Source organism: Miscanthus floridulus, chromosome 19 (genome assembly GCF_019320115.1).
Source record: "Miscanthus floridulus cultivar M001 chromosome 19, ASM1932011v1, whole genome shotgun sequence".
Lineage (NCBI taxonomy): Eukaryota > Viridiplantae > Streptophyta > Magnoliopsida > Poales > Poaceae > Miscanthus > Miscanthus floridulus.
The window spans coordinates 81,594,723-81,738,901 of NC_089598.1; the positions used below are offsets into that span (position 1 = coordinate 81,594,723).

Sequence of the window (144,179 nt, forward strand, 5' to 3'; positions counted from 1 at the left end):
AAGTACAGTAAGCATCCAGTGAGGGTTTAATGCGACCAGACACGTCTGGTCAGTGGTGATCGGACGCTGCAAGCGTCCGGTCAACACGTATTCACTGGTTTGTGGGTTGAACTGACCGGAGCGTTCGGTCACCCCACAGAAGCTCATAACGGTTCGTTTTTCAGGCTGCCTTATAAATAGAAGCTCCACTCGTGTGTGGAGTTACTTTTGCTCATTCCAACAGCTGAGAAACACGTTTGTGAGTGCCAAGAAGAGCAAGGTCCTAGTGAGGTGATTGAGATTTGAGAATCCAAGAGAGTAGCCTCATTAGTGAATCAAGAGTAGCAAAGTGTGCATCCATGTTCTCATTAGGCTTCGCGTGGTCAAGTGAGAGTTCGTGCTTGTTACTCTTGGTGATCGCCATCACCTAGACGGCTTGGTGGTGATTGGGAGCTTGGTGATCACCCAGCGGAGCTTGTGGGTGACCCAACTCAAGTTGTGAGCGGCTTTGGGTGATTCGCCACGATGGAGTGTCGAAGAATCAACCCGTAGAGAGCACTTGATCCTTGCGCGGATCAAGGGGGAGCTACACCCTTGCGCGGGTGCTCCAACGAGGACTAGTGGGGAGTGGTGACTCTCTGATACCTCAGCAAAACATCGCCGCGTTCCTCTCTCTCTATTTACTTTGAGCATTTACTTTGAGCATTTACTTTGAGCAATTCAATACTTGTCTTTACATTCATAGAATTGCCATGCTAGAGTAAGTTTGGAACATAGGTTGCAAGTCCATTGTGTGTTAGTTTAATAGAAACACTTTTCTAGGCACAAGGGGTTAATTGGGCTAACCGTAGAATTTTATTATTGCAAGAAAATTTAGAATTAGCCCAATTCACCCCCCCCCTCTTGGGCATCTTGATCCTTTCACCTCACAAAGCTCTTCTCCGGAGCACCGCACAAGCTTCTTGTGGGATTCAACAGAGACCACCACCAAGCTGTCTAGGAGGTGGCAACCTCCAAGAGTAACAAGCACCACCGGCTTGCAACTCGATCACCTAGTGCCACTCGATGCAACCTCACGATGCAATCGCACTAGAATCGCTCTCTCACATAATCGAATGATCACTATCAAGCATATGTGAGATAGAGGGCTCCCAAGCACTCTCAAGCATGGACACAAAGTCCCTCGAGGTGCTCAGCACCAGCCATGGCTGAGACCACCATCTATTTATAGCCCCATGGGCAAAACTAGCCGTTACCCCTTCACTGGGTGTTTTTCGGGTTGACCGGACGCGCCGGTCATATCGACCAGACGCTGGACCTCAGCGTCCGGTCAATGGATGCTTGCCACATGTCGCCTCTGTTCAACCTCAGTCGCTTGATCTCAACGGTCAAGTGATGACCGGACATAGCTGCTCAAAGTAACCGAACCTAGAACCCCCCAGCGTCCGGTCGTTTCCAGTAAGGTACCAGTCACGACCGGACACGTCTGGTCGGTCATGATCGGACGCAGCGTTAGCGTCCGATCCTTCTCCAACTTTTCTGTGTCGCCTACGTCACCGTACGTCAGCCTAACCGGACGCACCCTGCCAGCGTCCGGTCACTTCCAGCGCCAGCATCCGGTCGAAGACCGATGCCTGTGCGCGCTCTGCTGCCACTAACCAGACGCAGGACCCCAGCGTCCGGTGCACTCTGTGAGACCCTATCTTTTCTGTATAGGGCGCCGGTGGCACCGTCGGACTGTCCGCACTCTACGGGCGGACACTCCGCCGGTGGAGTTTGAATCCTTCTCACCTCCATTCCATCGCCGAGATGATCCACATGAACTCGAACTTCATCTCCTTTATAAATGTGCCAACACCACCAAGTGTACACCACTATGTGTATGTGTGTTAGCATTTTCACAATCATTTTCCAAAGGATTAGCCACTCAACTTGCCACGCCACTCAATCCTAGCAACGATGCAAAGTTAGATCACTCGAGTGGCACTTAGATGACTGATATGCAAACAAGTTTGCCCCTCTTGATAGTACGGCCATCTATCCTAAACCCGGTCATCAACTTCTCTACACACCTATGACCGGTGAAATGAAATGCCCTAGGTTATACCTTTGCCTTGCGCATTCCATTCCATCTCCTCCAATGTCGATGCAACACATGCACCAACACAATCAACAATGATATGATCCACTTCATAACATCATATGATCATATTGGTTCATCGATCTTGACTTCACTTGCTTTTCACCATTGCCTTCATCCATCGGCGCCAAGTCTTGCTTAAGCTTCACTGCCACGCGGTCCATCGCTCCAAAGCCTCCAACTTGCCCTTCACGCTTGCAACCGGTCCATCAAGCCAAGTCTTGTCTTGATCTTCTTCACCTTGATCACATGACTCAATGTCATGTCTCATGTGCAATAAGCTCCTTCATCATCACATGTGTGAGCTTTGCAACATCTCCAAATCATTTTCACCTTCACGGCATATGTTGCTCACACACATGTACTTGTGGACTAATCACCTGTGTATCTCACATAAACACAATTAGTCCACCTAGGGTTGTCACTCAATTACCAAAACCACACAAGGACCTTTTAGAGTTCCGGCTTACATCGGGACTTCCGACACCGACAGTCTTAGAAAAATATTCCATGTGCTCGTGGAGTGCTAGAGTGTCTTTCTTTTGATTTTATTTTTATGCGTGAGCACTCTATCTTCCTCAGACCAACTAAGTTTGCATCCCTCTTTATAGTGCGGCGGATCCTAAACTCAAAAACAAAATAAAACCTTTGGAGAGCATTTTGAGTTTGACCGCCTTTACAACTTCAAGAATTGAGGGATACCATTTTAGCTTTATCAACTCTTTGAATCTTTCATGGGACTAGTAGTACGACATATCTCATTAAGATCACATTAGTCCCTAATTTGGATGTCATCAATACACCAAAACCCACATAGGGGGCAAATGCACTTTCACGGGGAGATAAATATCCTGCAAGCATGGTCATGTGAGAAACTTGTAGATTTGCAGATTTATTCACAAAATCTCTACCCGCTTCTAGCTTCCACAAGTGTGTCCATGGAATTGGCATGAGGCGACTTAGAGAGTTGCAGGGTTTAGGGGGAGACCAACCCTAGAGCCATAGCTCATTATCATGATCCTGAAGATCACGAGTCGGTCCTGAAGACCTGACCTGGACATCAACTGTTGTACTCTTTTTCTCTTGATGAGTTTTTCCCACTGGGTTTTCTTATGCAAGGTTTTTAACGAGGCAACAGGTGCAGCATAAGTAATACATGTGATGTACTCTTTTCTCCTACCCTTTTTTCCACTGGGTTTTTGGGGGAGTTTTTAACGAGTCATAAGCATGGCATATAATTGGCCAAGGGGGAGTGTTGTGAATCAAAGTCCAAGACAATGTGAACAACAGACTTTGAATGGTGGCCAATTAAATGAAGAGGAGGAGAAAGTCTAAGAGTTCAAACACTGTAACTCTGTATTCATCTCAGCCTCCTTTGCTATAAATAAGAGGTCACTTTCACCGTTGTAAATCATCGGAGAAGAAAGTGAAATAAAAAAGACTCCTTCCTCTTCTACATCTCTCGGTTCTTGTGTTGTGTGTGCTTGTGTGCAATTTAGAGAACACGATTCCTAACAAAAACCATCGGAAAGTTTGGAAGGAAAGGTGTTTGGATCAAAGGATTTGTCAATTCCTTTTATCTGGAATACTAGCCCAGGCATGTGATTTCAAAAGAAAAAAAATCCAGTCTCGTCTCTTGGTTTGGTTTCCTTCATGAAGTCCGAGAAAACAACATATTTAATTCTGCCATTGGTGTGTATGCTCTCTGAAATAGGAGTACCATGTAATAAAGGTAAACAAGACTGCTCATTAAGCTTTGCATGTTTAGGGCCGTGAACAACTTGTAGCCTTGTGGGCCCATGGCTACGAGCATCCTACATGGGTATATGTCACTTGTGATAAAATGCTTCTATAACTATAAATAACTTTAATTAATACATCACTAAGTACTAAGGATGTTTCATTCTTTCTATAATGTTTTTATTCCTATGATATGGATTCCTGCGTTCCAAACATATCTTCCTATCACATTCTTGTAGTTTTCTATTCCTCATTTGTTAACACCCTAGTCTCCTATGAAGAACCCAGTGCAATGGACCGTGGGCCAAGAAGAAGCGAAAGGAACAAGAAGCCCAACAGCAGGATTTTCAGAAATGAATGGGCTTAAGCGCCTGTGTGTGCATGTCCGGGCCCAGGCCCTATAAGTGACTGAGACATATAAGTAGCTGAGAGCTCGTGAGGGCCATTATCTGATTTGTAAACCAAACACATTCTACTTGCCTAAGATTCCTCGTTACGCCATCCCAAATCCTTCCGTTGCTATTCGTCCGACTCGATCCAGAATTCTTCTGCCTATCTCCGATTGCTTCTCCCCCAATTTCCCTGCTGCTAACAATTGGTATCGGAGACACCGATTCCTCGGCTGCTTTCATCTTCATTCCATCGGTTGTTTGAGCAAACGGATTCGGTTGGTTTGATTTGAATTCGAGCAGCAAGCCTGATCGAGTTCGCATCGCCGTAATTCCCATCCACGCTTGAGCAATTTGTGGTGAGGAACACTCTAGATCGGCCCGCTCCCGATCCACTACCACACGCCTATTTTACTCGCCGTCAACATCGTCTCGGCGTCATGAATCCCGACACGAAGTTGATCCTGGACGAGATGCGCAAGAGCTTCGCCGACAACGACATCAAGTTGCGCGACCAGGAGGACCGCCTCAGCCGCCAGATCCAGGATTTGGAGAAGGCGTAGGAGCATCGCGTCGTGGCCCTGGAGGATGTGGCCCGCAATATGGATGAGTGGCGCACCATCATCGACGGCACCGTCGACGGCTTACGTCTCCAAGTGAAGAAGCTTTCACTCGACTGGGAGCGCGCGAGCATCGAGAACCCCGCCGACAAATCCGGCGTGTTCGCGTCGTCTCCTTCGGCGGCTCCGCGCCCATCTGCGGAAACAGCTGCCACATCGCCCATCGTTGGGCACCTGCGCGCGAACAACCACCGGGCGAGTGGATTTGGGGACGTTACCACCCTAATCCATTCCCCGGTCAAGGGTGAGCACACCAGTCCCAATTTCCAATTCGTGGCTTCCCATGCTGTTCCTGATGTTCCATTGCCTGGACTTGCTTTGAATTCGAAAATCCCCAAAGTAGATTTTCCAAAATTTGATGGTGCACATCCCAAGCTCTAGCTGCATGATTGCGTGGATTATTTCAGTTTATACCATGTAGAGTCTAGCTCGTGGGTTCGTATTGCTCGTCTACACTTTGTCGGAGCTGCCAAACGTTGGTACAATTCTGTTGAGTCTCAGCTTCAAGGCTGTAGTTGGGAGCAGTTATCTGAACTCATTTTGAGTAGATTTGGGTTAGAACATCATGAACTCCTATTGCGGCAATTGTTCCAGATTCACCACATAGGAACAGTAGATGAGTACATGGAGCAGTTCTCTTCTATTGTTGATCAGTTGGGGGCTTACCATAAAACCACTGATCCACTATTTTACACTGCACGTTTTATTGATGGCTTGAAGGATCATATCAAAGCCGCAGTTCATTTGCATAGGCCACCAAATTGGGATACTGCTTGTGTACTTGCGAAATTGTAGGAGGACATGGTGGCGTCCCGTAAGCCGGAGGCGCGCAAGTGGGATGTTGCTACCGGTGGTCGGCCGTTCACACGTCCGGCACCACCTCTGCCTCCTCCACTACTTCGGCCTGACAAACCAGGGGGGCCCTGCCGAGCCCCGGCCTGCTATCGACGTGGGTCGGGCATTGTCTGCTGATGAGCGTTGGGCGGCTCTGCGGTCGTCCCGCCGCGCTCAAGGCCTATGCATCCGTTGCGGTGCCAAGTGGTCTCGCGATCACCGATGTGCTCCGGTTGTACAGCTTCACGCCCTTGAAGAAGTGCTAGCAATATTCTCTGATGACGAAGCCCCTGCCGACCCTATGCAAGTGGACGACGCTGAATTGGCAGTTATTCAGGTATCCCTGTCCGCAGCTGCTATGTCTGGTAAATCAGCTCCTCGCACCATGTGTTTTGAAGGTCAATTGGGTGAACTACCCATTCATATTCTTCTTGATTCTGGGAGTACACATTCCTTTGTTAGCTCTGCGGTGGCAGCCAAGTGCTCAGGTGTCCAGACACTCTATCCATCGTTGAGGGTTCAGGTTGCTAATGGTCAACAGGTTGTCTGTTCCCAGCATTTACCTGATGCTCAGTGGGCTATTCAAGGTGTTCAGTTCCATTCTGATCTAAAGGTACTACCATTGTCTTCTTATGACTTGATATTGGGCATGGATTGGTTATCTATACACAGCCCCATGAATGTACACTGGGCTCAACATTGGCTACAAATTCCATATCAGCAGAGCACAATCTTGTTACAAGGCCTGTGGATAGATCTCTCAGTCGGATCAGTGCTGTAGTTGAATCTGAATGAGAATACACCGCCAGATGTCGTTTCTGAATGGCCGGCTGACATCCAAGATTTGGTCAAGCACTATGCCACCTTATTTGACCCTCCAACTGAATTGCCACCACCTCGGAGCTATGATCACACTATCCCTCTCTTACCAGGGGCTAGTCCTGTGTTCACTCGACCTTATAGATTTTCTCCTGCCATCAAAGATGAAATTGAGAAACAGGTCCATGAAATGTTGCAATCTGGGTTGATACAGAAAAGTTCCAGTCCTTTCTCCTCTCCTGTCCTCTTGGTGAAAAAGAAAGACAACACATGGCGATTTTGTGTTGACTACCACCAACTTAATGCCATCACACTCAAGAGCAAATATCCTGTACCTCTGATTGATGATCTTTTGGATGAGCTAGGACAAGCCAGGTGGTTTTCCAAGCTTGATCTTCGCGTAGGGTTTCATCAGATCCTGCTGCAACCAGGAGAGGAGTTCAAGACAGCATTTCAAACACACTTCGGCCACTTTGAGTTTGTGGTGATGCCATTCGGTTTGACCGATGCTCCGGGTACCTTTCAGGAAGCCATGAACTCTACTCTGGCCCCATTCCTCCGCAAGTTTGTCCTGGTGTTTTTCGACGATATCTTGATCTACAGTCGTTCATATGAGGACCATATCAAGCACATCTCCCAGGTATTGCGGCTCCTCTCTGAAAACCACTGGAAGCTAAAATTATCCAAGTGTGCATTTGCCCAACAGTCTATCAGTTATCTGGGGCATATCATATCAAGTGATGGTGTCTCAACTGACCCAGCCAAGATCTCAGCTGTTGTTAATTGGCCTACACCAGCATCTGTCAAGGATGTCCATAGCTTCTTGGGGCTAGCAGGGTACTACAGGAAGTTTGTCAAACACTTTGGTCTTTTGGCAAAACCACTTACCACACTCTTGCATAAGCACGTTGTTTTCCAGTGGACATCTGTTCATGATCAGGCATTTCAGGCCTTGAAGACGGCTCTTGTTTCGGCACCAGTGTTGGCGTTGCCCAATTTTGCCCGGCCATTCGCAATTGAGACAGATGCCAGTGCTAGTGGAGTGGGTGCTGTGCTGACCCAGGATGGTCACCCCTTGGCCTACATCAGCCGTGCCCTCAGTCCTAAATCTCGCGGCCTCAGTACATACGAGAAGGAATATATGGCCGTTCTTCTGGCAGTTCAACAATGGCGCCAGTATTTGCAATTTGCTGAATTCACTATATTCACTGATCAACAGAGCCTGGTTCAGTTAACAGATCAGCGCCTTCATACCCCATGGCAACAGAAATTGTTCACTAAGTTGCTTGGCTTGCAGTACCGCATCGTCTACAAACCTGGCACTACCAACAGGGCAGCGGATGCTTTGTCACAGAATTCTGCTCCTCTGTCGTCCTGCGCTGCTATTTCGACAATCACCCCTCAGTGGATCCATAAAGTGGTACACGGATACTTATCGGATTCCCTCACTCAGGCTATGATCGCCAAACTCCTTATTGATCCGGCATCTGTTCCTCAGTTTACTCTGCGTGATGGGGTCTTACGGTATCAAAACCGTATCTGGATAGGTGCTAACCCAGAACTTCAACAGTAGATTCTTGAGGCCTGCCACTCCAGTGCAATTGGAGGCCATTCGGGTTTTCCAGCTACTTATACTCGTATGAAGCAGCTTTTTGCCTGGACTGGGATGAAGTCAGCTGTCCGCAAATTTGTTCAGACCTGTCTCACCTGTCAACAGGCCAAACCTGATCGTGCTCGTTTACCTGGTTTGCTTCAGCCCCTTCCAGTACCATCCTCTGCTTGGCAAATCGTTTCATTGGATTTTGTCGAAGGCTTACCTCGTTCGAAGCATGGCAACTGTATACTGGTGGTGATCGATTCCTTCACGAAGTACGGTCATTTTCTCCCTCTTTCACACCCATTCACTGCTGCCCACGTTGCTCAACTCTTCCTCAATCAGGTGTACAAGTTACATGGGTTACCTGAGGTTATCATCTCTGATCGAGACCGAATCTTTACAAGTGCTTTCTGGACTGAATTATTCCTCTTGGCTGATGTGCAGCTCAACTTGAGCTCCAGTTATCACCCACAGTCTGATGGGCAGACCAAGCGCCTGAACCAAACCATGGAGACTTACTTGCGCTGTTTCGTCAACGCTTGTCCATCCAAATGGTCGTCTTGGCTTCCCTTGGCCGAATTCTGGTACAACTCGACACCACACTCAGCTCTGGGGTGTTCCCCGTTTGAAGCTTTATACGGCTACCGCCCAAGACACTTTGGCATTCAGGCTCTTGACTCTGTATCGGTCCCAGAACTGGGAGCATGGCTGCAGGATCGCCAGGTGATGTCAGACCTCATAAAGCAGCACCTCCATCGCTCCAAGGAACGAATGAAACGTCAGGCCGATAAAAACAGGTCAGAGCGCCATTTTGCTGTGGGTGACATGGTTTTTCTGCGATTACAACCCTACATTCAGACTACTCTTGCTCATCGCGCCAATCAGAAGTTATCATTCAAATACTTCGGTCCATTCAAGGTGCTTGCTCAAGTGGGATCAGTTGCTTATACCCTGGAGTTGCCTACCACTTCTACCATTCACCCGACGTTTCATGTGTCTCAATTGAAGAAGGCAATCCTTCCTGGCACTCCGGTATCATCTTCCTTTCCAACTGATATTGAACTGCCACGTATTCCTATTGCCATTCTACAGCGTCGCCAACACTATGAGGGCAACTCTTCTACTGAACAAATCTTGGTGCAATGGTCTGGCTGGCCTAAGGAGTTAGCTACATGGGAATCTGCCGATGCAGTCTACCAAGCCTTTCCCAAGGCACCCGCTTGGGGGCAAGCGGGCTCACAAGAACCGGGGAGTGTTAACACCCCAGTCTCCTATGAAGAACCCGGTGCAGTGGACCGTGGGCCAAGAAGAAGCGAAAGGAACAAGAAGCCCAACAGCAGGATTTTCGGAAATGAATGGGCTTAAGCGCCTGTGTGTGCATGTCCGGGCCCAGGCCCTGTAAGTGACTGAGACATATAAGTAGTTGAGAGCTCGTGAGGGCCATTATCTGATTTGTAAACCAAACACATTCTACTTGCCTAAGATTCCTCGTTACGCCATCCCAAATCCTTCCGTTGCTATTCGTCCGACTCGATCCAGAATTCTTCTGCCTATCTCCGATTGCTTCTCCCCCAATTTCCCTGCTGCTAACTGAAAGGACCTAGGATGCCGCCTAGAGGGGGGGTGAATAGGCGTTTCTGAAAATTAACACCTTTAAATGCGGAAACAATTAGAAAGGGGAGTTTCCAAAATGGAAACTCCAAATTAAGAGTACTACCTCCCCTCACAAGTTAGTCACAAAGTAAACAAGGTATAAAGAATATATCTAGAAACTACAACCCTGCAACACCAAGTTAAAACAGAGAATAAATATTTTCAGTGCAGGCAGGAAATACCGGACGTGTCCGGTATGAATACCGGACGTGTCCGGTATACACGATTTCTGCAGATCAGCCCCGAACTTGCTCCTTTCGATTTCTATCTTCAAACCAAACTGCAGGCACCTAATGGAGATGACAATATACACAGAGAACCTGCAGCACAGCTAGAGCAACACAAATATCAAATGAAATGCGAATTAAGACACGATATTTGTTTTACCGAAGTTCGGACTCGTTCGAGTCCTACTCTCCGTTGAGGGGGCTGCGGGCGACCCAGCGAAGGTCAGCCCTAGAGGGTACCACGAAGGTCACTCTAGCCGGAGTCTTTTCCAACTCCTTTTCCTCCTTCCACTAAATGATTCCGAAGCGGCGGAATCGACCGTTACAAACTTTCCGAAGCAACCACAATCTCTCGGTTGCTCTCCGGCGACGCCTAGCCGTCTAGGACCGAAGAGTCCAAGAGTAACAAATGCGAATCACGAGATTGACAATATGCACAAGTGCTCAAGTGGTGGCTTGCTCTCTTTTTCAAATCTTTATCAACCCACAAATTGATTTTGCAATTTGGATCACACACTCACTAAGAGAGGGTTTAGGAGAGTTGGCAAGGCTCAAAAAACGTGTGTCTATTTCAGCAGAATCAGCAGCCTCCAAAGGTGGAGGCTTGGGGGTATTTATAGCCCCCTTGAAAAACTAGCCGTTTTATAGCCGTTGCAATACCGGACACGTCCGGTATGCATACCGGACACGTCCGGTATGACTCATGCACTGCGCCAACGGACACTAAGTTACAGTGATGTTGTGAGGCGTCGGAACTCCCGAAGAATGCCGGGACTTCCGACCGTCGGAACTCCCGACTCAAGTCGGAACCCCCGACCCTCAGTAATTTGAAAAACATGTAACTGAGTTAAAGTTAGTGAGGTGTCGGAACTCCTGACATATGTCGGAACTCCCGACCGTCGGAACTCCCGACTTACGTCGGAACTCCCGACCCTCACGGCTTTTGAAAACTAGCCGTTGGCTTCTGGTCATCCATACCGGACACGTCCGGTAGCATACCGGACATGTCCGGTATGACCAGGACAGTGAACCCTCCAAGTCGGTCGAAGTGCGCCACGTCGGAACTCCCGACCCATGCCGGGACTCCCGACCGTCGGAACTCCCGACCTACGTCGGAACTCCCGACGAACCAACCCGAGAACGACAGGTTTGCAGCTGCTGGACAAATACCGGACACGTCCGGTATGAATACCGGACACGTCCGGTATTGCCAGACCAGCAAGAAAATCAATCAGCACTTTTGTCGCTCAAATACTCAAAACTCACATGGGTTGGCTTGAGCACTTATGAAACATTATCTATCAACATGATGCATCCCTCTTAATAGTACGGCATACCTATTAAACTCAAGATAAACGAAATATGAATTTGTACCACTTGAGTTGTTCTTTTTGAATTGATGTCGTCCTTTCCAATCTTCATCAAGTAGGGGTGCTAACATGTTGATGTTGATCTTTTCACTTGAGCATAGCCATCTTGAGCATGTGACTTGATTCCATTCATCAAGTTTGAATAATCCCAAATGTATCAAGTCACTTCCATCAAATACTTCATTATAGATTTGATCCTTCACATCAATATGACCATCTAAGCTTGATTAGTACCTCAACTAAATGCAAGTACTTTCTTCTTCACCCTAGCTAGGTTCTTCGGCCGCCAAGCCGTCGCTTGCCCTTCACCCTTGCTTAGTACCTCGAAGCCTTTCCTTGCTATCTTCACCATCTCAAGCCATCAAGTCACATCTTGTGTTGAATCATCCATTCATATGTATTGTTATCTTTTTCATTTTAATTTAGCAAGCTTCAAATATGAGACCATTCCATATGCAATCCCTCATGTCTCATTAACTAATAATCACAAGCTTGCTTTCACATAGTACATGGAAATCCCACAATAAATAAGCCTTCACATGAATTTCATTTGCATTGTTGTCTTGTGCTTGAACTAGATTGTTTATACAACAACACATCATTTTGGCTTTCATTAAGTGCCTTTGAGATAACCTATTACCTGTCCACACTTAGTAAACGGGTTAGTCCTTTAATCACGTTGTCATTCAATCAACCAAAACCCACTAAAGGGCTAGATGCACTTTCAATCTCCCCCTTTTTGGTGATTGATGACAACTTGATTAAAGCTTACAAAATGATATAAACATTTAAACTTTTGGGTTCAATGATTTATGAGAGGCTCCCCCTTAATATGTGCTTATGATTAGAATCCACAAAATGACCTCAAATGTCAATTGCACATACTAAAACAAATAGGAGACTCCCCCTAAATCATTGCATCCGTGGGGTGCATGTGTGTGTGACAAATGAAACCGTGATGCATATGACAAGATATATCACACAAAAATAAATATAAAAGCATCACATCAAATATTTTCATTCTAGCATGCATAGTCCTTATGAAAATAAATATGACATATGTAATTCACACATAGCACTCATTACAAATTTTCTCAAGTCCAGAAACCACTGATATATATAGATAAAGATCATGTCTCAAGAGATACAAAGATAAAGCATAAGTAAGTCTCATCTCTCACATGATACAATCTATCTCAAATCCAGGATACATCAATGAAGCTCAAAAACTAACTACAGCCTGCAGTACATATCTTCAGGTACAAAGATAAGCAAATGAAACTATCCTGAAGCTTTAATCAGTCTCTCTCCCCCTTTGTCATCTATCACCACAAAGGTCCAATAATGACATACAACGGACAAAGGGGCTACAAGCTGTCACTGAAAGCTGAGATCACTCATCATCATCATCTCGACCAGCATCCTCATCATCTGAGCGTGCAACACCGGCTGGACGAGAACCACCCGCACCAGACGCGTCATAGCCACCAGACCCGTAGAAGCCACCACCACCTGTCAGGTCACTCCACCAATCTGTAGCATAGTCATCTGCAGTGCTGGGACGTGGCTGAGAGTGAGTAGGCACACGAGCCTGAAGTGGTAGAGTGTCAGGGTGCTCAGGTGCCTGCTGCTGCTGCTGTCGCTGTATGAACTCAACATACTCTCTATCATATCTAGCCTGCTGCTGCTCCTCAGTCTCAGGCTCACTAGCTGCCTCATCTGATAGAGGAGACCTAGGAGGATCAAGCTCAAGATTAGAAGCAATTTGCTTCAAAGTCCGAGTGTCCTTCCTCCTAGCCTCCCTCTCCTTCTGCTGCCTAGTCTGGATGTCACGGCACATCCCAAATATGGAGCTGAAAAGCCTGCGGATAGGCGAAGGAGGACTACCACGGCGTGAAGTAGAACGTGAAGGTGCACGTGGTGAAGGTGAAGCTCCTACTGGTGCACCACTCTCAGGTGCATCTGCCTCTGGTGCTGCTGCTGCTCCTCCTGGTCCAGCTGGAGGTAACCCGGTCTCAGGCAGATCTGCAATAATCTTCAGGGCCTTGTGAATCTTATCATACTCAAATGTGTGCCCTGTCACCTGCTCAATCATATGCATGATATAAGGAGCAAAACCACAGCCCTTGAGGGGCCTCTCTCCGACACTCCTGATCTCGGACCAGATAAAGTCAAACACGCTGAAGGGCCGAGCATCAGGTGCCATCCTGTGGAGTAGGTTCCTGGAGTAATCAGCAATGGTGCCCTTGTCTCCACCCTTGCAGTCAATAGTCTTCCTGAACATCCTGTCCAGGTACCTGTAGGTAGGGTGAAGACCTAGAACCTTCCCCACAGCTCCTCTCTGACCACCAGGAGGATACATATATGTGAGCTGCTCAGGAGGTAACACCTGCTCGGTGTGGATCCTGTCCCTCTGGAGATCATCCTCAGAGAAACCAAGCTGGGCGGCAAATACATCATAGTCAACACTGTACCACTGGCCCTCAAGCATCCAGTGCATACGCCGCTCATCCTCCTCAACAAATAGAGTAGCATAGAACTGAGCTACTACCTCTGTGTTCCAGTCATGCTGGAACTCCATGATCTCATAGACCCCAGTGCGCTGGCAAATGGCAATGGCATGATCAACTGAGGCCTTCTGCAACTCTGTAACGTACTGCCAGTCAATCCACTGAGACCTGGCAATCACAGGGTTCCTGGTGAGAATCACACTGGAGTAGAAGTCCAGGTGAAAGGCTGTCTGGAAGCGGTGATCGTACTGAACCTTAGGTAAGCTCCTCGGATCAACCCTTCGCTCATCTCTAGCCTTCCTGGTCATACCCTTTCCCCTGTAGTCAACTCTGGGAACATAGGAGGGCACATTGGGCAGACGTGTCTCAAGAAGACCATAATGCATCCCCTGACCAGGCTGGTGCTGAACTGGAGGAACTGACTCCTCCTCCTCAATCTCCTGCTCCTCATCTGAGCTGTCACCATCTGATCCTCTATGAGTGCTCTTCCTCTTTTTATCTTCTCTAGACTCCACTCTGAACGCATCAGAATTAGTGTCAGAAGAAGAGCTCCCTGACCCCTCTACATACTGAGGAGCTGCACTAGAGGCAGCCCTGGTAGGCCTCCTGCTGCTTGGCTGGAATCCAGGATGCATCTCCTGTCTTGCCTTCTTATACTTTTCAAGTGCTGGATCATGCCTGTGCTTGGACCTAGGCTCCTGTCGTCCACTCATGACTGCTGTCCTGTATCCAAAGATTTGCAAGAAATTTCAGATAAATGACCAAAATTAATCTCGAATTGCAATTAGACAAAGAATCTTTTATCCATGATTTTACAATCATCTTGACAAACAACTGTCAAAAAGTTTGCAAAACGTAGATACAAAAGATACTAAGCCTAACAAACAATTCTAGGTAGGATTGAATCAGAGAACAGCAGGGAGTCTGCTCTGCTGGGCCATACCGGACACGTCCGGTAGCATACCGGACACGTCCGGTATGGGCGACCAGCAACCCTAACCGGGGTTCCTTGATTCTAACCATCACGGATCCATTCCAAACTTTGGACATTGCTTCTATATCACTAATGTAGCATATTGACCGAAGGAATTTCAAAACAAGTCTTCAACCATGTAGATCGGACGAGGTCCGCGATTAGGGTACCTTTGGAGAAGAGACGAGAATGCGATGTGAAATCCAAGTCCACGGGCTATCAATCCTTGATCCAAGCCTTCTCCAATGCAATCTCCCTCTCTCTCTTTTCCTTGGTGAATTCCTTGGTCGCCCTAGGTGAGAAGAAGGGCGTCGGCTGGTTGGTTTGGAGGAGGCAAGTCTGTTTGGGCCGAAGGGGTACGCTCTGTTTATATAGTCCCGCTCATACCGGACACGTCCGGTAGCATACCGGACACGTCCGGTATACGCGGGCTGGCCCAAGTAATTCCAAAATGTGTTCTCACTCTTCCAAACCCTTTCTCAGTTGTTGCTCAGTCCAAAAAGATGTATGATCTTGATCCAAACCGAGTACTATCACTTTTCTTATCGAATGCCATCAATTTATTTTCTCTTTTCCAAATATATGGCATAATCAATAATTTGCTTGCTTGAGAGAGATAAAGTGAGACAAAGTAGATTGTGGACTTAAGAGAGCCATGTCATGTGTGATTAGCTGATCAAACAATCAAGGAGAGCTATAATCATCACATGGCAAGGCTAGGTCACAAAGACCAAGATTCAAATAGTTTTTCAAATTCACACTTCCTACTCATGCTAGTTAGGGGTTTTGAAAAACTTCTCTCCTATGTCACACAAATGCACATTCTAACATATAAAGGGCCTTAGATGCACTTACAATACATGTATGTAAAAACATACCTTTGCCTTGAGCCCACAAGAATACCACTAAGAAGACACATGGCATGATAATCTTTATGTTGACCTTGATTGCCAAGTAATCATGCTTGATACAAATTCAATTTTTCATCCAAAGGACTACAAAGAGTGCTAGATAAATTTGTTAGTCCACAATGGTGCAAAATAGAAATTTAGCTCCCCCTAAATAAGTGCTTCAAGTATTTTGAATGACTTTCAACGAGCACTTTTATTCTGATAAGAAATTGAGAGCCAATTTTCATTTTGACCATGAACCAAATAAGATTGCCATATTTAAAAGTGAGCTTAAGAGATGCTCACAATCCACTTAGATTTGATAAAACACAAGCTTCTGAGTATGTTAGGGATATATGAAAAATGTATGGATCGAATACTCAGTTGCAACACAATTAGTGTTCTGGTCCATGCAATACCGGACACGTCCGGTAGTGTACCGGACACGTCCGGAATACACAGAACAGAAACACTGACTTTCTGTCCCTGGCCATACCGGACACGTCCGATAGTAATACCGGACACGTCCGATATGTGAAAGACAGAACCAGTTAAGTTGCTGCTTGTGATTCTTCGTTTCAACTGTAATATTTATTTATTGTATACTTGCATCTCAACAAATAAATTACTCTTCTAGAGAGCTAATAAAAGCATCATATGGCAAATATGATAAATCTCAAGTGAAATTAATTAGCCACTTTCATTATTTCACAAATGTACCTATTTGTGAACTATAGAACACGAAACAAACAAAGTGGCTATCCTACAAGGTTTAGGTACTTGTTACCAATGGTGAGGATGAAATATATGATATGTTCATTGAATTATCTTCAGGTCAACCATATAAGAGATTATGATGAGAATTGGTTGATAGATTGAGTGAATATTGTCAATTTGCTTGCTCAACCACCCCGAATCTTTCATCTCATCACCAAGTACCTACAACATTAACCTAAGCACACTTTGGTACCCAACTCTTGTTGGGTCCTTTTGAGTTAGTCAATAAGTGCTTAGGCACCCAAATGGCTTTAGCATTAGTTTGTGGTGAACACATCACCTTACTAGTGCTAACTCCATTTGTGGTCTTCCTAAGCGTATCATTATAAACAAATGTGTTTGGCTTAGGAGTTTTACCATTTGGGCATTCATAGCTTAGATGCCCCTTTCTTCTACAAGCATAGCATATGCGGCCTTTGTGTGCTCTATGCTTGCTTTGCTTGTATGGACATCTATCAACCTTGTGGCCCATCTCATTGCACCCATAGCATCTTCTAGTTGCAACTTGGGCTTCCTTTCTTGCTTCTTTGTACATTTGGCATTTCTTGGTAGAAGCCTTTTGATTGGCGGCTTCAACTTTGTCGGCCCAACTCTTGTGTGGACACATAGCCCACTCATGTCCATACAATCCACAACCATAGCACATCCTTTTTCCATGTTTCTTGCTCTTGGTTGTGTTGGCCTTGCTTGAGATGTGATTCTTTTGTTGGGCTTTGGAGGAAGCAAGGTTTGAACCCTTCTCAAGCTTCTTCACCATGTTATCACGGTTATCTTGAGAAGGTTGTGCTTTCTCCTTACCCTTCAACCGAATCACATCTTTCTTTAATCTTTGCACTTCTTCTTTGAGCTCTATATTTTCTATAAGATTTAGCTCAATCGAAGATTGGCTTGCTTGAGGAGCACACTCATTAGTACAAAAAATATTTATTTGAGATGGTGTACTAGTGAGCGGATGTGTGAGAGGTTGAGAGAATTTTACCGATGTAATCACAACCTCATGAGCCACCTCAAGCATGATGCTTGATTCTACTACTTCCTCATGAGAGCACTTTAGATGAACATAATTTGCTTGTAGCTCATTATACTTGCTTGATAGTTCATCTAGCCTTGCCTTGAGCTCAAAGTTTTCCTTCTCTAGTTGTGAAACACTAGAAGAGGAGTTAGTAACTAAAGTATGCTCAATTGACAATTTTTCATACCTCTCATTTATTGCCTTTAGCTCTTGCAATTTGGAGATGAGAAACTTTTCTTGATTTTGAAGCGATTGCTCTTGCTTCTCAATCTCTTCTTCAAGCTCATCATTCTTTTCAACTATCTTCATGATGATGAACTTGTCTTTATGGTTGAGATGATCAAGGTTGTAGTTGTCTTCAACTTCAACATCACTCTTATCTTGATCATCTACTTGTGCTTTCTCCTTTTCTTGATCTTTCTTGTTATTCTTCTTCTTGCTTTTCTTGGCCATGAGACACAAGTGATGAGTATCATGAGATACTGAGGTTGACTCATCACTTGGTCGCCATCGGGCTTGAGCATCGCTGCAAACAGCTGCTTGCTGGTCTGCTGCCTCGGCCATACCGGACACGTCCGGTATGAATACCGGACACGTCCGGTATGTGCAGGCAGACAGCACGTCATGTGCTGCTTGCACTTCTTGCTCCGGCTCGGTGCTCGTGAGGTCTTGTGAGGCTTCTTTGCTGCATGAAGACACAATGGACATACTTTCCATTGACTCGACCTCAAGTGCATCATCGCATTTGGATTCTCCATATAACTCAACGAGTTTGGTCCAAATGAGATGAGCACTCTCCGGAGGTGGTTGTCCATTGAATATTGCCTCATCTTGAACCTCTGCACTCAATGTACTCAAAATGATATTAATAGCTTGAGCATTGAGTTGCACGCATATCTCTTCCTCTTTTGATAAATTCTTATAGTTGCTCCAATCAACTATAGAAAGAGGTATGCTTGCAAATACAATATGCTCAACAATAGGACTAATATGTCTAAAAGCATTGAGTACATGAATTGACCAAGATAGAAAGTTTGAACCATCATTTTGGAGAAGCACCGGCTCCAACTCGATAGGCGTCGACATCCTTTTCTCACGGCGGTGAAGCTTTAGGTGAGAACCTGCTCTGATACCAATTGAAAGGACCTAGGATGCCGCCTAGAGGGGGGGTGAATAGGCGTTTCTGAAAATTAACACCTTTAAATGCGGAAACAATTAGAAAGGGGAGTTTCCAAAATGGAAACTCCAAATTAAGAGTACTACCTCCCCTCACAAGTTAGTCACAAAGTAAACAAGGTATAAAGAATATATCTAGAAACTACAACCCTGCAACACCAAGTTAAAACAGAGAATAAATATTTTCAGTGCAGGCAGGAAATACCGGACGTGTCCGGTATGAATACCGGACGTGTCCGGTATACACGATTTCTGCAGATCAGCCCCGAACTTGCTCCTTTCGATTTCTATCTTCAAACCAAACTGCAGGCACCTAATGGAGATGACAATATACACAGAGAACCTGCAGCACAGCTAGAGCAACACAAATATCAAATGAAATGCGAATTAAGACACGATATTTGTTTTACCGAAGTTCGGACTCGTTCGAGTCCTACTCTCCGTTGAGGGGGCTGCGGGCGACCCAGCGAAGGTCAGCCCTAGAGGGTACCACGAAGGTCACTCTAGCCGGAGTCTTTTCCAACTCCTTTTCCTCCTTCCACTAAATGATTCCGAAGCGGCGGAATCGACCGTTACAAACTTTCCGAAGCAACCACAATCTCTCGGTTGCTCTCCGGCGACGCCTAGCCGTCTAGGACCGAAGAGTCCAAGAGTAACAAATGCGAATCACGAGATTGACAATATGCACAAGTGCTCAAGTGGTGGCTTGCTCTCTTTTTCAAATCTTTATCAACCCACAAATTGATTTTGCAATTTGGATCACACACTCACTAAGAGAGGGTTTAGGAGAGTTGGCAAGGCTCAAAAAACGTGTGTCTATTTCAGCAGAATCAGCAGCCTCCAAAGGTGGAGGCTTGGGGGTATTTATAGCCCCCTTGAAAAACTAGCCGTTTTATAGCCGTTGCAATACCGGACACGTCCGGTATGCATACCGGACACGTCCGGTATGACTCATGCACTGCGCCAACGGACACTAAGTTACAGTGATGTTGTGAGGCGTCGGAACTCCCGAAGAATGCCGGGACTTCCGACCGTCGGAACTCCCGACTCAAGTCGGAACCCCCGACCCTCAGTAATTTGAAAAACATGTAACTGAGTTAAAGTTAGTGAGGTGTCGGAACTCCTGACATATGTCGGAACTCCCGACCGTCGGAACTCCCGACTTACGTCGGAACTCCCGACCCTCACGGCTTTTGAAAACTAGCCGTTGGCTTCTGGTCATCCATACCGGACACGTCCGGTAGCATACCGGACATGTCCGGTATGACCAGGACAGTGAACCCTCCAAGTCGGTCGAAGTGCGCCACGTCGGAACTCCCGACCCATGCCGGGACTCCCGACCGTCGGAACTCCCGACCTACGTCGGAACTCCCGACGAACCAACCCGAGAACGACAGGTTTGCAGCTGCTGGACAAATACCGGACACGTCCGGTATGAATACCGGACACGTCCGGTATTGCCAGACCAGCAAGAAAATCAATCAGCACTTTTGTCGCTCAAATACTCAAAACTCACATGGGTTGGCTTGAGCACTTATGAAACATTATCTATCAACATGATGCATCCCTCTTAATAGTACGGCATACCTATTAAACTCAAGATAAACGAAATATGAATTTGTACCACTTGAGTTGTTCTTTTTGAATTGATGTCGTCCTTTCCAATCTTCATCAAGTAGGGGTGCTAACATGTTGATGTTGATCTTTTCACTTGAGCATAGCCATCTTGAGCATGTGACTTGATTCCATTCATCAAGTTTGAATAATCCCAAATGTATCAAGTCACTTCCATCAAATACTTCATTATAGATTTGATCCTTCACATCAATATGACCATCTAAGCTTGATTAGTACCTCAACTAAATGCAAGTACTTTCTTCTTCACCCTAGCTAGGTTCTTCGGCCGCCAAGCCGTCGCTTGCCCTTCACCCTTGCTTAGTACCTCGAAGCCTTTCCTTGCTATCTTCACCATCTCAAGCCATCAAGTCACATCTTGTGTTGAATCATCCATTCATATGTATTGTTATCTTTTTCATTTTAATTTAGCAAGCTTCAAATATGAGACCATTCCATATGCAATCCCTCATGTCTCATTAACTAATAATCACAAGCTTGCTTTCACATAGTACATGGAAATCCCACAATAAATAAGCCTTCACATGAATTTCATTTGCATTGTTGTCTTGTGCTTGAACTAGATTGTTTATACAACAACACATCATTTTGGCTTTCATTAAGTGCCTTTGAGATAACCTATTACCTGTCCACACTTAGTAAACGGGTTAGTCCTTTAATCACGTTGTCATTCAATCAACCAAAACCCACTAAAGGGCTAGATGCACTTTCACTAACATCATTTTTGCCTCTACATCCATATCCTTTTCCGACGATTTTTTCCATTCCTCCGTTTTTCATTCCTCTGTTCCGAACATATCTGAGCTTTGCTTCTTTATCGCCCTTGATGGGCTGCATCACGGCCTCAGCGGCAGCAGCGGCGGCACGTGGAGCGGGGTTGCCAGTATTGAGTACGCTCGTCATGGTGCTCAAGCATTTGCGGGTGCAGCAACGCCGGGAGGCCCCGAAGCAACCGCCGCTCGCCATTAAGGTCGAGCTCAAGCAGCTCGTATTCTCCATGGCTCGTTGCTGCTCGCCATTAAAGCTCGTCTTCTTCATCGCTCGCTGCTGCTCGCCATTAAGGTCTATATCGAGCAGCTCGTCCTCTCCATCGCTCGCGTGGCCCAGCAAATGCCTACATGAACCCTAGGCTCGCGGCTGCTGCAGGCGGCAACGGAGACGATGCGCACAAGGTGCTCGATGCCATGCTCAAGCCGGCGCGCCACAACCAGCTGCCGAAGATGACTGTGTCCCACGACGTGGCAGATTTAAATAGCACGAATGGAAATTTTTTACAAAGGCTGTTGGGTTAGTCTAGTTTTTTTGTGGGTGTTTTATTTTACGGAATAGCTAAATTAGGAGAGTTGGAAAATATTTTTGGCTAATCTTTTGGCGATGCTCTTTAAAAAAATATAAGCAGTGCTATAAATAGCGCTGGAGCAAATAAAACTGAACCTGCTTTAAGGCTTTTAGCTGAAGTGCTACGGGCTCACGGCCCATCACAAACATTTCTACAGGTTCCACACCCACCACTCGTTGGACCAAGCCCGCTATCGAACCTGGTCAACAAATGAAAACGGGCCCACAGCCCTTAAACCCTCGTGCCCGTCTCTTCCTGCCTCGCCAAACTTCTCTACGGCCCAACCCGCTACTGATAAGATCAGTACACGCCATCTACTCCGATTCGAATTTCCAAATTCTGCCGCCGACGCGACGCCCTGGCCAGCTCTTTTCCCGCCCCGCGCCTCGCGATTCAAACGGCGCCGCGGGATGGGTGGGCAGGCCCCACTCCCCCGCTCCTCGTCCGCTCATAAGGCAAGCCACGCAACTGTAACCACCCTTTCTCACTGGCAGGTGGACACACAAACCAACAGGCCCACACGCCGGCGTAACAGCTATCCCTCGGGGGCCCGCGGGTACGTAAACCACCCGTGCGTGGCTGCGGCGCCGTTATTTATACGCTTCCTCTTCCGGCCACAACGAAATACGGACACGAAATCCTCAAACCCCCAAACCCAAAAAAACCTACCTCCCTCGAAAGTTCCATCCCGCGTCGCCGGTTTCCTCAATCTCCGTGGTAGTTGTGCGCGAGCGGGCGGGCGGCGGAGTTTGAACTCGATGGCCACTTCAGGCGAACAATCGGCTGGCGGCGGTACGGGGGATTCGTATTTCTGTATTTTGTTCCGGTGGATTTTTCAGGCGGATGCGTGCGTGTGACGGCCGATGATGATTTTATTTGATCTTCTGTGAAGGGTCTGCGGCGAGGGCGTCGAAGCTGCGCTACCCGCTGCGGTCGGCGAGCAAGGGGAAGGCGGCGGTCATTTCCCCGGCGGCGGATGCGCCTCCCACCATCTCTGCTCCGCGTCGGTGCGTTTTCACGTTACTGCCGTATCCTTTTTCCTTTCCACATTTCACGGTGGGGGCGATCTTATTTCACTCGTGGATCCGCGATTCTCGTGTTCTGTTCGAATCTGGTAATACAGTTCCGAACTAGTAGTGATTCTGTTGCGTAGGATTCGGACGTGCCTATTCTGAGCGCCACTTTGTTGGGTGCAACGGTTACTGAGATGCGACTGTTCACATGACAACTATTCAACTTCAGTTTTTCCTCACAACGTGAAGGAATAGCTAAAAGTACCGGAATATATTCTTGCAATTATGCTCATAGCCCTCCATTAGTAACTAGTTCTCGAACAGAGGATGAAACTATAGCTGGGGATCGTGTTTTTCTTGAGACCAAATGGGGACCATGATAGCCAACATGAAACTATATATAGTAGTAATGATGCATTTGTTGACATGTCAAAGGTTGTAGGTGCAATTCCATTCCAGAAATATTGTGGACAAAAATCAACTTTGGCAATCTATTAGCAGTAAAGCAGGCCTGGTTGCTATAGTTAAAAAGGCATAGATCTATTCTTCTTTTCAGCTGCCTAACTGCTAAAGATTTGCCGGATATAATCCTGCAGTCCCACTTGCCATATTGTAGTTTTGCCTATTTCGTGAACTATCGTCTCTGAACTCCTAGAAAATGTCTACGAGCTAATTTAGAGAGGAATAATCATGTGCTTTACTGCTTTTTCATTGTGGGTCTCCTTCATATACAGTACAACTTCAGGTGTAGTACGAGTAGGTCTGTGTAGTTCCACAATGATTTGTTCCGGAGCACTAGTATCCATCACAAGGCTGAGCTAGTGAGCTATCAATACTTCAAGCAGTCTATTGGAAGACCATCGGTCAGCCTTCAAGACAGTAGATGTGCAGACTATTGCTTCGAAACTAAGCATCTGATTGTTTGGTGTTATGTCAGTCTACCTACAATTGTCTATAATTTTTGCTGGGCACCTCTCAACTTCCAACTTAACATTTATATGAGCTACTAGTATTTTGCTCTATAATTTTCATCTGATTCCTTATATATAGGGCAAAACCATCTTCAGATGTCAGCAAGAGCATGTGTTTAGACCTTTCTGTGAAAGAGAAATCTGCCAAACCTCCACGGAGGCACTCAATACAAACCAAGCCAGGAGCTAGCCCAAGGCCAACACCTTCTGGAACTGTCACCACTCCAGTGTCTAGGAGATCGGACAGCCAGTGGAGGTTTGATACTCCGACATCAGAAGCGTCCATGTCCATGAGCAGGCGCAAGTTCAGCACACTTTCTTCAATCTCGTACTGGATGACACAGATCAGGCTAGCAGAGTCTGCTTCCAAGCACTCAGTTTCTCTGGGCTTCTTTAAGCTTGCTCTTGAATCAGAATGTGAGGTGAGCATCTCTTTTTTATTTGTTTTGTTATTTATCAAATAAGTTTGGTACATACATGTGATTAGAATGGTGCATGTTTTAATACAGCCTTTGGACCGGATGAGGGAAGAACTCAAGTCCTATGTAGCCCGCCATGGCCTAGCGACAGAATTGGAGGACCCAGTTAAGGACATTCTTCAGGTTTATGATATTGTGGAGGATTTCGAGAAGCTGAAGATCTCTGCAGAGCCCTCGCAGCAACCAAAAAAGTCTGACAAAGCTGCTCGTACTGCCACTGATGTGTCACCCAATGGTAACCTGAAGCCAAGGTCACTGAACTCTGATGCTACTGAAAGTAAGGAAGCTGGAAAGAAAGAGAACATTCAGAAAGTGAAGCCTGATGCAAAGGTCAGAAGCTCCTATAACAGGAACCCAGTAAAAAACACCGCTGCAAAGGAAGTCGTTGCCAAGAACACTGGTAAGAAAACCAAGAAAGAGGCCAAGGGTCAGCAGGAAGTTAGCAATGGAGGTAGCGAGGCTTTGTCAGCCCTTCCAGATCAGGAATCTGGTAACTATCCTTTTGCAATGTAAGTATGGCACAAGCATGCGCTATTCCATTTGCTAACTGTTATTTGTATTTTGCAGTTGATGTTGTGAAGCAGATCACCCATGAAGATAAAGAGAACATGGTAAATATAGCTAGCAACTGACATCACTGGATCATTTTTAGGACAGCAACATGCTATTATTCTGATCCTACTAATCAATTATTCAAATTTACTTTGCCTGCAGGGTGATATTGAAATGGCAGTGGACGTTGCCATAGCCCAAGATGTCTAGAACAGTTGGACCAACTTCAGATTCAATCCTTTTTTATCGCTGAAGATGAAGTATTAGTGTGTGGTTGCTTATTTTGGTTTTCATTGTTCATAAATATGTTAGCAGAGCTTGTCTGTGTGATTGCTGAACCTTAAACGGTCTTCAAGAGTGTGTCATAAGTTGATGATTGCTTGTATTCCTTTGTTAAGTTTGTGGCTTTGCATGTACTAATCGTGCATCTGAATATAAGAATTTATCTATTCTCGCGATTCTTCCCGACAGAAGATCCTATTGTTTGTGTTCTGTCAATGCTTTATACTGCCCGTTTGTTCTGCATTTCCTCAATTTGCATGCTTGAACTCCATGCACGTGTGTCCACGTCTCATGCTGTACGGGGGGCAGGAGCTCGTACTGTGTGATCATGTGGGTTTCCTTGTATTATTGTATCTTCGACAGAATCCTGAGCAGAGCACGCAGGATGCTGGTTCTGATCTTGCCTAATAAAACATTCCTCAATGGCTCCATTCAGAATGCTGACATTTCACAGGCACTGCTAGCTCAATTCCATGAGCAAATGGGATGAATTCTCGGTGTACAAAATCGATAGTTTTTTTTACTCTCATGGGAGCGCGTTTGGTATTTGAATCCAAAATCGATAGTTTTTTTTGCTCTCATTGGAGCGCATTTGGCATTTGAATCCGACAGCAGAGCTGGAAGATGCTGAGGTGATTATAATAAGGTCAGGTGTGCCAACACCCAACAGCACGAGATGCCGGGAACGCGGCCGCCCATCAGCCTCATACGATGCCAAACGCGCCACCGCGATCGGTTGCGACGTCATGATCCAGCGAGGGTTGCACGCACCTACCAGAGATCGGACTCGCGAAACCGACAGGCCGTGTGCATTGCCGCACCGCATAGGAACGAGCGGTGCTGCATCTGTGTTGCACGCGGTTTGGTGGAGCGGCCGCCCTGAACTCTGACGAATATCTATCTGTTCGGACGGGGGTGTAGGCCAAAGCTACTGACTCCTGGCACTTATCCTTTTGTTTTCTTTTAATTTTAAGAAAAAGTTGTTAATTGCTAATGCCATGGTGATATACTGGCTGGGTTCGCTCGCTCTGGGTTTCCGCTGCTCAGTTTTGCTCTGTTTAAGCCATCCAGGCAGAGGCAGGCATCCACTGACGCATGACAGCAACCGGCACGACGGATTACAGAAAGGCATCGGTCTCTCCGTTAACTAAATGCAGCTCAGTTTATGGATCTGATGATACCGTTCACAGAGACACATCAACATCAGCGTTACGTCGATCCATACTACAAAATGCGCGAATGATTATGATTTAGCGGGGGTGAGAGCTGTGGGAGAGTGGGCGGGTGGAGTGGCATCAGAATTTATATGAGCCCAAGTACAGACGAGAGGAATAGGCCATGCAGATGCAGCCCAGTCTCGCCGTACCAGCTAGGCAGCTAAAGCCATCGGCGGGCATGACATCATGATGCGTGCAGCGACAGCGGGCTCTCCCTGTGCCGTGCCTCTCATCTGAAAGGTTTGAAAATAGTTACGTATACTCTTTGAACCTCTTTGCCCTGTTCTTAGAGATCCGCGTATGCTATGCAACAGGGTAACATCGTTATGTATTATATTTATTTATGTCATGTTTGGAGATCCGATGACGGCAAAACCCATCTATGGATAAGTACGGGACCAACCCCGAAATTCTCTGGGGTACTGTATATCAAGCCGTGTTTAGTTCGTGAATTTTGGGAATTTGGTTACTATAGGTCTTTTATTTTTATTTGGCAATTAGCGTTCAATCATGGACTAATTAGGATCAAAACATTCATCTCGCAATTTTCAACCAAACTGTGCAATTAGTTTTTTTTTTGTCTACATTTAATGCTCCATGCACGTATCGCAAGATTCGATGTGATGGCTAATGTAACACTTTTTGGGAAACTTTGGCTGTGTTTAGTTGGGTGAAATTTGGAAATTTAGTTACCGTAGCACTTTCGTTTTTATTTGGCAATTAGTATTCAATCTGGACTAATTAGATTCAAAACGTTCGTATCGCGATTTCCAACCAAACTGTGCAATTAGTTTTTTTTCGTCTACATTTAATACTCCATGCACGTATCGTAAGATTCGATGCAATGACTACTGTAGCACTTTTTGAAAAAAAAAACTTTTTGAAACTAAACAAGGCCTTTTGGGAACTAAACAAGCACAGTATATGCCCCTGTTAACACAGTAGTGTTACCGTACTTCCATGCGACCACATGCTCTGAAAAAATTCAGGGCAGCTAGTTGCAGCGTGTTGTTTAATCCTATAACCCCTGAGGCAAAGTCACAGTGGTGTTATCGTACTTCAATGCGACCACATGCTCTGAAAAAATTCTGAACAGTTAGTTGCAGCGTGTGTTGTTTAATCCTGTAACCCCTGAGGCAAATTCAGAACCTTTTTTTTTTTGCTATTTTTCAAAGGCAGAGATTGGCCGAGAAAATGCCAAACCCATATTCGGATGGAGCGGACATTTTTTTACATTTATATTAAAGAGACAAGCGTCCGACCGTCTCAGTGACTGACTTTTTAAGACGAATACCCATCTATTAAAGATTTTTAGAAAACCAAAAAACAAGTAAGAAAATAGTAACACCTCTTTTAAATCCCTAGACAAGGCCCCAAGCAAGGCCGCAGCGAGACTAGAAAAAATGCTATCCTTTTATGTTCATTTTTAGAAATCTTGTATGAATATTTTGATCTCTAAATGTTCTCATAAAAAACGTTTTATCTATAAAGTTTGCATATCGTCGAGCATTGTAATTTTAATATTGGCGTGTCCCATACTATAGCATTTGAAAAATTTAGAAAATTGAATCTCAACATCTAGTTATTTAAATATGAATATTTATGACCATAAATAATTTGATATATTTTTTTCAACTACTAACTTATAGATCTTGCTGAGAACTACAACTTTAGTATACGTCAAATCAACATCACAAGTCATTTGAGAATTCTAAATTTATAATTTCAAAGTATTAGAAATAAAAATGAACTCGGGTACTCTAAAGTATTTCAAATATAAAACTTAGTTAACAATTAACGTATAGATAGAACTACAGTTTTTAGACCATATCAATATCCGAGGCTTTTTAAAAATTCTACATTTTAAATTTCAAAATCGGAGAACTTAAAATAAAATTTTAGGACTCTAAACAGTTTCAAATAAAAAACTTGTCAACTAGAAAAGTGTACGTCACGTCAAGCTCTACAATTTTGATATAAAAATTATAAAAAGTTATTAATCTTTTTTTAGACAACTATTTTTAAAAGTGTTCTTCTAAGAGTGTCGCATGTGTTAATTAATTTTAGAGGCAGCACTTTCCGAAAGCTAGCCTCTGAAAATAACAAATTATAGAGATATAGTCACTTTAGTGCATTTTCTTTTATTAATAGTTTAATAGTGTAAATGAACAATTGAGACGGGCATCTATATAGTGTCCGCCTGACCATTCAGAGAGGTGACACCAAAAAATACCCATAACAGTCTTACAGACCTGTATTCTAAAACATTTTTCATTAGTGATACCTACAAGATGCTAAAAAATAAATTAGGAGCACAAATAAGAGTGCCATGGTTTGACGTATGACTACGTGATTTGCAGCGTCATCACATGGTTGATGGTCGTTTTATCAGTTCACGTGTATGACAGCGTCCTCCTTAAGTCCGTATGCATTAGCGCAGCTCTTTTAGCGTATAGTCAAGGCGCACTCAACGTATCAAGGAGTGCACATCTTCCTCCGATATAGATATTTTTTTCTCAATATGGAAGAACGTCCGACTTCATGTCTCTTTTAGCGTTAAGTCAAGACGCACTCAACGTACAAGGAGTGTGTGTCTTCCTCCGATATAGATGTTTTTTCTCAATAATGGAAGAACATCCGGCTTCATACATCTCTCTTTTAGCGTTTAGTCAAGGCGCACTTAACGTATTAAGGAGTGCGCATCTGATATAGATGTTTTTTTCTCAATAATGAAAGAACGTCTGGCTTCATCCCCACAAGTGAGGAATTGGACCAAAATTATTATAGGACATAAATATTTAAAACAAAATTAATCTCATACATCAAAGAATATGGCCTATTTGTTTTGGTGGCTTTACGCCACAGCAGGCTACGGCTGGCTTGTTTCATAACTTCAATGAATAGTGTTTACTACTTTCCTTTTGTAGCAGCAGCCATCAGTGCAGCCATCCGAACAAACTTAGTTTGAAAGTCTAAAGACATAAGGCTACATGAGAGGTGAAAAAGGCCATTGTTTTGTAGTCTCCAACGTGCGATAAGTACAGGTGATGCGTTCTTTCTTGTCATCACAGTGCTGCAATTGACTCCAACAACGTCGGAGCCAATGAGTTCCTCGGAGTAAGGCTGTAGCATTCGATTTTAAGAACAAAATCAGATACCCACCATATATGAGTTCAAAAAATCAAATCTCACATATAGATATAAATAAGGATAATATCAAAAGACAATGTTAAATATATAACGTACTTAGTATAAATGATAACCTTAGACAGCAAACAGCGGCAAGACAACTCTGATCTTTAGGTGAAGACTCTAACTCCATAAGGATAACTGACTGGTTAATCACAAGACTAATTCCTTCAAACTCTAACAATCTAGTATCCATCCGGGATTTTTCTAAAAATTTAAACAGTAAAGCAAGCATAAGTACATGTCGTACTCATCAAATATAACATGAGGTTCATGTGGCTCAAAAGAATGACACTGGTTTATTGCAGTTAGCTTTTAGTGAGTCATAATTTTAGCAATTGAGTGACAACAAGTTTATTCACAAACCCACATAAACACATGATTAAGTAAACATGAATAATGAATAGCATAAACAATTAACCATTAATGATCATCTATTCCGTAAGAGTTCCAAGGCCGCTCGTGACCGTGAACACGGCTGATATACCAGTTTTACACTCTGCAGAGGTTGTACACTTTCACCATAAGTCGTGATTTATCTTTTTGCCCGAGGTTGCGAGCCTCTTAACCCACTACCAAGGAAGGTCGGTAGGGTTTACTATAAAATCTTTCAAAGGTTCGTCCAACAAGTTAGAGCCACTAAAGATTCCCCATCAACCAGTAAGATCCCTCTCCCAAGGTGTGACTCACAAAAAGACAAAGAAACCAAAGTGCACTCCCTTGGCAGGCCGTGGAATCAAACCAATCGAAGCCCCTCTTGCGTCTTTCGGTAACCACTAACAAGCTACAAAAGGTCCTCATACTTAACTAAAGGCAGAGTCATGTAACACTCATGGTTGTACTGTAAGTCTCGGTTGACCACTTATAGATAAATCCTTAGGGAGAGAAATCTAGAGAACCATAATAATAGCCCAATGCTCTAGCCCTCTCGAGCCATGTTGCTAAAAAGGCGCGCTCAACGTATCAAGGAGTGCACATCTTCCTCCGATATAGATGTTTTTTTCTCAGGCCTTGTTTAGATTGAGAGTTTTTTCAACCTGATAAATAGTACCACTTTCGTCTTATTTGGCAAATATTGTCCAATCGTGGATCAACTAGGCTCAAAAGATTCATCTCGTGATTTCCAACCAAACTGTGTAATTAGTTATTTTTTTTACCTACATTTAATACTCCATGCATGCGTCTAAAAATTGATGTGATGGAGAGAGAGTGAAAAAACTTGGAATTTTGGAGTGATCTAAACGAGGCCTCAATATGGAAGAACGTCCGACTTCATGTCTCTTTTAGCGTTAAGTCAAGACGCACTCAACGTACAAGGAGTGTGTGTCTTGCTCCGATATAGTTGTTTTTTCTCAATAATGGAAGAACATCCGGCTTCATACATCTCTCTTTTAGCGTTTAGTCAAGGCGCACTCAACGTATTAAGGAGTGCGCATCTGATATAGATGTTTTTTTCTCAATAATGAAAGAATGTCTAGCTTCATCCCCACAAGTGAGGAATCGGACCAAAATTATTATAGGACAAATATTTAAAACAAAATTAATCTCATACATCAAAGAATATGGCCTATTTGTTTTGGTGGCTTTACGCTACAGCAGGCTACGGCTGGCTTGTTTCATAACTGCAATGAATAGTGTTTACTACTTTCCTTTTGTAGCAGCAGCCATCAGTGCAGCCATCCGAACAAACTTAGTTTGAAAGTCTAAAGACATAAGGCTACATGAGAGGTGAAAAAGGCCATTGTTTTGTAGTCTCCAACGTGTGATAAGTACAGGTGATGCGTTCTTTCTTGTCATCACAATGCTGCAATGGACTCCAACGACGGAGCCAATGAGTTCCTCGAAGTAAGGACGTAGTATTCGGTTTTAAGAACAAAACCAGATACGCATTATATATAAGTCTAGGAAGTCAAATTTCACATATAGATACAAATAAGGGTAATGTCAAAAGACAATGTTAAATATATAACGTATTTAGTATAAATGATATAACCTTAGACAGCAAACAGCGGCAAGACAACTCCGATCTTTAGGTGAAGACTCCAACTCCATAGGGACAACTGACTGGTTAATAACAAGCCTAATTCCTCCAAACTCTAGCAATCTAGTATCCATCCGGGATTTTTCTAAAGATTTAAAAAGTAAAGCAAGCGTAAGTACATGTCGTACTCAATAAATATAACATGAGGTTCATGTGGCTCAAAAGGATGACACTGGTTTACCACAGTTAGCTTTTAGTGAGTCACAATTTTAGCAATTGAGTGACAACAAGTTTATTCACAAGCCCACATAAACACATGATTAGGTAAACATGAATAATAAATAGCATAAATAATTAACCAATAATGATCATCTATTTCGTAAGAGTTCCAAGGCCGCTCGTGACCGTGAGCACGGCTGATATACCAGTTTTACACTCTGCAGAAGTTGTACACTTTCACCATGAGCCGTGATTTACCCTTTTGCCCGAGGTCGCGAGCCTCTTAACTCACTACCAAAGAAGGTCGGCAGGGTTTACTATAAAACCTTTCAAAGGTTCGTCCAACAAGTTAGGGCCGCTAAGGATTCCCCATCAACCAGTAAGATCCCTCCCTCAAGGTGTGACTCACAAAAAGACAAAGAAACCAAAGTGCACTCCCTTGGCAGGCCGCGGAATCAAACCAATCGGAGCCTCTCTTGTGCCTTTTGGTAACCACTAACAAGCTAGAAAAGGCCCTCATACTTAACTAAAGGTAGAGCCATATAACACTCATGGTTGTACTGTAAGTCTCGATTGATCACTTATAGATAAATCCTTAGGGAGAAGAATCTAGAGCACCATAATAATAGCCTAATGCTCTAGCCCTCTCGAGCCATGTTGCTAAAAAACATCTTTAGTGCATACTGAATTTCTTTAAGATTCTTTCTATGTATGCCTTTTGTGACAGTCCTAATACCCCTTTACTTCTATCTCGGTGAATCTCGAGCCCTAGAATGAACGAGGCTTTACCAAGATCTTTCATATCAAATTTTGAGGACAAAAACATCTTGTCTCCAGTAGTAGACTGACATCACTACTAGCAAGTAAGATATCGTCCACATACAGGACAAGAAAGATAAACTTCCCATTCTTAAACTTTGCATTGACACAATTGTCCTCAACATTCTCTTTAAACCCAAAATTCCTTATTATCTGATCAAACTTCAAGTACCACTGTCTTGAAGCTTGTTTTAATCCATAAATGGACTTCTTTAGGCGGCATCCTATTCGTTCTTTTCCTTCCATGACAAACCTTTCGGTTGTGCCGTGTAAACATTTTCCTCTAAGTCCCCGTTGAGAAATGTCGTCTTTACATCCATCTGATGTAATTCTAAATCGTAATGTGCCACTAATGCCATTATGATTCTGAAGGAATCTTTACATGAGACTGGAGAAAATGTCTCATTGTAATCAATCCCTTCTCTTTACGTAAAGCTTTTTGCCACAAGTCACGCTTTATATCTCTCTATATTCCCTTGAGAGTCAAGTTTTGTTTTGTAGACCCATTTATAGCCTACTGTTTTGGCTCCTTTAGGAATTATTTCCAAGTCCCAAACTTTATTGGCATTCATTGATTTCATTTCATCTACCATGGCCTCAAGCCACATTGAAGAATGATCACTTCTCATGGCTTCTTCAAATGAGGTGGGATCATCCTCCATTTGAAATTCTTCAGTGTTGTATACTTCATAGTCAGCAGGAATAGCTGATTTTCTAACTCTTTGAGACCTTCTAGGGGATTCCATATTTGGCACATCTTTTATTTGAGGCTGTTGTTGCTCCTCCTCATGTGTGGCAATAGGTTCTATAGGATCCTGAAGAACAGGTTCCTCATCGTCATTCATTGTTGCCACAGGCGGAATAACAACAGGTGCTGGCACCACAGTATCTTACATTGTTGGTATAGCGACAGCAGGTAGTGAGAAAAATGGCTCATGAATCATCAGAGTGGGCGCATACACCCACCTCTCTTCAAGGTCAATTTCTCGAGCTACCATGCTCCCCCTCATTATTTCATCCTCTAGGAAGACAGCGTGTCTCGTTTCCACAAACTTTGTATGTCTGTCCGAACAGTAGAAACGAAAATCTTTTGACTTTTCTAGGTAGCCAATGAAATTACAACTTACTATTTTGGGATCTGGCTTCTCAATGTTTGGGTTAAATACTTTAGCCTCAGCAGGACTCCCCCCCACACGTAAGTGGTGGTTTAGTGAGGGTACTCTTCCTATCCACAACTCATACGGTCTTTTGGACATCGACTTACTTGGTACTCTATTGAGAATATGAATGGCGGTTTTTAACGCCTCTATCCACAGGCACAACGGTAAGGTGGAGTAACTTATCATACTACACATCATATCCATCAGGATACGATTGCGTCTTTCAGCTACTCCATTCTGCTGAGGTTCACCCGGTGTAGAATACTGGGCTACTATGACATTCTCCTGTAAGAACCTTGTAAAAGGTCCAGGAACTTGGCCATATGGGGTATGCCGACCGTAGTACTCCCTCCATGGTCGAACCTGACTATCTTAATCTTTAAATTGTGTTAGTTTTCAACTTCTGCCTTAAATATCTTAAATTTATCCAATGCTTATGTTTTTTCTTTGATTGGATAAATGTAGCCATAACAGGACTAATCATCTGTGAATGTTATGAACGAATCATAACCATCCACACTCTTTACAGGAAACGGACCACAGATGTCTGTGTGAATAATCTATAAAATTCCTGCGCTTTGTTTGGCATCTTTCTTAATTTTCTTTACATATTTTCCTTTTATGCATTCTCTGCATTGTTCTAAATCTGAGAGCTCTAATGGAGGAAGAATATCATTCTTAACTAGTCTTTCTATTCTCTCCCTCGAAATATGGCCTAAACGATAGTGCCATAATTTCGACAACACATCATGAGCTCTCTTTCGTTTTCTGTTTACATCCGCAGACGAGGATATATTCTCATTATCGCACGCAACGTTCCCATCATCGCATACAACATTCACATCATCACGTAGTGATAACAAATAAAGCTCATTTTGAAAGATAGCAAGACCAACACATGCATTATTAAATGTTATCTTACATTTGCCATTTTCAAAATGGTAATCATATCCATCATTGTCCAAGCATGAAACACTAATCAAGTTTCTCTATAGTGAGGGAATATAAAGTACATCTCTCAGTAAAAGTGTGAAACCATCAGCAAGCTCTAGAGAAAGATCGCCAACGGCTTCAACATCTGCTCGGACTCCATTTGCAACTTTAACGTGTGTTTCGCTTCTTTGCGTAGTCCTCGTCGAACAGAATCCCTGTAAAGAATTAGCAACATGAACAGTTGCACCTGAGTCAATCCACCAAGTAGATTTCGAATACTGTACATACAGGGATTCATTTATGAACGTAATAATGTTCTCACCTTTCTTTGCCATGATCATCTTTAAGTAATCGGGATAATCTTTCTTATAATGTCCCATCTTCTTGCAATAGAGATACTGGTCTTTCTCTACTATGAACTTGTTCTGCTGAGGCTGATGCAGCATGGGACCCTTTCCCTTTGACTTTGAGGAGGAGTTAGCATTATTATTATTTTTCTTGTTGTCTTTAAGATAATTGATAGTACCACCATTGGCAGTTTTCATTCTCTCCTCCTCTTGCACACACATAGCCATGAGCCTCTCAATGTCCCACTTCTCGGGCTGTATGTTGTAGTTGACAACAAAAGTGTCAAACTCTTTTGTTAAGGAAGCAAAAATCAGATGGATAAGGAACTCTTCCTTGAGAGCCAGATTCATTGGTTTTAGCTTGGATGTCAAATTGATCATCCTTAGTATGTGCCCTTTTATGCCACTATTACCAGAGTACCTCTCTATCACCAGCTGCTTTATCAGTTGGGTAGCATATGTCTTTGAAGAGCTAGTGAACTGACTCTTTATTCTATCAAGGTACTCGGTGACCGTGTCACACTCTAGGATTGAGCCCACAATTGTAGCATTAATCATGTTCTTTATCACAGCCAAACATTTCTTGTTGGCAGTGACCCACTTCCTATGGCCAAAGGTCATAGGACATCTTTTGGGATGCAAAATCTCTCTCTCTGGCTGCCAAAGCGGCATCAGCCTCGTTTGTCTCCCTCACCGGTGCCACAGGCTCTGTGGGACACGGTGAGATGACTATCCAGTCCACTTCAGCCAAGATGAAGGCTAGGTCAATCTTTTTCTTCCACTCCGTGTAGTTATCACCTTTGAGAGTGGGGATCTCCTTGATACAACCCGTTAAATTGTATCCGCCTGAAAACACAATTCATATTGAGTGAAAACATAAATAATAACAATAACAATTGCATGTCTTAGTTCCAATGTTGGTCAAAATTAAAACATACAATTGTCCTCTACACTAATTCTACATCACTGTTGGGCAGAAATAGAATTAATGCATGACAAAACGTTATCATAATATTGCCATTAATCAACGTTGGTCAGAATAATAACAATATTATAATAAGCTAACAAAATATCCATTTTTCAAAATTAAATTCTCCCGTTGGTTCGAATTTAATAATGAAAATAACAACTTTAAATACGCAGCGGAAAAATAATCTCAATTTTGTGAATTTTACCCACAGGATAAAAAAACTTTTTCTATTTCCTTTTGAGCCAATTTCTATTTTTCAATTTTCCTAGAAAAAGAAAAATATGAAATCGGGCTCTTGCTCTTCCTTTCTCGGCCCAAACCGGCCAAAACCGGCTTGGCCCACTGCTCTACGCGGCGCTCGGCCGCACCCAGGCCGCAACGTGGGCCTGGGCCGGCAAAGTGCCTCGGCCGCACGCGCCCGCCTAGGCCACGAGATGGCCCGATCGATCTCGGCCGCTCGTCTGCATCGGACGGCTACGCGCGTGCGTCGGTCGAACAAAACGGCGCCACATCTCCCTAACCCAAAAACCTTAGCCATTCTTTCTTTCTCCTTCCCTCTCTCACTCACTCAGCCGCGCGAACCCAATCGATGAGCAAACGACGACGAGAGCGAGCAGAGAGCCCCGGCGCCGTTGCCGGCCCCCTCGCCGGCATGCGCGCTCCCCAGCGGGTGAGCGCGCCGCCATCGAGCGGCCTGGCTATGGCGCCCCTTTGGCCAGAGCCCGATGAACAGCGCCCCCTAGCTCGACCTTCTTCTCCTCGTGCGCCGGCGAGGCAGCAACGCTGCGCAGCGGTGAGGTAGGCCTCCCCTTCCCCAACATCCCCCTCTGATTTTCTTTATCTATTTTGGATTTTCTTCTCGGATTTCATCCGATTGGGGATTAGGGTTAGGGTTAAATCAAGTTAGGGTTAGGGTTTTCTATTCTGTTCTTCTTCTTCCCGAATTGATTGTGGGTTTAGGGTTCGGTTTCGAGTAGACTTGAAACCGAGCCCTCCTACACTTCTTTCTTTTACCCAGTTAGGGTTAGGGTTAGGAAAACCCTCTTTCTTCTCAGATCCGAACTAGATCTGATCGGTTCTCTGCTTTCTTGTCTGTTTCCTCGTTCTAGATCTAAAAACCCTAGAAACCTTGACTCTGATACCATTGTTAAACCTATAGGATCACTAGGAGCATAGATCTAGCTGGGTACTTGCTGTTGAATAGAATCATGAATCCTAGAACATCTACTTAGTACAGTAACGGTAGGTAGAACGAGAGAAAGGGATGGGTAGAAGTTGGACGTGTCAAACCTGACGCCGTAGTGGAGGAAGATCCGCTCGTGTCCGCCATGGATTCGGTGTCTGCGCTAGGGCAGCGACGGTCGGTGAAGACTGCGTCGGTGATGCGCGGTGGCGACCGGCGGTGAAGGCAGTGGAGTCCGGTGATGCAGTCCGGTGGTGGCACGACTGGTGGCTTCCCGTCACTGGCTGTGCCCCTCTAGATCGGATTAGGGTTTAGGTGTCGGTGGAGAACTGTAGCTCAGGCAAACCTCGTGACTTGAGCCACCGGGCTCCACCTCTATTTATTGCGTAGTGTGACAGGGGTCCTCCAGCTATAGTGGGCTGGGCGCCCCCGATCAGGGCGCGGATCAAAGGCCCAACTGGGTCGTTGGGCCCAGTTTGGGATTGAGATCAATCTAACACGGCTAAGGCAACCCAGATGATTATTACTCCTGCCGATAAGAGTAAGAGGAGAAATTCATTTGCATAACGGAAAAGCATAGTTGAATTGATCATCTCAGTTCCGTTTTTCTTCAGTTATTAGTGTGATTTTTAGCTTGTACTAGTATATTTAAAATGAAAAGGGAGCACAAGGACACATGGTTATGGGCAAATTTCTAGAAATGAACGGTGATCTATGATTAGTGGTGCAAAGGAACAGTATAGAATCAAACCACTAGCGCCTTTCAACATCTAGTTGCTTTCTCCCATTTTCAGATGCCTTTGTTTTTAATTTGGTGAATAAAGTCTACTCGCTTTAGTCAATGAATTGGGAAACTTTGCTTGATGTACTATGTCGATCTTACTTTGGCCCTGAGCTTTTGAAACATGGGATGATGCCATGATGGATCTTTATTCCTTACTTCAGAGATGACTTTGAGAAAGTAAAAGGCTTCAAAGTCAATCAACCAATAAAAGGAAAAGAAAACAATGAACAATTGCTTTAACAGTAAATCTAATTTAGTAATATTAATATTTTTGAAGTTTTCATTTCACATTCTAATATTAATATTTTTGACAGGACATGCATCACAAGCTGCAAGGGTGAGGCCCTGTTTAGATCCCACCCAAAATCCAAAGTTTCCCAAGATTCCCCGTCACATCGAATTTTGCGGCACATGCATGGAGCATTAAATGTAGGTAAAAAGAATAACTAATTGCACAGTTTGTCCGTAATTGGCGAGACGAATCTTTTAAGCCTAAATAGTCCATAATTGGACAATTTTTGCCAAATAAAAACAAAAGTGCTACAGTGTCCATTTTCCAAACTGGAAGGGATCTAAACACCCCCTGAATACACTGGAAGTACAAGGCTACCGAGTGTGTACACTGGAGGAGCTCCAAGAAGCAACTGACAATTTCAGTTCCTCCAACCTAATCAAGGCTAGTCCTCTTGCACAGGTATGAAGTAATGGATTCCTTTAGCTTCGACTGCGGCATGGAAGGGCAATGAATATACAAATAAATGTTCCACTGTCCACATAAATGAAGTACTGCTTACTCTGCAGAATGTTTTACTGTATTTGAGTAGTGTGATCGACTGGTCATGTGAGTTTACATTTAAATTAAGTCATCTTCACCATTTTTTAAAAACAATGCTTAGTTCTGCTAGGATACTAGGCTACAAACTTCGCAAATGGTCCACTGCAGTAGGGACGCTCATGGCAGAGTACAACTGTATACTGCCAATTATTGTCCTATTGTGTTGCATTTTGGCTGCTTTAGACATTTGATAATCAAAGGCTTTGGGGAGGTTATTTAACAGTACCTTTCACTGATATATTATTCAAGCTTGTGTTTGGAGGTTTATCAACTTCTAATGAAACGGACAAAACATGTATCCAAATGGGAGCAAATTGAATTTGTTCTAATTGTGTTGCATTTTGGCTGCTTTAGACATTTGATAATCAAACAGACTGTTCGTTTCGGCTGGATTGGCTTATAAGCCATGACTGAAAGTACTGCTGGCTGGTTTGGTGTAAGAGGAAAATACTATTGACTGGCTGATACAGGCTGCCGAACAGGCTGAAAGTCTTTGGGGAGGTTATTTAACAGTACCTAATATATTATTCAAGCTTGTGTTTGGAGGTTTATCAACTTCTAATTAAACGGACAAAACATGTATCCAAATGGGAGCAAATTGAAATTTGTTCTAATAGTCACTACTGCCTCTGTCCCAAAATATAAGCGTCATGTTCGTTTGGGCTTGTTTGGCTTATAAGCCATGGCTGAAAATACTGTTGGCTGGATTGGTGTGAGAGAAAAATATTATTCGTTAGCTGATAAGCCATGACTTATAAGCTAAATACGATCAAGCAAACAGGCTGAAGGGATTCTGGCTATGTCCTGGACATGAGCATAGCTTAGGGGGTGTTTGGTTCGAGCTACTAAACTTTAGTAGCTACTAAGCGGTTTAGTCACTTTTAGTAACTCAGTAGAGAGGACTAAAGCCCTTTTAATAGCTTTTTGTCATAACGTTTGGTTAAAAAGTTACTAAAAGCTACTAAATTTAGTAGCTACTAGGCAAACCAAACAGACCCTTATTCTGGAACGGAGTTAGCAGTATTTATCAGTGTCTAAGGGCACGTCTAGTGGGTCTCTGGCCAGCTCTGGCTCCGGCTCTTCGTGCACCGTAGCAAGAAGCCAGAGTCGTTTGGAACCTCGTTAAACGGGGCCTAAGTGAACTTGAGGCTCAATTCACTTGCATATATTATTATGGTTAGACACATCTTACACATAGGGCCTCTTTGGCACGGCTTATGCCGGCTTCGGCTTCATCTATTTTGCGCAAATCGAGACACTGTAGCGTGAAGCTGTTTTGTAAGCCGGGGTTAAAATAAACTAGAAGCCGGGAAAAGCCAGTTTTTCTGGCTTCACCGGCTTTGGCTTCACCGGTGAAGCCGTTTTGGATGAGCCGTGTCAAAGAAGGCTATAGTATGTCCAGGCTTGCAGCCCTAGTGATCGATTGTTGTTTTGTACAATTTATTCTGGGTATTATGCATATTTTGATATTTTGCATCAATAATTAATGTTGTCATGTTGGCTATACCCTTCTGTCATATCCTATGTCATAAGTTGTACAGCTTTATGCTAGAAATATTGTGAAGACTAATTTCGGTTCTTTTATATGTGCCTCGCTTTTATAGCATTATAATGGTCAGCTTCAAGATGGTTCGCGAGTATTGGTTAGATGTTTGAGGCTGAAGCCGAAGTACTCCCCCCAGAGCCTTGTCCAATATATGGAGATTATTTCTAAACTTCGGCACCGTCATTTGGTCAGCATCATTGGTCATTGCATTGTCAGTGATCAGGAGAATCCTAATATTGCCAGCTCAGTATACCTCATTTCTGAATGTGTAACAAATGGATCTTTAAGAAGTCACCTTACTGGTATGGTACTTACAGTGAACGATGTCATGCATGTAGTTATATAACTGAATACCTGCATGACTCCCAACTTATGTTTTGACTGATTTTACAGAGTGGAGGAAACGTGAAATGCTGAAATGGCCACAACGGGTTTCTGCTGCCATTGGTGTTGCGAGAGGGGTTCAGTTTTTGCATAATGTGACTGCTCCAGGGATTGTACAGAATAATCTTAACATAGAAAATATCCTGCTTGACAAGACCCTCACATCGAAGATCAACAACTTCAGTCTTCCAATGATATCAACTAGCAAGAACGGCAAGGTGAGTTTAAATGATTGGTGAAGTTCCACATTTGCCTGCAGTAATTGTTCCTATCTTACAGATTTTCTCAGAGACCCCATTTGCTGTCCATGAAGATAATGATATTGGCAGGTAGGTTTTGTTAGAATTGATCTCATCCGTCTTGACCCAACGGTTGAGACGGACCCCTTGACCGCGTCCTGATCGGAGACGCCCAGCCATCTAGTGGCTGGTGGCCCCCCGTCGCACAGTGCCTATATAGAGGAGGTGGGGCAAACGGCTCGCGATACGAGGTTCACTACCGCCGTCACAACCCCACCGTCTAACCCTAGTCTGATCGAGAGGGAGGCACTGCCAGCGGCGGGAAGCGCCACTGCCTTTGCCACCACCAACCTCTTCACCGACACCCTTTCGTCACCTACACCGACCATCGCTGCGCGTGCGCAGAGCTTCACCGACGAACCAGCGATGGCAGGGAGCTCCTCCAACCTCTCCGACGGTCAGATGCTCCTACATCTCCCTCTCTCTGTCTCCTTCTCCCGAAGCAAGCTCTAGGTATATTTGATTCAATTGGCAATGATATCACCCTCTGATCTACACCTAGATGATCTAAAGACTCTAACAATGGTATCAGAGCGAGGTTTCCCTAGGCGTGGATCTTGTCAGGGGCAAGAAACCGATTAGAAAAGAAAAGATAGACTAGATCCATTCGGATCTAGACAGTGAAGGGGTCAGGCGAACCCTAACCCTACGAAGAAGCGCGTGGGGAAGAAGAACAGTCTCTAACCCTAACTAGGTGAAGACGGAAGGGGCTCGGCTTCAAGACCGCTTGATCCGAACCCTAAACCCGCGACCAGAACTCGGGGAAAGAAATAGAAAGAAAAAGAGAGAAGAAGGTGATTCAAATCGATTCGAAATTTCACCAAACCCTAACCCTAGAAGGGGAAGAAGAGGAACAAGACGGACAAAGGGGTCTCACCTGTCACCGCTGTCAGTAACACCACTGTGCCGTCGCGCGGGAAGAACCACCCAGGCCGCCGGCTGGCGAGTCCACGCCATCGCGCGGGGCTGCGCCTAGGGCTCAGGGTCATGGGCACCATCGCAAGGCCCCTCGACGGCGGCGTGCTCTGCCTCGGGCGAGCGTGCGCGCCGGCGAGGAGCTCCACAGCGGCGCTGCCACCGTTTTTTTCTCCAGCCGCCGTGGGTGGCCATCACTGCTCGCGGCGCCGCTGAGAGAGAGAAGGAAAAGAACAGAATCGTGACCTAGGGTTTGGAGGGGTGCGGCCGGGGTGGGGGTTTTAGCCTCCCGAAAATGGTGCTCGACCGTTAGATTCAGATTGACGGCGAGCGTTGCTCCGGGCCGAATAGAGCCCAGGCGGGCAAGAGGAATCCCGGCCCAGGCCCAAGTTGCGGCCTGGGCACGGGGGAGGCGCCGCGAGCGCTACGCGCTGTGCTGCTAGGCCGCGCGGCTTGAGCGTGGGCTGCTGAGCGCGGGGGGACTTGCTGGGCCGCGAGCGCGCGTAGTGGTTGGCCGCACGCCGCTGTTGCTTGTGGGCCGCGCGTTGCTGCTGCTTGTGGGCCACTCGCTCCGCGCGCACTGCTGCTGCTGGGCTCCGGGCTACACAGTGTTGGACCGGGCCAAAATGCACAGTTGTTCACAATTTAAAGTTTATTTTTCAGAAGCAGTTTTCTTTTATGTTTTGCTATGTTTTTATGTTTCATCTCTGTCAAAATTTGAACCAACGGAATAATTTTGACAGAGAGTAGAAAAGTACAGTAAAATACTTCTAAAAAGTAGATAAAGAAATTTTGTCAAGTTTCCGCTGCAAAGTTAATGATGATTGTCTTATTATTAAATTCGAACCAACGGAAGAATTTAATTTGAAGAGCAGTTATAGTTATTCAGTAAATGATGAAAAGTTGATCCTCCAGTTAAAATTGGAACCAACTAAAAAAATTAATTGGAGAAATAGTCGGTTGATAGTTAAAGTTAAATTATAGTATTGTTATTTTTGACCAACGTTGATGATAATAATATTATAATTTTATGAGTTTTATGATTAAAGTTTAAATCTCTGATGAATTTTGCATCAAAGTGACCAATTTTCAGAGAATAGATAAAGATCAAGGAATGCTCTTAAACTAGAGAAATGTATTTTCATATTTCCGCTGCAATGAAATTGATTGTCTTCTAATTAAATTCGAACCAACGGGAGAATTTAATTTTGAGGAGCAGTTCTATGTTTTCAAGATTATTGAATTTCTATACGTTAATTTCATTTCTGCTCAACGGTGATGTGGAATTAATGTAAAAGAATGATGTTTTATTCTATTTCTGCCCAACGGTGATATAGAATAGAACATAAAGATTTTAAAGTTTAATGAGCATTATTGTTGAATATTTTTTTCAGACAAAAGACTTCCATGCTTTCATTCTTGAAGGCAGTAAGAGAAATGAGCTGGGTACTTGTGACTCAGATGATGAAATGCCTAAGGGCAAGTTATGTATGAAAGAATGTCATTGCTTAAGGGACTGTGTTCTCTTTAAAGAATGGCTTAAAAAAAAGAATTCTAGGATATTGATCCAAGAAAAGAGATAGATCAATGAGAGTCTTCATTGAGAAATGTCTTTTGTACTCTCTGTGAAGAAGAATTTATTTTCAGTTTCACTTATGAGAGTTGTAAAAGTCATATACATGTTTAATTTGACTAACATTGGATTAAACATGTGTGTTAAAAGAATATTCGGATTTATTTCTGAATTTGATGATTGAACACGAGTCAATCCTGACAATTATGTCCGTTTAAGGGAATTATCTTGCATGGCGGGAAAAGTTTGTGATAGTACCCGCATGGCGGGAAAAGTTTGAGAAAATACCCGCATGGTAGGGTAAAGTTGGCATAGTACATATGTTAACCAATCCTGCATGACGAGAGAGTTTGGCATAGTACTTATCCCGCATGGCGGGAGAAGGATATGATGACTCATGTGCTCTAAGTGTATTCCGCACGTGGAGAGAAGTTTGGGGTAGCTCTTATGCTATCCTAGAATTGACCGTATACTCTGATTGTGTCATGGCCATTAAATACTCAATGAGTTTAAGAACAAAAGAAAGTTGCATGTGAACCAAAAGATAAGAATGATATGCAAGCATGACTTGTAGAAGTATTGAAAATAATAGACTATGTTGAGTTTTGAAGTGAAATGAGAAAAATGTACTCCCATATGAATTTTGTTTGCATGATGTAATCATGTGGATGAAGTAAGTAATCAAATTAAAGTTTCCTCATTCACAAGAGTTCAGAATGTTTCGAAATTGTGGTAGAAAAGTTCATACCACATTTTGAGGGAGAGAAATGTAAGATTAATTAAGAAAGGCAATTAAGAAAGATACTTCCCCATACTTTAGATAATGCAATGCATACTATGCGTTGAAGGTAAAAGTGATCTATAAAAGATGGATGTGATCGTTGAGGGAGTAAGACGATCATAATAACGATACCCCTAAAGTAAAGAAATAGCTAAATTCCTGGATCTTTTACAGTTCCGATAGGAAGATAGCATAGTCGGCTAGTATTTATACTGGACGAGTTCAGAGTTATCAAGGCGGTGCTAAACGCGCCATATGAGTTTTTAGTTGATTAAACCAAAAATAAGAAATTTGAAGATACACCATCTTTACAGAAGATGGAGTAATCTGGGGGAGCATGGTATGTAGATACCTAAAGCTTGAATAGAAGTGGGATTACATATCCACTACAGTGTTTTAGAGCTACAAATTTCTTAATACATGTTGATGTTGTATGACATATACAACACCTGATGTTAGCTCTTAAAGAAGATGAATAAGTAAACAAGGATCTAGTGATACAGGTGGCTATAGAACAATTGCCCTTTGGCAATGAAGAGCAACAATAGCCCCATATGAAAGAAGTGCCACGAGGCCCCAATAGGTCTCAAAGAATAAGAAAATCAGATATTTCTGGTGACTAAGAAGTAAAAGTTAAGAAAGAAATTCAAATAGAGAGTGATTCCACCTCATTGGAAAAAGCCATGAGAGGCGTTCACTCGTCTAAATGGAAAGAAGCAAAGGAAGATGAAATGAAATCAATAAATACCAACAATGTTTGAGACTTAGAAGAAATTGCTAATGGAGCCAAAACAGTAGGCTGTAATGGGTCTGCAAGACAAATGTGACTCCAAAGGAAATATGTGAAGCTATAAAGCGCCACTTGTGGCGAAATGATTTACACAAAGAGAAGAAATAGATTATAATGAGAATATAAGGATTCTTTTAGAATCATAATGGCGTTAGTGGCACATTACGATTTAGAGTTATATTAGAAGGATGTAAAGACACATTCCTCAACGGGGATTTGTGTGGAAAAGTTTACATGGCACAACTTAAAAAATTTTATCGTGGAAGGAAAAGAATATAAGGGATGTTGCCTGAAGAAATCCATTTATGGATTAAAGCAAGCTTCAAGACATTGGTACTTGAAGTTTAACAGTACAATAAGAAAGTTTGGATTTTAAAGAGAATGTAGAGGACAATTGCATTTATGCGAAGTTTAAACATGGGAAATTTATTTTCCTAATCCTGCATGTGGGTAGCACCTTACTCGCTAGTAGTTGTGTTAATCTACTGTTGGAGAAGAAACAGTTCTTGTCCTCAAGTTTCAATGAGAATGATCTTGGTAAAGCGTCATTCGTTCCAGAAATTGGAACTTACCGAGACAAAAGAAAAAGGGGTATTAAAACTATCTCAAGTGTATACTTAGAGAATATTCTAAAGAAATAAAGTATATATGTGAGTAAACTTGCGCCTGTTCCTATAGTAAAGGGTAATAGTTTTGGGAACTTCTAGTGTTCCAAGAACCAATGTGAGATCGATCAAAAGGACGTCCTATATGCTTCAGCTGTTGGAAGCTTAATGAATGCTTATAAGTAAGAACTTACCCTGACATAGTTCATGTATCTGGGATGTTTTGGCAGAAGTCCAGTCCAGATATAGATCACTGGAATGGAGTTGAGAATGTTTTGCAATTGTGTAAAGATTTATAGGCCTCATGATGAGTAAAAAGAATAAGTACTCTCAAATAATTGTGGGTACAAATGTTAAATTTTGGCGAGATGTTTAGTGAAACCCACATAGTAGCTAACACTCGCAGTTGGAGTTTTATTGTGGAAAAGCTCCAAAGAAACAGTTGTGGTGTCATCAATGATGCATACCTATAGTATAGCTTATCATGAGGCTTAAAGGACAGGCGAAATGGTTAAAAGAACTTACATCCGGAATTGATAATGGTATACAACAGCAATAACCATTTAAGTAGTTCGCTCCTATAACAACGGGTCAAGTGTGCTGCCAAACACATTGACGTTAAAGTTATCCGTTGTGAAGGAGAAAGTCCGGAATCATACTAAAAGTATTGAACATAAAAGTAACAAACAAGTGCTTGCGGATCCGCGTACAAAAGGCTTACTATCCAGTGTGTTTAGAGAACACACAGTCGACATGGGTTTATGGTATAGCCTATGATTTTTGGACAATAAAGGGCCCAAAGTTAAAGAATCTATTTCAGAACAGAGACGTGTATTGTAGCTGTTAAGTCTATCGGCGATTGACCGCGATGATGAAGCATGCTCTATGCACTAATCTGTGATGGAACAAATAAAAGTGAAAGGGATTAAAGTCAAAGTTTAAAGTTAAAGTATGAGTTGAGATCAAGGGGAAGAATGTTAGAATTGATCTCATCCGTCTTGACCCAACGGTCGAGACGGACCCCTGGACCGCGTCCTGATCGGGGACGCCCAGCCATCTAGTGGCTGGTGGGCCCCCGTCGCACAGTGCCTATATAGAGGAGGTGGGGCAAACGGCTCGCGATACGAGGTTCACTGCCACTGTCACAACCCCACCGTCTAACCCTAGTCCGATCGAGAGGGAGGCACTGCCAGCGGCGGGAAGCACCACTGTCTTTGCCACCACCAACCTCTTCACCGACACCCTTTCGTCACCTACATCGACCGTCGCTGCGTGTGCGCAGAGCTTCACCGACGAACCAGCGATGGCAGGGAGCTCCTCCAACCCCTCCGACGGTCAGATGCTCCTACATCTCCCTCTCTCTCTCTCTCCTTCTCCAGAAGCAAGCTCTAGGTATATTTGATTCAATTAGTAAAGATATCACCCTCTGATCTACACCTAGATGATCTAAAGACTCTAACAGGTTTTCCCTATTACCTTGTGGAAAGAAAGCGACATCTCCACGTAATAAACTAGAATCGTATCTAGTGATGATTTTTAGTGTATGAATGAACACAAGCGTAGTGATTGGTTGTTACTTGTTAGGTTACCAATCAGTTTTCAGAATGAATTAGTAACACAATTTTCTTGCATTGAATAAACCAACCTGATTCTCTCTGCTCTCTAGTGCTCACAATGCGGAACAAGGTGACAAGCAAGACATCTACCAGATTGGCCTAATTCTCCTGGAGGTGATCACAGGCAAACCAACAGGGTCCCAAACCCAACTAGAGGCCCTCAAAGCTCAGGTTAATCTCAAGCTCCATTTCCAGAGAACAACAATGAGTTTGTATTTCCCACCAACATTACTATAACTTTGTTTATTGTGACGATTTGCAGCTAAGCGAGGCCCTGACTGAAGACCCAGATAGGCTGAAAGACATGGCAGACCCGGCGATCCATGGTACTTTTGCAGTGGACTCCCTGAGCACAGTCGCCGAGATAGCCCTCAACTGCACGGCTGCTAACCCAAGCGACCGGCCTTCCATCGACGACGTACTCTGGAACCTGCAGTACTCCATGCAAGTGCAGGATGGCTGGGCGAGCAGCGAGAGCTTAGGCTTGAGCGTCAAATCACAGGCTTAGATAAAGGCGCAGTGATTTTGTTCCTACAAATGATAATTACGAAGCTCTATGCACCATCACTCTGCCTATGGTTTTCTGTTGCGGGAGAGGTCTTTGGTGTTCTCTACTGTATATATATGTGGACCTTTTTCAGGACTGTTTTTTATGGTACCTGTAAATCTCAGGCTCTATTAAGCATCGACGCCATGAGGTTAAGCGTTCGTCCACTCTCACCAGACATGTGCTGGCATTTATGCAGCACACAAGCAGTAGTTAAACTGGGAATTGTAGACTGAATTCTTTGAAACAGACCCCTCAGCTTTGAGTTTCAAGGTTAGCAAAAACTGAAAAAGATTTAACTGTAGGCGTTTGGCTCATTGGCTGCGCATCTCCAATCTTTTTGTATAGCTTGAGCATCATATATCTCAGGTATGTAGTGTCATTGCAGCCTAATTTTATTCAAAAAGAAGAATTGGAGACAAATATTGCATTGTAAGTTTAAGCTACGGTTCGATAACTGATAAACCAAGAGTAAGCTGGAACAAATCAACTACGAGTCAAGGAGGTTCAACTACACATTAGCATATCCTAGGCACGTCCAGAGTCCAGACCAATCTTTATTGTTATCATGCGAGCTCATCAATCGCTCAGGCGTTCACGGTTGGTGCGGCGACGGCAGCAGCAGGATCGGCTGAGCCTTCTTCCGCTTTGGCGGTGGTTGCAGCAGGATCGGCTGAGCCTCCGTCTTTGGTTCGCTGTAGAACAGCCATAGCTTCACGGACTTTGGCCCGGAGAACCTCCGGAGATGCAACAGCTGTAGGATCTCGACCTTGTCCATCTCGAGTAGCATCCCGGTCACTTTGCCAGCGTGATCATGCTCAAGCTGTTCAACCAGCGCGTACAACTTGTTGCCAAGAATCTGTACACGATGAAAAGAACAAAGGCCCATGTTAGCATGGATTTCATCAATGATGTACTTCTAGTGGCACTACAAAAATCTTAATCTGCCACGAGATATCAGCAATGCTATAAATTAGCTCATGGTCGACATGGCTAACTCGATCCAGAAACTTGTAATAATCCACTTGAAAGTTTGTGGATGTATTGAAAGATTTGAAGCACTTTAGGATTTGTGATGTGTTAAAAGACAGAACGGTGAGTTCCATTATTACCTGCTGTTGCTCTGCCGGGCCAGCGGATGCTACAGCGGTAGTTACGCTGCTGCCATCGTGTTGCTGCGACACCATGGCACTTGGGAAGCCCTGAGGCAGCATTGCAGGGTAAGCCCCGTGTCTGGCATTCGGCATGTACCTGATGCTGTGATTGGCATTTGCGTGGATCATCTGAGTAAGAGATTGAAAACACTATTAGCAGAAGAACATGGAATGCCACACGTGATTGGTAATAAAAAGAACGATGAATCCTATGATGATTTTAACGGACATACCGCCTGCTGCTGCCGATATGCACCAGGACCACCCATCCTCTGCCCAGGATACCTTGATCTCTGCATGTTGTGTGGCATCATAACTGGAGAGACAGGCCCCATTCCTGGAACGAAGTGTTGCGGAAACCCAAAGACTGCACCCTGAGGTGGGATCTGACCAGGCGTAGGGTGACCAAACTAAACCTGCTGAGGTCCGGCGTATGGAGAAGCTGCCATTGCCAGGTTACGTTGAGCAAAATGTGCCTAGCAAAAATGAGGTCAATCTCAACTTCCTGTTCATCGAACAAATTTTGTGCGCACGCAACAACAGTAAAACATTTGGAAAAACAAACCACAAGGTTACATACCATTAGCATGGCTCTTCTTTCCACCTTAGGTTGAGCTAAACCAACATAGAGCGGTTTCTTTCCAACAATCCTACCATTCATTCCATTTATCTGACATGTGGTTTACCATAATAGATCTTAGAAACATCAAACACTAAGTCTTACAACAAAAGTCAATTAGTATCAACTTACTGCATTATGGCCAGCTTCAGCGATAGCAAACGACACAAATCCTGAACCCTTGCTCCTTCCTTGAGCATCAACCATGACCTAAACAATTATCGATAGCTCTAACACTCAATACATTGTATACTAAAAGTAGAAGTAGAACTTTTTTTCTTCTTCAGAAAATGCCAACGATCAAAAGAACAAAATAGAAATTTAGCAATTGAAATATAACAATAGAAGTACCTTGCATGAAGTTATCTGACCAAATTCTTCAAATAAATTTTTTAATCCCTCTTCATTTATACTATCATCAATATTCTTCAAGTATAAATTTATACCATTAGGTTTGTCAACTTTCTTATCTCTGCCTTGTTCAAATTTTGTTTTCAGCTCGGCTTGTCTTTCTGCCTTTTTTTGAGCCCTTCCAACATATAAAGTCTTATCATTGATGGCCTTTCCGTTGGCCTTTTTAACTGCTTCTAGAGCAAATTCTGGTTTTTCAAAATTTACAAAACCAAAACATTTGGAGACACCATTAACATCCCTCGTGACCACAGCACTTGTAATTCCACCAAATTGACACTCAATTTTAAGGATAAAATGGGATGCAAAATCTTATGTGCGACCAGAGATTAGTCACACACATAAGCCGACAAATTATGAATAGTATCATCACAAGCGTTTATTACATCACGAATAAGACAGAGTCTTCACATAGATATAGCGGAAACATAAAGAAAAGATCTCTTGCGGAAGCTCCATATCACAGGGACATCGACTGGTTAACCACAAGTCTAGAAGTTCTCAGGAAAATCATCATACCCATGGCCATCTGTTACACATCCAGGATTTTTATCCAAATAATGAAAATAAACAAGCGTAAGTACATGTCGTACTCAACAAGTGTAACATGGGGTTCATGAGGCTCAAAAGGCTTGACACAGGTTTAACAACATTCAGATTTCAGTGTCACAATTTTAGCTTAAGAGTAGCATCAAGTTGTTTCAATTCCCAATGCAAAACACATGATCAATGTAAACATGAATAATGAATAGTATAAATAGATAATTCTTAGTATTCATCTATTCCATAAATGTTCCAAGGCCGCTCATGACCGTGACAACGGCGAATATACCAGTTTTACACTCTGCAGAGGTTGTACACTTTCACTGTGAGTCGTGATACCCATATGCCCGAATTAATTACTCCTAAAACACTTCCAAGGTGAGCAGGTAGGGGTCACTATGAAGCCTTTCAAAGGTTCGTCTAACAAGTTATGGCCATTAGATTCACTCGACAAATAGATGTAGAGCCCCCATCCTGATGGCACATTGACATGCAGCCTATACACATGGAGACAGAGGCCGCACTATACCTGATTTGGCAAGCCATTCTTACGCCAATAAAGATAACCACTAACAAGCTAGAAAAGGTTCTCATATTGAGCTAAAGCCAGAGTCATGTAGCCCTCACAGCTGTACTGTAAGTCCCGGATGATCACTTACATATAAGTCCTTAAGGAGAGGAATCTGAAGCATTTAGAAAATAGCTAAACACTTCAGCCCCTGTTTCCAAGTTGCTAAAAAGTCATATTTTAATGTTTATTACATATACCATTAGTCAAGTTACAAGATCATAGTTTAATTGAGCACTAGCAAAACTACCCAATGCATATCACGTTGGTGACAAGGTATAAGTTCAATTTTAGGGAATCCCTATCAAAGTGACACATGCAACATAAATTTAATGTATTAAAGTGAATAGGAAACAAGAATGATCACATGCTATACTTGCCTTGAGCCAAGTACTCCTGTTGATCCTGCTCGTCAAAGTAGTACCCTTGATCTCCCATGAATTGCTCACCGTCTATACTCGATAATCATAGCAACATACAAGCATCCAAGAGCAATCATACATAGTAAACAAAAGCTATAGATTAGAATAGTACACCAACAGCATAAAATCAAGATGGAAAGTTTGAAAAACAAATCTATGTCTCGCTACGGACACACAGACGCGAAGATCACAAAAATCAAAGCTAAAACGAAGAAGTTATGAATTAAACAAGTTTTCCTTTAGTAAAATAATAGATTAAATCTAACCTTAAATTTTTAAAGTTGAAAACCTACATAACAATAGTATGAACATGTAGATTACTTAATTATGAACCTAACACAACTTGAATGGATCAAATCAAAGTTAAAACGGAGATTTTATGGCTAAAACAAGTTGAGTGGCAAAACTGTAAATAGCTGAAAACATATTTTCAATCTAATCGAACCAAAGTACGCTTTCAGAAAAAGAAAACAGAATCTAGAAAGACGCTAGGGATGGCGCGTTCTATAATTAAAAACTCGTGGGATCTTTTTGCAAAACAGCCAGCCGAATCGATTCATTGGATATCGGCCGTTGGATCCCAATCTAAGGGGCCAAAACAGATCAAGCGAGGAAGGAGGATGACGGCCGACTAGAAAAGACGATCGCGGCTACGCCATTGCTGGTTCACCGGAGTTCTCGGTGTTCGGCCTACAGCGCACAGTTTGACTCATCGGTGACACTGGGAGAGAGCGGAGGAGATGGGGATCTCACCGGAGCCAAAAAGAACAAACGAGAGGCAACGACGGTTGCGCGGCGCTCGGCGAAACAACGGTGGCTTTCCAAGCTTGCGGCGATGCTAGGGCGAGGCGGCTGCAAGCTCTTTGGTGAGGCAAAAAGCTTGCTGCAAGGCGGGATAAGTGTGGCAGAACCTCCTAAGAAATCGGGCCCACGTGCACCTATCGTTGTCTTACCAGACATCAGATAGCGTTCACGAGTTCCCAACAACTCAACAGGTCTGTCGGGTGTCCTCGGGAAACCCGAATCATCCACGATTCTCTTTTCAAATAGGATCCTAATCACAGACATTGTAGATTACAATAGTTTATTCAAATATATACATCAGAGTAAAGATAGCGGAAGTCTTAAGATAACATAGTTTACAAACCAGTTGTTTTCAAACTTACAATACCATAAGTGTCATACAACCATAGTAGCGGGATAATATTATATTAACTTTATTCATCATACAAACTAGTGCCTTGTCCAAAGGCCATTCATCACTCCTCATCGTCATTGACTTCAAACACAGACATGCAGCAGGGACCAAAACAAGCCTGCGCATGCGACTCACCTGCAACAAGGGTTAACAAACCCTAAGTACAAAAGTACTCAACAAGACTAACCCGACGTAAAGGGGGTGAAGGACTTTAGGGATGCAGGTGTTAGGGCAAGGTAAGGATGTAGCAAGATTCAAAAGTTCTTTGCCAAAAGCTTACTATTCTTGATCCTATTTTCAAGTTTTTATCCCCTAAGTCTTCTTAGTTCATTATCTCAAACTAAGTGTTCATTTCCCATATTCCAATCCTTCTCATTCCATTCCTTTTTCTCATATTTTAGTAATTCACCAGTCCTGCATTGCTTCTGTAATGAATCGAGTCTCCATATCTGCGGAGCACCGGCAATTCAAATTGATTCAAGTCCTAGCTGGGGATTCCTTATCACACGACATATGTAGAACTTAATCTTGCATATATCAACCTCGCTACCAGATCCTCCTATACTAAGCCATCTCCATGCCACCCGAGAGCACAGCACACCTCAAATCCAGCCACATTCCAGCCACGAGGGTACATGCTACTCCTGCCATCTCTCCACTCCCAGTGCGTGGGCATTCGTCTTAGTATCGGATTAGCCGAAGTAGGCTTACCGGAGTATATGACCACTACTACAAAGTGTCTCGTTCAGAAGATCCACAATGAGTGGCCTTTAAGCGACATAGTCGGCAACATTACCCAACATTCAAGATAAGTCACCCGACTAGTCTCTAGTTCATACAACCTTCTTTCTTTCTTTGGCCAGTATGCCATCTTTGATTGTATCAAAACTTTTACTTTGAAAGCCTATCATAAAGCATACTAAGCATTCTATGCCTTTATAAATGAAAACATCTTCAATGATGGTAAACAATTAACAAGGTAGGCAATGCATCAAGTAGGTAACATTTGAATTAATCAACTTAATGCAATAAATAACATAGGTGATAAACTTTTCAAAGTAAACAAGGTAATGGTTTAATGCATAAACCGGGGCTTGCCTTCGTTGACGATCTCAGGTTCCGGATCAGTATCACAATTATCGAATCCCGTGACAACCGGGGATTCTTCCAGAACTTGCTCAACTAGAATCATTTCACTCTCAGGTTCTACACAAAATGATAACATATGCTTTAACATGATGATAATGTAAACATGATGCTTTCACGGTACATGAAATGTAAAAACACCCCGAATACGATTTTCCTCCACGGTACAGTTGCAAGCCAACAAAACCAACTTGCAATCCTACCGTCACGAACCTCACATGTGACTTGACCAAATGAATCTTGAAACCCTACTAGTCACAAAAACATGACCAAAACAAGATTCAACACTAATCAAACACTCAGGGTTTTCTTTTATTTCTTTTTGAATTAATTTGGAAATAAGCCCAAAAATGAACTTGTTCCAAATGACCTCAAAATTTTATGTAAGCTTCCTTATGTTAAATTAGTATACCAAAATAAATTTCATAATTTTGGAATTATACAGTGGCCTACAAAAATCATGGAAATTGTATTTATCAATTAATGGACTGAATATTTGAACATTAAAAATTTATTCAAATTTCAAGTTTCAAATTTTTGAACCATGCTAGAACATGTACAGAAGCTACACACAAATTTTCAGAATTTTAGAGCTATGATTATTTTCCTATAAATTTCCAAAGATTCAGCACTATTCAAAATCAGAAAATAACAAAACCTTACTGTTCTTCTCTTTCTCTCTCACTGACAACCCGACCCCACTCGTCAGTGTCACATAACAGGACATGGCGGCGCTGCCATCACTGACCGGCCCAAAATGCGTCGATGGCGACGCTCCGGCGAGGCAGACCGCACCTAAATGATCTACACCATCCTACGAATCCATCCCAGTCCTCAGAATGGCAGAAGGCGCACCGGAGGAAGCTCCACGCCGGCCATGGCGGCTCGGGCACGACGGCGCACGGTATAACTCTGGCAACGGTGCAGTAGAGTCAAAAGCGAAGTGAGCATCACGTTCAGTAGCTCACCACGATCATGCCGGTGTGCTTGGTGAAGACGGAGATGGTCTGGAGTAGCCTGGCCACGTCGAGTCGATGGTGGCGGAGCTCTGGCCGGTCTCGGGGAAGAAGACGTTGCGCTGGGCGATTCCGGCCAACCCAAGCAACGCGAGCAAGCCGAAGAGGAGCACAAGACCGAGGCGATCACGTTGGCATAGCTGGGCATGATGGACGTTGCTCGACAGTGGCTACGGCGAGCGGCGGAGCTGACTGGCGGTGGAGCAGAGCAGAGGGAAAAAACGGGGACGACGGCGGCGGCTGCTGCTATATATAGGCGGGAAGGGATTGCCCGGCGTCGACAGCGCACGAACGAACTCGCCACGGCATGGGCTGCGTGTCAACGCGCGAGGAAGCGGCGCAATTTGATCGGCGGTGACCACAGCGTGGCGCCGGCGGCAAGGAGAGAGGTGGCGTTCGGCTGATTTTCAATTTTTAAGTATTTACAGAATTGCCACTGCGTCAATTTTGCAAATTACTCACAAATTTTCTAAAGAAGTTGAAAATCTCCAAAAATGAAAGTTGCTCAACTTTTCAAACTCTACAACTTTGCTTCAAGGAACATTTTCAAATTCTGCATCCATTTTGAAATTTGAATTTGGGGTGCATTTGAGCATTTGAATCATTTCAAAATTACTACAAATTTTATATGTAAACTTGAAAAACTTTGAATACCAAAGTTGATCCTTATAAAATAATCTTCAACTTTTCTGTTTGCCTCAACCCCAAATTCCACATGGATTTTGAATTAGACAAAAGGGGCAAAAAGGACTTTTATGATTTGAATTTGAATTCAAATTTGATTTGTTTACCTTTTGCTTTAACTTTGATTTTTGACCAGTAACATGGCCCATTAGGGTTATTTGAGTCAATTGACACTTGGTCTCACATGATCACATGAAATTTGACCCTTGTGGTCATGATCTTTATTTAGGGTTTTGAACCACTTCACATAAAATAACAACATTACGAAATAAAGCTTATTTAGTGAATGCATTCAAAATTTTCTACTTTATGAATGCTTTACAATGCATATGATGACATGTCAAATTTTAGTGCTAGGTCAAAACACCAGAGGTGTTACAACCTTTCCCCCTTAAAGAAATCTCGTCCCGAGATTTAAAACTTAAGGCCAAGTAATGGAAAAGGAAATGTGTCAAGCTAACACATCATAACTTTATTCAAAAGGCTAGTGAGGGGGTTTTCCATTCGGTTGACAAACGAGATAAGTTACAATATAGACAAGGTATTGCAACTAGATAGAAGCAAAGAAGTCATGAAAGTTTTCTGCTAAGTAATCCTCAGACTCCCAAGTAGCTTCATCTTCAGTGTGTTGATTCCATTGTACTTTGTAGAACTTGATTGTACGTCTTCTAGTGACTCGATCTTTCTGATCTAAGACTCTAATGGGGTACTCAGCATAAGTCAAGTCAGGTTCTAGTTCTACATTACCAAAGTCGACCACTTGGTCAGGTACTTGAAGACACTTCTTTAACTGAGATACATGAAAGATATCATGCACCGCTGACATGTGAGCTGGTAGCTTGACACGATAGGTGACTGGTCCACATCGTTGTTGGATTTGAAAAGGACCTACATAGCGGGGCGCCAACTTTCCCTGAATCCCAAAATGATGATCTCCTTTCATCGGTGATACCTTGAGGTAGATAGAATCTCCCACATTGAATTCTAGCGGCCGTCTCCTCTTATCAGCATAGCTTTTCTGTCGGGATTGAGCTATCTTCATATTAGCTTGTATGAGTTTAACTTTCTCTTCAGCTTCCTTGACCACATCCGGTCCAAAGAACCAACATTCTCTAGCTTTTGACCAATTTAAAGGTGTTTGGCATCTACGGCCATACAGTGCTTCGAATGGTGCCATTTTAATGCTCTCTTGATGGCTATTGTTATATGAGAATTTAGCTAAGGGAAGGCATTCATCCCATTTAGTACCATAGGAAAGGACACATGCTCTTAACATATCTTCAAGAATTTGATTTACCCGTTTAGTCTGTCCATCTGTTTGCGGATGATATGTAGAACTATGAATAAGTTTAGTTCCCAAAGACTCATGTAGACTTTTCCAAAACTTGGATATGAACAATGACCCTCTGTCAGAGACAATGGTCTTGGGTGCCCCATGCAGACTGAAGATTCTATCAAGATAAAGCTTTGCATATTGTTTTGCTCGATATTTATCTCTGACCGGTAAGAAATGAGTTATCTTGGTTAGGCGATCAACAATAACCCATATTGAATTGTAGCCTACAGATGTCCTAGGCAATCCCACGATGAAGTCCATACAGATATCTTCCCACTTCCAAGATGGAACTTGCAATGAATGTAATGGACCTGCAGTCTTCATATGAACCGCTTTGACTCTCTGACAAATATCACACTCGGCCACATATTGAGCTATTTCTATTTTTATTTTGGTCCACCAATATCTCTTTCTCAGATCATGATACATTTTGTTGCTACCTGGATGAATGGAGTATCTTGTAGAATGAGCTTCATCAAGAATCTGCTTTCGCAGCTCTGGATTTTTGGGTACTACCAATCTATCCTTGAACCATACAACACCTGATTCATCAATCTTGAAACATGTTGGTTTTCCAGATCTGACTTTATCCTTGATATTGGCTATGCCCTTACTTTTTCATTGAGCATCAATGATCTGATCTTTGATAGTGGACTCAACTGCAATATTGGACAGGGAACCTTGTTCTATGATTTGTAAATTCAGATGCTCCATCTCTTGACATAATGTTCATTGCATAGGTTCTACAATCAGACAATGGCAATGACTCTTGCGACTCAGGGCATCAGCAACCACATTAGCCTTAACCGGATGATAATGCACTTCTAATTCATAATCTTTGATAAGTTCTAACCATCTTCTTTGCCTCATATTCAACTCTGACTGAGTGAAGATGTATTTCAAGCTTTTGTGATCCGTATAGATATGACAGATATTGCCCAATAAATAATGTCGCCAAATCTTAAGTGCATGAACAACAACGGCTAATTCAAGATCATGGGTAGGATAATGTTCTTCATGCTTCTTGAGTTGTCTAGAAGTGTATTATATGACTCTGCCTTCTTACATCAGAACACAACCAATACCAATTCTAGATGTATCACAATAGATATCAAATGGCCTCTCGATATCAGGTCGTGCTAATACTGGTGCAGTTGTTAGCAATTTCTTCAATGTCTGAAAGGCCTTCTCACATTCTGTTGACTATATAAACTTAGTTTGATTTTTCAGCAGTCCAGTAATTGGCTTCGCAATTCTGGAGAAGTTAGGGATGAACCGACGATAATACCCTACCAACCCTAGAAAACTACGAACTTGATGAATAGTTGTAGGTACTTTCCAGTTAAGGACTTCTTCTACCTTACTCGGATCAATAGCTATTCCACCAGTAGATAGCACATGACCCAGAAATTGTACTTCCTCCAACCAAAATGCACATTTACTGAATTTGGCATATAGTTGGTGATCTCTTAACCTTTGTAGAACAATACGGAGATGTTCCGCATGTTCCTCTTTGCTTTTAGAATAGATAAGAATGTCATCGATGAACTACATGACAAACTTATCCAACTCAAGCATGAAAATTGAGTTCATTAGGTACATGAAATGAGCCGGGGCATTGGTCAGCCCAAAAGACATGACTAGATACTCATATAGACCATATCGGGTAGTAAATGCTGTCTTCGGCACATCTTTTCGTCTGATATTAATCTGGTGATAGCCTAATCTCAAGTCTATCTTTGAGAACACCTTAGCTCCCGCAAGTTGGTCAAAAAGCAAATCAATTCGGGGTAAGGGGTATTTGTTCTTTATGGTGACTTCATTTAATGGCCGATAGTCAACACATAACCTTAAGGTTTGGTCCTTCTTCACGAAGATAGCAGGGCATCCCCAAGGTGATGAACTGGGTTGAATGAAACCCTTGTCTAACAACTCTTGTAGTTGCATTTTTAACTCTGCTAGTTCTTTGGGTGGCATCCTATATGCTCTTCTGGACACTGGTGCTGTTCCTGGTTTCAGATCAATTCTAAACTCTACATCTCGGTCTGGTGGCAAACTAGGCAGATTATCGGGAAAGACATCCGTAAACTCACATACCACTGAAATTTTCTCGGCTTCTTCAACAATAGTTGCACAGACTATTTCCACTGTACTCTTAGGGAAGGGAAGTTGGATGAGAAGTTGGGTTTTGCTGTCAGGTGCATTTACCCTTACGGTTCTACGCAGGACATCTATGATAGCCCCGTGTTGAGTTAACCAGTTCATACCAAGGATCACATCTATATCTTGATCCTTTAATATCAGCATATTGGTAGGGAACTCATAACCTCCCAAATCAATAGGTACATGCTGAACTACCTCCCTTGTATAGATTCGTCCCCCAGGCGACTGTATATGATATGGTTCTTTTGTTTCCCCAATAGCTATCCCATGCTTCACAACAAATGTACGATTAATGAATGTATATGATGCACCAGAATCAAATAAGGTAATTGCAGGATGCTTAGCAATGGGAAACATACCCATCATTACTGGTTCTCCTTCTAGAATAGATTCCACCTGAGTATAGAAGACCCTTCCAGTTTTCTTCTCAGCCTGACCCTTCTGACTATTCTGAGCATTGCCCTTGTACTGATTCTGAGCTTAAGTAACCAGGGCTTTGGGTGCATCAGGATTGTTCTTCCTAGGATACGGACATTCTCGGGAAAAGTGTCTGGGTTTACCACAATTATAGCATGGATAATTGTGATTCTGGGGAGTAGCATTGCGGTTTGCATTATTTGTATTATTTTGCTGCTGCGGTGCTTGATGAGGGTAAGGCATATTCGTTGTAGGGCGAATAAAGATTTGTTGCCTGCCTTGGCCTTGTTGTAGGTGGAATCGTGCACGGCCATGATTCTGAGGATGGTAGACTATCTTTTGACGCTTTCCACTTGACGATCCAAAAGCAGATATTTTCTTTTTCTTTGCCTCCTTGTGTTGGCGGTAATTCTCCTCTGAAGCGATAGCAATGTTGATTGTCTCATGATAAGTTGCGTTACCGCAAGTTGCCATCATGGTCTAAAGTTTAGTGTTCATGCCTCTAAGAAAATGATTCTTCTTCTTCCTGTCAGTATTCACATACTCAATAGCATACTGCGATAGGTGATTGAAGCGCCCAACATAATGCATCACCGGGTGCTCCCCTTGCTTAAGAGCCAAGAACTCTTTTAACTTCATGGTCATCACACCGTCTAGAATATAGTGTGCCCTAAAAGCATCCTTGAACTCCCTCCAGGTGATTTGGTGACTAGCGAGCTGTACTGCTACAAAATTTGCCCACCAGGCACCAGCAGCTCCTTGGAGTTACTGTGCCGCAAACCTTGGTTTCTGAATCTCGATATAGTGAATTAGCTCAAACTTTTGCTCTATTGTCCTAAGCCAATTGTCAGCTTCTAAAGGCTCTTCTGCCTTAGAGAACACAGGCGGACGGGTGTTAGTAAAATCAACATAGGTTGACTCATCATTTCCATTATTACGACGACCACGATTACGGTATGGTGCTTGTTGGTTCTGCGCCAATTCCCTTAACAACCTAGCATTCTCTGCCGTTGCATTGACGAGTGCGGCTATGGCATCTGCCATAGTTGAAGGCATTAGTGGAGGATTTGGGCACTCATCATCGTCATGCGAGCCACTAGCACTAGTTCGGGTGATAGGACGAGGCATCTGTTAGAGAAACACTTTTACTTACATTATTCTTTATTGAAAGCATTTAAAAGGTTTCAAGCTATAAAGGGTTACTTATTTAAATTACATGTCTTGTATCCCATAAGACAACCCTGGTTTACTAGGGAAGCAGTAAAGGAACTATTACTACTCCGAGCTCTCAGTCATCGGCGTCCATGCCCATACCGGACGAAACCTCATCTTCATCTGAGAAGTACACTAACTCCTTAGGATCCTCCTCCTCTTCATTCTCGACTTCTCCTAGATCTACAATCATTTCTTCATCTGTAACTTCACCATCCCCATGAGGAGGATGAAGTTGAGCATACAGCATGTGGACATTCTCATGAAGAATGCCATTATCCATCTCCAGGTCCTCTATGTAGAACTCCAACTCATGGACACGTTCATTGGCCGCATCCTCTCGTGTCCAGGCTTCATTCCGCAGCTCCATGGTCATGGTGATACCCCTTTGCATTTCTGCCAGCTTCTCTTGATCTTTGGCATGAGCTCGACGAAGAGTGTTGAGCTCCTTGTTAAGGTTCTCGATGTTGGCGGGATTGCTTGAAGATCCTTCATCTCCTAATTTCTTGGAACTTCCTTCACCAAGCTCATGGTTTCATGGTGCCAACTGGTGACGAGGGACTCCATGAGGTCCGGTGGACTTGCGTGCGGTTACCTTGGTCTTTGCCATAGCCTGTAGGATTCAAGGTAGGACTATAAGAATAGCTTGAGGATAACGGAGGTTAGCAAGAATGGGATTGACATTACTTACCCAACCACTTTTTAAGGGGAATTATTATGCAAGGTGTTCAAGCATGATGCATGAATCGATCTTACGAATCTAGGTACAAAAGATTTATATAATCATAAGTACTAGATTTTTAATACATAGGATAAACCTAATCATATTATCTGCCACAAACTTTCAAATAAGACAGGATTGAGGCTAGATCAAAGGTAAGAAGAAAGAAATTTGAACTTTAAAATATCAAGTTTACTTTCTTTGATCCAAATCAATTTGAAGGTTTTCCAAAGTAACCTACAATGATCTTAGATGGGAACTGCTCTGATACCAGCTGTGGTAGAACCTCCTAAGAAATTGGGCCCACGTGCACCTATCATTGTCTTACCAGACCTCGGATAGCGTTCACGAGTTCCCAACAACTCAACAGGTCTATCGGGTGTCCTCAGGAAACCCGAGTCATCCACGAGTCTCTTTTCAAATAGGATCCCAATCACAGACATTGCAGATTACAATAGTTTATTCAAATATATACATCAGAGTAAAGATAGCGGAAGTCTTAAGATAACATAGTTTACAAACCAGTTGTTTCCAAACTTACAATACCATAAGTGTCATACAACCATAGTAGCAGGATAATATTACATTAACTTTATTTATCATACAAACTAGTGCCTTGTCCAAAGGCCATTCATCACTCCTCATCGTCATTGACTTCAAACATAGACATGCAGCAGGGACTAAAACAAGCCTGCGCATGTGACTCACCTGCAACAAGGGTTAACAAACCCTGAGTACAAAAGTACTCAACAAGACTAACCCGACGTAAAGGGGGTGAAGGACTTTAGGGATGCAGGTGTTGGGACAAGGTAAGGATGTAGCAAGATTCAAAAGTTCTTTGCCAAAAGCTTACTATTCTTGATCCTATTTTCAAGTTTTTATCCCCTAAGTCTTCTTAGTTCATTATCTCAAACTAAGTGTTCATTTCTCATATTCCAATCCTTCTCATTCCATTCCTTTTTCTCATGTTTTAGTAATTCACCAGTCCTGCATTGCTTCTGTAATGAATCAAGTCTTCATATCCACGGAGCACCGGCAATTCGAATTGATTTAAGTCCCAGCTGGGGATTCCTTATCACACGACATATGTAGAACTTAATCTTGCATATATCAACCTCGCTACCGGATCCTCCTATACTAAGCCATCTCCACGCCACCCAAGAGCACAGCACACCTCAAATCCGGCCACATTCCAGCCATGAGGGTACACGCTACTCCCACCATCTCTCCACTCCCAGTGCATGGGCATTCGTCTTAGTATCGGATTAGCCGAAGTAGGCTTACCGGAGTATGTGACCAGTACTACAAAGTGTCTCGTTCAGAAGATCCACAATGAGTGGCCTTTAAGCGATATAGTCGGCAATATTACCCAACATTCAAGATAAGTCACCCGACTAGTCTCTAGTTCATACAACTTTCTTTCTTTCTTTGGCCAGTATGCCATCTTTGATTGTATCAAAACTTTTACTTTGAAAGCCTATCATAAAGCATACTAAGCATTCTATGCCTTTATAAATGAAAACATCTTCAAGGATGGTAAACAATTAACAAGGTAGGCAATGCATTAAGTAGGTAACATTTGAATTAATCAACTTAATGCAATAAACAACATAGGTGATAAACTTTTCAAAGTAAACAAGGTAATGGTTTAATGCATAAACCGGGGCTTGCCTTCGTTGACGATCTCAGGTTTCGGATCAGTATCACAATTATCGAATCTCATGACAACCGGGGATTCTTCCAGAACTTGCTCAACTAGAATCATTTCACTCTCAGGTTCTACACAAAATGATAACATATGCTTTAACATGATGATAATGTAAACATGATGCTTTCACGGTACATGAAATGTAAAAACACCCCGAATACGATTTTTCTCCATGGTACAGTTGCAAGCCAACAAAACCAACTTGCAATCCTACCGTCACGAACCTCACATGTGACTTGACCAAATGAATCTTGAAACCCTACTAGTCACAAAAACATGACCAAAACAAGATTCAACACTAATCAAACACTCAGGGTTTGCTTTTATTTCTTTTTGAATTAATTTGGAAATAAGCCCAAAAATGAACTTGTTCCAAATGACCTCAAAATTTTATGTAAGCTTCCTTATGTTAAATTAGTATACCAAAATAAATTTCATAATTTTTGAAATTATACAGTGGCCTACAAAAATCATGGAAATTGTATTTATCAATTAATGGACTGAATATTTGAACATTAAAAATTTATTCAAATTTCAAGTTTCAAATTTTTGAACCATGCTAGAACATGTACAGAAGCTACACACAAATTTTTAGAATTTTTGGAGCTATGATTATTTTCCTATAAATTTCCAAAGATTCAGCACTATTCAAAATCAGAAAATAACAAAACCTTACTGTTCTTCTCTTTCTCTCTCACTGACAACCCGACCCCACTCGTCAGTGTCACATAACAGGACATGGCGGCGCTGCCATCACTGACCGGCCCAAAATGCGCCGACGGCGATGCTCCGGCGAGGCAGACCGCACCTAAACGATCTACACCATCCTACAAATCCATCCCAGTCCTCAGAATGGCAGAAGGCGCACCGGAGGAAGCTCCACGCCGGCCATGGCGGCTCGGGCACGACGGCGCACGGTATAACTCTGGCAACGGTGCAGTGGAGTCAAAAGCGAAGTGAGCATCACGTTCAGTAGCTCACCACGATCATGCCGGTGTGCTTGGTGAAGATGGAGATGGTCTGGAGTAGCCTGGCCACGTCGAGTCGATGGTGGCGGAGCTCCGGCCGGTCTCGGGGAAGAAGACGTTCCGCTGGGCGATTCCGGCCAACCCAAGCAACGCGAGCAAGCCGAAGAGGAGCACAAGACCGAGGCGATCACGTTGGCATAGCTGGGCATGATGGACATTGCTCAACGGTGGCTACGGCGAGCGGCGGAGCTGACTGGCGGTGGAGCAGAGCAGAGGGGAAAAACGGGGATGACGGCGGCGGCTGCTGCTATATATAGGTGGGAAGGGATTGCCCGGTGTCGACAGCGCACGAACGAACTCGCCATGGCATGGGCTGCGTGTCAACGCGCGAGGAAGCGGCGCAATTTGATCGGCGGTGACCACAGCGTGGCGCCGGCGGCAAGGAGAGAGGTGGCGTTCGGCTGATTTTCAATTTTTAAGTATTTACAGAATTGCCACTGCGTCAATTTTGCAAATTACTCACAAATTTTCTAAAGAAGTTGAAAATCTCCAAAAATGAAAGTTGCTCAACTTTTCAAACTCTACAACTTTGCTTCAAGGAACATTTTCAAATTCTGCATCTATTTTGAAATTTGAATTTGGGGTGCATTTGAGCATTTGAATCATTTCAAAATTACTACAAATTTTATATGTAAACTTGAAAAACTTTGAATACCAAAGTTGATCCTTATAAAATAATCTTCAACTTTGCTTTTTGCCTCAACCCCAAATTCCACATGGATTTTGAATTAGACAAAAGGGGCAAAAAGGACTTTTATGATTTGAATTTGAATTCAAATTTGATTTGTTTGCCTTTTGCTTTAACTTTGATTTTTGACCAGTAACATGGCCCATTAGCATTATTTGAGTCAATTGACACATGGTCTCACATGATCACATGAAATTTGACCCTTGTGGTCATGATCTTTATTTAGGGTTTTGAACCACTTCACATAAAATAACAACATTAAGAAATAAAGCTTATTTAGTGAATGCATTCAAAATTTTCTACTTTATGAATGCTTTGCAATGCATATGATGACATGTCAAATTTTAGTGCTAGGTCAAAACACCGGAGGTGTTAAAATAAGGAGGGCGGCGCAGGCACGGGCTATATTTAAAGGGGCGCGACGTCTTGGGAGGCACGACATAGGCTCGTGGCGGAGCCAGACACGGGTGTCAGCGCGGTGATCTCCGGCTTGGTTATGGCACAAGGAAGGAGGAGCGCCTAATAGGCGAGCCTAGTGCGTCAGTAGGACGGAGACGCGGTGCGGCGTGCGGAGCTAGGCTAGCTACCTTGTAGGGCCACTGCGGGAAGGGAGGCACGGGGCGCAGCGCGACCTAGGCCGGGCGCTCGGCTGGGCCGCGCGAAGGGAAATGAGGCGGCCGGCACTGGAAGCAGGCCACGGGCAGAAGCAGGCCAACCAGGCTGACAGGAAGGGGAGAGGGGAATTCGTTTTCCATTTCTTCCAAAACAATTTCAAAATCAATTTTGAATGCAAATTCAATTCAACTAGGAATCTGATTTCAAATCAAGTAATACAAAAAATATGCAGCAGCATGGACGCACACACATGATTATGAACCTACATTTGATTTTAATTTAATAAAATTATTACTTTCCTAAATTGAAATGCCCACAAAAATGCATAATTAATCATTTTCTCCTATTTCAAAGTTATGCAAATTTTAAGGTGTTACAATTCTACCCCCTTATAATGAATCTTGTCCTCGAGATTCAGATGATGCTTACTGAAATAACTGTGGGTATGTTTTCCTTAGATCCTCTTCTCTTTCCCAAGTAGCCTCATCTTCTGTATACCGATTCCACTGAACCTTACACATCTTTATAACTTGGCTCCTTGTAACTCTTTCTACCATCTCCAAAATCTTTACCAGAAACTCCTCATAAGTGATATCTTCCTTAACAGTAAGCTCTTCTAACAGTATCTGCTCCTCTGGTACACGCAAACACTTCTTCAATTGAGATATATGGAACACATCATGTACACCTAACAAACTCGCAGGCAATTCCAACTGATAAGCTACTTCTCCACGTCTCTCTAAAATCTTGAAAGGTCCAATATACCTTGGTGCTAACTTCCCTTTCATGTTAAACCTCCTCACACTTCTCATAGGTGACACCTTCAAGTAAACATAATCCCCTACTTCAAAAACCAATTCTCTTCTCCTAGTGTTGGCATAGCTCTTTTGTCGAGACTAAGCCACTCTCAAGTTATCTTTGATCATCCGTACTTGCTCTTTTGTGTCTCTTAGAACATCTAGTCCGAACACTTGAGTTTCTCCCATTTGATTCCAAAACAACGGGGTCCTACACTTTTGTCCATACAAAGCTTCGAAAGGTGCCATATTGAGACTCTTCCAATAACTGTTGTTATATGAAAACTCTGCATAAGGCAAACTCTTGTCCTAACTTGTACCATACTGCAATGCACAAGCTCTCAACATATCCTCCAAAATCTGATTAATCCTTTCAGTTTGCCCATCTATCTATGGATGATATGATGCACTAAAATTCAACTTTGTTCCCAACGAACTATGTACTTGCTGCCAAAAATGAGATGTAAATTGAGTACCTCGATCAGACACAATTTTCTTGGGAACTCCATGTAGACACACTATCCTCTCCATATATAATGTAGTCAATTGGGGTCCAGTATAGGTAGTCTTGACCGGTAAGAAGTGAGCAACTTTAGTACACCGATCCACTATCACCCATATTCCATCATAGCCCCTCTGAGTATGTGGTAACCCAACAATGAAATCCATACCAACTTTTTCCCACTTCCACTCAGGTATCTTCATTGGTTGTAGCAATCCTATAGGTCTTTGATGTTGAGCTTTGACTCTCTGACATGTATCACATAAAGCAATATATTCTGCAACATCTCTTTTTAGTCCGTACCACCAATATTTCTCTTTCAAATCTAAATACATCTTGGTACTTCTAGGATGAATAGAGTAAGCAGACTCATGTGCTTCACAAAGAATTGCCTCTCGTATAGCCTTATCCTCAGGCACACATAGTCTTTTCCCAAACCACAGAGTTCCATTGTCATCCATACGGAAACCTGGTACCTTATCAATCACTATGTTTTTCGCTATCTCTTTCAACTTTGCATCCTGTAACTGTCCCTTACATATTTCTAGCTCCAGTTTAGGCTCCAACACCAACTCCACTAAATTAGTAACAAAGCCCAAATTTAGTCGCTCGAATTCAGTACACAACTCACTTGACATTGATGTCACTTGCACCTCATTGGCATAACTCTTCCTGCTAAGAGCATCGACAACAATATTTGCCTTTCTAGGATGATAGTGTACCTCTAGATCATAATCTTTGATCAACTCTAACCATCGATGTTGTCTCATATTCAGATCTATCTGAGTGAAAATGTACTTTAGAGTCTTGTGACCTGTATAGATGTTACTCTTATGCCCGATAAGATAGTGCCTCTATATCTTCAAAGCATGAACCACTGCTACTAACTCCAAGTCATGAGTAGGATAATTTAACTCATGCTTTCTCAACTATCGGGAAGCATAGGCTATTGCTCTCCCTTCTTGCATAAGAACACATCCGAGACCTTGACGAGATGCATCACAATAGATCAAAAAGCTCTTGTTCAAATCTGGTAAAACCAACACTAGAGCGGTAGTCAACCTCTTCTTCAACTCTTCAAAGTTAGCCTGGCACTTCTCGGACCACACAAACTTGGCATTTTTCTCCAACAAAGCTATCATAGGCTTGACAAGTTTAGAGAAACCTTCTATGAACATTCTATAGTATCCAGTCAATCCTAAGAAACTTTGAATCTCTCCCACATCGGTTGGTGGTTTCCAATTCAATACATCTTTCACCTTGCTTGGATCTACTATGATTCCACCATTAGAGACAACATGGCCTAGGAAAGAAACTTCCTTCAACCAAAATTCACACTTGCTTTGCTTAGCATACAACTTGTGTTCTCTAAGCTTCTGCAAGACCAACCTTAGGTGTTTAGCATGCTCTTCTTCTGTTTTAGAGAATACCAATATATCATCGATGAATACGACCACAAACTTATCCAAAAACTCCATGAACACCTTATTCATCAAGTACATAAAATAGGCAGGTGCATTGGTCAAACCAAAATACATAACGGTGTACTCATACAAACCATACCTCGTAGTAAAAGTTGTCTTGGGTATGTCAGTTGCACGAATCTTTAGCTGATGATAACCAGAACGAAGATCAATCTTAGAGAAAATACAAGCACCTCTCAACTGATCAAACAAGTCATCAATTCTAGGTAACAGATACTTGTTCTTGATAGTAACCTCATTAAGTGACCGATAATCAACACACATCCTCTGAGTATCATCCTTTTTGTCAATAAATATAACCGGTGCTCCCCAAGGTGACGAACTAGGATGAATAAAACTTTTCTCCTGTAACTCCTTTATTTGTTTCTTAAGTTCCTCTAATTCATTAACCCCCATTCTATATGGACGCTTAGCTATAGGTGTAGTTCCAGGTAATAATTCAATACTAAACTCAATGTCATGGTCAGGTGGCATACCTGGCAAATCATCGGGGAACATATCTAGAAATTCATCCACCACTGGGTCCTCCTTGTTGACGTTATCATCAAGCTGGTTCGCTGTAGCTGTCGGCTATGCTTGTACCACAACTTCAATATTGATTCTATCCCCATTTGGTGCGGTCACAACAACTACCTTCTCCTGATGCTGAATGACTGCTTGTTGTTGCTTCATCCAGTCCATACCCAAAATCACATCAATGCCAGACGTTCTCAGCACAATGGGGCTCACTTTAAACTCTACCCCCCTTAAGAATAGACTAGTCGAAAGACAACGATATGAAGCTTGCATACTACCTCCCGATGAGTTTACTAATAGAGGATCTTGCATGGCACATAATGGTATGCTATGGTTTCTAACAAATGCTTGTGATATGAATGAATGCGAAGCTCCAGAATCAAAAAGAACAGTGACAGGGGTTGAGTTGACATCAAACGTATCGAGCATGACTTCTGGTTCTGCAAGCGTTGTCTCGGTAGACACATGGTTCACCTTTACTATGTTGGGTGCTGGCTTCTGATAACTATTATGCCTATGGAGGTTTGCTGGTTGGGCTTCTCAGGGCAATTATAAGATAGGTGACCTTCTTTACCACAACGGAAGCACTTGCTAGGAGTGCTAGGGGCACTAGTCATCATGGGAGTGTTGTTGGGTGCTCAATGTCGTGGTGTCTGCTGACCACTCTACTGCTGAGGGCGTTGATTGCCATTCTACTGCTGGTTCTGGTTGCGCTTGGGGTACTGACCCCACTGATTGGGTGGTCCCTGGAACCTCTACTAGAAGCCTTGCTGAGGATTGGTGCACGGACAAGTATTACTTCCAGTTGCCTACCCCTGAAGCCTCCTCTTCTTGGCCTCCATCTCTTTGCGCTTATTGTCAATAACAATGGCATGATTCACCAGCGTCTGAAAATTGGGGTATGTATTGGACATAAGCTGGAGCTGCAGACCATCATACAAACCCTTAAGAAAGCAGTGTTGCTTATCAGCATCATCAGCCACCTCATTTGGAGCATAACGTGACAACTGAGCAAACTTATCACGATACTCCGCCATGGACATAGATCCCTGCTTTAGAGCTCTGAATTCCTCTAGCTTGAACTCTATCGGTCCTTCAGGTATTTGATAGGATCTGAAATTCTTCCTAAATTCCTACCAGATGACAGGAGGTGCATTAGCGGGACGTCCATTCTCAAATGACTCCCACCAATCTTGAGCTTCTCCCTAGAGCTATCCTAAAGCATACAACACCTTCTGTTGACCATCGCATTACGCTATGTTGAGCTATTTTTCCACTGCACGAAGCCAATCATCTGCTTCTAGTGGATCAGTGGCATGAGAGAACACAGGGGGACGGCCCTTCAAGAATTCACCATGCTTATCATGCGGTGCTCCACCAACTGGTTGGTTCTGCTGATTCGGCACCAACGCTTGTATGAGCTGTGTTTGCACTGCTAGAAGTTGCTCAATTGTCGGTGGGGGTGGTGGTGGTGGATGTGGGAGAACACCTCCATGACCTCGGCCTCTTCCTCTTCTAGACATCTACCATCCAACACATATTCAAGATTTAGAGATTTCCAAGTTAGAATACATTCTAAAAATTTTCTGGATGAGTTTCAACATTAGTAGCTCGGTAAAATAGTCATATCTCGAGTTTCAGATATCCAAAAGAGGCATACTTTATATGATTGGAAATCTTAAGAGATTATCTACAACTTTTATTCAGACCACATTCCCAGATTCTGTCGTTAGGTTACTCAAAAACAGGATACAACTAAAACTTTTTCCAGATTTTAGATTGCATAGAAACTTTATCTTGAAACAGCGATATCTCATAAACCAGATTAGATATGAGGGTGATTCTAGAAGCACTGGAAAGATACTTAAGTCCAGTTATTCCCATAAAAATTTCATAAATTTTGGTTGTGTAGATTTTAATTGGCTTTGAGATAAATGCAAACTGCTTCAAAAATCAGATTCCGAGAGAACAAGATATACCAAACCCAACTATTTATTTGTTGACCCAAACTTTAATATTCTTAACTATGAAACTTGCGGACATGACCATAAAGTTCCAGCACTCATTACAAAAATCTAGCTCACACATAAACACAATAACAAATCAACTAGGCACACCAATGTTCACACCGCACTAATAGAATCGACTAGACCCAACTTGACTCGTTCTACTATCGTTTTATTACATAAAAGGGACTCCAACATCTATGGGTGAGGCTTATGGGGAAGCTCCTCATCCATCTTTGGCGAGTTAAGGCACACTCTTTGTTCATCTATCACATATTGATGTCTCTTAATGGTTATCTGTTGTGCCTTCAACTGATCCTCTAGTCGACGAATCTTTGCTATGGACTCATAGCCAAAGTGTACCATCACTTGGGTTGTTGGATCCGTGCCCTGCGGGTCCATCATTGCCCATCCCAATTCCGGGTGTTGGTGGGGGAGGAATCGGTATTTGTCATTCTTCGTATCCTCGAATCGATGACCACAGAGGCCTATGCAAGCTTCAGCGACTACATCTTCTATACTGTCCTCCATGGTGGCACAGTGAGCATGATGCGCATAGTTTGAATCCAGCTGATATGCGCCTTTCTATTCATCCTTGATGGAGATGCACACCCTGGTCTTCCAATAGGTGTCTTCTAGAGGGTGTGTATGTTCATTGCAGACGTACTCCACAGCTGCATCCTAGTCACTGTAGTAGGTTTGAAGAATGCTCATGAGTCGGTGGTGTGAAATAGAGGATTCACATCCCAGCTTATACCAAACCTTTGTCGTCCATCCTAAGGGCGGGATCAGCTCATCTTCTTCAATGATGTCTTCCTCATCATCATCGTCGGACAGTTGGACAACCTTGACTTCTTTGGGTTCCTCCTAGACTGGCTCAGGCGTAGGTACAGGTGTTGGTGAATCAAATTCTTGTTCCTAGGGTTCCTCCTCCTCAGGCTCCATGGACAAACCACGAGGCGGGTAGTAACCTCCGGTGCTGATGTGGGCAGTCTTACTAGCATGAGGCATCTATAGAATTTGATTTAGTTAGATTAGATTAGATTAGAAGCAATAATTTTTATAATAGAATAAGGCAAAAGAAGCATAAAATTTTAGCAAATAACAAGGGTGAGATAGAAAGCATGAAATAAGTGAAGCAAAAGAAGCTAAAATGACCATTGCTAATTAGGCTTGCATCCTACAGTCAACACAACTTTGATACCAATCTATCACACCCAATTTTAAGGATAAAATGGGATGCAAAATCTTATGTGCACCCAGAGATCAGTCACACACATAAGCCAATAAATTATGAATAGTATCATTGTAAGGAAAATAGACCCTAGGCCCATTTACTTTGAATTTTGGTATTTGATGACCAACACAACCAAATTGGACTAATGGATTTGCAAGTGATTGTTTTGTAGTTCAATAGGATGCAAGACATGACTTGGACAAAGGCGACGTGATGATCCGATGATCAACACCTCAAGCAAGACCTTGGGAGCACAAGAGAAGGCCCAAGATATCAAACAAAGTCCAAGCATGAAGATAGGAACCAAGCCGCACGCAAGATCGTGAAGAAACGAGCTCACAGAGGTGACTGGACGCTGGACTGGATGTTGAAAGAAAGTGACCTGACGCTCCGATCAGTGGCTCGGCAACAACAGACATCAGCAGCAGCGACCGGGCGCTAAACAAGTGAATCGACCGGACGCACTAATGGCACTGTTCATCAGTCCGACAACACAATCAGCAAGTGATCGGACGCTAGCAGCAAACCGACCGGACGTAGGACAGCAGTGTCCGATCGAGTACAGAGAGGTTCTAGAGCGGCGAACTTGCGACCGGATGCGTCCAGTGGAATCTGACCGGACGCTGGCAGCGTCCGATCAGTTGTTCGTGGCTCCAACGGTCAAGACAATCGGACATGTCCGATCAGGACGACTCCAGCGTCCGGTCAGTAACAGAAAAGCGGGACTTCGTCCCCAACGGCTACTTTCTCAGTAGGGCTTATAAATACAACCCCAACCGGCCAAATGGCAAGCGCGGAGCTGAGGAAACATATCAAGGGTGTTGATATACCATTTTAGTGATCTCCACTTGCATAGTGCTTAGTGTTTTATTAGGTGATTAGCGTAGGTGCTTTACGAAGTGCTTAGGTTGATTAGACCATGGCTTATGCGCTTGCTCTAGGTTTAGGCCTAGTGTTTAGTGAGGTTTGCATACCTCTTATCATTCGATGCTTGCGAGCACCATTGTTGTACATCAGAGGGGCTTGTAGTCTTGTGAGATCACACCAACCGCGTTTGTGGTGTGGCTGCCACCGTGTACCGGAGGGAAAAAGGACCGCGACATTTCGGCCAGAAGCTTGATAGCAAGACAGCGGGGAGCATCCGGGAGAGGCTTATCGGAAGGCACATTAGAGACCCACTTACGCGTGGAGAAGGCCCGAGGCTATCCATGGAGTTACCCGACCAGGAGCTTGGCCCTTGCGAGGAATTCCTTGCGAGGGGCTCCAATGAGGACTAGGGGGAAGCTTGTGCGCTTCTTAATACCTCGGTAAAAATACCGGAGTCGCCGACGGGAGTTTGCATATCTCTACCTTGGTATTTAGCTTCCACATTTACATTGATTATATTACTCCTTTTGCGGCAGAGATAGCAACACACTAGCAAAACTATAGTTGCACATTTAGATAGTTTATCTTTTGCATAGGTTTTGCTAGGGTTAGAAAAAGATGCCATAGTTTAGGAGTTAGATTTTTAAGTTGCCTAATTCACCCCCCCCCCCTCTTAGGCGTCACGGTCCCCCTTCAATCATCATAAGTGTTTATTACATCATGAATAAGATAGAGTCTTCACATAGATATAGCAAAAACATAAAGAAAAGAACTCTTGCAGAAGCTTCATATCACAGGGACGTCGACTGGTTGACCACAAGTCTAGAAGTCCTCAGGAAAATCATCATACCCATGGCCATCTGTTACCCATCCAGGATTTTTATCCAAATAATAAAAATAAAAAAGCGTAAGTATATGTCGTACTCAACAAGTGTAACATGGGGTTCATGAGGCTCAAAAGGCTTGACACAGGTTTAACAACATTCAGCTTTTAGTTGTCACAATTTTAGCTTAAGAGTAGCATCAAGTTGTTTCAATTCTCAATGCAAAATACATGATCAATGTAAACATGAATAATGAATAGCATAAACAGCTAATTCTTAGTGTTCATCTATTCCATAAATGTTCCAAGGTCGCTCGTGACCGTGAGCACGGCTGATATACCAGTTTTACACTCTACAGAGGTTGTACCCTTTCACTGTGAGTCGTGATACCCATATACCCGGGTTAATTACTCCCAAAACACTTCCAAGGTGAGCAGGTAGGGGTCACTATGAAGCCTTTCAAAGGTTCGTCTAACAAGTTAGGGCCATTAGATTCACTCGACAAACAGATGTAGAGCCCCCCTTCCCGATGGCACATTGACATACAACCTATACACATGGAGACAGAGGCCGCATTATACCCGATTCGACAAGCCATTCTTACGCCAATAAAGGTAACCATTAACAAGCTAGAAAAGTTCCTTATACTGAGCTAAAGCCAGAGCCATGTAGCCCTCACAGCTGTACTGTAAGTCCCAAATCATCACTTATAGATAAGTCCTTAGGGAGAGGAATCTGAAGCATTTAGAAAGTAGCTAAGCACTTCAGCCCCCTGTTTCCAAGTTGCTAAAAAGTCATATTTTAATGTTTATTGCATATACCATTAGTCAAGTTATAAGATCATGGTTTAATTGAGCACTAGCAAAGCTACCCAATGCATATCCCATAGGTGACAAGGTATAAGTTCAATTCTAGGAAATCCCTATCAAGGTGACACATGCAACATGAATTTAATGTATTAAAGTGAATAGGAAACAAGGATGATCCCATGCTATACTTGCCTTTAGGAAAGTACTTTTGCTGATCCTGCTCATCAAAGTAGTACCCTTGATCTCCCACGAATTGCTCACCGTCTATACTCGATAATCACAGCAACATACAAGCATCCAGGAGCAATCATGCATAACAAACAAAAGCTATAGATTAGAATAGTACACCAACAGCATAAAATCAAGATGGAAAGTTTGAAAAATGAATCCACGTCTCGCTACGAACACACATACATGAAGATCACAAAAATCGGAGCTAAAACGAAGAAGTTATGAATTAAACAAGTTTTTCTTTATTAAAATAATAGATTAAATCTAACCTCAAATTTTAAAAGTTGAAAACCAACATAACAGTAGTATGAACATGTAGATTACTTAATTATAAACCTCACGCAACTTGAACGGATCAAATCGGAGTTAAAACGGAGATTTTATGGCTAAAACAAGTTGAGTGACACAACTGTAAATAGCTAAAACGTATTTTCAATCTAACCGAACCAAAGTACGCTTTCAGAAAAAGAAAACGGAATCTAGAAAGACACTAGGGACGGCAGGTTCTATAATTAAAAACCCGAGGGACCTTTTTGCAAAACAACCAGCCGAATTGGTTCATTGGATACCGGCTGTTGGATCTGATCTAACGGGCCAAAACAGATCAAGCGGGGAAGGAGGACGCCGGCCGGCCAGAAAAGACGGTCGCGGTGGCGCCATTGCCGGCTCACCGGAGTTCTCGGTGTTCGGCCTACAGCGCACGGTTTGACTCACCGGTGACATGGGGACAAAGCGGAGGAGATGGGGATCTCACTGGAGCCGAAAAGAACAGACAGGAGGCGACGACGGCTGCGCGGCACTCGATGAAACAGCGGCGGCTTTCCAAGCATGAGGCGGCTGCGAGCTCTTTGGCGAGGCGGAAAGCTTGTTGCAAGGCGGGATAAGGAGGGCGGCGCAGGCACGGGCGATATTTAAAGGGGTGCGGCGTCTTTGGAGGCACGGCACAGGCTCGTGGTGGAGCCAAACACGGGCGTCGGCACGGTGGTCTCCGGCTTGGTTACGGCGCGAGGAAGGAGGAGCGCCTGACGGGCGGGTCCGGCGTGTCAGCGGGACGGAGACGCGGCGCGGCGTGCTAAGCTGGGCCAGCTGCCTTGCTGGGCCGCTGCGGGAAGGGAGGCGCAGGACGCAGCGTGACCTGGGCAGGCGCTCGGCTAGGCCGCGCGAAGGGAAATGAGGCGGTCGGCGCTGGAAACAAGCCACGGGCAGAAGCAGGCCAACCAGGCCGAAAGGAAGGGGAGAGAGGGGAATTCGTTTTCCCTTTTTCCATTTTTTCAAAATAATTTCAAAATTAATTTTGAATGCAAATTCAATTAACCTTGAAATCTGATTTCAAATCAAACAATACAAAAAGATATGCAGCAGCATGGACGCACACACATGATTGTGAACCTACATTTGATTTTAATTTAATAAAATTATTATTTTCCTAAATTCAAATGCCTACAAAAATACATAATTAATTATTTTCTCCTATTTCAAAGTTATGTAAATTTTAGGGTGTTACACAAATGGTGCGAACTCCTGGCGAAGATCATCATCATTGAATTCAGTGGGCAAGTTCTTTATATATACATTTGTGCACTTGACTTCTCTGTCCCGACGGCGCATGTGTAGGCCCACAAACATTTCTCTGTCATTTGCTAGCATACCATTAAGTCGGTTAATTGCATCTTGAGCAGATTCCTCAGTCTCATATTGTACAAAACCATACCCTTTTGACTGACCAGCTGAATCAATGGCCACCTTGCATGATAATATGGTGCCAAAGGAGGAGAAGATCTCATACAGGTTCTTGCTATCAATCAGCCTGTTCGGCTGGTGCTGATATGATCGTATATGATCGTAGATTATTACTGTTGGCTAATTTGGTGTGAGAGAGAAATACTGTTCTGTCTGAAAATTCACGATCATTTACGACCAAGCGAACATGCTGAATGTTAGGCTCAAGGTTTTTTACAAACAAGTTAGCGCGTCCACTTTTAGGCAGGCTTGGATCCCGGTTAGAGAACATAACCCGGATGTACTTTCCACTCAATGGGGTAAAATTCAAAGCTTCCAGTGCACGAGTAGCTGCAAGTAATCATAATCCAAGTTATAATAAACTTAATTTATAGATATATTGATAAATATCATTCTATGCTTTTACATCAAAATTGAATAATACATCATATAATTGATAATCAAAGCTATGTTTTCTTGGTCCACAAAAGAATGCAATTCTCATTTTTTTAAAGTCAAACAGTATAAACTTTGACTAAATTTATATAAAAAAAATAGTAACATTCATGATACAAAATAAGTACCATTAGATTCGTTATAGAATATATTTTCATAATAAATTTATTTAAAGGCATAAACACTAATACTATTTACTATAAACTTGGTCAAACTTGAACTAGTTTGACCGGCACGTATACCGTAATTACATTTTTTTTGACCGAGGGAGCAATGTACTAATGGAGTAACGTCGGCTATTGAACGTGATCCCTTGTGGTCTAGGTGTTTTAATCTTTGAGCTGGTGTTAATTATTAAGTCCTCCTAAATTCTAACACCAGTGAGATCGTTTATATACACTAGCCCAAAACAACTCTTCACTGTCGGTTCAAAAACCCAATCACTGTAGGTTTCTTGAACCATTAGTAGGAAAGTGGCAGTGGGGCTCAACACTGCTGGTTGATGAGGTTTTTCAAAAAATCAATTTTGGGCTGAAAAATAGCACACTTTTTTAATACTGCGAGACATATAAGCGTTTTTTCGTGCTTTACCTGGAGACCACACTGGACAGCCACACGCGCGTGCAAGTCACGAGTTACAAGTCACATGATTTTTCACACTTTACCGGGAGACCATACCGGCCAGCACATGCGGCTGTCGGCGCTCGAACCCATGACCTCAGTCTTCGCGTGTTCATACCCTAAACAGTAAACACTCCATCCATAAGACACTTGTGGCCATTTGGGATACTCGTCCTTCCCATTTTATGTCCATCTGATTTTAAAATGAGTATTTTGGACCCTAAACGAATTTAAATGAAAAAGTTGTCAAAGTTCAAAGTTTTGCAATACATCAAGAGACTTTTCCCTGTGTGCCATTATAAAAAATAATATGATTTTTCTAAGATATATTAATCATATCAAATCATATTTTTTTTACGGAATTAAATGAAAATAATTTTTATATGAAAATTATAGATCTCGACGAGATCTACAACTTTCTAGTTTTGAGTTTTTTTATTTGAAGTCGTTAAGATGCTCAAAAAAATTAATAACATATTTGAACTTAAGGGCATTTTCGTCTTTTCACACCTGCGGTTTGACGGCGTTAGAGTCCAAACTGACGGAAGTGGCATGGAGGACACGAAAAAGTTGGAGTAGTGACGCTGAAGACCGCTAAATTTTTTCAGGAACACATAGAGAATTACGATCTTTTATAATGACACACAGGAAAAAGTCTCATACATCAATGGTCTTTGTTTTGATGCTCCTGCTCCTGTAGTTTGCCCTTCATGGATAGTGTTGCAGTCCTACGTGAATTGGTGATGTGCCATAAAATCCCCAAACTATTAAGTTTTTTATAAAGCTCACTCTCTAAATCATCATTTAGAGAGTTATTTACATAAAAACTGTTTTCTATATCTTCCCACACTTCAATAGTTTTTCTATACCTTTTTTACACTCTACAGAGCCATTCTCGTTTTCTATCTTTGGCAACAAAAAATCTGGAATAGAAGATGGCTATATTTGGATGACCAATTGAAGAGTGTGTTGGAGGGTATTTTATCATCAAAATTTATATTTCTAGCAATTAAGAAGGATTTAGAGAGTCTTTTGAAGTTGCTCTGTTACTGTGATTTGCATACAAAATTTCACCAATAACTTATAACCTGTCTAAATTATTGGACGTGTTTAGATTGAGACCTAGCAGGCAAATGTCTACTAGGCAACAAATTCTGGCTCTAGACGTTTAAAATCGGACGCCTGAGAAACATGTCTATTTTGGTCCTAGGCATCCAATATCAAACCTCTGGGAAGCTTGATGCAAAGCCTGCCTGGATCAACAACCTTTTGAAGTTTTGAACCAAACATGTTGTGCAAGAGCAAACATGATCTACGCTATAATTTTGCTTGGCTGCAGCTATGCCTTTCCAAATCCGAATAAAGGGGATTTGCTCCGGGGTACTTCCTTTCTTAAAAAAAATTGATACGAATCATCGGCCTGTTCGGCAGCCTGTATCTTGCTGATAAGCTAGCCATCCAACAGTATTTTTCTCTGACACCAAACCAACCAACAATACTTTCAATCATGATTTATAAGCCAATCCAACCGAACAGGCTGCATAATACAAACAAATAATTACGCGCTTTTAGCCCGACGCCCCAACCCTACCCGATTCTAGCCCGTAACCGGCCTATGCCCACCCAGCTTGCGAAATTGGGCTACGCGCTTTGTCCGGAGTTTTTGTTTCCACACGCGTGTGGGCCGGACGCGGTAGCGCTCCACGTGACGATAGGTTCTCCACATCGGCGGAGCTCCAACACGAGTTATTCACGCCGTTGGCGTTCCACGGGCTGGCAGTTGACGGCGGCAGCGATTACGCGCGAACGCCTCCTCGGATTGTTTCAATGGCTTCGCCGCCGTGTCTCCTCCGCCCCCGCCCACCGCCGTGCAGCCGCCGCGGCAGCAGCAGGTCCCTCTACCTCTTTTCGAAGCAGAGCCTGCACCTCGCCGTCCAGTGTTGGCGCCAGTGGCAGAGCAGCTCGTGCCGAGGCCGCCTGGGCCTGGTACCGGCCGACGGATGGGGGCAACGGGCTTTGCCTGTCACTCACTGTTCCTACGAAACCAAGAACGGATAATAGTCGTCTGCTGGCTATTTGTATTGAGGACGGCGCAGCTAGTTGCTCATCAATCCTGTTCGCACGAATACAGATAGATTTTGACCGAGCTAAAATTGAAATTTAAATTCAATTTGTGGGTAAGACATAGACACCTGTAGGTTGACAGGTCGTAGTGAGCAGCATTTTGCATCTACCAGAAGATGCAAAGCAAAGAAAATTTTCCATCCATCAAGTTCCCCTAAAACGGGCTGCGAGACCATCCTGAACTGTACAAGAATCGCCTAACCAAAGCTAAGCTAGCCCCTGAATTATCAAAAACCTACTCCGCTTCCCTTCTTTTCTTCTACCTGCTGCAATCTGCGTCCCTACAACGAATTTTCGAGCCTCTTGCTCCACCAACGATGCGAAATCATCCAAAAGAGAAACCGGTCCAATGCCGTCGGTACGGTCACCCTTGCTGGCTGCCGGGCTTGATGAGCGGCTGCTGCGAGGTCTTGGCCCACTCCTCGGGCGGGCTCTTCACCTCCTTGAGCAGTGCCACCACCTCCTTCATCGTTGGCCGCTCCGCCGGCGCCGCGTTCACGCAGAAGATGGCCACGCCCAGCGTCTGCAGCATCTCCTGCACCAGCTGGTCCGGCATCCCCCGCAGCTTCGGGTCCAGGATGTTCACCACCGGCTCGTAGCTGCCCATCTTCTTCTTCGCCCACTCCACGATGTGCAGGCTGGTCTCACCGACCACCGGCTCGATCGCGCTCTGCCCGCTCAGGATCTCCAGCAGCACCACGCCGTAGCTGTACACGTCGCTCTTCTCCGTGATGTTGCTCGTGTACGCGTACTCTGAAATGTATCACAGATATATGTTAATGATTGATTCTTTTGAAAATGATCATCCAGTCATATCTATGATCAAGCAATGTAACATTATTATATAGTGCGTTAAGAAACTATAGAAACAATATCAAGCCAACATATTCCAATCGACAAAAAGGATACTTGTGATGTGGGGAACTAGTGGTATGTACTAGTTGGATGTGGACTAGGACAAACTTCATTTAGTGGCCGAAAAGCCATGGCTGAAAGTTCTGTTCGTTGATTTGTTGTTAGAGAAAAACATTGTTCGTTCGCTGAAATAGTACGGCTTATAAGACAAGCGAACAAGGTCCAGTGTTGAGACAGAGTGATCACTGTTACCAGCTTAAGCTACAAGCAACTGATGAAGAACAAGGTTAAGGTTGCTAGAAGCAACCACAGGTCAAAGATTCTCGCTTAGCAGCAGCATTACCAAAGAACTACTGAGTTGTGACATTAATTGGGGTTGCTGCTCTTCTACACTACTACAGTCTAATTGCTGAAGAAATAAGAACAGAAAAATGTTGATTAATACTACACCAAAAAGATTAGCTTATTACCTGGAGCAATGTATCCATAAGAACCGGCAATGCGTGACATGGCGTGATGATAACTGGGGGAGTTCATCAGCTTGGCCAGCCCAAAATCAGCCAAGTAGGCCTCATACTTGGAATCGAGCAGTATGTTGTTGCACTTGACATCCCTGTGGAGTATCGCCGGAACGCAATCATGGTGGAGGTAAGCCAGCCCCTGCGCTGTTCCAACGGCAACCTTGTACCTCGTGTCCCAGTCCAGACTCCTGTTCTCCTTCAGGAGCTCCAGCAGGTTGCCATTGGGAATGTAGTTGTAAAGCAGGAGCTTGACAGACCTGTTAGAGCAGTACCCAAGTAGCTTCACGATGTTCCGGTGCCTGATGTGCCCCAAAATCTGAATCTCAGCAGCAAAGGCGTCAATCAGCTCATCCTTGCCGGCCTTCCATAGCTTCTTCACTGCGATGATGTCCCCATTCGGCATCTCGGCTCTGTATACCACCCCCGAGCAACCTTTGCCGATCACGTTCTCATCCCTTAGGCATGCCAAGATGTTGTCAATGCTGAAGTTGAGCTTCTGGAATGGTGTAAACGTCCAGGGGTTGGAGAAATCATCACCGCCAGCACCTGACAAGCTCATTGCCTTCTGGCTAGCCAGCTTCCTGCTCCTGTTGATCAGAATCCAAACCACAACAAGCAGCAGCGCGACTGACCCCAGAACACCACAGACAAGGATCACGGTCTTAACCGTCTTCAGGGCGGACCTGCGAACCATGTCCGCCGCACAGGAGTGGCCATCGTAGGACTCACAGAGGTTGGCATTGCCAATATAGGAGTTGGACGACAATGTCTTGAAGAACGGCGTCACTGGGATGGCGCCAGAGAAGTTGTTGTACGAGATGTTGAGGGATGTCAAGCTGGTGAGCTCACCCAGAACCGAGATGCTGCCGTAGAGGCCATTGCTCGCGAGGTTGAGTGACTGCAGCTGCGTCAAACCAGACATCTCGTCCGGCAGCTCGCCGACGAACCTGTTCGAGCTGAGGTCCAGGCTGATGCCCAGGCTAGACAGCGCGCCGATCTCCGGCGGTATCGGGCCAGAGAAGCTGTTATTGCTCAGGTCCAGCATTGTCAGCTTCTGCAGGTTCCGAATCGACTTGGGCAATGGCCCGGACAGATTGTTGCCGCTGAGGATCAGCTTGTTAAGGTAGCTGAAGTTGCCAAAGCTCGCCGGTATCTCGCCGGTGAGCTTGTTCATGCTCAGGTCGAGCTGCTCCAGGTTCATGAGCTCCCCGAACTGCGGCGGGATGCCACCGGTGAAGCTGTTGTTGTGCACGTCCAGCAGCTCCAGCACCGTGATGTTTGCGAGCTCGGCAGGCAGCGAGCCGGTGAACCTGTTTGAGTACAGGTCCAGGAACACCAGGTTCTGCAGCTTGCCGATCTCTCTGGGTATCTCGCCGACGAGCTGGTTCTCACCGAGCCGGAGGCGCACCAATGATACGCAGTTGGCGACGCTCGGGGGTAGGTGGCCGGAGAGCTCATTGCCCAGGAGTAGCAGCTTGCTGAGTTTCTGCAGCGCGAACACCTCGTCGGGGATGCCGCCGGAGAAGCGGTTCTTTGACAGGTCCAGCGCGTAGAGCTCGGTGCAGTTGCCCAGCGACGGCGGGATCGCGCCAGACAGCGCGTTGCCCCAGAGGAACAGCACCTGCAGCGCCTTCAGCTCTCCCAGCTGCGGCGGGATCGCGCCCGAGAAGCCGTTCTTGTCGAGCTGCAGCGCGGTGAGGCTGCTCAGGTTGCTGAGTTCCGGCGGTATGCGCCCCGTGAGCTGGTTGTCCGACAGGTGCAGCTGCTCGAGCGCGCCGAGCCGCCCGAGCGCCCCGGGCACCTCGCCGGTAAGCCGGTTGCCCGACAGGTCGAGCACCACCAACGCGGGGCAGTTGGATAGCTCCGGTGGGATCTTCCCGGAGAGGGCGTTGCCCCAGAGGAGCAGACTGGTGAGCTTCTGCAGCCGCCCGAGCTCCGGCGGTATCGGGCCGGTGAGCTTGTTCATGTGAAGGTAGAGGTTGCGCAGCTCGACGCAGCCGCCGAGCGCGGCGGGTATGGACCCGGACACGCTGGTGTCGTACAATGCCAGCGTCTGGAGATTGACGAGGCTGCCGAACTCCTCGGGGATGGGACCGGACAGCGCGGTAGCCGCGGCGCCGAAGACGGTGAGGTTGGAGAGCGCGCCGAGTGAGGCCGGGATGGGGCCCGACAGCGCCGGGTTGCCGCCGACGCGGAACTGCTGGAGCGCGGTGAGCGCGCCGAGCGATGCCGGGATGGTGCCGTTGAGGAGGTTGTCCTGGACGCAGAGCACCTGGAGCGCGGAGAGGTTGGCGAGCGAGCGCGGGATGCCGCCGGTGAGGTGGTTGGAGTTGAGGAGCAGGAACTGGAGCCCCGAGAGCGCGCCGAGCTCGTCGGGGATGTCGCCGGTGAGCGCGTTCGAGGACATGTCCAGGACGCGCAGCGCGGAGAGCGACGCGTACGAGGGCGGGATGGTCCCGGAGATGTTGCAGGTGGAGAGGTTGAGCAGCTGCAGCGAGGAGAGCGTGGCTAGCGGCGGCGGCAGCGAGGACAGGTTGAGGAAGGTGTTGGGCAGCGAGAGCGACACCACCCGGCTCTGCGGCGAGCACGTGACCCCCTGCCACGAGCACGGCGTCGCGGCCTTGGGGTCCCACGACGGCAGCACGGGAGACGGCGCTCCGCCGGGCAGCAGCGACAGCAGCGCCTTGCCGTCCGGCGACAGCGCCGCGGCCGGCCCGACCGACAGCACCAGAAGAGCGGCGGCGGCGACCACAGAGAAGAGCCGGGCCCGCCGGTGGTGCGCCATTATTATCGACAACCGCCTCGATCAAGAACCCGCCGCGGGAACCGGAAAAGGTGCGGCGACGACTTTTTTTTTCCTTCAACCGAGAGCGCGGCCGCCCGGCACGGCGAGGTCACGGCATGCGCGCGCGGCGCGCTCGGTCGCTTGCTACTGGGAAGAGCAAGGAAGAGCAGGACGCGATGGTCGCCGAGGCATGTGGGGGTGCAGTGGTGAGGTTCGCTCGGTCGCTCGCTTTCAGCAGCTGCCGTAGTTGCTTGCGCCGCACCCAACAAGCATATGGAGGCCGTGACTGGCGTTTCTCTCCAGCTCCGTCTCCTCCCTCTTCCTCACTTCAGTTACGCCGCCTGGCCAGCAAGGAGATGGATTATGGAGGAGGAGTAGGAGTACTAGTACAAATTGGTTGCTTAAACCTTTGATTTGGGGTGCGTTAAACCCCGGGCGTTTTGGTCTTATCTGCGGTTCTTGGGAGATGGAGCAGTATTTAATGGGTGGCTATGACAGGTCCTCTCAACGTAGGTCCGGCTGGGCTGGCTGGAAGTGTCACTGTTGCTGAGTGAGCTTTAGTACTTGTTTAATTGCAGTTTTGGTCACTTGTTGCTTGGATTCATCTGTGCATCATTTACACCCTAACTAGTAGGCGTTTGCAGTTTTTTTTTGAGCCTAGTAGGCGTTTGCAGTTTCTCGTGAGTTGAGTGATTTTCGCATTTTCTTGTGGCCTAGAAAGCCACTTTTCGTACCCGAAAACAGAAGTAAAAAGGCTGGAGTGCTGCACTATCTGTTGCATCCGTTTCAACACGAAAAGACATGGAAATTGCAAGTTACTGCTACTATCCAATACGGAGTATGTTTATATATATTTAGTAGAGCTCTGCTATTTGATTCTTAACTCTAGGCCTTATTTAGATGAGTGTTAGGAATTAGTATTCGACACTGTAGCACTTTCGTTTGTATTTAGTAATTATTATTCAATCATGGTCTAACTAGGCTTAAAAGATTCGTCTCATAATTTACAATCAAACTGTGTAATTAGTTATTTTTTTATCTATATTTAATACTCTATGCATGTGTCCAAAGATTTAATGTGACGAAGAGAGAGTGAAAAAACTTAGAATAAACAAGGCCCTGGTTCCTTAACTTATTCTGGTCGCGGCACAGAGAGGAAAGCAGATGACGAATGATTCTAGAGCAGTTTTGGTGAATATTTAAATAAAGAGCAGTGAGGAACAAGTTTTTCAATGATAGTTAGGCAGATCTTCGCTCCCAACTTTTTCGGAGCGGATTATTTGATCTCTACTAAATGTTTAAAATGTAACTGGACTATAATGGAGAGCTATGAGCTAAAAAAAACCTACTCTCCACCAACCTCCTTCGGTCCTCGTTCAATCACCATTAGAATCGATTCTCGCAGCTCCCCACCCCGCTTCTCCACCATAATCACTCCATCAGAAATGAAGCTCAAAAACCAGAAAGACGAGCTCTACCAAACGTCCAAACTACTCCCCTGTCTCAAAATAAGTGCACTTCTAAGCCTTTGACCTTAGGTGAAGAGATCAATACTATACTGGTGAGAAATTACATATATATCTCCTGTAAAGATGTAATCATTGCACTTTAGCAAGAGAGAAAATAAAAAAGACAACTAGAGTTAGGTTGTCTCGTACCTAGAGGTGCACTTATTTTATGATAAATTTTGAACTTTAGAATTGCACTTATTATGGACTTATCATGAGCGGATCCAACATCGAGGCGGGGTGGGCTCGAGCCGCCGCTACTGCTGCTTGGACCATGGAGCCCCTCCTAAGTCTTATACAAATATGCACATATTCAAGTTTGGAAGGAGAGACTAGAGATGAAAGATTATGAAATAAGCCTCTCCTGCCTTATGTTCCTAGATCCGCCACTAGGATTTATTATGGAACGGAGGAAGTAGTCATAGATAAGCCCCTCCTGACTTATGTTCTTAGATTCGCCATTGGGACTTATTATGGGACAGAGGGAGTAATCCTTAGCTCTAAGCTTTTAATGTAAATGAAGAAATAATTTATGTCCACTTCCCCTAGAATTATAAGAGAAGCCGAAAATACAGCTTTTCTGAAAAAAAAACAAGCCCGTTCAGAGGGAGTAATCCTTAGCTCTAAGCTTTTAATGTAAATGAAGAAATAATTTATGTCCACTTCCCCTAGAATTATAAGAGAAGCCGAAAATACAACTTTTCTAAAAAAAACAAGCCCCGTTCAGAGGGAGTAATCCCTAGCTCTAGGTCCGTTCGCTTCGCTGAAAAAACAAGGCGAAACACTATTTCGGTTGAAAAAAAAACAAGCTGAAAAGTACGGATTATAAGAGAAGTGAATAGGTGTACTCCCTTGTCCCAAAACATTTGATTTTATCTCATTCAAATTTTATACTAAAATATTCTCACTTCGTAATACACTTTTCTCATCTTTCAATATATCTTTTTTCTTTTTCCGATGCATCTTTCAGTATATCTGGCTACAGCAGCAAGGAAAATACAGCTATTACGGATTTACCAGCTGTTACGGAGGGAGAGGTGGAAAGGGTGAAGATCACAGGGACAAAACACGTGAAAACCGCACTAATGACAAGGCAAAACAGGAGGCTTGTGGATGGTGTGGGAAGTGGGATCGTGTCCGGGATCACAATATCCGCCATCGTCCGTTCTCCAACGACGGGCCCACCCGTCAGCCTCTTTAGAAAATGGGCCCGTTCTGCTCTTTTTAGACTGTCTCCAACTGTCAAAGGAACCTAAATGCGAGATGCATTGGACGGTTTGGATTGCGCACAGAAGAAAGGGTCTGGCACCTAAAACTTCTCTCTCCAACGGAGGGTGCAAAAAGAAACCCACTCAGCAAACCCTGCCGAGCGCCGCCCGCGCCTCCCTGCATGTGACCTCCCCTGCCGACGGATCTCCAACCGGCGTTCCCTTCCCCTGCCGCTTGCTTCTCCATGGCCGGTCGTGGATGCGACCTCCCCTGCCCCGACGCGGGCTTCGCGCGGTGTGAGCTCCTCTCTCCTCGCTCCGATTCTCCATGGCCGGCCGTGGATGCGACCTCCCCTGCCTCGGCGCGGGCTCCGGTAGCGGTCTCGGCGCGGGATTCGGCGGCAGCTCCGCCGCGGGCGCGTGGCCTTGCTTCGACGACGTGAGCTCCTCTCTCCTTGCCCCGATTCTCCATGGCTGGCCATGGATGCGACCTCCCCTACTCCGACGCGGGATCTAGCGGCGGCCGCAGCCCCAACCCCGATGCGGACGTGGCCCTGCCGGCGAAAGTGGGCGAGAGCTCCGACCCAATGCGGGCTGCGATTGAGTCGAGGAGAGAGACGACCAAAAGAGAACGCATATCTGAGTTTCCTCTCTTCTTCTACTCAAAATAAAGACTCCCTTTACTTACTCTGTTGGAGGACGTTTTTTTTTACTGTGCAGAACATAAAATGGGTTTAACCAGCGGTTGCACACACTTTCCATCACTAGCACAGCGGCACACAGGTCACCAGTAATTATTGGTGACCAACGTTCAATCACATCGAAACATGGAGTGCCGCGAGCCAGCGCTGCTCTTTTAGTAGTGGAGAATTATATTCCGGAGTACTAGTTTATAATTTTTTCCTTGTTTTATTTTATTTGAACTCTTTTGGGAGTACTCTAGTAGTAGTGCAAATGTGCGGCTCCGGGTAATAGGGGTCGTAAGTACTCCTATCTGTTAAGCAGCTTACAAGCAGTATTTTGATGCTTGTCAGTGCAGGTGTACGAAAAAGGGCACTTATTTCAAGCTAAATATTTGACCAAAGGACCATAGCATTTGATGCCCAAAAGTTCTTTAATACACTTTCAGTACCAAGAATAATCAAAAGGAAGGTCTGGTGAGCAGGAACCAGTGACTACGGAAAAGGAAAGACCACGTGATACTACGGGCCAGTTTGGCAGGGCTCTGACTCCTTTGAAAATGACTCCGACTCTGACTTCTTTCAAAAAGCAGCTTTTCTAGCGGAGTTGAAGCCGTTCTGAAAAATGTTTGGCAAAACAGCTCATTCGCACTAGACGACGTGAACCCACAGCAAGGAGCCACGCGAAGCTCGTTTTTGAGGCTTATCCTGCGCAGACAAAAAAATGGCTCCGACTCTTAACTGGCTCTCCATGCGAAGCCCTTTCCAAAACAGGCGTTTTACACAGCTCCTGCAGGAGCCGAAGCTAAAACCCATACAGAAGTCCTGCCAAAGAGGCTCTACTACCACAAATATGGAAATGAGTGGGAAAAAGCTTATTATCATTTTCTCCCACTTGTATATTATATTATATAAAAATAAAAAACAAAAGCTTGCATCGGTTGCGATGGGCCTTGAACTAAACAGGCCCAACTGATGGACCAAAGCCCACCGGCGCCCGCCCCATAGGGATCGCGGTGACACGCAGCCCATGCCGTCCGACCAATAACTTAAAGCCGCTCGCTCGCTTATCCCCCTCGCTAATCCCAACCGTGCAAATCCCAAAAAACTCGCAACTCTGCCCTCCAAACCCTAGGCCAGATCCACAGGCCCGTACCAAGAACCCTGGGGCATTTTAGTCTATTTGTACACGCCTCGGGTCAGAATCCTTGGGAAGCCCGAGAATTTGATGATATTGGGAGCTAGGCAAGCGAGCACTAGCAGTCTGCAAGCATGGGGCACCGTGTTTAAAGTAAAAGCGCTTAATGAGAGAGAGAGGGGGCAAATGGGCAATGCAAATGCAAGCGGCTAAGGCCTTGGTTACTGTAGTCACTCCTAAAATTCCTATCGCATCGAATGTTTGGACATATGCATGGAGTATTAAATATAGATTAATTATGAAACTAATTGCATAACTTACGACTAATTTACGAGAAGAATCTTTTAAGTCTAATTAGTCCATGATTTGACAACGTGGTGCTACAGTAAACCTGTGCTAATGACAAATTAATTAGGCTTAAAAAATCGTCTCGCAAATTAGCCTCCATCTATGTAATTGGTTTTATAATTAATCTATATTTGATGCTCTTTATTAGTATCTAAATATTTGATGTGACATGAATTTTAGAAAGCGACTAAAGAACCAAACACCCTCTAAGACTATCTTCAACATGAGATCTATTACAGAATTCAAATTCAAAATAAGTCTCTAGCATAATACCTATAATCTCTAACAGAGTACCTATATGGAAAATTTATTTTTGTGCTAGGAGAGGCATAACCTAAATCTAAGTATCCTCTTTCCTGAAGACCTATTTGCAGAAATAGTTATCTTTTAGGTTTTGTTGTTGAAGAAGACTAAAAATAAGTATTAAATACTTTGTCTATAACACTATCTAAAGGACGAATATGTCTTATACTTTGAGTCGTGGTTACCTGAGACAGCTTAAGCAAGCGCCCTTTTCTAAGTTTTGGGATTCGGCAGTTCAAATTTTACTGACCCCGTCTCTCTCATGGTCACGGCCCCATTGGGTTTCGGTCTAAAGGCAGGGCCGGCCGGTGTGGTGGATGCCTTTGGTGATATTTACTGCACTTTTTTTTTTAGAAAACTCTCTCTCTCTCTGTTCTTTTCTTGCTGTGGTCTGAGGCCCCGTTTAGTTCCACCCGAAAGTCAAAATTTTTTGCATAGTACCCATCACATCGAATCTTACGGCACATGCATGGAGTACTAAATGTAGACGAAAAAAAACTAATTCCACAGTTGAGTGAGAAATCGCGAGACGAAACTTTCGAACCTAATTAGTCCATAATTAGACACTAATTACCAAATACAAACGAAAGTGCTACGATACTCAAAACACAAAAATTTTTGGATCTAAACGACGCCTGAGAGTGGACGCCTTTGGTTTGGATTTTTTTACCGTGTTGTGAATGAACAGGATAAAAAGATGGTGGGTTGGGGGTTCCAAGGGGTTGGAGGTGGGTGGGTTTGGGGAATTGGGTTAAACAAAGTGGAAACTGCAGAGGTTTGTACTTGACATGTTGCTGCTCTCTGCTCACATGTTTCAGCTTTGTGTGAAAACGAGTCATAAACACTGTTAATAAAACTTCCAGCCTATTCGGTTGGCTGATTCGTATCGTTGCTGGTTCGTGAAGAAGTACTGCTTGCTAGTTTATGTGAGAGAAAAATATTGTTCCGGCTGGAAATTTACGATCGTTAACGTAAAATTTTCTCCTAAGTACTCCAATAGTTGAGAAACCAGTGGCTATTATCCTGGACATTTCAAGTCCTTGTACTTGTTTGAAATAAAGCTCTACAATGATTTTACAGGGAGTTCTTATACAATGATGTGGCCGTCAAGCAAGATCAAACCACTCATATAAATATAGGTCCTCAACTCCAAGAGTTCGTCTAAAACTAATAGTCAAATTTCTTGTTTTAGCCGTTGTGTAAAATAGAAAAGTCCTATGAATATAATAGCCTAGCTATTTTGCCTCTTGTATATTTGAAAACATGCTATTTCTGGATAGCGACAACATAAATTCATGTGGGGAGGGGAGCGTCGACAAAAGTTCACGAAGGGAAGAGGAATAGCGAGCGGCTGCAGCATGCTATTTCTAGATAGCGAGAAGTACGGGATACATGGCTTCTTACTTTGGCTTACTGGATACGATACCTGTTGGAGTACTGTTTTTCCTTAAAAAGTCTAAATTTCGACTCCAAGACAAATATACACCATCTGTTGGAGTTGCTCTACACTCTGGCCGTAAAAAAAAAACAAAATTCTATATTTGGACAAAATCATTTGTGTTGAGTTTGACTATATTTATAGAAAATAGTGATAATATTTTATAGATAATAGTAATATTATTTATGTCTTTAAATAGGTTTGGCGGTCAAACCAATTCTTTTACTCGATCTATGAAAATTAAAATTGTACAGTATCATTTTTTGAACGGAGGAGCATCAAATAAGTCACCATAGTAATATGGGATTACCAGGAATAGTAATATAATAATTATGTTTCGTCAATCATAATAACGCGCTGAAGGGTGTGGCAAGTACTCTCAGAATAGGGCATACTACTTTGACATGATTACTTGAAAAACTGGGAACAAATACACAGTGCAAAACGGATTACTAATTTGACAGGACCTGGCTCGTAGATCAGTGTGTTAAGCATCTGACAAATAATATTTTAGTTTGAAAATAACTTTATTTAAGGTTGCTCTTATCCTTTTTTGACTGTGCCCGCACTGGACTGGGTCCGGGTTGTACTCGCAGATTGCCCCGTCAGATCCAACCTGTTTATAGGATCGATATACCAAGAGTTAATCAAGTTGACGAAAGTGTGTATTTTTCCTGTGTAGTGACTAAATGCGGTGGTGGACATAGTTTATAATGGTTTATAACTCTAATATGAAATGCAAATCATCAGTCTCATCCCCATGAATATTTTTAGTGAGAAAAGTTGATTTTTCTAGACTTTATAATCAACTTATCTCGAGTTGGCCACTAACACCCTGGCTAAAATCTATCTATGGCCCAGCTCCAACGCAAAATAAGTACGTATATGTATGGCACCTCTTCTGTACTTTCATCATTGTTGCATGCAAAAGAATTAACCCGGAGATACTATATTTAGAGCAATAAGGATTTTAAGCTGGCCAAAACTGGATAAACAACTAATATGAGACTAATTTCATTAAAATACAACACATGGACCACAATAGACCAAAACCAAAATACTCCTACTAATAAGCTAAGGGCCTGTTTGGTTTCCATAAGTCAGGTGACTGAAAATCAGCGACTTATAAGTCATGCTGTTTGGTTGTAGATAACTTATAAGCTCATTAAAGGTGTGGGCCTATGGCAGAACCTCCTAAATTATAGGACCCACATGCACTTGTTACTATCTAACGACCTTTGACAACTATGCATATGTTCCTGGTAACTTAAGAAGTCTGTCGGGTGTCCGCGGGGAACCCCGAATCATCCACGATTTCCGAGCAGGATCACATTACAGAGTCATTACAGTATTACAACATTTATTCAAATATATACAATCAGAGTAAAATAGCGGAAGTCTTACGATAACATAGTTTATAAACTAGTTGTTTCAAACCTTACAAACTAAGTTCGATAATTATTACAAACCATAGTAGTAGTGGAGTGGCATAATTAACATAAACATAGCAAAAAAAATAAGCATCCTGCTCAAGGATCACACATTTACTTATCGTCATCGACCTGAACAACAGTCATGCAGCAAGGTCCAAAATAGACCTGCTCATGAGGCTCACCTGCAACAAAGGTCAACGAACCCTGAGTACAAAAGTACTCAACAAGACTTAACCGAAATAAAAACTGAGAAGACTCAGGAATGCAGGCTCAGGGATTCAAGGTATGGCTTTAGCAATAATCAAAGTTCTTTTGCGTAAAAGCTCTTTAACAAAATTTTAGTATTTCAATATTTAAACTTCATAAGAACAATATATGAATCTGCCCTGATCCATAATGAGATCATGAACTTCATATCAAACTCTTCTCAAACCTTTCTCAAGTTTCAGTTATTAACTACGATGATGAACAGTGAGTTGAGTCTCCATAACCGAGGAGCAACGATGATTCGAACCGATTATAAACCCACCTAGGGATTCCAGATCACACGACATATGTAGGTCCCTGACTTACATATATCAACCTACCCTCGGATCTTCTAAAACAAGAACGGGTCCGCGCCACCCGAGAATACAGTACTCCACCAATCTGGCCCATTGCCACGTGGGTACATGTTATTCCCGCCATCTCTCCACTCCCAGTGCACGATTATCCATTCTCGTAATAGAATCGCCAAGTTAAGGCTTACCGGAGTATGTGGTTAGTACTACAAAGTCTCACCTCATGCAATTCAACAACGGACGGACCTTAATCGACACAGGCAGAAAGAAACCGCTCACAAGACCTCCATGTCTTGTGGCTCTCACACACCGAGTCCGCCCGTTCTAGATTTATTACTTCCATGCTCATATCTCATGATAACATAAGTAACCAAAGATCCATTTAAAATTCTCAGGTGACAGGTAATCACTCGACTAAGCATGACTAAGCATATCTAGACATTTACGAATAAAACAGGTAATCAAGGTAGATATGGAAAAACAAGGTTGGTAATGCACCAATTAGGTTTCCACTTGACTCCTAATCACATAATGCAATATATAAAAGCAAAAGCGATAAAATTTGTAAAACACAAGGTAGCGTTAAATGCATCCGGGGCTTGCCTTCGTTGACGGAAAAATTAGGTTCCTGCGACGTTCCACAAGTATTAGATCTGACCTTAATAGGTGGATTAACCTCCTCCGCAACTTGATTAACTATCACGTGTTCACCTTCGGTCACTACACGTAGTAACAATACTATGTTTAACATGATGTGGAATACGAAACATGATGCTCGATGATGGATGCAAAATTAACAATTCGGATACAACTTTCCTTCGCGGTACAGTTGCAAGTTAAACTAACTAAATCTTTTTCATAACACATACATCACTTGCCAAGGATCATTATCAACTAATGACCTAAGGTCATCACTCAATCCAAAATTTCAAACAAAACCTAAATAATTAAAGGTTACTACTTGCTTTTATGAATTAATTATTTAATTCAAAATTATGAAATAAATCAACTTATTCCAATTGAGCTCAAAATTTTAGTAAAGATTCATCACATGATAATTAAGTGGCAAAACAAATTACATAATTTTTGGATAATTAATTGAGCCTAGAAAAATCATGGAAATCCATTTATTAATTAATTGAGTAATTTTCATCACATTCAAAAACTACTGTAAATCAATATTTCATATTTTTCCTAAATAATATTCATCATAGAGAGGTCACACAAAAATTTTCATAATTTTTGGAGCTCTAAATAAATCTACACAAAAATAACAAAAACAGACACTATTCATTCAAATATGAAAAACAGAAAATCCATTTTGAACTACACAGTCGCTGACAAGGTGACCCCACCTGTCATCCCTAACCTCTAGCTTTGACCGCAACGGCGACGGCGCTGACCGACGCTAACTCATCGATGGTGAGTCCAACGACGACGGCCAAAGTACCAAAACACTCACAACAACATGGCGCATCGATTGGAGACACTAGCTAACTCAATCACAACACGATTCGAGGCTGACGCCGGCCATGGCGGATGCGGCAGCTCGACGACACTACGCCAGCGATAGGAGACTAGTAGCAATCAAATAAATAGCTCAGGAAGCATCGGTAGCATACCCCGAACGCGTTGAAGCAAAGAGCGAGACCGGATGAGCTACGGCGACACGGGTCGACGTTCATGGTGATCGCGGCAGAGCAAAGCTCATCGGTGACGGTGTTCCAGCGACTGCAGTGGGCAAAATGACTAAGAAATAATGGATTAAGCACCACGACATCGAGATGGAGCCGTAGGTACACTAATCAAGGGCAACGGCTCACCGGAGGACGTTGGCCACGACGGCGCAGCCACGACGGAGAGGCTGCTGGCCGTGAGGAAGAAAGGCGGCTAGCGACGATTCCTAGCGGAATCAGGCGACCACAGTGGTTGTCAAGGCATGCAAGGAGTAGGCAAAACTATTGTTCGCTTTGCTGCGACGGTGGAGGCGCTGGTTCGACGGCGAGGGCTCGACGGAGATGACCGGCGACGACGGGAAAAATAGAGCAGAGAAAGGAAAGCCGACGACGGCGTCGAAGCTTTATAGAATGGCCAGGAGAGCGAGGAGACGACACGCAGTGACCTTCACCACGCCAGCGCGAAGCCAAGTGTGGCCACAGGCGCATCTAGAAGACCGGAGAAGGAACGCCGGCGGTGGGGCGGTGGTCGTGGTACTGTTTCTTATATTTACAGAATTGCCATCCATTTTAAAATTCAAATTACTCCCAAATTTGTATAACAACTCAAAAATCTCCAAAAATAAAAGTTACTTAAAATCCAAAGTTCTACAACTTTGCTTTTATAACCACCCCCTAATTCGGTCTACATTTTGAAATGACATTTGAATTCAAATAGGGGACATTTAACGAATTTCGCCTTTCCAAATTACTTCAATTTTTTCATAACAACTTTGAAAACTCCAAAAACAAACTTTGATTAACTTGACAAGCTCTACGCTTTTGCTTTTAGGCTCAACCCCAAAATATGCTTAGATTTTTTAATGAGTTTTCAGGGTAGGATTTAAATACTGAAAATCAGGGTTTTTCTTAAAAAATTCAAAATCCAAACAAACTTTGAATTTGATTCAAACAATACAATTCAAAACATACCACATAATTGTAAACTTGTTTTATTGTATGTATATCAAAATTTTCACTAAATGCCAAATGCTTTGCAATGCATATGATGACATGGCTGGTTTTAGTATTTAAACACCCGAGGTGTAACAATCCTTCCCCCTAAAAGAAATCTCACCCCGAGATTCAAAGCCATAGGGTAAGTGATGGAAAAGGAAATGTGTCATGAGAACACATACAAAATCAATCCATAAAATAGCTGAGGTCTCTTTACAAACACAACTTGCAATAACCGAGCTCAACTAACATTACTCTATATTGACGCAAGAAACTCTGGAAACTTTTCTAGCAAGTAATCTTTGGATTCCCAAGTAGCTTCTTCTTTAGAATGTTGATTCCATTGTATTTTGTAAAACTTGATTGTCCTTCTTCGTGTGACATGATCTTTCTGATCTAGAACTCGGATAGGATATTCGGAATAAGTCAAATCAGGTTCAAGTTCCACTCCTTCAACCTCAACATTCTGCTCAGGCACTCAGAGATACTTCTTCAATTGAGAAACATGGAACACATCATGTACAGCTGAAAGATGTTTGGGTAGCTTCAAGCGATATGCCACTTTTCCATACCTCTCTAAAATTTGAAATGGCCCAATTGAAAGGTCCTAATATGGCTAGAGGGGGGTGAATAGCCTATTTAAAAATCTACAAATCAACTAGAGCAATTTGATTAGTGTGACAAATAGCGTAATGCAAACTTGCTCTAGCTCTACAAGGGTTGCAAGCCACCTATCCAACAATTCTAGTTGCAATGATTACTTAGGCACACAAACTTGCTATATAACTACTCACTAAGAGCTCTCAACCTTGCTACTCTAAAGTGCTCAACTAGATGAATGACAATAATAAAGCAAGCTCTCAATTCTAATTACACTAAAGAGCTTGTATCAACTAGTTTGCAAGAATGTAAATAGGTGAGTAGGGTGATTATACCGACGTGTAGGGGATGAACCAATCACAAGATGAAGATTAAGCCAATCACCGGGAGAATGGAGAATGCAAAAGACAAAAGACAATCGATTTTCTCCCGAGGTTCACGTGCTTGCCAACACGCTACGTCCCCGTTGTGTCGACCAACACTTGGTGGTTCGACGGCTAAGAGGTGTTTCACAAACCTCGTCCACACGATAGGACATTGCAAGAACCGACCCACAAGTGAGGTAACTCGATGACACGAGCAATTTACTAGAGTTATCTTTCGGTGCTCCGCCGGGGAAGGTACAACTCCCCTCATAATCACCGGAGATGGCCATGAACAATCACCAACTCGTGCCAATCCTCCACCGCTGCTTCAACCGTCTAGGTGGTGGCAACCCCAAGAGTAACAAGCGAAATCTGCAGCGCAACATGAATACCAGGTGCCTCTAGATGCAATCACTCAAGCAATACACTTGGATTCTCTCCCAATCTCACAAAGATGATGAATCAATGATGGAGATGAGTGGGAGGACTTTGGCTAAGCTCACAAGGTTGCTATGTCAATGAAATGTGCAAGAAGGTGAGCTTGAGACTGCCATGGGGCTTAAATAGAAGCCTCCATGAAATAGAGCCATTGTACCCCTTCACTAGGCACAGTGCGGGCTGACTGGATGCTCCGGTCAGACTAACCGGACTCTAGACCCAGCGTCCGGTCAACCGATGTAAGCCACGTGTCATACTGCGTTCAACAGGAGTCGTCTGATCTCAACGGTCATGACATGACCGGACGCGTCAGTTACAAAGTGACCGGACACTAGATCTTAGCGTCCAGTCATTTCCAGTAAGGTTCCAAATGTGAGATTTCATGACCGGACGCGTCCGGTCATGCTCGACTGGACTTACCCAGTGTCCGGTCACTCAACTTCTCTTCTGTACGCCCTACGTCAGTGTATGTCAGCACTGACCGGACGCACCCTACCAGCGTCCGGTCGCTTTTAGCGCCAGCGTCCGGTCGAAGACCAAAACACGTGCCCTCTGCTACCACAGACTGGACGCTCTGGTCTAACCAAGGCCAGTGTCCGGTCACTTACAGTGACCTCCAATTTTTCTGTCTAGGGCATCGATGGCACCATCGGACTGTCCGCACTCTACAGGCGGACACTCTGCCGGTGGAGTTCCTTACTCTTGCTCCCAAACTTCACCACCCTTGATCAAATGTGCCAACCACCAAGTGTATCACCTTGTGCACATGTGTTAGCATATTTTCACAAACATTTTCAAGGGTGTTAGCATTCCACTAGATCCTAAATGCCTATGCAATGAGTTAGAGCATCTAGTGGCACTTTGATAACCGCATTCTGATACGAGTTTCACTCCTCTTAATAGTACGGCTATCTATCCTAAATGTGATCACACTCACTAAGTGTCTTGATCACTAAAACAAAATGGCTCCTACATTTTATACCTTTGCCTTGAGCCTTTTGTTTTTCTCTTTCTTCTTTTCCAAGTTTAAGCATTTGACCATCACCATGCCATCACCATTGTCATGATCTTCAACATTGCTTCATCACTTGGAGTAGTGCTACCTATCTCATAATCATCTTGATAAACTAGGTTAGCACTTAGGGTTTCATCAATTACCCAAAACCAAACTAGAGCTTTCAATCTCCCCCTTTTTGGTAATTGATGACAACCCTTATACAAAGATATGAATTAAAGTACATTTGAATCCATGTTGCTTGCCCAAGCATATTTACCATGTGTAAAGGTAATGGATAAGTTTCATGAACTCCAAATGGTAGTAATTGCTCCCCCTACATATGTGCTAAGAGTTTGGATTGTAGCTTGCACATATGCTTAGATAGGAAATATAGGAGTTAATTTCTACCAAGTGATGCTAAGGTGTAAGAGATGGACCTTTGAAGCGTGATACCAATCGGAGTGCACCAATATACCATCCTTAGCACCATTAGTAACTAGACATATAGAAGAACTAGAATACCCCGTGAGACCAACATTACATGCAAGGGTCTAGTTTCCATAGAATGAATATAAGTCTAGTTACTTAGCCTATGCATGCTAGTTTTTCATTTCAACATTCAAACCTACAACTAGCATACACCACACAAGCATGGATATTTGAAATTAAAACTTATGCCATGCAAGCAAACATATGTAATGCTCATTCAAGTGCACCATACAAGTTTATGAGCTTGCTCCCCCTATTTGTATGCTCAAAATTTTAATTGATCCCCTTCTTTTATCATATATTATCTCTCCCCCTTTGTTTCACTATCTTTGTACACTATTTCTCCCCCTTTGTCATCAATGACCACAAAGGCTTAAAGTATAGATAGGGGTGACCTCAAATTATAGATATGTTGGGGTGAAACCATGTGAAATGAGGATCATTTTCCCAATTTGTTCAATCTAGAGTACTTGCAAAAGTTATTTAACTCGGTTTGATCCAAAGACAAGCTTCTTCACACCTCCAAATAAGGGTTATCTTGTACCATGTTGAGTTAAACACTTATAGCTCATTTTCTAAATCAAACACTAGGTTTACAAGCCCACAAACATGTCATATGCTACCACTAGATCATTTCAAACATACAAGCAATAGTGGTACCATACAAGCATCAAGTTCATTTAATCTTCATGAATGAGCCTATTCAAATGTGAAATATGCCTAGATGCACTAATCATGTCCTTAGCAAGGATGTATGCCATGCCAATCAACTTTTACCTTGGATTGCTCGAAGGAGAGGCATGTCAAATAATGGGGGTGCATCAACACATATTGGAGAAGTCAAGTATGTTCAATTCATTCTTAGCTTGCAAAACCTCTTCTCATCAAGTGGCTTGGTGAAAATGTTGGCAAGTTGATCTTCGGTGCCCACACTCTCTATGCAAATGTCCCCTTTTTATTGGTGATCTCTTATGAAATGATGGCGAACATCAATATGCTTTGTTCTTGAGTGTTGAACCAGGGTTGTTTGTGAGCTTTATGGCACTTTCATTGTCACATAGCAATGGCACTTGCTTGAATTTGATTCCAAAGTCACTCAAAGTAGCCTTCATCCAAAGTAATTGAGCACAACAACTACCGGCCGAAATGTACTCTACTTCGGTGGTTGAAAGTGCTACACTATTTTGCTTCTTTGATGACCAAGATACAAGTGATCTTCCCAATAGTTGACATGTGCCCGATGTGCTCTTTCTCTCAACTTTGCATCCCGCATAATCGGAATCCGAATATCCAATCAACTCAAATCTTGCTCCTTTGGGATACCATAATCCAACATGTTGTGTATGCTTCAAGTACCTCAATATTCTCTTTGTTGCCTTCAAATGACTTTCTCTTAGTGAGGCTTGAAATCTAGCACACATGCATACACTAAACATCACATCCGGTCTTGATGCGGTCATATAGAGTAGACTTCCAATCATAGACCGATACATCTTTTGATCCACCATGTTGCCACTAGCATCACTATCCAAGCTTCCACTTATCCCCATTGGTGTACTAATAGCTTTACTATCATCCATTCCAAACTTCTTGAGCATGTCCTTGATATACTTGCCTTGACTTACAAATGTACCATTCTTCATTTGCTTGATTTGAAGACCAAGGAAGTAACTAAGCTCTCCAATCATGGACATCTCAAACTCACTTGCCATCATCTTGCCAAACTCCTCACAAAATTCTTGATTTGTTCACCCAAAGATGATATCATCAACATAGATTTGCATTACAAACAAGTCATTCCCAAGCTTCTTGGTGAAGAGAGTGGTGTCAACCTTTCCCATTTTGAATCCCTTAGAGAGTAGGAAATCCCTCAATCTCTCATACCATGCTCTAGGTGCTTGTTTCAATCCATACAAAGCTTTTCTCAACTTGTAGACATGGTTGGGTTTCTTCTCATCTTCAAAACTCGGGAGGTTGCTCAACATACACAAGCTCATTGATGTACCCATTTAGAAATGCACTTTTCACATCCATTTGGTACAACTTGATGTTGTGGGCACAAGCATAAGCTAGCAAGATCCTAATTGCTTCCAATCTTGCAACCGGGGCATATGTTTCTCAAAGTCAAGACCTTCAACTTGAGTGTAACCTTGAGCCACTAATCTTGCTTTGTTTCCTTATTACTATCCCATCTTGATCTTGCTTGTTCCGAAAGACCCACTTAGTTCCAATCACATTATGATCCTTAGGCCTCTCAACTAAATCCCATACTTGGTTTCTTGTGAAGTTGTTTAGCTCTTCATGCATATCATTTATCCAATCAATATCCCTCAAAGCTTCATCTATCTTCTTAGGTTCAATGGATGACACAAATGAGAAATGCTCACAAAATAAGCCAATCTTGATCTTGTTTGCACACCTCTTGAAATATCACCAATGATAGTGTCTAATGGATGATCTCTTGCAACATTGGTTGGTTGAAGCACTTGCACTTGATTACTAGCATTTGATTGATCACTTGGTTGAGATGATGAACTAGCCATTTGTTGATCTTGCACATTGCCATTACTAGTGCTTGCTTGGATTTGATCATGAGAACCACTAGCTTGCACATTTGAGTTAGAGAGTACTTGATTCTTGTCATCTTCAACATCAATCACCATCTCTAGGCCTTAACTCACCAATGTCCATGTTCTTCATTGCATTGACCAATTGAGTGCCTCTTACATCATCTAGATTCTTATCTTCCTCTTGGGAACCATTTGTTTCATCAAACTCCACATCATGAACCTCCTCAAGAGTACCACTAGCCAAATTCCAAACTCTATAAGCCTTGCTAGTAGTGGAGTAACCAAGCAAGAAACCTTCATCACATTTCTTTTCAAACTTGCTCAATCTAGTGCCTTTCTTCAATATATAGCATTTACAACCAAAAACCCGAAAGTATGCTATGTTTGGCTTTCTTCCATTCAATAGCTCATAAGGTGTCTTCTTCCATCATGGGGTGACAATAGAGTCGGTTGCTATAGTAGCAAGCCGTGTTGATTGCTTCGGCCCAAAATGAATGACTCACATTGTACTCACTCAACATTGATCTTGCCATATCAATCAAGGTTCTATTCTTTCTTTCAACTAGCCCATTTGATTGAGGAGTATACTTGGCCGAGAATTGATGTCTAATTCCAAATTCATCACATAACTCATCAACTCTAGTGTTCTTGAATTCACTACCATTGTCACTTCTAACTTTCTTGATGGTTGTTTCAAACTCATTGTGAATGCCTTTGACAAATGATTTGAATGTTGCAAACACATCACTCTTGTCAACAAGAAAGAATACCCATGTGTATCTAGTGAAATCATCCACAATCACAAATCCATATTTGTTTCCACCAATGCTAGTGTATGTGGTTGGTCCAAACAAGTCCATGTGCATCAACTCAAATGCCTTAGATGTGCTCATCATGCTCTTCTTAGGATGTGTATTACCAACTTGCTTTTCCTGGCTTGACATGCACTACATAGCTTATCCTTCTCAAATGTGACATCTTTCAAGCCTCTAACTAAGTCATGCTTAATCAATTTGTTCAATTGTTTCATTCCAACATGACCAAGCCTTCTATGCCATAACCAACCCATGCTAGACTTAGTGATCAAACATGTTGACAATTGAGCTTCTCTAGCATTGAAATCAACTAAGTATAGATTCTCATATCTAAATCCTTTGAATATCAAGTTAGAGCCATCTACACTTATGATCTCTACATCATCCACACCAAATATGCACTTGAAACCAAGATCACACAATTGAGCTACCGATAATAGGTTGAAGTTCAAGCTCTCTACTAGTAGCACATTGGAAATGCTCAAATCATTGGATATTGCAATCTTACCAAGCCCTTTGACCTTGCCTTTGCCATTGTCACCAAATGTGATACTATCAATCCCATTGCTCTTGCTTTCATTGATTGAATTGAACATTCTTGGATCACCGGTCATGTGTTGTGTGCACCCACTATCAAGCACCCAATGCCTTCCTCTGGCTTTATAATTTACCTACAAAAGAAGATCAATTCCTTTTAGGTACCCAAACTTGCTTGGGTCCTTGTAGGTTAGTCACCAAGGTCTTTGGTACCCAAATGGCCTTCTTCTTTGGGCCCACAATTGGTGTACCAATGAACTTAGCCTTCACACAATTGGTACCCTTATAAAGCATGTAACAAGAATCAAATTTAATTGAGGATACATTAGGTAACTTGTTCTTGTTGGTCTTGCAATTTTGCTCTATATGCCCAACTTGCTTGCATCTATTGCAAAACCGACCATTGCCCTTCACAAAGCTAACTTTGGGAGTGACAAAGGCCGCCTTGCCTTTCTTGGGGTATAGCCTAATCCCTCTTTGTTGAGAGAAAACCTTTGGCTACCCAAGCACTTTAGCAAGCGGGCATCTCCACCATAGGCATTGCCTAAGGCATGAGTGAGCTCATTCACCTCCTTCTTGAGGTTCTCATTTTCCACCATTAGTGATGTATCATTCATAGGTGGAGTAGTAATGATTGTGCTACAAGAAGTGTTAGTAGGAGCAACAATAATGGGTTCATGAAAAGATTCATCAATAAGATCACATGTTAGTCCCACATCACATGTTATGATCACTTGCTCCTTCTTGGCTTCCTCCACTTTGACTTGCTCAATAAGAGAGGAGTGAGCCTTTTCAAGCTTAGAGTGAGCTTTACCAAGCTTCTCATGGGCTTCCATTAGCCTCTCATGAGTGGCATTGAGCTCATCAAGGGATTGCTCAAGAAATTTGACTTTCTTGTTCAATTCCTTGCACTCCTTTCTCTTCATCTCAAAGCAAGTATGCACTTGCTCACACATGTCCATGAGCTCCTCCTTGGAGTACTCCTCATCATCATCATCACTCCTACAAGCATCACTTTCACATTCTTCATCATCACTCACATCATATTTTACCTTGGTAGGTTTTGCCATGAGGCACGTCGATGGAGTGTCGAAGATGGAGGGCTTGTTGTTGATGGCAATGCTTGCTAGTGCTCTCTTGATAGATTTCTTGTCATCATCACTAGAGCTATCACTATCCGAAGAGCCATCACTATCCCATGTGACCACATAGCCTCCACCCTTCTTCTTTTGGAAGGTCATTCTCTTCTCCTTCTTCTCCTTCTTTTCTTTCTTATCCTCCTTGTGCTTCTTCTTCTCATCCTCATCATTGTCACTATTGTATGGACAATTTGCTACTACATGATCGGGGCTTTTGCAATTGTAGCATCTTCTCACATACTCTTTCTTCTTGGTGTGATCTCTTCTCTTTCTTACACCATAGCCCTTCTTCTTCATGAACTTGCCCATCTTGCGCACAAAGAGAGCCATAGCTTCATCATCAATATCACTAAGATCATCATCACTTGATTCTTTCTTGGACTTGCCCTTGTTCTTTGATGATGATGAGCTAGCCTTGAATGCTATGCTTTTCTTCTTCTTGTCTTCTTCTTCCTTCTTGTCATCCTTGTCATCCCCCTCCCTTTCCACACGGTATGTCTCTTGTGTCATGACATCACCTAGTACTTGGTTGGGGGTAATATCCTTCAATCCTCCTCTTATGATTAGCAATCTTAACATCTCAAATCTTGGAGGTAGGCACATCAAGAACCGATGAGAGACGTCATCATCCTTGATCTTCTCTCCCAAAGCCTTCAAGTCATTGACAATTACTTGCAATCGATGGAACATCTCCGGAATGCTCTCATCTTCCTTCATCTTGAAGCTTGTCAATTTGTCCTTGAGGATATACAACTTGGCACTCTTCACCGCCGGTGTGCCCTCATATGTTTCCTCCAATCTTTCCACACCTCATTTGCTCTTTCACAATCCTTGATTTGCTCAAACACCTTGGAATCAATGGCATTGTATATAGGTGTTGAGAGCCATTGTATTGCATTGCTTGTTGATCTTATCTTGGTTGGTGGGATCATCGGGATCAATGATAGCATAGTCATTCTTCGGTCACTTCCCATACTTGATCATTGATTGAACCAAGATACATCCTCATCTTTCTCTTCCAATAATCATAGCATGTGCCATCAAAGAACGGTGGTTTGCCCCCCACATGGTTGAACACAACTTGAGCCATAATTTGACACCGAGGTTGTTAAGCCTTCAATCAAACGGTGACCACAGGCTCTGATACCACTTGAAAGGTCCTAATATGGCTAGAGGGGGGGTGAATAGCCTATTTAAAAATCTACAAATCAACTAGAGCAATTTGATTAGTATGACAAATAGCGTAATGCAAACTTGCTCTAGCTCTACAAGGGTTGCAAGCCACCTATCCAACAATTCTAGTTGCAATGATTACTTAGGCACACAAACTTGCTATGTAACTACTCACTAAGAGCTCTCAACCTTGCTACTCTAAAGAGCTCAACTAGATGAATGTACAATAATAAAGCAAGCTCTCAATTCTAATTACACTAAAGAGCTTGTATCAACTAGTTTGCAAGAATGTAAATAAGGTGAGTAGGGTGATTATACCGACGTGTAGGGGATGAACCAATCACAAGATGAATATATAGCCAATCACCGGGAGAATGCAAAGACAAGAGACAATCGATTTTCTCCCGAGGTTCACGTGCTTGCCAACACGCTACGTCCCCGTTGTGTCGACCAACACTTGGTGGTTCGGTGGCTAAGAGGTGTTTCACAAACCTCGTCCACACGATAGGACACCGCAAGAACCGACCCACAAGTGAGGTAACTCAATGACACGAGCAATTTACTAGAGTTACCTTTCGGCGCTCCACCGGGGAAGGTACAACTCCCCTCACAATCACCGGAGATGGCCACGAACAATCACCAACTCGTGCCAATCCTCCACCGCTGCTCCAAGCCGTCTAGGTGGTGGCAACCACCAAGAGTAACAAGCGAAATCCAGCAGCGCAACACGAATACCAAGTGCCTCTAGATGCAATCACTCAAGCAATGCACTTGGATTCTCTCCCAATCTCACAAAGATGATGAATCAATGATGGAGATGAGTGGGAGGACTTTGGCTAAGCTCACAAGGTTGCTATGTCAATGAAAATGTGCAAGAGGGTGAGCTTGAGCCGGCCATGGGGCTTAAATAGAAGCCCCCATGAAATAGAGCTGTTGTACCCCTTCACTGGGCACAGTGCGGGCTGACCAGACGCTCCGGTCAGACTGACCAGACTCTAGACCCAGCGTCCGGTCAACCGATGTAAGCCACGTGTCATCCTGCGTTCAACAGGAGTCATCTGATCTCAACGGTCATGACATGACCGGACGCGTCAGTTACAAAGTGACTGGACGTTGGATCTCAGCGTCCGGTCGTTTCTAGTAAGGTTCCAAACATGAGATTTCACGACCGGACGCATCCGGTCATGCTCGACCGGACTCACCCAGCGTCCGGTCACTCAACTTCTCTTCTGTATGCCCTACGTTAGTGTACATCAGCACTGACCGGACGCACCCTACCAGCGTCCGGTCGCTTTTAGCGCCAACGTCCGGTCGAAGACCAAAACACGTGCCCTCTGCTGCCACTGACCGGACGCTCCAGTCCAACCAAGGCTAGCGTCTGGTCACTTACAGTGACCTCCAATTTTTCTGTCTAGGGCGCCGGTGGCACCGTCGGACTGTCCGCACTCTACGGGCGGACACTCCGCCGGTGGAGTTCCTTACTCTTGCTCCCAAACTTCACCACCCTTGATCAAATGTGCCAACCACCAAGTGTATCACCTTGTGCACATGTGTTAGCATATTTTCACAAACATTTTCAAGGGTGTTAGCACTCCACTAGATCCTAAATGCATATGCAATGAGTTAGAGCATCTAGTGGCACTTTGATAACCGCATTCCGATACGAGTTTCACCCCTCTTAATAGTACGGCTATCTAATCCTAAATGTGATCACACTCGCTAAGTGTCTTGATCACCTAAAACAAAATGGCTCCTACATTTTATACCTTTGCCTTGAGCCTTTTGTTTTTCTCTTTCTTCTTTTCCAAGTTTAAGCATTTGATCCATCACCATGCCATCACCATTGTCATGATCTTGCACATTGCTTCATCACTTGGAGTAGTGCTACCTATCTCATAATCATCTTGATAAACTAGGTTAGCACTTAGGGTTTCATCAATTAACCAAAACCAAACTAGAGCTTTCACCAATATATCAAGGTGCCAACTTGCCTTTAACACCAAAATGAGTAACCCCCTTCATCGGTGATACCTTCAGATATACAAAATCTCCCTTGTTAAATACCAATGGTCTACGTCGTTTATCTGCATAACTCTTTGTCAGGATTGAGCTATCTTCAAATTACTTGTATTTGCCTAACCTTGTCTTCTATTTCTTTCACAAGGTCAACTCCAAAGAATCTTCTTTCTCCGGGCTCAGATCAATTCAGTGATGTTCTACATCTATGACCATAGAGTGCTTCAAATGGAGCCATTCTAATGCTCTCTTGATAACTATTGTTGTATGAGAATTCTGCCAAAGGTAGACATTCATCCCACTTCTTGGAATAGTTAAGGACACAACACCTTAAACATATCATCAAGCTTTGTTTCTTATTACTATCCCATCTTGATCTTGCTTGTTCCGAAAGACCCACTTAGTTCCAATCACATTATGATCCTTAGGCCTCTCAACTAAATCCCATACTTGGTTTCTTGTGAAGTTGTTTAGCTCTTCATGCATATCATTTATCCAATCAATATCCCTCAAAGCTTCATCTATCTTCTTAGGTTCAATGGATGACACAAATGGGAAATGCTCACAAAATAAAGCCAATCTTGATCTTGTTTGCACACCTCTTGAAATATCACCAATGATAGTGTCTAATGGATGATCTCTTGCAACATTGGTTGGTTGAAGCACTTGCACTTGATTACTAGCATTTGATTGATCACTTGGTTGAGATGATGAACTAGCCATTTGTTGATTTTGCACATTGCCATTACTAGTGCTTGCTTGGATTTGATCATGAGAACCTCTAGCTTGCACATTTGAGTTAGAGAGTACTTAATTCTTGTCATCTTCAACATCAATCACCACTCTAGGCCTTAACTCACCAATGTCCATGTTCTTCATTGCATTGACCAATTGAGTGCCTCTTACATCACCTAGATTCTTATCTTCCTCTTGGGAACCATTTGCTTCATCAAACTCCACATCATGAACCTCCTCAAGAGTACCACTAGCCAAATTCCAAACTCTATAAGCCTTGCTAGTAGTGGAGTAACCAAGCAAGAAACCTTCATCACATTTCTTTTCAAACTTGCTCAATCTAGTGCCTTTCTTCAATATATAGCATTTACAACCAAAAACCTGGAAGTATGCTATGTTTGGCTTTCTTCCATTCAATAGCTCATAAGGTGTCTTTTCCATCATGGGGTGACAATAGAGTCGGTTGCTATAATAGCAAGCCGTGTTGATTGCTTCGGCCCAAAATGAATGACTCACATTGTACTCACTCAACATTGATCTTGCCATATCAATCAAGGTTCTATTCTTTCTTTCAACTAGCCCATTTGATTGAGGAGTATACTTGGCCAAGAATTGATGTCTAATTCTAAATTCATCACATAACTCATCAACTCTAGTGTTCTTGAATTCACTACCATTGTCACTTCTAACTTTCTTGATGGTTGTTTCAAACTCATTGTGAATGCCTTTGACAAATGATTTGAATGTTGCAAACACATCACTCTTGTCAACAAGAAAGAACACCCATGTGTATCTAGTGAAATCATCCACAATCACAAATCCATATTTGTTTCCACCAATGCTAGTATATGTGGTTGGTCCAAACAAGTCCATGTGCATCAACTCAAATGCCTTAGATGTGCTCATCATGCTCTTCTTAGGATGTGTATTACCAACTTGTTTTCTGGCTTGACATGCACTACATAACTTATCCTTCTCAAATGTGACATCTTCCAAGACTCTAACTAAGTCATGCTTAATCAATTTGTTCAATTGTTTCATTCCAACATGACCAAGCCTTCTATGCCATAACCAACCCATGCTAGACTTAGTGATCAAACATATTGACAATTGAGCTTCTCTAGCATTGAAATCAACTAAGTATAGATTCTCATATCTAAATCCTTTGAATATCAAGTTAGAGCCATCTACACTTATGATCTCTACATCATCCACACCAAATATGCACTTGAAACCAAGATCACACAATTGAGCTATCGATAATAGGTTGAAATTCAAGCTCTCTACTAGTAGCACATTGGAAATGCTCAAATCATTAGATATTGCAATCTTACCAAGCCCTTTGACCTTGCCTTTGCCATTGTCACCAAACGTGATACTATCAATCCCATTGCTCTTGCTTTCATTGATTGAATTAAACATTCTTGTATCACCGGTCATGTGTTGTGTGCACCCACTATTAAGCACCCAATGCCTTCCTCTGGCTTTATAATTTACCTACAAAAGAAGATCAATTCCTTTTAGGTACCCAAACTTGCTTGGGTCCTTGTAGGTTAGTCACCAAGGTCTTTGGTACCCAAATGGCCTTCTTCTTTGGGCCCACAATTGGTGTACCAATGAACTTAGCCTTCACACAATTGGTACCCTTATAAAGCATGTAACAAGAATCAAATTTAATTGAGGATACATTAGGTAACTTGTTCTTGTTGGTCTTGCAATTTTGCTCTATATGCCCAACTTGCTTGCATCTATTGCAAAACTGACCATTGCCCTTCACAAAGCTAACTTTGGGAGTGACAAAGGCCGCCTTGCCTTTCTTGGGGTATAGCCTAATCCCTCTTTGTTGAGAGAAAACCTTTGGCTACCCAAGCACTTTAGCAAGCGGGCATCTCCACCATAGGCATTGCCTAAGGCATGAGTGAGCTCATTCACCTCCTTCTTGAGGTTCTCATTTTCCACCATTAGTGATGTATCATTCATAGGTGGAGTAGTAATGATTGTGCTACAATAAGTGTTAGTAGGAGCAACAATAATGGGTTCATGAAAAGATTCATCAATAAGATCACATGTTAGTCCCACATCACATGTTATGATCACTTGCTCCTTCTTGGCTTCCTCCACTTTGACTTGCTCAATAAGAGAGGAGTGACCCTTTTCAAGCTTAGAGTGAGCTTTACCAAGCTTCTCATGGGCTTCCATTAGCCTCTCATGAGTGGCATTGAGCTCATCAAGGGATTGCTCAAGAAATTTGACTTTCTTGTTCAATTCCTTGCACTCATTTCTCTTCATCTCAAAGCAAGTATGCACTTGCTCACACATATCCATGAGCTCCTCCTTAGAGTACTCCTCATCATCATCATCACTCCTACAAGCATCACTTTCACATTCTTCATCATCACTCACATCATATTTTACCTTGGTAGGTTTTGCCATGAGGCACGTCGATGGAGTGTCGAAGATGGAGGGCTTGTTGTTGATGGCAATGCTTGCTAGTGCTCTCTTGATAGATTTCTTGTCATCATCACTAGAGCTATCACTATCCGAAGAGCCATCACTATCCCATGTGACCACATAGCCTCCACCCTTCTTCTTTTGGAAGGTCATTCTCTTCTCCTTCTTCTCCTTCTTTTCTTTCTTATCCTTCTTGTGCTTCTTCTTCTCATCCTCATCATTGTCACTATTGTATGGACAATTTGCTACTACATGATCGAGGCTTTTGCAATTGTAGCATCTTCTCACATACTCTTTCTTCTTGGTGTGATCTCTTCTCTTTCTTACACCATAGCCCTTCTTCTTTATGAACTTGCCCATCTTGCGCACAAAGAGAGCCATAGCTTCATCATCAATATCACTAAGATCATTATCACTTGATTCTTTCTTGGACTTGCCCTTGTTCTTTGATGATGATGAACTAGCCTTGAATGCTATGCTTTTCTTCTTCTTGTCTTCTTCTTCCTTCTTGTCATCCTTGTCATCCCCCTCCCTTTCCACACGGTATGTCTCTTGTGTCATGACATCACCTAGTACTTGGTTGGGGGTAATATCCTTCAATCCTCCTCTTATGATTAGCAATCATAACATCTCAAATCTTGGAGGTAGGCACATCAAGAACCGATGAGAGATGTCATCATCCTTGATCTTCTCTCCCAAAGCCTTCAAGTCATTGACAATTACTTGCAATCGATGGAACATCTCCGGAATGCTCTCATCTTCCTTCATCTTGAAGCTTGTCAATTTGTCCTTGAGGATATACAACTTGGCACTCTTCACCGCCGGTGTGCCCTCATATGTTTCTTCTAATCTTTTCCACACCTCATTTGCTCTTTCACAATCCTTGATTTGCTCAAACACCTTGGAATCAATGGCATTATATATAGTGTTGAGAGCCATTGTATTGCATTGCTTGTTGATCTTATCTTGGTTGGTGGGATCATCTGGATCAATGATAGCATAGTCATTCTCGATCACTTCCCACACTTGATCATTGATTGAACCAAGATACATCCTCATCTTTCTCTTCCAATAATCATAGCATGTGCCATCAAAGAACGGTGGTTTGCCCCCCACATGGTTGAACACAACTTGAGCCATAATTTGACACTGAGGTTGTTAAGCCTTCAATCAAATGGTGACCATGGCTCTGATACCACTTGAAATGTCCTAATATGGCTAGAGGGGGGGGGGGGTGAATAGCCTATTTAAAAATCTATAAATCAACTAGAGCAATTTGATTAGTGTGACAAATAGCGTAATGCAAACTTGCTCTAGCTCTATAAGGGTTGCAAGCCACCTATCCAACAATTCTAGTTGCAATGATTACTTAGGCACACAAACTTGCTATATAACTACTCACTAAGAGCTCTCAACCTTGCTACTCTAAAGAGCTCAACTAGATGAATGACAATAATAAAGCAAGCTCTCAATTCTAATTAGACTAAAGAGCTTGTATCAACTAGTTTGCAAGAATGTAAATAGGTGAGTAGGGTGATTATACCGATGTGTAGGGGATGAACCAATCACAAGATGAAGATTAAGCCAATCACTGGGAGAATGGAGAATGCAAAAGACAAAAGACAATCGATTTTCTCCCAAGGTTCATGTGCTTGCCAACACGCTACGTCCCTGTTGTGTCGACCAACACTTGGTGGTTTGGCGGCTAAGAGGTGTTTCACAAACCTCGTCCACACGATAGGACACCGCAAGAACCGACCCACAAGTGAGGTAACTCAATGACACGAGCAATTTACTAGAGTTATCTTTCGGCACTCCGCTGGGAAAGGTACAACTCCCCTCACAATCACCGGAGATGGCCACGAACAATCACCAACTCGTGCCAATCCTCCACCGCTGCTCCAACCGTCTAAGTGGTGGCAACCACCAAGAGTATTAAGCGAAATCCACAGCACAACATGAATACCAGGTGCCTCTAGATGCAATCACTCAAGCAATGCTCTTAGATTCTCTCCCAATCTCGCAAAGATGATGAATCAATGATGGAGATGAGTGGGAGGACTTTGGCTAAGCTCACAAGGTTGCTATGTCAATGAAATGTGCAAGAAGGTGAGCTTGAGCCAGCCATGGGGCTTAAATAGAAGCCCCCACGAAATAGAGCCGTTGTACCCCTTCACTGCGCACAGTGCGGGCTGACCGGACGCTCCGATTAGACTGACCGGACTCTAGACCCAGCGTCCGGTCAACCGATGTAAGCCACATGTCATCCTGCATTCAACAGGAGTCGTCTGATCTCAACGGTCATGACATGACCGGACACGTCAGTTACAAAGTGACCGGACACTAGATCTCAGCGTTCGGTCATTTCCATTAAGGTTCCAAACATGAGATTTCACGACTGGATGCGTCCGGTCATGCTCGACCGAACTCACCCAGCGTCCGGTCACTCAACTTCTCTTATGTACGCCCTACATCAGCGTACGTCAGCACTGACCGGACGCACCCTACCAGCGTTCGGTCGCTTTTAGCGCCAGCGTCCGGTCGAAGACCAAAACACGCGCCCTCTGCTACCACTGACCAGTCGCTCTAGTCCAATCAAGGCCAGCATTCGGTCACTTACAGTGACCTCCAATTTTTCTGTCTAGGGCGCCGATGGCACCGTTGGACTGTCCGCACTCTACAGGCAGACACTCCGCCGGTGAAGTTCCTTACTCTTGCTCCCAAACTTAACCACCCTTGATCAAATGTGCCAACCACCAAGTGTATCACCTTGTGCACATGTGTTAGCATATTTTCACAAACATTTTCAAGGGTGTTAGCATAACACTAGATCCTAAATGCATATGCAATGGGTTAGAGCATCTAGTGGCACTTTGATAACCGCATTCCGATATGAGTTTCACTCCTCTTAATAGTACGGCTATCTATCCTAACTGTGATCACACTCACTTAGTGTCTTGATTACTAAAACAAAATGGCTCCTACATTTTATACCTTTGCCTTGAGCCTTTTGTTTTTCTCTTTCTTCTTTTCCAAGTTTAAGCATTTGACCATCACCATGCTATCACCATTGTCATGATCTTCAACATTGCTTCATCACTTGGAGTAGTGCTACCTATCTCATAATCATCTTGATAAACTAGGTTAGCACTTAGGATTTCATCAATTACCCAAAACCAAACTAGAGCTTTCACCAATATATCAAGGTGCCAACTTGCCTTTAACACCAAAATGAGTAACCCCCTTCATCGGTGATACCTTCAGATATACAAAATCTCCCTTGTTAAATACCAATGGTCTACGTCGTTTATCTGCATAACTCTTTTGTCAGGATTGAGCTATCTTCAAATTACTTTGTATTTGCCTAACCTTGTCTTCTATTTCTTTCACAAGGTCAACTCCAAAGAATCTTCTTTCTCCGGGCTCAGATCAATTCAGTGATGTTCTACATCTATGACCATAGAGTGCTTCAAATGGAGCCATTCTAATGCTCTCTTGATAACTATTGTTGTATGAGAATTCTGCCAAAGGTAGACATTCATCCCACTTCTTGGAATAGTTAAGGACACAACACCTTAACATATCATCAAGTACTTGATTGACTCTTTCAGTCTGACCATCGGTTTGTGGATGATAAGCTGTACTATATAGTAGTTTGGTACCTAATGAAGTATGCAAATGTTTCCAAAAGCTGGAAACAAACTGTGTACCCTGATCTAACACTATAGTCTTTGGTACTCCATGTAGACTCATGATTCTTGCTAAATACATCTTGGCATACTGGATAGTAGGATACATACTCTTGACTGGAAGAAAATGTGCTGACTTAGTTAGTCGATCTACAATGACCCATATTGAATCAAAACCTTTTGATGTCTTGGGTAGACCAACAATAAAGTCCATACTAATATCCTCCCACTTCCAAGCTGGAATAGGTAATGGCTATAACTCCCCAGTAGACCTCAAATGTATAGCTTTCACCTTTTGACAAGTATCACACTTGGCTATATACCGGGCAATTTCTATCTTCATTTTGGTCCACCAAAATCTTTGTTTCAAGTCATGGTACATCTTATTACTTCTCGGATGAATAGATAATCTTGTAGTATGTGCCTCTTCAAGAATTGACTGACGCAACTCAGGAACTTTTGGCACCACTAAGTGATTCTTGAACCATAACACCCCTTCATCATCTATGCTAAAGCATTTCGCCTTTCCATTCTTGATTCTTTCCTTGATATGGACTATACCCTTGTTTTCTTTTTGAGCAGCAATAATCTGGTCTCAAATAGTGGCTTCAATAGTTATATTGGTTAAACTTCCTTATTGAATTACCCCTATACTCAACTTTTCTATCTCTTGGCATAAAGTCAAACCCATTGTTCTTAATGTCAGATAATTGCAATGGCTCTTTCGACTAAGGGCATCTGTAACTACATTTGCTGTGCTAGGATGGTAATGTACTTCCAAGTTATAATCCTTAATCAATTCTAACCATCTTCTTTGTCGCATGTTCAAATCCGATTGAGTAAAGATATACTTTAAACTCTTGTGATCTATGTAAATATGGCATATATTACCAAGTAGGTAATGCTGCCAAATCTTCAGAGCATGGACAACTGCTGCTAACTCTAGATCATGAGTGGGATAGTGCTCTTCATGTTGCTTGAGTTGCCTGGATGCATTGGCAATAACTTGGCCTTCTTGCATCAACACACATCCAATACCAATACCTGAAGCATCACAATAAACATCAAACGACTTCTCGATATCAGGTTAGGCTAATATTGGTGTAGTGGTCAACAGTCTCTTCAAGGTCTAGAAAGCCTCTTCACAATTAGATGACCAGACAAACTTGACTTGATTCTTCAACAATTCAGTTATGGACTTTGATACTTTAGAGAAATCTAGAATAAACTAACGGTAATACCCCGCCAATCCCAGAAAATTCCAAACTTGATGAATTGTGGTTGGTGGTTTCCAATCAAGCACATCCTTCACTTTGCTTGGATCAACAACAACTCCTTTAGCTGATAAGACATGTCCAAGAAACTATACTTCCTTGAGCCAGAAGTCACACTTACTGAACTTGGCATATAGTTGATGTTCTCTTAAGCGGGTCAGGATAATTCTGAGATGTTCTGTGTGTTCCTTCTTGTTCTTGGAATAAACTACGATATCATTAATAAACACCACTACAAACTTGTCTAGCTCAGGCATAAACACTGAATTCATCAGATACATGAAATGAGCTGGGGCATTTGTCAAACCAAAAGATATTACCAAGTATTCATATAATCCATATCTTGTGGTAAATGCTATTTTGGGAATATCTTCAGGCTTAATCTTGATTTGGTGATAGCCTGACCTTAAATCAGTCTTAGAGAAAACTTTGGCTTCGACCAGTTGATCAAAAAGCAAGTCTATCCGAGGTAAGGGATACTTATTCTTAATGGTCACTTCATTCAATGGACGATAGTCAATACATAACCTCAGGGTCTCATCTTTCTTCTTCACAAAAATTGCAGGGCATCCCCAAGGTGATGAACTAGGTTGAATAAATCCTTTCTCAATCAACTCTTGCAGTTGAGTCTTCAACTCGGCTAATTCCTTTGGAGGCATCCTATAAGTTCTCCGAGATATCGGAGCTATTCTAGGCTTTAACTCTATGTTAAACTGAACATCCCTATCTAATGGTAGACCATGTAAATCCTCAGGAAAAACATTAGGAAATTCACAAACTACCGGGATATCCCTAATCTCCTTGACAAAAGTTGCACAAACTCTTTCCACTGATCTCCTTAAGGTTGGAAGTTGGATAAGAAGCTGAGAATTACTATTAGGCAAACTCACCCTTAATGTCCTATGCGAAGCATCTATAACAGCATTATGCTGATACATCCAATTCATTCCCAAGATCACATCTATATCTTGATCCTTGAGAATAATCATGGTAGTGGGAAAAATATGCCCACCTAGATTTATGGGTACCTAGTATACCATTTCCTTAGTACACAGACGTCCCCCGGGCGACTGTATAAAGAAACTTTCCTTTGTTTCCCCAATTGGAATTGCATGCTTTACGACAAAGGTTCTATTGATGAATGAATGAGATGCACTAGAATAAAAAAGCATAACAGCAGAGTGATTGGCGACAGGAAACATACCCATCATCACTAGCTCCCCTTCCAAAATTTCCCCAGCTTAAATATAGAACACCCGCCCTGTCTTCCTTTCATCTTTGCCCTTCTGAGCATTCTGATTGTGGTTCTTGTTCTGTGCTTGACCCTGTTGTTGATTGGCAGGGGCCTTCTGATAATTTTGATTAGCCTGCTTGGGGTACGGACATTCCCTAGAAAAATGACCGGTCCTTTCATAATTGTAACACGGATAATTGTGACCCTGGGATGTTGGAGCATTGCCACAAGGAGCATTGGTCTGCTGTGCACTCGGGTAAGTTATAGCAGGACGGACATTTGACTGTTGCCCGGCTTAGAATTGTGGTGGACGATAAGGAGGACGATAATGGTTGACTGGATGATAGACTATCTTTTGCCTCTTTTGATTTCCACCAAAAGATCTAGATGGCACACTCTTCTTTTTCTTGATCTCCTTATGCTACCGATACTTTTCCTCAGAAGCAATTGCAATATTCATCGCCTCATGATAAGTAATATTGGCACATGCAGTCATCATTGTCTGTAATTTGGTATTCAATCCTCTCATGAACCATTTCTTTTTCTTGGCATCTGTATTGACATGTTTAGTTGCATACTGTGACAGATGATTGAATCTACCCACATATTGCATAACCGTTTGATCCCCTTACTTCAAAGCAAGGAACTCATCCAACTTCATGGCCATCACCCCTTCTAGAATATAATGAGCTCTGAAGGCAGTATGGAACTCAGCCCAAGTTATTGGAATACTAGCTGGCTGCATAGCTACTAGATTTTCCCACCAGGCACCTGCTGCACCTCTAAGTTGCTGGGCAGCAAACACAGGTTTCTGCATCTCCGTGCATGGAATAAGATCAAATTTCTGCTCCATGGTCCTAAGCTAATCATTAGCCTCTAGTGGTTCATCTGCCTTAGTGAACATTAGGGGTCTTGTATCTATAAAATCAACATACGTAGCCTCCTGCCTATTATGATTGCGGCCATGATTTCCTTGCACCATATTCTAATTACTCTGAGCTATCTCTCGAAGCAATCGAGCATTTTCAATAGTCACATAGACCAGTGCTGCTATAGCATCAACTAAAGTTGGCGGAACTGGTGGTGGATCAGGAACACCATCCTCTTCATGCGAAGAACCAAGAATATCCGAAGCATGAGTATGAGGCATCTGTTCATAACAAACCAAACTTTACTCACAAGCTTTTATTGAGATATAAAAGAGCTCACTTGCAAACACATTACATTAGGTTTACTTATTTAAGCACAAGCCTGCACCTAAACAAGACTACTTAACTTAACTAGATTTTCTATTTTACAACTCTACTCTTCTCCTCGACCACATCAAACCTCATGATCGGTATCCATTCTAGAAACATTTCTGCCTTCATTATCACTTTCATCAACCATCACTAATTCTTCTAGATCTTCTTCTTCTTCTTTCTCTTCAAGTTCATCATCATCAGCAATGATGACACCAGGGTCCATTGCATCAGCTTGAGGTTCATGATTTGGATCCAAGAGGTTGCTCAGCCTATGGACTTCTTCATGCAAAGTAGTATTATGTTCTTCTAAATCTTCTACATAAAATTCTAGCTCATGTGCTCTAGCTCTAGCTACATCTTCCCTATGCCAAGCCTCATTTCTCCCTTCCACCATATGAACTAACATACGCTCGTAGTTCTTATGAGCGGTGGTGCTACACTTCAATTGCTCCTTTAACTTGCCCACCCGGATGGCATCCAAGGCTCTATTCTTAGTAACCTATGCTAACTCTGTTGAAAGCCTTTGTATCTCTGCCTAAGGATCAGGCCTAGAGCTGCTACTACTAGCACCGTCATTTCTAGGAGCAAGCTGGTGATGAGGAACTCCTTTAGGTCTAGCGGACTTACGGGGCGTTACCTTGGTGCCAGCCATACTGTAGGAAGCAAGATTAATCCAATTAAGACAATCTGACCAAAATCTAAAGAGCAGCCAAGATGGATTACATAACTAAACCCAAACTCACTACCCAACCCAGACTCAGGGTGAAGGAAGTAACAAGTGAATTAATCATGATGCATGAATCGTTCTTACAAACAAAAACATCAAAGCTTATAAGGTACATAACCATAGTTATTTTTATATAGGGCATAATAAGATTACTACTCCACCATACAAAGCCTTTTTAATCAATTAAGGAATGGTGAGAATAAAATAAGATAAGCCAGAAGCAATTTGGACCAAATTAACAAGTTATATCTATTTGTCCCAAATCATTTTGAAGTTTTTGTAAAACAATACAACAAAGACTTTGTAACGATCGCTCTGATACCATTATGTGGCAGAACCTCCTAAATTATAGGACCCGCATGCACTTGTCACTGTCCAATGATCTTTGACAACTATGCATATGTTCTAGGTAACATAAGAAGTCTATCGGCTGTCCGCGGGGAACCCCGAATCATCCACGATTTCTGAGCAGGATCATATTATAGAGTCATTGCAGTATTACAATATTTATTCAAATATATACATCAAAGTAAAATAGCAGAAGTCTTACGATAACATAGTTTACAAACCAATTGTTTCAAACCTTACAAACTAAGTTCGATAATTATTACAAACCATATTAGTAGTGGAGTGGCATAATTAACATAAACATAGCACACAAAATAAGCATCCTACCCAAGGATCACACATTTACTTATCGTCATCGACCTAAACAATAGTCATGCAGCAAGGTCCAAAACAGACCTACTCATGAGGCTCACCTGCAACAAGGGTCAACGAACCCTGAGTATAAAAGTACTCAACAAGACTTAACCAAAATAAAAACTAAGAAGACTTAGGAATGTAGGCTCAGGGATTCAAGGTATGGCTTTAGCAATAATCAAAGTTCTTTTGTGTAAAAGCTCTTTAACAAAATTTTAGTATTTCAACATTTAAACTTCATAAGAACAATATATGAATCTGCCATGATTCGTAATGAGATCATGAACTTCATATCAAACTCTTCTCAAACCTTTCTCAAGTTTCAGTTATTAACTACGATGATGAATAGTGAGTTGAGTCTCCATAACCGAGGAGCAACGACGATTCGAACCGATTATAAACCTAGCTGGGGATTCCAGATCACACGACATATGTAGGTCCCTGACTTACATATATCAACCTACCCTCGGATCTTCTAAAACAAGAATGGGTCTGCGCCACCCGAGAATATAGTACTCCACCAATCTGGCCCATTGCCACGTGGGTACATGCTATTCCCGCCATCTCTCCACTCCTAGTGCATGATTAGCCATTCTCGTAATAGAATCGCCAAGTTAAGGCTTACTGGAGTATGTGGTTAGTACTACAAAGTCTCACCTCATGCAATTCAACAACGGACGGACCTTAATCGACACAGGCGGAAAGAAGCCGCTCACAAGACCTCCATGTCTTGTGGCTCTCACACACCGAGTCCGCCCGGTCTAGATTTATTACTTCCATGCTCATATCTCATGATAACATAAGTAACCAAAGATCCATTTAAAATTCTTAGGTGACAGGTAATCACTCGACTAAGCATGACTAAGCATATCTAGACATCTACGAATAAAACAGGTAATCAAGGTAGATATGGAAAAACAAGGTTGGTAATGCACCAATTAGGTTTCCACTTGACTCCTAATCACATAATGCAATATATAAAAGCAAAAGCAATAAAATTTGTAAAACACAAGGTAGTGTTAAATGCATCCGGGGCTTGCTTTTGTTGACGGAAAAATTAGGTTTCTACGACGTTCCACAAGTATTAGATCCGACCTCAATAGGTGGATTAACCTCCTCCGCAACTTGATTAACTATCATGTGTTCACCTTCGGTCACTACACGTAGTAACAATACTATGTTTAACATGATGTGGAATACGAAACATGATGCTCGATGATGGATGCAAAATTAACAATTCGGATACAACTTTCCTTCGCGGTACAGTTGCAAGTTCAACTAACTAAATCTTTTTCATAACATATACATCACTCGCCAAGGATCATTATTAACTAATGACCTAAGGTCATCACTCAATCCAAAATTTCAAACAAAACCTAAATAATTAAAGGTTACTACTTGCTTTTATGAATTAATTATTTAATTCAAAATTATGAAATAAATCAACTTATTCCAATTGAGCTCAAAATTTTAGTAAAGATTCATCACATGATAATTAAGTGGCAAAACAAATTACATAATTTTTGGATAATTAATTGAGCCTAGAAAAATCATGGAAATCCATTTATTAATTAATTGAGTAATTTTCATCACATTCAAAAACTACTGTAAATCAATATTTCATATTTTTCCTAAATAATATTCATCATAGAGAGGTCACACAAAAATTTTCATAATTTTTGGAGCTCTAAATAAATCTACACAAAAATAACAAAAACAGACACTATTCATTCAAATATGAAAAACAGAAAATCCATTTTGAACTACACAGTCGCTGACAAGGTGACCCCACCTGTCATCCCTAACCTCTAGCTTTGACCGCGACGGCGACGGCGCTGACCGACGCTAACTCATCGATGGTGAGTCCAACGACGACGGCCAAAGTACCAAAACACTCACAACAAAATGGCACATCGATTGGAGACACTAGCTAACTGAATCATAGCACGATTCGAGGCTGACGCCGGCCATGGCGGATGCAGCAGCTCGACGACACTACGCCAGCGATAGGAGACTGGTAGCAATCAAATAAATAGCTCAGGAAGCATCGGTAGCATACCCCGAACGCGTTGAAGCAAAGAGCGAGACCGGTTGAGCTACGGCGACACGGGTCGACGTTCATGGTGATCGCGGCAGAGCAAAGCTCGTCGATGACGGTGTTCTAGCGACTGCAGTGGGCAAAATGACCAAGAAATAATGGATTAAGCACCACGGCATCGAGACGGAGCCGTAGGTACACTAATCAAGGGCAATGGCTCACCGGAGGACGTTGGCCACGACGGCGCAGCCACGACGGAGAGGCTACCGGCCGTGAGGAAGAAAGGCGGCTAGCGACGATTCCTAGCGGAATCAGGAGACCACAGTTGGTTGTCAAGGCGCACAAGGACTAGGCAAAACTATTGGCCGCTTTGCTGCGATGGTGGAGGCGCTAGTTCGACGGCGAGGGCTTGACGGAGATGACCGGCGATGACGGGAAAAACAGAGCAGAGAAAGGAAAGCCGACGATGGCGTCGGAGATTTATAGAACGGCCAGGAGAGTGAGGAGATGACACGCAGTGACCTTCACCGCGCCAGCGCGAAGCCTAGGGTGGCCACAGGCGCGTTTGGAAGACCGGAGAAGGAACGCCGATGGTGGGGCGGTGGTCGTGGTACTGTTCCTTATATTTACAGAATTGCCATCTGTTTTAAAATTCAAATTACTCCCAAATTTGTATAACAACTCAAAAATTGCCATATGTTCCTTATATGATAAGCTTTATGGTTTGCTGGGTTTCCTTTTTGCGAAAAGCATTACTAATGGTGAATCCTTATGTATGTGTTTTATTAGCAGTCATGATTAGCTCATTAGCTAACCATTTTATGTAAGCATCTGTTCTACTTTCAAGCAAGAGTGGAGCAATCAGACCCATTCATCCCCTTTCATCTTCCAGTTCTTACTATGATACTAGACCATAGCCAAGTCATACTATATCACATGATGATTCGAGAACCAATGTATCCCAGTAGGGTACCCCAAAACACACACCCCACTTGTACCCCAGACACAAGCAAGACCAACCCACCACTCTCCTGTCAAGGGGTCCAGGTCTCCATCCAAACTTAGACTCCAAGCCCCCACTCCTGAGTCCCGGACTTAGTGTGGTGCTTAGACCTCCATCATCTTCGCCTCCAATCAATCGGTCCGAAAAGAACCAGAACCCACGACAAGAGAGCAACAAGCCTTCCCGCTTCCATAAGCAAGTATGTGCTCATGATAATAAGTCTATGACCTGACAACCATCCATAGCAACAGACGGTCCTTAACCAATATGGATAGGGAAAATAGTGTAACCAAGCTATGCCCCGTTAGCTGTGGGACACAAACCTATTACACCCACCAATACCCGTACCATATCCTTGCCTGGTCTCCATTTCCTTTCACCATTTTATCATGAGAGTAATAATAATAATCACCTATTGTGAGTAACGGTAGGTTACTCACGCTACCAAAGCCTAAGCATAGCAGCTACTCGACCTATGCTAGTACGACTCATAGGTAGGTTTATCTATACATGTAGTTTCAATATAAATCCTATAACGAAAATGCAGATCACATGTATATATCCAAAGATTATTCAAAATAAGGGTTATGCACCGGGGCTTGCCTTGGGCAGGTGGATTGTCTGCTATGTTAGTCATCGATGGCTCTGAGGCTTCCTCCTATATGAGAATGTCGACAGAATATCATCGACAGTCCTCCGAGGGATATCCCATGAAGGTAGATTGATCGGTAGAGGAGCGTGAGATCAAGAACAAGAAGGCAATAGAGACACATGAGTTAGACAGGTTCAGGCTGTCAGTATGACGTAATACCCTACTCCTAAGATCTGTTGGTTTATATTAGCTATCGTATGATATTGCGTGCCTGCAGATATATGTATCTTGTCCGCTAGGGGACCCCTACCTCTCTTTATATAGTCTGGAAGGGTAGGGTTACAAGGAAAGTATCCTATTTGGTACTATACAATAGCTTGTGGTGCACGTCGAGTAGCGCCGTGAACGCCTTGTCTTGTGGGCTAGGCCACCTCTGATGGCACGGCCCATGTCTTGTCTTGTGGATACCGAGGGCCGTACCCCCACAGCTAGTCCCCAAGCCTAACAGTAGCCAATAGGTGACATAGTCACATGGTGCCAGGGTCAGAAAGTAGAAGACCAGCCGAGCAGGCAACCAGTCCCCGGGCATAGCCTTGAGATGAGAAAAGCACACATTCACTGCAAGATGAAGTGTGCCCACTTAGTCCCCGAGCCTACTAGAAGATGAAGAATAAATCTTGTAGCAGGGTCAAAGAAAAAGAAGTCTAAAAGCTTGCCGACGTCGTCTGACATGCGCATATCAAGACCCTAGACGCGCTGCCCAAGATCAGCACCCTAATCCGAATAGCATAGAGCAGCTTGATAGCACACCGATGAGATGTAGCAAGATCTGAGTAGCAAGGGAGTCCGCGGTGTCGCTGGTGATGTCCAAGCACCGAAGAGCGAGGAGTCCTCGGCACCACTGCAATGTTTGAGCACCAAGGAGTGAGGAGTTCCCGGCATTACCGGTGATGTCCGAGTACCGAGGAGTCCTCGGCGTCGCCGATGATGTTCGGGCACCGAGGACTGAGGAGTCCCCAGCGTAGCTGATGATGTTCGAGCACCAAAGAGCGAGGAGTCCCTGGCATTGCTAGCAATGTCTGAGCACCGAGGAGTGAGGAGTCCCCGGTGTCGCTGGTGATGTTCAAGTACCGAGGAGTCCCCGGCGTCGCTGGCAATGTCCGAGCACCGAGGAGCAAGGAGTCCCTAGCATCGCTGGCGATGTCCAAGCACCGAGGAGCGAGGAGTCCCCGGCATCACTAGCGATGTCTGAGCACCGAAGAGCGAGGAGTCCTCGGCATCGCTGGCAATGTCCGAGCACTGAGGAGCAAGGAGTCCCTAGCGTCGCTGGCGATGTCTGAGCACCAAGGAGCGAGGAGTCCTCGGCGTTGTTGGCGATGTCTGAGCACCGAAGAGCGAGGAGTCCCCGGCGTCGCTGGCGATGTCCGAGCACTGAGGAGTGAGGAGTCTCTAGCACCGAGGAGCGAGGAGTCCCTAGCGTCGCTGGCGATGTCCGAGCACCAAAAAGTGAGGAGTCCCCGGCGTCATTGGCGATGTCCGAGCACTGAGGAGCGAGGAGTCCCCGATGTCGCTGGCGATGTCTGAGCACCGAAGAGCGAGGAGTCCCCAGCATCGCTGGCGATGTCCGAGCACTAAGGAGCGAGGAGTCCCCAGCGATGTCCGAGCACCAAAGAGCGAGGAGTCCCTAGCATCGCTGGCGATGTCCGAGCACCAAGGAGTGAGGAGTCCCTGGCATCACTGGTGATGTCTGAGTACCGAGGAATCCCTAGCGTAGCTGGCGACGTTCGTGCGGTGAAGTGTGCCCACTTAGTCCTCGAGCATGAAGAATCTGAGCGCCGAGGAGTAACCGGCGTAGCTGGCGATGAAGCACGAGCGACGAACAATCTGGTCAACTAGTCAGCGGTGAAGTGAGCATTGAGTAGAAGCGACCGACAAATAGTCCAATCAACTGGTCGGTGTCAGAGTCCATGAACCAAGCGATCCGACTAGTTGATCGGTGGAGAAGTCCGAACACCAGGTGATCCAATCACCTGGACGATGATTCTGTAATACAAACATGTAGAATGAGTAGTACATGATGTAAAAATATATGAACTCCGGAGAAAAATCAGCAATGGCGATGAAATAACGTATGCATCTTGGCGATCAATTGGTGTGAACATATATTTATATTTAATATAAACCGCCCAACCAGTTAGTGTGTAGTTGAGTCTCCAGCCCTAGCTAGCCCATAGTCCATAACATCGAGCGTGGAGCCCGTGCACATATAGGAGGAACAGGCATCATCAAGGAGCCACTGTCGATCACCCATAATGCAGAGGGTAGACGCTCATGCATGTGTAGGGATGAGCTGGAGACAGGGCCGTCTCTGGGGACATCCGAGCATCAACATGACTGTTTGGGGGTTCAGAAAACCATTTGGAGAGCAAACATGGAGAAAATAGCTCGGAGAAATATTATAGCGATATACGAAGATTGGAGACTATTTAGAAGAATATTAAAGCCTAACTTAGCTTTAGACAGAAAGTCTAGTCGGCGACGTATGGCGTTATCTGGTCGGTGTCGACGGTGAGCACCTGGCAGGCGGTGAGTTGTTGATGAAGACGACCTCGGAGGTGGTTCTGAGATTGGATCTGCTATCGTAGGGGCTGGCATAGCCAGCAATGAATCATTGTTGTGGACCAGCATGGATCTCCATGAGATTGATCATGAGAACGCGTTGTTGATTTGAGGTCCATCTGGCTCACCATGGATCAAGCGCACACCCCTACCTGGCGCGCCAACTGTTGATAGAATATTGTCGGTAGTCCTCCAAGGGGTATCCCATGAAGGTAGATTGATCGGCAGAGGAGCATGAGATCAAGAACAAGAAGGCAATAGAGACACACGAGTTAGATAGGTTCAGGCTATCAGTATGACATAATACCCTACTCCTATGATCTATTGGTTTATATTAGCTATCGTATGATATTGTGTGCCTATAGATGTATGTACCTTGTCCGCTAGGGGACCCCTACCTCTCCTTATATAGTCTGGAGGGGTAGGGTTACAAGGAAAGTATCATATTTGGTACTATACAATAGCTTGTGGTGCACGTCGAGCAGCGCCATGCACGCCTTGATCTTGTGGGCTAGGCCACCTCTAATGGCATGGCCCATGTCTTGTCTTATGGATACTGGGGCCCGTACCCCCATGGAGAACCTCCTCCTCATACACCTCGATCATCTCCTCATACTCCTACTCTCCGGTGGTCACGAACTCCACCAACTCGTTCTCTACATGCATGCAATGATGATGCAACACTTATTATTTTGACAACAACTCTTAAAATAAGAATACACATGCTAAGCTACTAAGCTAGCTCTAATGACTAAGATACTAAGCTAATCATTATCTCTACCAAATAGATTTCAAGCTCACCCTACAAGTGCATAACTTTTATAAACCAACATCATGCCATTATTCCTTTAGCCTTAATGGGTATTTAGCTACCATATTAAGTAGTCTATTCTAGGGCTACAAAAATTATAGAGCACATAATAATACAATGAAGCTATAAGGAAAATAGACCCTTGGCCCATTTACTTTGGATTTTGGTGTTTGATGACCAACACAACCAAATTGGACTAATAAATTTGCAAGTGTTTGTTTTGTAGTTCAATAGGGTGCAAGACGTAACTTGGACGAAGGCGACGTGATGATCCGATGATCAACATCTCAAGCAAGACCTTAGGAGCACAAGAGAAGACCCAAGAGATCAAGCAAAGTCCAAGCATGAAGATTAGAACCAAGCCGTACGCAAGATCACAAAGAAACGAGCTCGCAGAGGCGACCGGATGCTGGACCGGACGCTAGTGGCTTGGCAGTCGAGACGACTGGACACTGGACCGGTGGCTCGGCAGTCAAGACAACCGGACGCTGGACTGGTGGCTCGGTAGTTAGGACAATCGGATGCTGGACCGGTGGCTCTATAGTCGGGATGACCAGACGTGGGTGGCGAAACCGACCGGACGTAGGGAAGTAGCGTCCGATCGAGTACAGTAAGGTTCCAGAGCAGCAAATCTATGACCGGACATGTCTGGTGGTAGGCAATCGGATGCTGGCTTGCGTTCGATCAGTATATTGCTAGCTCAATGGTCAGGACGACTAGACGTGTCCGGTCAGGACGATTCAGCGTCCGGTCAGTAGCAGTTTCACGGGAATTCGACCCCAATGGCTACTTTCTCAGTGGGGCCTATAAATACAACCCCCAACCAGCCACTTGAGTAGTGTGGAGCTAAGGAAACATACCAAGGGTGTTGATACACCATTTTAGTGATCTCCACTTGCATAGTGCTTAGTGATTCATCAGGTGATTAGCGTAGGTGCTTTGCGAAGTGCTTAGGTTGATTAGACCACCGCTTATGTGCTTGCTCTAGGTTTAGGCCTAGTGTTTAGTGAGGTTTGCATACCTCTTACCACTCGGTGCTTGTGAGCACCATTGTTATACATCGGAGGGGCTTGAAGTCTTGTGAGATCACACCAACCGCGTTTGTGGTGTGGCCGCCACCGTGTACCGGAGGGAACAAGGCCCATGGTGTTTCGGCCAGAAGCTTGATAGTGAAGACGGCGGGGAGCATCTGGGAGAGGCTTGCCGGAAGGCACGTCAGAGACCCACTTGCACGTGGGGAAGGCCCGAGGCTATCCACGGAGTTACCCGACTAGGAGCTTGGCCCTCACGAGGGATTCCTTACGAGGGGCTCCAACGAGGACTAGGGGGAAGCTTGCACGCTTCTCGATACCTCGGTAAAAATACTGGAGTCGTCAACGGAAGTTTGCATATCTCTACCTTGCTCTTTAGTTTCCACATTTATATTGATTACTTTACTACATTTGCGGTAGAGATAGCAACACACTAGCAAAATCGTAGTTGCACATTTAGATAGTTTATCTTTTGCATAGGTTTTGCTAAGGTTAGAAAAAGAGGCCGTAGTTTAGAGTTAGAATTTTTAAGTTGCCTAATTCACCCCCCCTCTTAGGCATCACGGTCCCTTCAATTGGTATCGGAGCCGGTTGGCTCAATTTGGACCTTTGGCTTAACCGCCGTTGAGCCGATGCTATTTAGAGTGGTTGGGATGGATACCGCTAGGCCTCCGCACTTTGACGGCACTAACTTTCCGTACTATAAAGCTAGAATGGCTTGTCACCTTGAGGCCGTTGATTTGGGTGTATGGAGAGTCACTCGTGACGGGATGAAACCCATCAAGAATCCCGAAAAACCCACAAAGAGTGATGAAAAAGAAATGCACTTCAATGCTAGAGCTAAAAATTGCTTGTTTGAATCACTTAGTATGGATGTTTTTAACCAAGTATTCACTTTAAATATGGCACATGAAATTTGGTTAAAACTCCAAGAGCTCCATGACGGCACAAGCAATGTCTGTGAGCAAAAACATTGTCTAGCAAAGCAAAACTATGATTCCTTTACTATGAATGATGATGAGCTTGTTCATGATATGTATTCTTGTTTGAATCTAATTATCAATGAGCTCCATTCTATAGGATTATTAAAGCTAGACGATGTGGACATCATGAGGAAGATCATCTCCGTGCTACCACAAAAGAAATATGCAAGCATCATCACCATCCTTCACAACATGGAGGACTTGAGCAACATGACCCTGGGCATAGCCATTGGCAAGTTAGTGGCATTTGAAATGTCACGTAAGATGGGTCAAGAAGAAGCTTCTTCATCAAGCAAAGGCAAAGCTCTCGCTTGTAGCGAGAAAAAGAAGATGAAGGGCAAGCAAGTTGAGACAAGCTCAAGCTCAAGTTCCTCAAGTGAAGATGAAGAAGAAGATGAAGACAATGATGATGATGATGAAGATTCAAGTGATGATCAATCTTCCTCCTCCACCTCCGATCTTGATGAAGAATCAATCAAAGTGATCAACAAGGTGGAGAAGATGATACAAAGGCTCAATGTCAAGGGTGTGCCCAACCAAATTCAAGATTTTATTTTCACAAATCAAAGAAATAAGCAAAGAAAGAGAGGATGCTATGGATGCGGCGAATTGGGGCACTTTGTGGAAGTTTGTCCTAACAAGCCCACACCCAAGACAAAGAAGAAGGCATGCAAGAACCAAGCCCTCACATCAATAAGGTCATGGGATGATTCTTCAAGTGAAGAAGAACCCCATCACAAGAGGCGAGGCCACAAGCACTCATCATCAAGCTCTTCTCGTGTGTGCCTTATGGCATGAGGTAATGAAAGCTCTTCCTCTAGTGAGAGTGATAGTGATGATGATATGCCTTCTTATCATGAATTTGTGCAAGAAAATCTTAATTATGCTGAAGCTTGCATTAGTCAACAAAAGAAGCTCAAAAGTTTAAAAGAAAAGCTAGATAGTTCACAAAAAGCATACAAAACCTTGCTTGAACAATATGAGAACATTGCTAATCTCAATGTTGAACTATCTACTAAAATTGAGAAACTTGAGACTAGTGCAACAACAAATGCATGCACAATCAATGATGAGCAACTCTTAAAGAAAAATGAAAAATTAAAAGAAAAGTTAGCTAGCTCACAAGAAGCATATAATAGTTTGCTTGCTAAAATGGAAACCATGTGCAAACATTATGATGAGCTAACTAATAAAGTTGCTAATCTTGAAGCCGTTAGCACAACCCCCATCAAGGCATCTAAAAAGAAAAGTTCTATCTTTAACATGCCTAAAAAGGATGCCTCTACTTATTGTAATGATTTATGTTTAGACTCACCTTTGTGCAACCAAGTTTTTGTTGAGAAAATTGTTGCAGATACATGCACACAAGAGGTTGCAAAGGAGAATGAGCAACTCAAGCAAGAAGTAGCTCGCCTCACCAAGGACTTGACTCAAGTGAAAGCAAGGCGAAGCAAACCCAACTTCTTCAAGATAACACCGTCAAGGGAGTGAAGAAGCTTAATGAAGGACAAACCGTGGTTTGTTACGTGTGCCACAAGGAAGGTCACAAGTCCTATGAATGCAAGGTGAAGAATGGGGGAGGAGCAAAGAAGGAGGAGAAAAAGCAAACAAGCAAGCTCTCCAACACCTACACCAACAAGATAGACAAGATGGCCTCCATACCTTATCTCTTGAAGAAGAAGAAAAATGACAAGGTGGTGGCCATCAAGGTGAACAAGAAAGCCAACAATGGGGTCAAACGCTTTTGGGTGCCAAAGGAAATCATTTCCAACATGAAGGGCACCAAGAAGGTTTGGATCCCGAAAGGGAAGTGAGAAGTTCGTCGGACTTTGGGGAATTTGGAGACCTAGCAAAGTTTGGGTGCATTTCATGGGGTGCATCATGATGGACAAAGTCATTGCCAAGTCCAAATTATAGATAATCTCTCCCAAATATCATTTTTGAAAATGATTCTCACATTCATGAGAAGTCATCTTTCAAGTGGTATTTTGATTCTAAAATCAATGTGCATGATTCCTGCAAAGTGTTCCACATTTGTGTGCACATATTTAGGGGGAGTAATTCTACAACTTGGATGCTTTGAGACTAACACTTTTTCAAATGGTATCAATTTTTCAAACCTATCACATGTGTAGTAGTCTCATTGCAAGGAAATTGGAGTCCCCGGAGTTAAGCATCATTCTTCAATTGGCATCATCATTTTGATTTCATTTCATATTTATATGCTTTCTCCATGCATTATATAGATTAAACTCTCTTGTACAATAAATTGCTAATTATGCATATGCTTTGCCTTCTACCATATGTATGCATATGTTTAGGGGGAGCTTAGTCTATATAATGTGAGAGTCAAATTTTGTGATCCATTTCACTCTACATATAAAGGATCACAAAGTTTGACCCTCCCTTGTGCCACTAATGTCTTCCTTTTCGGTGTTTGATTCCAAAGGGGGAGAGTTTGAAGGACCAAAGGCAAGCATCAAGTTGATGTCTACAAGTGGTAATGGTCTGAGAAAAGGGAGGAAAGTGGATTATGGATTAGTCTAAGTAATGGCAAAATTTGTAGGAATCCATGATGCCACATGGGGATTTTTGCAAGGGCAAGATAAGCTTTCATTTAGTTTTAATTGGTATCTTACAATTGACTTCAATTGGTATCCCTTAATATCATATATGATTTCAATTGGTATCTTTAAGTATCAAATAAACTTGCCCTTTGCAGTGCATCCTAGCAAGTAGGTAGTTTTTAACTTCCAAATTCTTAGTATTTGCTTGCTTTGGTCGTGTTGGCATCAATCACCAAAAAGGGGAAGATTGTAAGGAAAATAGACCCTTGGCCCATTTACTTTGGATTTTGGTGTTTGATGACCAACACAACCAAATTAGACTAATGAATTTGCAAGTGTTTGTTTTGTAGTTCAATAGGGTGCAAGACGTAACTTGGACGAAGGCGACATGATGATCCAATGATCAACACCTCAAGCAAGACCTTAGGAGCACAAGAGAAGACCCAAGAGATCAAACAAAGTCCAAGCATGAAGATTGGAACCAAGCCATACGCAAGATCGCGAAGAAACGAGCTCGTAGAGGCGATCGGACGCTGGACCGGATGCTGGTGGCTTGGTAGTTGGGACGACCGAACGCTAGACCGGTGGCTTGGCAGTCAGGACGACCGGACACTGGACCAGTGGCTAGGCAATCAGGACAATCGGGCACTGGACCGGTGGCTCTACAGTTGGGACGATCGGACACGGGCGGCGAAACTGACCGGACGTAGGGAAGCAGCGTCCGATCGAGTACAGTAAGGTTCCAGAGCGACAAATCTACGACCGGACACGTCTGGTGGCAGGCGACCAGACGCTGGCCAGCATCCGATCAGTATATTGCCGGCTCAATGGTCAGGACGACTGGACGCGTCCGGTCAGGATGATTCAGCGTCTGGTTAGTAGCAGTTTCGCGGGAATTCGACCCCAACGGCTACTTTCTCAGTGGGGCTTTTAAATACAACCCCCAACCAGCCATTTGAGTAGTGTGGAGCTGAGGAAACATACCAAGGGTGTTGATACACCATTTTAGTGATCTCCACTTGCATAGTGCTTAGTGATTCATCAGGTGATTAGCGTAGGTGCTTTGCGAAGTGCTTAGGTTGATTAGACCACCGCTTATGCGCTTGCTCTAGGTTTAGGCCTAGTGTTTAGTGAGGTTTGCATACCTCTTACCACTCGGTGCTTGTGAGCACCATTGTTTTACATCGGAGGGGCTTAAAGTCTTGCGAGATCACACCAACCGTATTTGTGGTGTGGCCGCCACCGTGTACTAGAGGGAACAAGGCCCACGGTGTTTCAGCCGGAAGCTTGATAGTGAAGACAGTGGGGAGCATCCAGGAGAGGCTTGCCAGAAGGCACGTCGGAGACCCACTTGCGTGTGGGGAAGGCCCAAGGCTATCCACGGACTTACCCGACCAGGAGCTTGGCCCTTGCGAGGGATTCCTTGCGAGGGGCTCCAACAAGAACTAGGGAGAAGCTTGCGCGCTTCTTGATACCTCGGTAAAAATACCACAGTCATCGACGGGAGTTTGCATATCTCTATCTTGCTCTTTAGCTTCCACATTTACATTGATTACTTTACTACGTTTGCGGTACAGATAGCAACACACTAGCAAAACCATAGTTGCACATCTAGATAGTTTATCTATTGCACAGGTTTTGCTAGGGTTAAAAAAAGAGGCCATAGTTTAGAGTTAGGATTTTTAAGTTGCCTAATTCACCTCCCCCTCTTAGGCGTCACGGTCTCTTCAGAAGCTACTATAAAAATTTTAGGGTTTTTGCTATCACCAATCTACCACAAAAATTCCTACAATTATTAATCAAAATAATACTAAGCATCTCAACTATTTTAATGCTCCTTAGCAACCACATAGATATGTATGAACTAACTATACTAATAGGTAGACAATGTTTTTGAGAACCTAACAAAATTAGTTTCATAATTTTTGGATATCTACATTAATTTATATTAATTACTAAAGTTTAGCTCAGAATTAAAATGAAAATCTATTTCTATTTCCCACAAAAAAGATAAACTAATTTTGGCCCAATGCGGCCCATGCAGGGCGTGGCCCACGCAAGGAGGCGGCCCACGGCAAGGAGCTTGTGCGTGCATCGGCACTCTTGCAAAAATGCCCTCATATTATCAGACAATGGCGCAAACACTACACGTACTATTTCTATAGACATCGACTTTGCAACGGAGCCCTCGTATCTTTTCACCTTCGCACCGGAGAGGTCCCCGAGATGCCCCGCTCTCGCCGGCGCGATGAACGATAGCACTAGGTGGTACGCCAGCCACTCGAGGCTCGCATCGACCCAACTAACGAGCCAAACCCCATCTACGACCCTAACACCTACCCTAAGCGGCGATATGGAGCAACAGGGCGCATTGGAGCGAGCTGCCACCGCACGCGGTCGCCCACGATGGCGTCATGGTCATCCCGGTGAGCTACATCGCTAATAGGACGATAGAGATAGGGGATAAGCACTAGGGGCACACTATGAATCCGATCGAAGTGCTGGTTCGGCCGACGACTACCTGAGCAGGGCTGGCCGCGTGCGCGCGACGAGCATGGCGACGAGCCGTGGTGAACACGGCCACGTCAGTGGCGCGCGGGGAGGCAGTAGCGCTTCCACTGGCATACGCATGGTGGAGAGGGAGCCAAGGCAAGCTAGTGGTGTAAAGGAATTTGCGTGGGTGATGTGGTGGAGACTGACCATGGCATAGGCGGTGACGGGTCTTAACGGTGCGGTGGCAGGGCGAAGCTCCAAAATTGAGGCTCGGCTGAGCCACAATCAAAGCGGGGTGGGGGCAGCTAGAGAGAGGACATGAGGATGGAGGCATGGACAAGAGGGATTGATGAGAGGTGGCCCCTCGTAGCGGCAACACCGGTGTGATTCGACGGCGGTAGGGAGACGAGAACAGAGAGAGGGAGTGAGGGGAGCGGTGGGGAAGGGCCAGCCAGCGACTCGATAAGGGCGTACCATAGCGGGACATAGTTAGCACGATCGGCGTAGACCGTGGCTAGGGACTAGCTGACAGACACGCATGCTCACGACCAATGTGGCCCACACGCCACAGTGCCATCAATGGCAAGGCAACGGCGACACAACCACGTGCGCGCAGCATCAAGGCGGGCCAGCGGCGTAGCGCAGCTATAGGTGCGTAGCGTGGTGATGCGACTGTGGTGGCATAGCAATATTCTTCTTCAACAGCAAGTATTTCATTGTCATCTACAAAGTTTACACTTCCAACTTTATTTAAGTATCACACACATGTTCTATAGTATTTTTGCTTAATAAAAATTGATTTTAAACCCTACTTGATATGCATATGCATGAACCATCGAATGAACTTTCGTTTAGCATTTCTATTGATCATTTTGAGTTACAAAAATTGATCTACAGACTTCACCACATGCATTAACACACAAGTATAATGCTCATGACATGTTTTAGCAGATGATTAATGGGGTAACACTAAGAGTGTTACAGCTCTACCCCCCTTAAATAAAATCTCGCCCTGAGATTTCATGTGAGTGCCTAGTGTAGGAAAAGAGATAAGAATAAATTCTGATTTAAACAATTACCTTAGTGAACTAGAAAGAAAGTGGGGATAATGCTTCAAGATATAGCTTTCTTGCTCCCACGTTGCTTCGTCCTCCGAGTGATTTTGCCACTAAACTTTATAAAACTTCACCACATTATTTCTAGTCACTCTTTCTTTTTCATCTAAGATCTTGATGGGATGCTCAATATAAGACAAGTTGGGCTGGAGGGGAAGTCCTTCAATTTCCATAGCTTCATCGAGGACCCGCAAACATTTCTTTAACTAGAAAACATGGAAGAAATTATGTACTGCTAACAAAATATCCAGGAGCTAGATATGATAGGCAATAGAATCACACAGGGACAAAATCTTGTAAGGTCCAACATAGCGAGGGCTAGCTTTTTCTGGACACCAAAGCGATACACCCCTCTCATGGGAGACACTTTGAGATACACATGATCACCAACTTCAAATTGTAAGGGCCTTCTTTGCTTGTTCGCATAAGTTTTCTGACGATTCTGAGCTGCCTTCAAATGACTCTGAATAACACTAACTTGATCTCAAGCTTCTTTGATAAAATCAGGTCTAAAATAACCATGGTCTCCCACCTCAACCCAATTAAGTGGTGTTCTATATTTCTTGCCATATAAAGCCTCAAATGGTGCCATTCAAATGCTTTCTTGAAAACTATTGTTATAAGAAAACTCAGCTAAAGTCAAACATTTGTCCCACTTTTCTAGAAAAAAGATGACACAAGCTCTCAACATATCCTCAAGTACCTGATTGACTCTTTTTGTCTGACCATCAGTTTATGAATGATAAGCTCAACTTCTAAGGAGACTAGTACCAAGACATTTCTAGAGTTGCTCCTAGAAACAAGAGACAAAGACTGACCCTCTATCAGAGATGATAATAAGAGAAACTCTATGCAGGGTCACAATCCGATCAAAATACAACTTGGCATACTTCTTGGCTAAATATCTGGTATCCACCGGAAGAAAATGATTAGCGGACTTGGTAAGACGATCCACAATGACCCAAATAGAGTCATAGCCCTTGGACGTGCTGGGTAAACCCACAATAAAATCCATGGAAATATCTTCCCATTTTCAAATAGGGATGGGCAAGGGCTGTAGAAATACAGGCGTACGCATATGGTCCACCTTAACTCTTCCACAAGTGTCACACTCTGAGACGTACTTGGTAATATCTTGTTTCAGATTTGGCCACCAATACAAGTGACGCAAAGCATGATACATCTTATTACTTCTTGGATGAATGGATAACTTGGAGTTATGAGCTTCATCCAAAATCTTTCTCCTAAGCTCCTCACTTGATAGAACAACCAATCTATTCTTGAACCTCACTACACCTTGATCATCAATACTAAAATATGGACCACGCTCTTCGGTGATTAACTTCTTAATGTGAGGAATTCCTAAAGTATCTTGCCTTTGCTCGATAATAATTTGCTCAAGTAGATATGAGACTAGAGCAATGTGAGCTAGCACCTCAGCATGGTTGAGAGACAAAGGTGCTTCTTCAACTTGATATGACTTTTGGCTCAAAACATCAGCTACCACATTAGATTTTCTAGGATGGTAATGAACCTCCAAATTATAATCCTTGATTAGCTCTAGCCATCTCTATTGCCTCATGTTTAGCTCGAACTGAGTTAAAATATATTCGAGGTTCTTGTGATCCGTATAAATATGCACTTTATTTCCCAACAAATAATGTCTCTAAATTTTTAGAGTGTGCACCATAGCAGTCAGCTCTAAATTTTAGGTGGGATAATTCACCTCGTGCTTTTTTAGTTGGTGTGAAGAATAAGCTATCACATGTCCATCCTACATAAGCACTCATCCTAATATAGTCCTTGAGGCATCACAATACACATCAAATGGCCTGTCAATATCTGGTTCGGTGAGAACAGGAGCAGTGGTAAGAAAATGCTTCAGAGCTTGGAAAGCTTCTTCACAAGCCGGACTCCATACAAACTTTCTGGAGCAACTTGGTCATTGGTTGGTCTATTTTGGAGAAGTCAGGAATGAAGCACCGATAATAACCAGCAAGACCAAGGAACTAATGGATCTTATGCACTGACTTTGGAGACTTCCAATTTAACACATCTTGCACCTTGCTTGGGTCCACAGAGATACCCTTAGGTGTCTGAACATGTCCCAAAAACTACACTTGATCTAACAAAAACTCACACTTGCTAAATTGGGCATACAGCTTGTGTTCCCTTAATCAAGTCAATACTATCCGAAGATGTTGTGAATGCTCTTCTTTGTTCTTGGAGTATATCAAATTGTCATCAATGAACACCACTACAAACTTATCCAACTCTAGCATGAAGACATAATTCATGAGATACATGAAGAATGCAGGAGCATTGGTGAGACCAAAGGACATGACTAGGTATTCATACAACCCATACCTAATAGAGAAAGCTATCTTTGGTATATCTTATGGACGAATTTTAATTTGATGATACCCAGAATGAAGATCAATCTTTGAAAACACCTTTGCACTAGCCAACTGATCAAACAAAGTATTAATATGAGGTAAAGGATACTTGTTCTTAATGGTTACCGCATTGAGATGGTGGTAATCCACACACATCCATAGAGTACCATCCTTCTTCACAAAAATAGTTGAGCAACCCTATGGTGAAGAGCTAGGATGGATAAAGCCCTTCTCCAATAATTCTTCTAACTACTTCTTCATTTCTGCTAGTTCTTTAGGAGCCATGTGGTAGGGATGCCATGAAATAGGAGCAGTGCTAGGTTCTAACTCAATAGTAAACTCCACATCCCTATCCGGTGGCAACCTAGGTAGATCTTCAGGAAAGACATCCGAAAACTCACAGACCATAGAAATAGAAGTAAGATCAAGAGAAGCTTCAACATGAGCAACAACTGGTAAGGCTGGATCTGAGGGCATAAGAAGAGACATCCTATCCTCGGAAGAAGAAAGCCATAACTCAACAACTCTCTACTTAAGGTTCAAGACTACCCCATAAACTCACAACCAGTTCATGCCCAGAATTGCATCTATGCCTTGCCCAAGCAACACCATGAACTAGAGGTGGTAAGTGTGAGTGGCTAGCACTAATCTGACTATGTCTGTCTGAGTATTAACGCACAACTGCGCACCTAGAGTACTGATTCTATAGGTAATAGGAATAGCCATAAGAGATATATTGTGCCTCTATGCAAACCCCATGCTCATGAATGAATATGATGCACCAGAATCAAACAACACATATGCTGGGTGGAAATCAATGGTAAACATACCAGCCATCACAGGTTCATTCTGTAAAATCTCCTCAGCCTTAGTGAAGTTGACTTGTCCAGAGCGGCTTATGGGCACCTTCTTCTTGATAATCGTCCTCTTAACCAGATGGGAGTTGGCTGAAGGCTGGGAAGACTACGCAGGCTAGTTCTGTGGACACTCCCGAGCATAGTGGCCCTCCTTGCCACACTTGAAACAAGCACCAGACTTGTTCCCCTATCCCTGACGAGGTAGAACCTACTGTCCTTGAGGTTGCTGTTGCACCTGCTGAGTAGGTGCATGATACTGGGTGGGAGGTGCCTGGTAAGCCTGCTAAGATTGATGCCGACTATCCACCTGGAGAGTGATAGAACATCCTCCTAACAACCTACACCTTCTGAGCCTATGGGTGTCTAGAAGATCCAGTGATCACCCGCTTGCGCTTCCACTCCACCTGAGAATCATGCTGAAGTCCCTCCATAGCAATGGCTACATTCATCAAAGCACCAAAAGTCTGATATCCCCTAGTGTATAGCTCCTTTTGCAAGATGCAAGAGAGGCAATGGTAGAAACAGTCTCTCTTCTTCTCATCAGTGTGTACATGGGTCCTAGCATACTATGCAAGATGGTTGAACTTGTTCACATAATTTATCATAGTCATACTCCCTTGCTTCAGATCTAGGAACTTAGTCAACTTCCTGTTCAACAAACCAGTAGGAATATAGTACTCATGGAAAGCAGTGGTAAACTCCTACCAAGTCACACGGTGGTCCACCGGCTGCATGGCATTGAAAGTACCCCACCATGCACTAGCAGACCCCAGAAGCTGCTGTGCGGCAAAGCGCACCTTCTGCTCTTCAGTCATAGTGAGCAGCTAAAACTTCTGCTTTAGAATACGAAGCCAATGCTCCATATCTAGAGGCTCAGCAGTTGGCATGAATGTAGGCGGGTGTGTCTTCAGGAAGTCCTGGTAGGAACAAGGCCCCACAAGAACATGGGCACCACCCTCGTTTTCACCATTGCCACTAGGGCCTCCATGGGCGAAGCCACCAATAGCCTGGGCAAGCATCTCTAAGGCATGGGCTGACTCACACCGAGCAGCCAGCATCTCCACCATCATCTCCACATGGGTCATTAGAGGTGGTGGTGGCAGAGGAGGAGGAGCCAAAAGTGGGGCCTCATGGTTGTTCCCATTGGTGTTGCCATTGTCCTCACCGTGACCATTATCACCCTGGTCTGCCCCAGCACTGGTACTCCCCCAACCAGACCTCAGGTTCATCTATAAATAGATAAGAACCAACCATTAGGGACAGCCCTCCAAATTAGGAACAAGAGACTAAGAGAAATGATAAGGCTTTTTTAAAGTATTCTTTTAGGTTATCCTATCAATTCACTCATCCAAATTATATGTGTGGGGGGAGTTTAGTTTAAGCAAGATTCTCTTTTCATGATGCATGCATCGGCCTACCCATTCACTTAAGCCAGAATATAGCGGCATTCGTAAAATTTTTTGGCACATCGCACACTCACTTTTCGCTTGCTAAACAATTCTTACGCAGCGTAAGTTAGTGTACCTACAAAAAATTGATTAGATAAAACCAGTGCCGCATCCTACTTTTCGTAAAACTTTTGTTGGTCAAATTTTTTATTTTGAAAAGTGTTATGAAACTCATAACTCATTATTGGCTCTGATACCACCTATGGCAGAATCGTTTGAAATAACACACCTTTGGAGGCGCTTGTCTTCCACTAGACACTAAGCACCCCAAAAGTAAGCTACACCAGGCGGTTCCATCGAGCACACCCTAAGGGAGAACTCGAACAATCCACATTTTTCATCCAGAATCCAATAATGAGAATGAGTTTACAATACTTAGTCTATTTCATACAACAAGAGTTCTCAAAAAAACATTATTACAATACCAAGTTCAGAGTGTAGAATTTCAACAGCGGAATTGAAATAAACATCTAATGATAAGATACAAGGATCCATCTGTGCCCACCAGAAGAATCCTACACACAACAGCCACTTCTCATGCTGCACCTACAACAGGGGTAAATAAACCCTGAGTACACAATATACTCGCAAGACATACCCGACTAGTGGGAATAATTTCTCGACTCCAAAGGATATGATAAGCTTTATGGTTTGTTGGGTTTCCTTTTTACGAAAAGCATTACTAGTAGTGAATCCTTATGTATGTGTTTTATTAGTAGTCATGATTAGTTCATTAGCTAACCATTCTATGTAAGCACCTGTTCTACTTTCAAGCAAGAGTTGAGCAATTAGATCCATTCATCCCCTTTCATCTTCTAGTTCTTACTATGGTGCTCGACCATAGCCAAGTTGTACCATATCACACGGTGATTCATGAACCAATGTATCCTAGCTGGGTACCCCAAAACACACGCCCTGCTTGTACCCCAGGCATAAGCAAGACCAACCCACCACTCTCCTATCAAGGGCTCTAGGTCCCCGTCCAAACTTAGACTCCAAGCCCCCACTCCTGAGTCCCAGACTTAGTGTGGTGCTTAGACCTCCACCATCCCCATCTCTAATCAGTTGGTCTAGAAAGAGCCTGAACCCACAACAAGAGAGCAATGAGCCTTCCCGCTCCCATAAGCAATTATGTGCTCAGGATAATAAGTCTGTGACCTGACTACCATCCACAACAACGGATAGTCCTTAACCGATACGGACAGGGAAAATAGTGTAACCAAGCTATGCCCCGTTTACCATGGGACACAACCTATTACACCCACCAATACCCATACCATATCCCTGCCCAGTCTCTATTTCCTTTCACCATTTAATCATGAGAGTAATAATAATAATCACCTATTATGAGTAACAGCAGGTTACTCACGCTACTGATAGCCTAAGCATAGCAGCTACTCAACCTATGCTAGTAGGACTCATAGGTAGGTTTATCTATACATGTAGTTTCAATATAAATCCTGTAACAGAAATGCACATCACAAATATATATCTAGTGATTATTCAAAATAAGGGTTATGCACCAGGGCTTGCCTTGGGCAGGTGGATTGTCAGCTATGTTAGTCGTCGATGGCTTCAAGGCTTCCTCCTGTACGAGAACCTCCTCCTTGTACTCCTTAATCACCTCCTTGTATTCCTGCTCTCTGGTAGTCATGAACTCCACCAACTCATTCTCTACATGCATGCAATGATGATGCAACTCTTAGTATTTTGGCAACAACAACTCTTAAAATAAGAATACACATGCTAAGCTACTAAGCTAGCTCTAATGACTAAGATACTAAGCTAATCATTATCTCTACCAAATAGATTTCAAGCTCACCCTAAAAGTGCATAACTTTTATAAACCAATATCATGCCATTATTCCTTTAGCCTTAATGGGTATTTAGCTACCATATTAAGTAGTCTATTCTAGGGTTACAAAAATTATAGTGAGTATATAATACTCCCTCCGTTCCTTAATATAAGCCATATAGATTTTTAAAGAAAATTCCAAAATATAGGTACGTATTAGCTTCCACGTCAATTAGTTTAGAAACCTTTCCACCGTACATAGCATATGCCCCAACCAATCCCTTAGATTTAGGAAGCAATCTGATTGGAAGAGAGAAGATGGCCTGATTTTTCTTTTTTTCCTCGGTCTCACATCCTTCCCCAAGCCGTGCGTCAATATTGGTGCTAAAAACTATATGGCTTATATTAAGAAACGGAGGGAGTAATACAATAAAGCTACTATAAAAATTTTAGTGTTTTTGCTATCACCAATCTACCACAAAAATTCCTACAATTACTAATCAAAATAATATTAAGCATCTCAACTATTTTTAATGCCCCTTAGCAACCACACAGATATGTAAGAACTAATCATACTAACAGGTAGACAATGTTTTTAGGAACCTAAAAAAATTATTTTCAAAATTTTTTGATATCTACATTATTTTATATTAATTGCCAAAGTTCAGCTCATAATTAAAATGAAAAGCTATTTCTATTTTCCACGAAAAAGATAAACCGATTTTGGCCCAATATGGCCCACGCGTGGACGCGGCCTACGGCGGGGAGCCCGCACGTGCGCTAGCACTCTTGCAAAAACACCCTCATGTTATCAGACAATAGCGTGAACACTACACGTACAATTTCTATAGACAACGACTTTGAAATGGAGCCCTCGTATCTTTTCACCTTCGCACTGAAGAGGTCCCTGAGATGCCCCACGCTCGCCGACGCGGCGGACGGTGGCACTAGGCGGTACACCGGCCACTCGAGGCTCACACCGACCCAACTACCAAGCCAAACCCCATCTACGACCCTAACGCCTACCCTAAGCAGCGATACGGAGCAACAGGGCGCACTAGAGCGAGCTGCCACCGCTATCAGAATGGTAGAGATAGGGGATAAGCACTAGGGGTACACCGCAAACCCGGCCAAAGTGGTGGTTCGACCGACGACTTCCTGAGCAGGGCTGCCCGCGTGCGCACGACAATGAGCCACAGTGGACATAGCCGCGTCAGCGGTGGTGGGGAGGTGGTAGCGCTCCCACTGGTGTGCGCACGGTGGAGAGGGAGCCAAGGCGAGTTAGTGGTGCAGAGGAATTTGCACGGGTGAAATGGTGGAGGATGGCCATGGCATGGGCGGTGACGGGTCTTAATGGCACGGTGGTGGGGCAAAACTCTAAAATTGAGGCTCGGCTGAGCTGCAATCAAAGCGGGGTGGGGGCGGCTGGAGAGGAGACATGAGGGTGGAGGCGTGGACAAGAGGGGTTGATGAGAGGTGACCCCTTACAGCTGTAGTGCCGGTGTGATTCGATGGTGCCAGGGAGACAAGAACAGAGAGAGAGAGAGTGAGGGAGCGGTGGGGGAGGGGCAGCCAGCGACTCGATAAGGGCGAGCCTTGGTGGGACGTGGTTGGCATGACTGGCGCAGGCTACGGCTAGGCACTAGCCGATAGACACACACGCTTGTGATCTGCATGGCCCGCGCACCGCAGTGCCATCAATGGCAAGGCGACGGCAATACAGCCATGTGCGCGAAGCGTCAAGGCGGGCTAGCGGCGCAGCATAGCTGCAGGCGCACAGCGTGGTGATGCAACGGTGGCGGCAGCGGTGTCAACACAGCGTGGGCGTAGAGACAGCAGCAGCACCAGCGGTAGCCATGGTGGTAGGGGTGGTTGGGCGTAGAGCGGATCGACGGCCTAGCGGTGTGGCCAGAGCGGCCAAGCCATGGTAAGGCCACGGCAGCCACAGCCAGCCAGTGCGTGGCCACATGCGCACGCACGGCACAACCACGCGACGACGTGGGTTGGCCACGCCCATGGCGCCAGACAGCACTAAGCTATGATGTGCATGAATTTTAAAAGCGTTGATCACAACCAAACCGTTGCTCCTAAACCTAAACTGGCTTCACTACACTCAAGATGGCAATTGGAACTACTAAGGCCTCGTTTGGCAGGGCTTCTCCACCGGCTTCAGGAGTCGTTTTCTACCAAACGGGATAAAGTAAAATAGCTTCACTTGTGAAGCCCTTAAAAACATGCTCTCACAGTGATTTGGGGTGGGATGGAGCCAAAAAAGTGGCTTCTCCCGCCTCCTCCTACAGGCCCCTAAAAATATGCTCTCATAGGGAAGCCATTTTGCCAAACGATTTACCAAAATTGCTTTAGCTCCACTGGTGGAACTATTCGTGGAGCTGAAGCCAAAAAATGGCTTCACTAGTTGTCGGGTACCATAGAATGGGGTACCCCGAGCGTACACCAAAAGGGTCACTTAAATCCTATCAACAATAAACCTAGAGGGTAAGTTATGGGCTCATCACCGGCCATGTTCGAGCCCACCAGGCTCTCCATCTCACCTCAGGCCTCGCACGGGAGGTCTCGACGCCCTGACGCAATCTCCACCTCGCGCGAGGCTCTCGCGAGAGGTCTCATCAAGGAGCCCAATCTCTGTCTCGCCCGAGGCCCTGTGCGAACAACCTCGAATAAGACAACTATTCTCTGTATCGCTCAAGGCTGGCTTGTCAACAACCCATCGCTCCCACCTCGACCAGTCTTCCCGATAGCATGTCACGTCCTATTAAATGCGTCAACCACTCCCACAATCTCAGCTAGACGACGGCCCAACACTACGGAGTGGCCGACAGGACAAGAAGTCGCATCAGCGCCATACCGGCTGATACGGGGCATGACGGGGATTACCGGCCACTATATCCTGGCGCTGTGCCCATGATCAGCGCTCGCACCGCACTATGCCCCGCAATTCCCGCCCCAAAGACAACGCGGCATGGGAAGTCTGGCTTGGGTCATCACCGCCTCCGAATTAGTGTACCAGATCGACCGCTCCCTCCAGGCCTCAGCACTCTACGCTAGGGTCTTGGCTATCTCGGCATTCACGTCTGTCGAGACCCCCCACCATGGTTCAGCCTCGGCACCAACCGAGCCTCAGCCTCGCGCACAGTTGATCCACAGTGACTTGCACACTGACTACCATACCCGTCCCGAGGTAGCCCAGGAGCTCCCATGACGCGCAGGATCTGATGTGACCAACACGTCGCCCTAGCGCTCCAAGGACGGACCGCTCCGATGACCACAACGCCATAGGAACAGGCTTTAGGGCTCAGACACGCTGCCTCTGTTCACACGACACCGTATAGTTAGCTCATGTACTACCCTTGTCCTCCCTTCAAACTATAAAAGGAAAGGACTTGGGCCATTTTGGGGAGATAGGTTCTCACGAAGAACGACACCTTGTAACACGCACACTTCCCTACCGCTTGAGAGCAATGTCCCAAGCGGCCCACATCGCTTCCCACCGAGACCTGGGACTAACTCCCTCTCTCATCGTGCTTGTAACCCCCTACTACCAGCACTTCGGTGCAAAGAATACAAGATCGATCTCTTAGACTGGACGTAGGGCACCAGTTGCCTGAACCAGTATAATCCTTGTGTCTCTTTGCATCACCATCCAGGATTGGGAATATGCAGCACAAATTCACTAGTTGGTTGAGGACCCCCCGGTCCGACACATCGATAGTTGGTGCGCCAGGTAGGGGCCTCTGTGTGTCAATTTCGTCATCCCAACAAGTTCCGGATGGCAGACCCCGTACGATCGCTGCGTCTTGGCACGGTGGTCTGGTTTGGGAGCCTAGAGTTCATGTCTCTAGGGCACGAGTACGATATGGTACTTCTCACACCCTGAGCCCCGCCTGCCAACGACGACGTCATGCACAGGCAGCCCAGGCACAAGCGGTGCCTGGGCGGCCGTTCTCGTCGCGCTCGATAGGCACGATGCGAGCAGGATCACCCCGATGCCACGCAAACCCAGGGTGATTCACCGCTCTCCGATGATATCCCACGACCAGCTGTTGGCGCAAGGCCCCTGATTGGGGACCTGTCTAGCCTGAGCCTAGATAAGGGAAAGACGCCAGTGGCACCCGGCGACACCCTAACATCAAGCTCCGCTCCACCACTCTCTGAGGAGCCAACTTCGGTGGAGCAGAGCTTGGTGACGGCACCTTCTCCATACCCCTTCGGGTTGAGAAACGCCGCCGCCTCTAAAGCTTACGCCTATGCTTCCAC

The 144,179-nt window shown here is 43.8% G+C and overlaps 3 protein-coding genes and 1 pseudogene across 3 annotated transcripts; 2 read left to right on the forward strand and 2 right to left on the reverse strand.

Moving 5' to 3' along the window:
• Positions 1 to 22,319: 22,319 nt before the first annotated feature.
• On the forward strand, positions 22,320 to 25,156 carry LOC136528490 (uncharacterized). Its single transcript, XM_066521454.1, has 6 exons — positions 22,320 to 22,472; positions 22,573 to 22,687; positions 23,744 to 24,086; positions 24,174 to 24,633; positions 24,711 to 24,754; positions 24,858 to 25,156. The coding sequence occupies exons 1-6, from the start codon at positions 22,439 to 22,441 to the stop codon at positions 24,903 to 24,905; spliced, it is 1,044 nt and encodes a 347-aa protein (XP_066377551.1). The 5' UTR covers positions 22,320 to 22,438; the 3' UTR covers positions 24,906 to 25,156.
• A 15,155-nt stretch (positions 25,157 to 40,311) lies between these two features.
• Positions 40,312 to 47,631, forward strand: LOC136526248 (probable LRR receptor-like serine/threonine-protein kinase At1g14390). The gene is made up of 5 exons (XM_066518982.1): positions 40,312 to 40,462; positions 40,554 to 40,762; positions 40,824 to 40,873; positions 47,174 to 47,294; positions 47,386 to 47,631. The coding sequence occupies exons 1-5, from the start codon at positions 40,312 to 40,314 to the stop codon at positions 47,629 to 47,631; spliced, it is 777 nt and encodes a 258-aa protein (XP_066375079.1).
• A 626-nt stretch (positions 47,632 to 48,257) lies between these two features.
• On the reverse strand, positions 48,258 to 78,678 carry LOC136526249 (polyadenylate-binding protein 3-like; annotated as a pseudogene).
• An 893-nt stretch (positions 78,679 to 79,571) lies between these two features.
• LOC136528980 (LRR receptor-like serine/threonine-protein kinase RGI5) lies at positions 79,572 to 84,014 on the reverse strand. The gene is made up of 2 exons (XM_066521991.1): positions 80,838 to 84,014; positions 79,572 to 80,265 (listed from the first exon to the last, which is right to left on the reverse strand). The coding sequence occupies exons 1-2, from the start codon at positions 83,671 to 83,673 to the stop codon at positions 79,877 to 79,879; spliced, it is 3,225 nt and encodes a 1,074-aa protein (XP_066378088.1). The 5' UTR covers positions 83,674 to 84,014; the 3' UTR covers positions 79,572 to 79,876.
• Between the last annotated feature and the right edge of the window lie 60,165 nt (positions 84,015 to 144,179).

What these genes read in the sequence shown, in the direction of transcription:
- LOC136526248 (XM_066518982.1), top strand. Translation starts at nt 40,312, where the DNA reads ATGGAGATTATTTCTAAACTTCGGCACCGTCATTTGGTCAGCATCATT. An exon ending in CAACTAGCAAGAACGGCAAG is followed by an intron (nt 40,763 to 40,823) that starts GTGAGTTTAAAT and finishes CCTATCTTACAG; the next exon opens with ATTTTCTCAGAGACCCCATT. An exon ending in TAGAGGCCCTCAAAGCTCAG is followed by an intron (nt 47,295 to 47,385) that starts GTTAATCTCAAG and finishes GACGATTTGCAG; the next exon opens with CTAAGCGAGGCCCTGACTGA.
- LOC136528980 (XM_066521991.1), bottom strand. Translation starts at nt 83,673, where the DNA reads ATGGCGCACCACCGGCGGGCCCGGCTCTTCTCTGTGGTCGCCGCCGCC. An exon ending in TTATGGATACATTGCTCCAG is followed by an intron (nt 80,266 to 80,837) that starts GTAATAAGCTAA and finishes GATACATTTCAG; the next exon opens with AGTACGCGTACACGAGCAAC.
- LOC136528490 (XM_066521454.1), top strand. Translation starts at nt 22,439, where the DNA reads ATGGCCACTTCAGGCGAACAATCGGCTGGCGGCG. An exon ending in CGAACAATCGGCTGGCGGCG is followed by an intron (nt 22,473 to 22,572) that starts GTACGGGGGATT and finishes TCTTCTGTGAAG; the next exon opens with GGTCTGCGGCGAGGGCGTCG. An exon ending in CCTTCCAGATCAGGAATCTG is followed by an intron (nt 24,634 to 24,710) that starts GTAACTATCCTT and finishes TGTATTTTGCAG; the next exon opens with TTGATGTTGTGAAGCAGATC.